Genomic DNA, 144,179 nt, shown 5'->3' on the forward strand with positions numbered 1-144,179 from the left:
TATCACTCACTAAATATTATAAGGTATGTGAGGTTGGAGATGAAGTTCGTAAGTATTAATTTCAGCAGCGTTTTAGTATTCTTGCAAGAGTTATTCGTAATTGCTTCTGATCAGAACTTCATATTTATAGGCGTTTTGAGAAGATGACCATTGAACTGCATTTAATGCGTTGCGTGACTAGACAGCTTTGCATTTAATGTTTTCACTGTTTTGTCAACTACCTCGAGCCATGCTTTTCTCTGCTTTTACTGACTTTGCCTTTTGTAGCTTCTAACGTTCCTTTTGTCAGTCAGAGATTAGACTTCATAGTCTGTCACCTAGTACTAACTTCTGATCTCAGATTTTGTGAATACAGCGTTTGAATAATCAGAATCAAAGTTATAGCTTGGTGCAGAGCATCTTCTTGTCTTCTGACTCTGAAGTGCTTTTAGCGTGATACCATAAGAACTTTAGTGCTTCTGCTTCTGATCTCAAGTTCTTCTGATGCTTCATAGACCATGTTCTGATTCTGCTTGACCATCTCTGATAACTTGCGAGAGCATGTTCTGATGTTGCAATCCTGAACCTTCTGAGTCAGTGTTTCTTAGTGCTGAATTGTGCATACTCCTTATATATTTTCTGAAATGGAAAATGCATAGGATCAGAGTACCACGTTGTCTTATACAAAATTCATATACATTGTTATCATCAAAACAAGAATATTGATCAGAACAAATCTTGTAATAAGACAGGGAACCCAACTTACTTGAAATAGCCATTCTGTCAAAATATAGGCAGTCCATATAGTGTTTGCTCCCAACAAACGTAGAAGGCAACACCACTCGTTTTCCTTGTTTTGTACTTTGGTTGGAAGGACATGCATCAGCTTCCTGTTGTAAGTTGTTGTATTTACCAACCCTTAACTTGGTCTAGTTTTTCCTCAACCAATTTAGTCGTTCTGACTCCATCATAGCGTAACCGTCTATCAGGAACTGTTGGAACAGCCGTCAAGAATGAAGTAACATTTTGGGTTCATGCTTGTGCTCTTGTAGCCTGAAACATAGCCAATCTTTTATACTTTGACGGCTTTTTTTGGTTTGTTGTGTTTAATGTTTGCTTTTGTGGAGAATATAGTCTCGGTAACCATCTTCGTCATACACAAATATCAAGGGGTATTGGTAGGCAAGGTAGGCTAGATGGAACTCATCTATTCGTTGCAATCTACCAACCTGTTCATGGATAATGATGTCCTAACTTTCCGCGGAGTCAATATCACTGACAATCAATGAAACAACTTCAAAAACGCTGGGCATGTTATATACGCAACCGTCGCTAGGACGGCTGGATATCAGCTTCAGCCTCAAGTCTTGGAATGGATTAGCCTTCAACACATCCCTTGCGCTTCTGAATGCTCTAGCATGGACATTATTTTCATCCAACATATGCTTCAAATTAGTGACTATATCCCTCTCAATCTTTGTATTGTCACTACATTACGAATTAAAAAACAATCATGATAATACGATGTCAAGTTATAGTGCAAGCAAAAAGTCAGTTTAATGTAAAGCAGGAAAATGGATGTGAAGTTACTTGAAACATTTCATTCTGTTTTCAACCTTATTATCGGTGTCGAAGATGTATAGTTAAGCATATTGAGTCCGTTGGCCAACTTCAGGAAGCATGGTTCCTATCCGGTGACATGTTTGACCATGTAGTCGTAAAGTAGGAGAACCGTGGCCATCGGTTATTGTCGTGTCAAACTTCATACCGGAGAAGTGAAGGAGAACATGGCATTGTAGGTCCAATTGCTCTCCTGGAAATTTGTACTATGTTGAGAAGTTATATTAAAAAGTAGTTTTTATAATAACGGAGATGGCTGCTTCATGAGTGGGAGCACTACTTTGCCACTTCGGCAGCAGATATGAAACTTAGCATGGGTAGTGTGTTTGTTCTTGGCCTTACGCTCCTAGTACCACATACTCGAATTGCAATAATCATATTGCCAAACAGGATTTCCAATATCAGAGTATTTTGCGTAAATAATACATATTAGAAAACACTTAAGTTAAAAGATGCGGCCTAATATAATTGAGTAAATGAGAGTAACCTTATAGGTGATCATCTGCTGCCTCGTCAAAGGGTTCAATATCGGAGCCAGACAAATCATCTAGGCCACTATCAGAATCGGAATCATCATTTCCGTCTGTTGAAGAACTGTCAGAGGCAACATGTGCGGCAACGTTCGATGGCTACGCGTCGGTAAATGGAGTCTGATAAATACTCCCGACATCCCTACAAACGCGTCTTCGACAGTTTGGTCTTGACGTACTTGCGGTTGTGGGAGGAGTGGGCCATATATTTCTTGAAGTAGACGTCACAGTGTGAGGAGTAGTAAATATAGGTATCTCATTGGTTCCACTGCTTCCATTGGCAAAGTCATCCAAAGGTGTTAGAAGTTGGGATGTTGCCTATCACCAACAACTGGAGTACGTAGTTTACTGTATACCATCCAACATCTTGGTAGACCTTGATTCCCTGTTGTAACCACAATTGGGGTATGCGTGGAAGTTGATGCAATATGCTTGATTGGCGACGAAATCTCATGGGAATTGAAAGAAGTAAACAAATTAATACCAGGACTCGTTTCGAATCACCTTTTCTTGATAGGTGTTGGTGTCTGCAAATGTGGAGTAGTACCTTGTAGCGGCACCGTGTTTACCATATCCGTCAAGGGGCTTGTGCAATGTAAATGGTTGAATGTGTTCAGTTGCATAGCTAGTATGGACGTTCATTCTGTCCTTCAAGAGTAATCTTCTTCTCTTTCTTGCAATTGAACTTGGTGTGTTGTTGTTATCTTCCATATTATCTTGGACAAATATTTTAAGAGTCACTACTCAAATAACATTAGATGAGTTTATTGATTCATAAGGATTGGTTCCATTAAACATGTGTTGGAGAAAGAGGAAGTATAAACATCCAGAATGGATAGAAATGCTTCCAAGGGTTTGTATCATAATAATTCTGAATTTTGGGGTTGACTTTTTGCTGTTAGATAGGAAGCATTTCTTGGTTAAGAGTGTGAAGAGATTTCAGTGAAAAAGACAATTGTATTTTATATTTTTTCACTCCATAAACAAAATAACTTTGTAAAGTATTAACTTTGTTGCAGTATTTTGTAAAAGTTGGAAAAGGTACTTTTAGAAATGATTTCAATAATAAAACATTGTGCCCCTTTACACTGCAGCTACGCAACATTGGAAGCAGTTCTCAACATAATGTGTAAGGAATGAACAGTAGGATGGAAAAAGCAATGAGTAATGCCTAGGGTTTTTAAGATATGTATCCACGTGATGGTTTGTGACTGATGGTAGGTAAGTAGTATTTGTTTTATTAATAAGCATTAACTATATTACATTTAGGATCCGCTATGAATTTAAAATGTTAAAGTGATACCCCTATTGTTATCCCCTGTTGTTCATATATATTAACGTGAGCCTAGAATTATGGTTTTATGTTATGTAAGTCATATGCTTACGTTTTAACCCTACTAAGGTAGTGGATGGTAAGGATGTTGACTGCTGTGTTAAAATGTTACTATGTCATAAAAGTTTCAATTATCTGGTACTCTTGAATTGAAACGATGAAAATAAGCAATTCCAAAAAGATCGAACGACCAATTCATAAAATTAAAACACAAGTTGTCCAGCAGCGATGTGGTTGTTCTATTTTTGAAAACAGAAAAATCTAAATACGTTAGGTTTCATACATTAGTTGGCATACAAAACATTGATCCGACAACTCATCGAATTCTTAAACACGATAGGTACAACAAAACGGACTTTGTGACTGAGATCAATATATCTTTTCCAACATGAAACTTGAGTTGTAGAATGATGGTAGTCAAAAGGACCCAAAAAATATGTATTGGTTGTTCCTAACAGCCGATGCTTTTCTTCCCACGTTTGGCCGCTTTCTTAACCTTGGTGCTGGAAAGATCACCTTCTAGTTGAGGTTGTATGATACTCTCGATGGGCCCTTCAGGGGCCATTCTTTTCACAGTGTTTTTAGGTGTTGTCGGATCATCAACAACCTTAGATGTGATTTCCCCGTCCTTCAATAATGAAAATAAACAATTAATTTGAATATACAGCATATTATATCAACAATACATGGAAAAAGTATTTGGAAGACTACCACAACGGGGTTTAGATATTCGATGTTTACGTCCTCTCCAACACTTTCCATTAGCTGTTTCAGAAGTAATGTAGAAACAATAAGCAAGTGTAAAAATGATAGCCTTAAGGGGAGGAATACATAGAATGTGTAAAGTAGGTTTAAATCACAGTTCAACAAACCTGGAGTGAAAGGGAGTCATGGTGCACATCTTGAATTGGTTGTCCTTCGTCAATTGGATTATCAATTGGTTGTACAATAAAAAAATCAGGATTAATTCAAGAGGTATAACAACTATTGATTATGGTTTTTACGTTGAAGAAGAAAACCTGAGCCAATGGAATTGATCCTTCAAGTTGATTGATAAGTTAGACCTTACAAATGATCCAAAAAAATAACAAAAAGTACATAAGGATATAACTACAGTTCAACCTCCATATATCAGCTTCTGTCCGGTGGCTAGACCTACAAAAGAAAGGCGCTTTATCGCCCTTAGCATGTTGGGGACACTGGTGGCATTGCCTGTAGTCCCAACCATTCTCATTTGCAATAAGTTTGTCTGTTATGGTAACAGTAACGCATATCGTCGACTATATATAAAAGTAGTATTGTTAATGCCACATAAGTAAAATGTATTCATGAAAAGTATAATATTGGTTACGCTATGCAGCGAACCTCGGACAGAATGAAAATTTCATCAAGCCGAACAGTAACAGCTTTGTCCAGAAATTTCTCAGTCGGAGTCATTTGCGAAGAAGCAGACTGTTGTGACCATTGTCGGCTGTTACTGGTTGTGTTGCTCAATGTTTTTGTATCCTTAGGCAAGCTGTATACGCAAACCAGGTAAACAACATCCAACAAGAGTATAAATAAGAGATGGATATGATAGAATCCATAAGTAAGGGACAAAAAATGTGATTGGTTAGCTAGTACCGAAGTAGGAAATCATTGATTTCGGGTAGGTCTTCGTTGATATGAATCTTAGTGACATTGTAAGTGTTCGTCACCGCCAGTGGAAATTTTCCAGCAACACAAGTGATTTTACAAACATAGAATAAAATTACATTATATCCAAGTGCTACTGCGATGTTCAAGACTAATACCTGGCTCCTTCACCTTAGCATATTTGATGAAAATGACCGTTGGTATTTTAGGATCAAGCCTTTTTTTGTTTGTATTCAAAGAATTCAACTGCGTAGTCTTCCCACAATGTACAGTTAAGAGTATTGTCCCTAAACGCCGAATATAGCATATGTTAAAGAGTACATAGTAAATAACATACAGGGGAGTATAAATAAAACAATATACCCCAAATATCTTAAAAACATGTTGAATTGAGGCTTTTTCCCTCCAGCGTGCGACTGTGTGTAACCTATGTTATCGACAACACCTAGCACATCTAAAAAAAACATACGTATAAGCATAGTACAAAGAAAATTTAACAACATACACAGAGCACGTGCATAGCAGAGATCAATGGCAATAACACAAGGCACAAACGGGGTTAAGACGTTAACCTTAGCAGGGATGTCGTGCTTCTCGATATCTCCAATAGTTGTACCTCCCGTGAATTTCAGAACAAACTTGTGGTTGGTTACTTTAAACATCAGGTCATTGGGCTGTACGTGGAAGGTTGACATTGTACAAGTCGTATGAACATCTAAGTCGTCGTCTAACGCTTGCTTGTACGCAATTGGAATAATGACGTGTATGTCAATACCCTGAAAATGAACAAAAGTACTAAAAAGTTTAGCATGGACTTGTCTGCGAAGAAAATGCCATGTAAGGTACAAATCTCATATGAAAAAGTTATGAAAAACCCATGAAAACCAAAGACACTATAAAACCAAAAATATGTTAAAATTAACATAAAACTTTAAAAAAAAACAAAAGGATTCTAAAATGTAAGTGGAAAATTTTTACAAATACGTTTCTGGTAAGAATACAAACATCGACGTCAATAAACAAAATCGAAACAAAGGTTGGAAAAAAAGAAAACGATCAAAGCACTGTACAAAGCAAAAGAAGATGACAAACTCACGCTTTTGTCAACTACCACTATCTCAAAATGCTCTTTGTTAGCCGTAGTGACGTTCCATTTGTGATGAACTCTCACAGCAATCTTCCACAGGTCCTTGCGGTCGCTGATGTCGCCGATCTTCTCAAATGGTCTAGCCATTGCTTTGGTCGCGGCAGCAGAAAGGTGTGGAAGAATGAAGTTTGTGAGGATAGGATTGAGGAAAAAGGTTAGAGAAAGAGTGTATTGTTGACAAATGAGAGGTAGGTTTGAGAAAGTGTGTGATACGTATAAGCTGTATTGCTAGACCATGCATCGGAAACCGTGCAAGAGGGAAAAGTTTGAAAAGAAGTATGGTGAGTTCAGTTGAGATTGAAAGGAAAAAGCATAATAGTTATGAATGTTAGTACCAATGTAGAGCAAAAGTGGGTAATATGTGTTGTTACAAAGTAACTATTAGTTCCATAATTAAGATAAGGGCATAAAAAGACCAAAAAAGTGAGAAAAATGCCTATGTGAAGGGATTTGGTGAAAGGTTAGAAAAGGTATTTTCAGATACATAGATCTTCTTATATGGTAGATAACAAATAACTATTTGCATTATGTGAATTTCAATGTTTAGGTTAGTTCTAGAGTAGTCTTCATCTCTCAATAGGTATAGAATATAATAATATTTTACAAGTGTTGTCCAACTTTGAGATTAAGTATTAATAAAAACAATACCGAAGTCTTTGTCTCCTTAATATATATATATATATATATATATATATATATATATATATATATATATAATATAATGATATGTATATAATATATTAATATTTTATCAGTGTTTTGCTCTTAGGTGAAACTTATTTTTCTTCTTTTCTGTGTGTTGGTTGAACTTTTAAATGTATAGAAATATCAATAGTCATTGATTTTGTGTTTGTCAAATAGATGCTATATGTGAAACTTTTCCTATTCTCTGTGTGGTATTGCAATTTAATAACATTCTTTAATGCAAGCATGAGTTGAAGCAGCTTAAACAATACCTAAAATTTCATTATGAAAGGCATGTTATATTTGATGTTTTGTTTATCTTTAATTGTAACATCATTGATTCATGTTTACTATGAACATTATATTAATTGCCGCAGGGGTTTAGAAGGATGTTACAGGACGAACCCAAGAGGCTATAGTTGTTACTCAATCAACAACTCAGGGAAATTCTAAAACTGCCCAAACGGCTCCAACAATTGATAGTCAGGTCATTCCTCCACCAATTTACAAAGAAACTCATCCTCAACCTTTTACCCAAAAAACCACTCCAATTCAAAATGTCGAGCCTCATCAACCTAATCCTTAGGTTCATGTCAACATTGTGGTTGAAGATGACAATTCTAACAGCTCCATCAATCAATCAGAAATTCTGGACCTGAAGAAAACCAATCCTTCGAAAGCTCTCTTGCGCTTGCAAAAACATAAAGAATCCTCCGACAGTGTGAGTACTCCAGTTCAAGTTGAAGCCCAAGAAGACGAGCTTAACTAAAAAGTTGTTGAACTTGAAAATTAAAATACTACTCTAGATAAGGTCGAAAACCTCCCTTCCACTAAAAACATCAATCAAAAGGCCCTTAAAGGAATTGATCATGGTGAAAAAGCCCTTGAGATCAAAGAAAAAATTCAAGCCCTCAAACCGGGATTGGCTCGACTTAATTCCAAGCTTGCTTTTGAATATATCAGAATAGTCGATTTTAAGAACAAGTTCCCAATATTTTAGGCTTTATGTAATTTTTCTTTTTAAAAATTCTCTTTTTGTATGGTGTTTCCTTTGGATGAACTTTTTGTAAATCCTAGCAATTCTTGGCTATAATCTAATACATTTTTCCTATGTTTCTATTATATGAATTTCCTGAATTATAGGTTTATACTTTTTCAAGTACTTTCCATTTACTCTCAGGATTCGACGATTTGAAGCTAACTCTCCGATCTCATAGGCATTATTTGTAAATACTCGTAATATTCGAAATGGTCCCTCCCAATTTGGTGACCATTTACCTAATGACTTATCCTTTTGATCCATAGGTAAAATTACTTTCCACACATTATCATTTACTGCAAATACTTTTGCTCTTACCTTTTTGTTGTAGGCTTTCGCCACTATTTGCTTTTGTCCAACTAGCGTATCTAAGACTGCCAACCTTTCTTCATCTAAATCCACTAGTTCGTCTATCATCATATTCCAATAATGGTCTGATGGAATATCCGCTTGTCTTTGGATTCTAGTTGATTGTAAATAAATTTGAACGGGTAACATAGCATCATGCCCAAAGGTTAGGTGGAAAGTTGTGGTATTTGTTACCTCTTTTGTGGATGTCCTACATGCCCATAAAATTTGTTCAAGAGTTTGATGTCAATTTCTTTACATTCTTCCCACGTGTTTCTTTATTAGATTTATAATTACTTTGTTAGCCGCTACAACCTGACCATTAGCCTGAGCGTAATAAGGCTTCGAAGTCAACAACCTAAACCATGTCTCGACTGCAAAATCTTGCATCTTTCGACCAGTGAAAACTGATCCTTGATCAGTAGTAATAGTTTCTGGTATCCCATATCTAAAAATAATATACTTTTGTATAAAACTAATTGCAGCTTCCTGATCGACATTGACTAGGGGAGTTGCTTCTATCCACTTTGTGAAATAATCTATCCCAACCAAAATGTATTTATGTTGTTTAGTCGAAAAAGGTTTGATTTCCCTTATTAAATCTAAAGCCCGCCCTCGAAAAAGGCCAAGGCTTAATTATAGCATGCAATTCACTGGCTGGTACATGCTGAATGCCTGAAATTTTTTGACATTCTTGGCAAACTTTAGTGAATTTGATGCAATCTTTTAGCATTGTTGGCCAATACTGACTGTTGAGCCCCACAAGAACCACCATGGACTTCTGATATTGCTAGGTATGCTTCGCCCTCACTAAGACATTTTAACAATACACCTTCAGAAGTCTTTTTATATAACTCATTTCCCAGAATCACATAACTCAATGCTCTATATTTAATCTTTCGGTTAGTTACTCCGATTGGATTCTTCAAATATTGAAATATTGGCCTTCGCCAATCCAAATCTGACATACTGTCTATGTCAAAAATTTCGCCAATTTCAATTTTTTGAAGTCAACAGCTTCGCCTTCGCCCCTACGTTTTTCCATGGACAAATCTTCAGAAGGCCACGAAAATGAATCATCTTTCTCCTTTACTTCGATCAATTCTTCCAATTTATCTTTGGAAACTTTGTAACCAGAGGATATTTATGCTAAATCATTCACCTCGTAATTTTTCATTCGTTTAATGTGGGCTATGTCGACTAATTCAAATTTTTCCAATAACCAACTTACTAAGGCATAGTAAATGATTAAATTCTATTTAATGCATTTATATTCTTTCTTAATTTGCCTTATTACAAATTCAGAATCGCCTCTTATTTTAACTTGGGTTGCCCCCAAATTTATTAAGGCCTTTAAACCTCTAATTAAAGCCTCATATTCGAATTCGTCATTAGAGCAAGAACCATTTATTCGACATTTAAATTTGGTTGGAATTCCCTGGAGAGAAATAATTAACACTCCAACCCCTGCAGCGTTTTTATGGCTAGAAACATAAAAGTACAAACGCCAAAGGCGAAGTTCGACCATATTTTGCGATGCTTCGACCTTGCCATGATCTACTATGAAATCAGAAATAATTCGCCCCTTCATGGCTTTTAAAGGGATGCATGTTAAGAAATATTCAGTTAATGCCAAAGTCCATTTTACAATTCGACTATGCAGAATTGGTTTGGATAGCATATGTTTAATAATATCATAATGCGACGAAACATACACATCAACTGGCTTTATATATTTCTTTAACTTGGTACATGAAAAATATAAACATAAACATAATTTTTCAATATCATTATATATAGTTAGCAATGAGAGGCCGCTTCCTAAAATCAACAAAGCATTAATCTAAACATTCAACGTCACTCAAACAATTTTTGTCAACTATGAGCTCAAGGAAAACACTTTTTTGACCCATGCACTCTTGTTCCTAAGCATTTATGCATTAACAATAACAACTATTATCCATATTTGACTTGATTCAATATTAACGTCAACATTATCACACAAATCAATTACCGACTACCGCCACCATTATCAATTCAACAAATAGTTTCATCACCTAATAACAAACACAACTCAACGACTAATAACAACAACGACGTCATCGTCAATCACATCACAATTATCATTACCTCTCATGAAGTCAAATTAACAACAATTATTTCCATTTCATGCTATTAATGGATGGTTTTACTTTAAAAAAAACTATTTCTTATTAAACAATATACCATGATGTTTTTTTTAGAAAAATTTAAAGATTTTTTTGAAAAAAAAAAAGCATAAGTTGTTTTGTGCTTGTTTGTCAAAACAAATTTTTTATTTAAATTAATCAATTTTAAAAAATAATTTTGTAAAAACTATTGAAATCCATTCTTATTTGAAGCATTTTAAAATTATTGTTAGATTCCTAGTTGGAAACTTAAAAAAAAATTGTTTAAGAAAATAATTTTTTTGCAAATATAAGCTATAATAAATAAACACTAAGGGCCTGTTTGTTTCAGCTTTAAAAAAATAGATTTTTTTTCTTTATATTTTTAAAAATAGATTTTTCAAAATCGTTTTTCAAAATATTACAAGTTTTTTTATATTCGTTTTTTCTAAAATGAAACATTAATTTTGACATCCTAGAACATTAACATAGATTATTGAAGACCGAAACTTAGTCAAAATCGTAATTTTTTTAAAAAGTTGAATTTCAAAAATGATTTTTATGAAAATCTATTTGAAATAGCTTCTAAGTGATTTTTTGAAATTTTAATATTCAAATTTTTTCTCCATAAATAGATGAAATATCTAAAATCACATTTTAAGAATAATTATTCAAACGAAATTTTCATTTGAAGCTTTTATAAAAAATTTCTTTGTAAAAATTTATTTCACAAAATTTTGTAACACTATAAAAATCATTTTTAAAAAAGCCAAAATTTCACCAACAACAACTTTAAATCCAAGAAAAACATGTATACTTTATTTAACATCAATTTTCAATTTATCACAACTTCGATCCATCTTGAATTGCATACATGTTTCATCGCAATTTCACCTCAACAATTTAAATGCGGTAGTAATTTCAATTAAACTACACATACATGCATATTTCATAACAATTTCATTAAATTCAACAACTTCAACACAACAACGGATAGATGCACATTTCATCTAAACAATTAAATTTAATTTGGTATCTTAAACTCTACAACACATACATATGATTCATCTTAATTTCAACTCAACAACTTCAATACAACAACAAATACATGATTATCTTAATTTCAACTCAACAACTTCAATACAACAACAAATACATGCACATTTCATCACAATATATTCTTAATTAATATAATATATTCTTAAAAAGAAAACAATAAAAAATATATAATATTTAATATAATATTATAAAATTTTGAAAATTATATATATATATATATATATATATATATATATATATATATATATATATATATATATATATATATATATATATATATATATATAACTTTAAGAATGCATATACATGTTTGTTTATTATCCATGTTTTATTTTTCGTTTTTAACACAACTATTAATTTTCAAAATACATTTTGAAAAGTAAAAAAAAAAAAAATTTTAAAAAAATCCCTTACTCTCTTGCATTGTCTTAATTAGAAGTCATTTACCTCTCTTAAACACAATTATTAAGTTAAAAAAGGTTATATCCCAAATAATATACTCATAACTTAATTCCTAAGTCATCGATGTATCAATTGAATTATTTGAGATGTTGCGGAATTATATAAATACAATTTTTTTCGTCGAGATTAATTACTATGTATTATTATTGTAAAAAAATTTACTGTCAATTCATTACTATTATCTATTTGCATTATTTTATAGGTAGTTAAAATAAAAGTTAAATTTTTTATAACATTCAACGTCTTTGATTAACTAATTAATTGAGTAAAATCCTTTTATAATATCAGTCCATTGTAATTAAAATCTTTTTGTTTTATTTCTAATTTAATTAGATATTGTCACAAATAGCTTATAAATGAATTTCACGACCCTTTCTTTAAAAATACAATTGTCTCTCTATGATCCCTGATACTTATGACATAGACAAAAACTTAAAAATTCCGTAATGATCCAAATTTGATTCAATTTTAACCCTTACACCTTGATCTTTCATAGGCCATATCAGGGTATAATTTTTGTTAGTGTGTGAGCCACTTTCAGTGAGGAGAGAAAGAAAGAGAATAAAGAAATAAATGAAATTCTTTGGTACAAGGTCAACACATGTTAATACTAATGTCTTGACATCAGAACAAGATACACTACAAGAAAATTTATCAATACCCAGGGCCAAAAGCCCTCTGTAGCATGAGAAAGTCATGGGTAAACATAAATTACCAAGGGCTTATTGACGACTACGGGGACCTCTGTAATTTGCTCCTCGATAACGTCTACCGACGACCACCTAAGCCCACGATGTTACCCACGGCTAAACCGTGAATAATTTACGGGTAATAGATGAGTAAACATCAAATATTGTGTTCTATATTATCCACAGCTAAGTCGTTTGTAAATTTATCAAGGGCTTGACCTTCCATAAATTTCTCGATTTTGGTATAACTTTACTGACGGTTAAGCCGTATGTATGATTATCATTATTATTTTAAAAAATATACCAATATATATATGATCATTAGACCTGTTTTATAGAGGCTAGTTTTGCAAGGACTTAAAAACTCACATAGTCTCTCTTTTGGTTGTGTAGGTTTTTCCTTTAGGCCTTGTCCTTCTTGCTAGTTGGATCATTTGATCGCTTTGTACCTCCTTTGTTTTTGGATCAATAAAGTTCTTTGCTTCCAAAATAAAAATGGTAATTCATTACTATTCCTCCTGTTATATGAATGTTTTTATAACAATCTATAAATTAACAACAAAATTTGCTTTTATTATGACCATAATTATATATAACCATTAATCTTTTATGTAATCAATAGCATCTAAAATCAAACCAAAACTCAAACCTTAATATCAAAATCAAATCTCAACAAACTTCCAATTCAATAAGTTTGGTGTAAACAAGCTCATACAAAACATAAAACAAGTTCAAGCAAAATATAATGTGATTGTCAAAGTAACCTCATAAGTAAAAGTAAAGCATAATATAATCTTATGTGCTGCCCATAGCATCATCGTCACTATCCGAGTCATCATCATTATCGGAGTCATACTCTTCATAGTCCGGATGACGACGACGTTAGTCACCTTTGATGGAAGCAATACTATCAGCTAATTCTCTCAATTGTCTCTCCAAATCTTGTGTGCGTTTATTTTCCTTGCAACATTCCTCACGTGCAGCTCGAGCATCTTCCTCTACAATGAATCTACAAGTGCACTAGTCATGTATAATCAATTAAAATATCGAAGATAATCAATAATCTTCCAAAAAAATCAGCATTCATGTTGCTTTAAACTACATTTTAAACAAAAATCATTCTTTCAAATTTTACACAAGAGATACTAATATATTGGTTTGGTAATTTCTCTATTTTGAAATAAGCTCAATTAATGGTGAAATTTTGAATCTGCTATATGTTAGATGTCCTAAAGATAATGTTCTATTTTAGTTATCAAGTTCACTTTATCTTAGAATTATGGTTTGTTATATGACTACATAATTATGACCTATGAAAAAATAATTTATAATTAAACTACTTAGACTTAAAAGAGAAGGCATCCGTTATTATATTACACAATGACCTCTGCTCTATTAGTTTGAGCTCAATAATCTTCTAAAAATAAGCATTCATAATCCTTTCTTTAAACTACATTTTTAACAAAAATCAATCTTTCAAATTTTACAGATACTTGATATGCTTTATTAAACTTCAAATTCAAGGAAGTCTAAAATCAAATAAGACCATTTATCTTTATATTAATACTTGGCTAACTATGATATTCACTATATATACACATTAACAAGTACACAACTTTAACAACATTCATCCTGTTTTTCATTTCAGATAGTTCTGTTTTTCATTTCAGACCCTCTTTTAGACAGCTCGATTTTTTTAATTCAGACCCTCTTTTAAATCTCTATTACTCAATGAAACCTTATTTAATATTTAATATAAATTACATGTGGTACTTATACAAGTGGCACCGAGTGATGAAATTCCCAGAACAAAACAGTGCACCAAAACAACATCACTACAAATAAAGATAGTTCAATATATCCACCTTAAAAAGGATAAGTTCATCAAAAGTATGATACGATTTTCCCTAAAAGCATAACTAAGCTTCACCCTTCACACACACCATTCATCTTAGGAAATAAAGCAACACTAAGGTTAATCAACATACTTAGTCACATTTCATTTTTTCTGACTGCATTTATAGACTTAATTAGGTTATTTATTCAAACATGGCATCCAAATTTTATAGTTTTAAATAAATTAACTAACTTACCGCAAATATTTTGAACATTCGATCCACTGTCTTTGATGGTATCTCCCCCAACTAGTCCATGCCCTACGGAATTGTGACTCAATTACTTGGGTAAGGACCTCGAGGCCACCCTACACGAATTCCACCTACATGCAAATTATAAATAAAAGGGTTAAATATGTTTTTAGTCCCTATAAATATGTGACCCTGCATTTTTAGTCCCTATAAAATTTTCTTTTAATGAATGATCCTTATAAAATTATTATGCACATAGTTTCAGTCTCTGCTGTTAAACTAATGTGTATTTTAGAATGATTATTTTGCAGACATGTTCATAATGTTTTAAAAAGTTTCTGAAAAAAAAAGAAACTCGAAACTTAATTTCTAAGTTGAAATTTTCATTAGTTTTATCATTATTTTTTGAAATAAAAATTCATATTTAATTCTTCTCGTTTTAAAAAATTCTAAAACTTGGTAAATAAATATTTTACAGTATTCTAAACATATATAAAAAAATTATTCAAAAATTTAAAAATTAAAGGGTAATTAAACAATTTTTAAAATTTTAGAAAATAACAGGTTCTGAAATTACATGTAAAAAAATTTTAGAAGGACCATTCATTGAAGGAAAATTTTATAGGGACTAAAAATGCAGGGTCCCATATTTATAAGGACTAAAAACGTATTTAATTCTAAACAAAATATTAAAATACAATATTCATACATCAAAATAAGTGATAAATTAATATAAAACAATTATGTACCCTCTCCCATCTGGAAAAAATTTGCAACACAAAGCACTTCTCAAAGTCATTACTCAGAGTTTCTTATTATTAAATTCTAATATGCTGCCACTTATTCTTACTTTTTACCATGAATATATATTTCAAGATAAATAATTGCTTGGGCATACGAATTATAGAAAGTCTTTCTCTGCACTAGCATAGGGGTGACAATGCCGCAGACCTTGTATATGCAGTCACATTGTAGAGTGACTATCTTTATTTAAATTATGTGTCTTTAGGTACTACTATTTATACCCCTAATATATTTAGAAAAATTGTTCTTTCTAGTGTGAAGTATTAAAATTATTCCTGATCAACAACAACATAGGCAGAGAATCTATTAATGACATGTCTTTCACTACTTTTTCTTATTACTCAAAACAATTAACAGAAAGAGAATTTTTACTTTCTTTTCCTAAGGTGAGTTTTTAACTTATTACTCATATTTTGTTACTATTAATTATTCTTGTTTTGAATCTAATTATTATATTTTGCAGTTAATTTTTCATTTTAAGAGAGTACTTATTATTATGTTGCTAAGAAACAAATCAAGAGCAGTGACTAAGACAAAACTAATGACTGATCACACTTCTCAACAATCTTCCAATAACCAAAATTATGCAAAAAAAATCTACCCCTTCTCTATTTGGTTCACATTGTTCTTTAATATATTTAGAAAAATTGTAGTCCAGGCTAAATCACAGCAACCTTGCTAAAGGGATGAGAGCTTTTATTACATATAAAATTTGTATCTAGTTAATACCTTTATGGTTCACATTGTTCTTTAATATATTTAGAAAAATTGTAGTCCATGCTAAATCACAACAACCTTGCTAAAGGGATGAGAGCTTTTATTACATATAAAATTTGTATCTAGTTAATACCTATAGCTATGTTGTACCTAAGGCGATTAGAGTCCCACCTTACTGTTAGCTATGTTGTACCTAAGGCGGTTAGAGTCCCACCTTACTGTTTACTCAGAATTTTGATAAACAGCCCTAGTTTTTTATTAAAGTTTACTTTACAGGATCAACTAGTAAATCCCATAACTTCATTGTGCTATATTGTGTTTTTACTATTGTTTGACTTGTGTTTAATGCATAAAAGAGAAAATATTGAAAAGAACAACGCACAAAATTTAAGGAAATGACAAGAGAGAAAAGTCAAAAGAAACGACGGAAAATGAAAGTACCAAAAGCAATAAGAATTTGTAGAAATAAAGAGAATCTATTGCATGATAATTAAAATGGTACGCATACGTACATTTTTAGAAAGTGGCACTCGTTTCTCATCTTTCTCACAGAGATTTAGAGTATTCTTTAGTAACATAAAAATGTGGGCCCCAAAACCTACAAGCAACACCTCTTATATAGAAAAAATTGTCCTAACGGCCAACTAAGCATCTGCTAACACGTGTCTCGACCATGCAGCCTTTGCCTACCAGACTTCCACGAGTTCTATAACAAAACTATCTGGCCTTATCCATTATCTTTGACTTTGACTGACTCTAACAGAAAACAAATAAATATTTCTAAGTCTTTTCTTTCCAAGCGCAACACATGTGAAACTTGCACCTTCGACTTGGTGACGCAATCTACAGGTCAAAAAAATCTCTTTATAAAATCTTCTCAACGCTTTTGTTCAAACTTTTCTTACCTGCATTTTATCACCTTTCTCTAAAACTTTTCTTCTTCAACCCTTAAAGATTTTTCCTTCAACGTTTGAAGCTTTTAACAATGGTTGCCATGTCCACCGCATACGACACCGGCGTAAACCCCATGGCTGCCATCATATTCCATGAAGATGAAGAAAAAGGGCTGGTTTTCGCTCCTTATCCTCCAGCAGATGAAATGAAAGTTACCATCTGGAAGAATCAAATGCTGATCCCTTACCAAGTTTCTGATAAACTTCTAGCCTTCGCAGGACCGTATCCTGAGCACCGATCGCACCCTAGGAAGTTAAATTCATTCTTTCATTCTTTCACTTCCACTATGCCTGTTGCATTTGAGAAGAACCGTCCATTTGACCTGAAGTTCATGGATCCAGCGATGAGAGTATTTCGTTCGACTCCACCTCCTGGAAACAAGGATTACCTAGCTTGGCTCAACAAAGTTTAGGCAAAGAAACAACAAAGGTAGGAAGAACTAGGCATCTTCGACGTTATTCAACTATCGAGAGATGGCCATAGGGTCAATTCCAACATGCTGCTCGCCTCTCTTTTATTCTGGGAAGGTTCGACTAACACTTTCCATCTTCCTTATGGAATGATGACTCCTACCCTTTTTCGACGTAGCAGCTATTACAGGGCTTTCGCCTTTAGGGGAAACCTTCGACCCCACACTCCCAACGGAAATGGAATTCAACTTTAATAATGCTACTATCACCAAATATATTATGAAGCATCATGTTACAGACGATGCTGAAGTATCTAACGAAGAATACGTCGCATTTTTAACTTTCTAGCTATCATATTTCCTGTTTTGCCCTGGATCTCATCAAGTAGCAAAAGCCCATATTCCTCAGGACATTCAGATACATGAAGGTCGAAAAGTCTCCTTAGGAAAACTTTTGCTAGCCTATCTCTACCATTCACTTGGTTTAGCTTCCTTGAGGCTAAAACTCCTTCACTCGACTTTAAAACAACTATCTTTGTCAGGATCTTACCAGTTGTTACAACACTAGCTGAATGCCACATTTGAACCACACATAGGTTTCACTGTATCACCAGCCATCATGGAATTCATGCATGATCGGCGTGTCAAAGGCATTAAAATTGCTTTGCAGACTCCCCAATATGAATCCAACAAGATGAATTTTATGAAGTTCATCAAACTTTTCCTAGATTGTAAGGTTTTATTTCGTCTATGGCTCCATTCTCTAACAGATGTTTTGGCCCTAGCTGGTTCAGAGTTGTCTTTCTAGGAAAAACCCCGACAACACATGCTCACCTAAATGCCATCTAGGCAGCATTCTTGACTCTGACTCGTCTATCCCACATAATAGAATCAACTGGAAAGTGCTACAGATTTACAGGTTATCATCCTAATTTGGTATCTCGACAGTTTGGCCTTATCCAAATGTTACCAAAAAGCCTTTACACTTGCGAAAACTACATTTGCTGGTCGGGAAGAACTTTTACCTCTCGACAACATGTGGACTGTTTAAAGTTTCATAATAAACAATTTTTGGAGCTACCAAAGTTCACCTTTCAAACTTCTTACCTAACGGCTGAAGAATTTGAACACTGGTGGTGGCAATACTACCAACTGTTAAATGCTACCACTTTTGTCGATAAGTTGAACATTGCCTTCTCTGTCTTAGAGGATAGACTAGACATAAGTAAGCCTTCTTGACCTCAAATTCCCTATATCCTTTATTAAGAATATACTTTTAACTTTCGTTTTCGCAGGTCTAGTTGGCGCTGACCTAGTCGTCGAAGCCGAACAAAACCCAATCAAACATGTACTTTTATCCTAACTTATAATAATACTTCTTGCGCTACCTTTTCCTAATCCAACTTTATTCTTAGGGTCGAGAAAGCTAGAGTAGCTCAAACACCACTACCATCGTCAAAAAACCTAAGACAACTACTGTGAGAAAGGTAAGTTCTTCCATTCTTCTTTTCATTTTTGTCAAATCAACCTTATCTAAATAATGTTCTTACACTGTTTTTACATTATCACTCAGTTAATTATAAGTGATGATTATGAAGAAACGATTTCACCATAAAATGATGAAGGTGAAATTTTTTCTCGACCTCCTGCTCCGACTCCTGCCAAGAAAAAGAAGAAAATTACTAAGAAACCTCCACCTACTCCCAAACCTGTTGTGAGTGGTCAGAATGAGCCATCTTCGTCGAAGGCTCTAATTGAGGTAAACTTACTTTTCATTTTATGCCATTTCTTGACTTTTATTATTTTTTACTTAAACTGATTTGAAATTGTCTGTTTGTAGGAACCAACAATAAATTTGGATGCCTCCAAACAAACTCCCAAGAACACTGATGTTGCTGCCAAGGTGGGTTCAGAAAATAATAGCCACCCAAGTCCACAGAAGACTGATGCTTTTGAGAGCGTTGCTGATTCAACCAACACTCCTCTTGGACGAACCCAAGAGGCTATAGTTGTTACTCAATCAACAACTAAGGGAAATTCTAAAACTGCCCAAACGGCTCCAACAATTGATAATCAGACTGTTCCTCCACCAGTTAACAAAGAAACGGATCCTCAACCTTTTACCTAATTAACCACTCCAATTCAAAATGTCGAACCTCATCAACCTAATCCACAGGTTCAAGTCAACATTGTGGTTGAAGATGACAATTCTAACAGCTCCCTCAATCAATCAGAAATTATGGACCTGAAGAAAATCAATCCTTCAGAAGCTCTCTTGCCCTTGAAAAAACTTAGAGAATCCTCCGTCAGCGTGAGTACTCCAGTTCAAGTCGAAGCCCAAGTAGATGACACTGATGCTCCAATTATATCCATGATCTGTCAGCTTCGAGACCATATCTTTGAACCTGATTTTCTACTAGTTCTTGAGGAGTCAGATGGTCTTGGTGGTTAGATAAGAAAAATACACGATGAAATCATCAATGCACCACTCCATGCACTAATTGCTCAATACTTCTTTGACTTTGAAGCATGTTTCAATCAGATTTGGCGAGATTTAATACTTAGGAGAAGCACTGATCTTCAAGTGAAGAATAAAATTCTTGAAATGCGTAGAGAATGGGATTTTAGTGCCATTTCAGCCAAGAAGGTCGAAGAACTTCGAGAGAAGGTCCAAGAACATTTCGATAAAGAGAAAAAGATTAACATCAAAATTTCTGATTATCAAACCCGAACTGCTGAGCTTAACAAGAAAATTGTTGAACTTGAAAATTAAGAGACTACTCTGGCTCAGGTCGAAAACCTCCCTTCCATTGAGAACATCAATCAAGAAACCCTTAAAGGAATTGATCATGGCGAAAAGCCCTTGAGCTCAAAGAAAACATTCAAGCCATCAAACTGGGAATGGCTCGACTGAATTCCAAGCTCGCTTTTAAAATACCAGAATAGTCAATTTTAAGAACAAGTTCCCAATCGTTTAGGCTTTATGTAATTTTTCTTTTTAACAATTCTCTTTTTGTATGGTGTTTCGTTTGGAAGAGCTTTTTGTAATTTCTGGCCATTCTTGACCATAATCTAATATATTTTTCCTATGTTTCAGTTATATGAATTTCCTGAAGTATAGGTTTATACTTTTTTAAGTACTTTCCATTTACTCTCAGGATTCGACGATCTGAAGTTAACTCTTCGATCTCATAGGCATTATTTGTAAACACTCGTAATATTCGAAATGGTCCCTCCCAATTTGGTGACCATTTACCTAATGACTTATCCTTTTGATCCTTAGGTAAAATTACTTTCCACACATAATCATTTACTGCAAATACTTTTGCTCTTACCTTTTTGTTGTATGCTTTCACCACTCTTTGCTTTTGTCTAACTAGCGTATCTAAGACTGCCAACCTTTCTTTGTCTAAGTCCACTAGTTCGTCTAACATCATATTCCAATAATGGTCTGATGGAATATCCGCTTGTCTTTGGATTATAGTTGATTGTAAATAAATTTCAACGGGTAACACAACATCATGCCTAATAGCTAGGAAAAAGGTGTGGTATTTGTTGCCTCTTTTGGGGATGTCCTACATGCCCATAAAATTTGGTCAAGAGTTTGATGTCAATTTCTTTGCTTTCTTCCCACGTATTTCTTTATTAGATTTATGATTACTTTGTTAGCCGCTTCAACCCGACCATTGGCCTGAGCGTAATAGAGCGTCGAAGTCAACAATTTAAACCCTGTCTCGACTGCAAAATCTTGCATCTTTCGACCACTGAAAACTGATCCTTGATCAGTAGTAATAGTTTCCGGTATCCCATATCTAATTATAATATACTTATGTTTAAAACTAGTTATAGCTTCCTTAGCGACATTGACTAGGGGAATTGCATCTATCCACTTTGTGAAATAATCTATCCCAACCAAAATGTACTTCTTTTGTTTAGACGAAGAAGGTTTGATTTCCCATATTAAATCTAAAGCCCACCCTCGAAAAGGCCAAGGCTTAATTATAGCATGCAATTCACTGGCTGGTACATGTTAAATGCCTGAAAATTTCTGACATTCTTGGCAACCTTTAGCGAGTTCCATGCAATCTTTTAGCATTGTTGGCTAATACAGACCTTTTCGAAATAACAATCATTTCAACTTATGACCCGACTGGTAAGCCCCACAAGAATCGCCATGGACTTCTGATATTGCTAGGTATGTTTCGCCCTCACTAAGACAATTTAACAATACATCTTTAGAAGTCTTTTTATATTACTCATTTCCCAGAATCACATAACTCAATGCTCTATATTTAATCTTTTGGTCAGTTACTCCGATTGGATTCTTCAGATACTGAAGTATTGGCCTTCACCAATCCAAATCTGACATACTGTCTATGGAAAAAATTTCGCCAATTTCTATTTTGTCGAAGTCAACAGCTTCGCCTTCCCCCCAAGTTTTGCCATGGACAAACCTTCAGAAGGCCAAGAAAATGAATCCTTTTTCTCCTTTACTTCGATCAATTCTTCCAATTTATCTTTGGAAACTTTGTAACCTGAGGCTATTTGTGCTAACTCATTCGCCTCGTGATTTTTCATTCGTGGAACATGGGCTATGTCGACTAATTCAAAGTTTTCCAATAACCGAGTTACTAAGGCATAGTAAACGATTAAATTATCTTTAATGCATTTATATTCTTTCTTAATCTGCCTTATTACTTATTCAGAATCTCCTCTAATTTCGACTTGGGTTGCCCCGAAATTTATTAAGGCCTTTAACCAGTAATTAAAGCCTCATATTCGACTTTGTTATAAGAGCAAGAACCATTTATTAGACATTTAAATTTGGTTGGAATTCCATGGGGAGAAATAATTAACACTCCAACCCCTGCGCAATTTTTATGGCTAGAACCATCAAAGTACAGACGCCAAGGGCGAAGTTCGACCATGTTTTGCAATACTTAGACTATGCCATGATTTACTATGAAATCAGCAACAATCTGCCCCTTCATGGATTTTAAAGGGACGTATGTTAAGGAATATCCGGTTAATTGATCGCGACAATGGGGTATGTCTATGATTATGACTGCAAGTGCACAGTCTATCGCGTAGTTTTAAAAGATATCGAACCCACAGGGACTAAGAATCGACCTAATGTAGTTAATCGCTACTACGTAAATCTAAGGCTAATATTCGATTGATTATCGATCGGTACGGGAATTAAAAAGAAATATTATTAAATTAAATTAGGATAATAATATCGGTATGCAATGGTCGGACTTCGGGGATCTAGTAAGCCATCGATGCAGATCGTAATTCAAAATCACTTTTTTGTAGAAATCATTAGTTTAAAAACCCTCCTCTCACACTCTCGTGTTTATTGATTATGATTTCACTATTAAACCTAAGTGAGCGCTCTCCCTGTATCAATTAAAGTTCAAAGTGATTTTTGAAAACCAATGAAAACTAATTACCCTTAAATCGCTCTCGCTGTATTTAAGGTTAATGCCTAATTTCTAAGGTCCAGTTAAAATCTCAAACTCTCGTTTTTATTGATCCTAACTTCTATTGTTTTTAACTCTCGTTACAAAACAGTTTAATTAAGCGTTTAGAAATGTCACCCAGACAAATAAATTTGATTAATAAACTACATCGACAGATTACTCGATTCCCTCGGTTATGTGACCTTACATACCGATAAAAGGTACTTAGCCGGACATGGTTTTAGTAGACAAATCAGAGCATTTATAACAGATATTAAATAACCCGGACATAATTTGATAAACTAACATAAACAAACAATAGTAATTAAATGCAAATAAATAGACCTGAATTAAATTGCAGACTGGAAAATTGTATCTTGCAGTACCGAACCTTGAATCCAGGACTTGAATTAAATTCTGAAATTAAATCTAATACTAAAAACTGAAACTAAATCTGAAGCTAGAAAAGAAAACTCAATCGCAATAGTATTTCCGGTGTGGAAATCTATTGCAAGAAGTGGGTAGGAAACAAGAACAGAGCTGGAAAATGCAGAAGAAATCTTGACGGCAGTAGGGTAAAAGTACGTAACCCTTTCAATAATTCTTGAAGGGTTTATATAGAGCTCTCAATTCTTGGATTTCTAACTTGTCTCGTAGCAGTTGCTGTTCTTTCGGCAGAGAAAATGGAGGAGAGAAAGTAGCATAACGTCTCTTCTGGGCTTGAGTGTGTGACTTACGTCACACACATATGTTAAGGGGGTGTTGAACGGCTGGGGAGGGGCTACGCCGACCGACAGGTGGCCTAGTGCGCCATCCGGCTTCAGTCTTGCGCAATGGGCTTCCTTTGTGTTCTGGGCCTCTTTGTTCTTCCTATTCAAACCTCCTTATTTAGTTGATCTTTTAAGCAATTCTTCTCCATTTTAAGTCCTTTTTCCGACTATTTCTTTTGCGAACTCCGATTAAATAAATTCCTGAAAACAAAATAGAAATACCGGCATAATACAAAATAAAATAATAAAATCAAAATAAAATAGAATAATAATGCATGTAAATTAAGCTAAATAAACGATACATTTTCGCGTTATCAAACTCCCCCACACTTGAACTTTGCTTGCCCTCAAGCAAACGATCAAGAAAAAGATTTTACACATGCATGACAATCATCTCGATTCGTACTCGTCGCGGCGATACTTTGTTAGAGACACGAAAGCTCAATGTAAAAACTAAAGATACAGTAGCGACACTAGACAAGTGCAGCTTATGCAGAACAATTCAAGTCAAGCTATTACAGCTATCTAGACCCTTTCGCTAGATTTTGCTTGTTTTCATTCAAGCGCAATCACATTAAGCCCTTTATCTTCACACGCACATAGTAGAGTAATCGGTTAGTGACTCTGATCCTTATTAGCACAGGGATCTGACACATTTCTGTGGTACCCACTTCTTTAACCAATTGTAAGCTGCGGGGGATCGAACCGTAATTCACCCTACCAAGTTCAATATCAGATACTTTTGAACCAACCGACAATAGGTTTCTTTATTATTTGCGAGATATACATCCTTTGGGTTAAATGACCGGGTGAGGGTCACCTAGCTTAGTTGGAGCAATCTTTTTTTAAAATTCCTTACTGAAAATTTTCAGGATCATTCACTTATATTCATCGGCTCTCTACGTAGTTTGTGTTTAAGACGGTGCCGACTGCTGAATAAACTACTCGAAGCTACTTTAAAGCTTAGAGGTTAAAGATTTTGAAATAATAGGTACTTAAATAGAGTCTTGCATAAATCGGAGTTCTAGAGTGTCAAGACTGTAGCAATTTTATTTTCTAATGCTTCGGTTCTATCATAACTTAAATTGTTGTATTCTTGTACTTTTCGAGTGTGTCAAGCTACGCGTATAACGTAAAAAAAATTATAGTTCAAGTAGGCGGAGAATTCAACAAACGGAAAATACTCGCATATATTAAACTTAGAATACATGGGTTGGAATGACAGGAAACTAAAATACATTTGTTTTTAGGGAATAACTAAAAATACTGGAAATTAAATACTAAGAATTTAAAATCTACTGACAATAATTAGAAAAGCAGCAAGCTTCCTCCCCCACACTTAAACGTTGCTTTGTCCTCAATGCGACTTTGTGTGGTAGAAACGATGAAAAACTCACTACTCGTTTCCTCTTCCTCGGGCTCTTCCTCGGGTTCGTGCTCTTCCTCCTCTTCGACCTTCATCGCCGTCTCTAGGCGGAACTATCCTAGCATGGTACACATACTCATGTAAGCCTTCAACACGATATGTCAAACATTGCATTTCTTCAGTGAGGTCTGCAATGCTACGATTATTCCAGTACGCATAGTCGTGTTGATCTCTTTGCATTTGACGCATCAGCGTCATTATTTCGTTCTAACCCGCCTCAATCCTTTGATGACACTGAGTTTCTTCCTCATGGTTGCGTATCATCTCTCTATACACATCATCTAGCGTGACTGGTTGATTCCTTCTTCGAGGTGGAGGCACAGATGGTCCTTCAACATTTTCAGGATTAGGTTGGGGGTTTTCATCAGGCTGGGGCTCTCCTTGATTCATTTCTTGTTCAACTTCATCCATATTATCTGCATTATTTTAATTATCTTCCACGTTCTCACTAGGGGCAGGTGCGTCGAGATCATAGACCCAGTTGTCTCTGCGGTCTATCCTCGTGATCTCGATGTTTGGCAGTATGACATTACGAATTTCCCTGTTTCGCACCATGAGGTTATACCTTCCGTCTGGTCTTGATTTGATAAGGCGACCAGCTCTGCAGTTGTTGATGTCCATAAAGACGGGCGGTAGAGAAGGTAAATTTTCGAGCCTATCATTTAGGTCGAGGGCTCGAGCTATATCAGTGACAACCCATCCTACACAGAATGGTGTGTTTCCTTCTCTTGATACGAGAGCTTGAATGTGAGACATAAGGAAAGTGCTGGCATTGATTCTATGATTGGCGAAGGCACAATAAAATAAGTATAACTCCTTACTACTGACTTTGTTGACGTTGGTTCTTCCAAATATGGTATTTGCTAAAATGCGGTGGAAGTAACGCATACCCGGATTATGAATTTGTGAAGAGAAGCGCATGTCGGGAGCGACATTGTCATTACCGGATATTCGACGCCAAGTTTCATTTGAGGCTCCTTGCCAGTCAAGTTCGGGTGGAATTCTATAGTTGGCTCCTTCAACACGTGGGAACCGAAAAAGAGCACTAATGCTTGCTTGATTCATGGTGTATTCTCGGTTAAATAATCGAAAGGTAGCGGTTCCGATAAGGTTGTGGGAAGCGTCGGTGGGTGTGTTGTAAATGTAAGAACTTAGGAATTCCAAGGTTAACGCCTCGTATGTGGGGTAGTCGAGTGTGCTCACGAATGATAAACTCGTTTGCTGGAGTAATATTTGCACACCGGTTTCGTACAGCCCCAAACTTTGTAAGCTATCGATATGGGCGAACCTTGATGCTTCCACCCCTCTCTGAGCGAAACGTCGGTAACGGTTTCGTTGAACTTCTCCCGCTTCTCCAATTCGGAAAGTAACACCGAGGAACTCTTCTTCGTTTTGGTTGTTGAGGTTAGCCATGGCAAGTTTTCTGCTAGAAGTGTGAAAGAATTTGTAGAAGAAATAGCAGAAAAATATTTGTGGTTTATGGTTCTGTTTGTGGCAGTGGTACAATATATATATAGCAGAGGTGAATGAGTAGATTGAATGAATGTGGAATGGAGTTAAGGTTGGTTTGAATTTGAAGTTGAAAATTGGGAATTGAATAAGCACTGAGAGGTTTGAACAGAAGAGAAATGGTTTGCTCTGGGCTTGGAACGAGCAAATGCACCTTTCTGCATTTAAGGAAGACGCCGACCAGATTGAGGCAGGTCACGCCGACCGGCGTGGGACCCATTCTGGTGGTCGGCAGAAATGCATGTGTGTTTGCTTTGCGTGTTCTATTGTGTTGCAGAGCTTCCCTCTTTGACCAAGACTGCATGTGATGCTATTTGACCAACATAAATAACATAAATGACTTTGACTGGTAGTCAAAGTATTTATTGGGTGTGTATATAATTTTAGCAGAGTAGATAATAGCCTATATCAGTATGAGCATCTCATAACAGTGTCACAGTAAAGCATAAGTAGCAGACTGATATTTTACTGTGTTCCATATATTCATTAACAGCAATATTTATGAGTTAACCATAACAGTGAATATTATAATGAGCACAAACATTGGCATATAGCAGAGACAAAATCTGTGGTGCACACACATAGACTTAGCAGATAAAATAAAGAAAAAAAAATAGAGAAAAGAAAATACTGAATTTTATTAAAATCAAAAACCAAAAATTAAAATTTTGTTCTAAAAAAATAGAAATACTAACTAATTAAAATGCTGAAATTTAAAACTACTTAAAACGATAAATCCTAACTAAGAATTCCCTTCCCCCACACTTAAACTAGACGATGTCCTCATTGTTTAAATGTAAGAGTTAGAAATAAGAATTAGTGGTCTTCAATTAGCCACTTTTCGGAGGCAGGATGGACTGAAAGTGTTGATTAAAACTATCTGTCGCGGGGAAAAATCGTTGTCTTTTCTAAATGAGACACCTGATGCCTTCTTTGGGCTCGAGTGCTCAAAAAAATGATTTTTCTTTTGTACGGACCAAACTTTTTATTGTTTCCAAAAGAGGAAAAGGAAAAAAGTTGCAATAACCTTAAAAGTGGGGAGAGATCTTGAGTAAGAGGGTTGGTTATACGAAGGGAAGGTATTAGCACCCAACGTATCTATAGTACTCTATAGGTTTCTTTGTTTTATTTTATTCCATTCTTGTTGTGGTGGAGGTTCTTGTGAGAAAGAGGTGGGACCTAAGGTGTTTGTTTGATTATGCTCGCAAAGATCATCGCGATCCTCTGCATACATATCCCCTAGAGGGAATCAGAGCATCTGTAGCTCGGGGTCTAAGGGTGCTAAGGTTTGAATGGTTTTTTTTGTTTTGTTTTGCTCGCCAAGGATCGACCTTGTGCCTACGTATTCTCAAAGGGATGTTGAGAAAGTCAGAGCAATCGTAGTTCCCACTTATGCTAGTGGAAGCAAAGGAAAATAGACAAATGTCATCTAAATGTTCGATGTATCTAATCTATATCATCACATACATCTGTTTGTTTTTGTTTGAAAATCTTTTCATTATAGCCCGGGGCCATGCCACTTAGGGTGCTTAGAATGATAAAGATGTTTTTGTTTAACCAGCCTTGTGGCAAAAGTTTCAATGAAGTCAGCCTTGTGACAAAAACTTTGATTAATCAGCCAGCCTTGTGGCAAAAGTTTCAATGAAGTCAGCCTTGTGACAAAAACTTTGATTAATCATCCAGTACGGTGGTAAAACAGTTTGATTGATTAGCCAGCCTCGTGGCAAAAAAGTTTGATTTTGATTGATTGATTGTTTGTGATGATATAGAAGAGATACTCCTAGCATAGAGATGAAAAATGTCTAATCTCCAAGGGTATTTGATTTGGATATTGGGGATGCTTATAAGAAGCCCGTGGGTCCTTGTACGAAGCCCAAGAGGAGGCTATCCGAGGGTCCTTGCATTGTAAGCCCAAGAGGAGGCTATGGGAGGGACAATCCAGGGTCCTTGCATTGTAAGCCCAAGAGGAGGCTATGGGAGGGTCACTCGTTTGTACAAAGCCCAAGGGGAGGCATGGTATAGTTGGTTTGAGCTCTTAGAGCGATTTCACCGGGAAACCATACTCTATGTCCTAACCTAAACTAGGGAGATTCTTTGCACGAAGCCCAATAGGAGACTATGGGGAACCTAGTGTTGTACTAAGTTGAATAAGCATATAACACAATCACAAGTATGAACAAGTACGAACAAATATGAACAAGTACATGAACAAATATGAACAGTTATACATATATGACAAAGTGTGTGTATATAATGGAGTTTATGAAGGAAATATACCTGTAAGCATGATCCATTTGTATACACAGGGCTCGGGAATCATACTCGGGGAATGGCCCGTTGAGTTTATTCAAAGCTATGTAAACAGGTATTTACAAAAGGGCTTGGGACTTATACCTACATGGAGGCCCAGTTTTATTTTCATAAAACATGGTTGATTGTTTTATTCACAGATGCGTCGTTTTGAAAAACTGTTTTGAAAGTTTGTTTTGAAAGAAGTTTTATGTACAAAGAAAAACTGTATAAAAGGGAAAGGGACTTATACTCTCTAATATTCGAGAGGCCCCACTGTTTTGAAAAACAATGAGTTGCATGATTTGAAAGTGAATTGATTACTGTTGTGAAAACAGTTGATTGAGTTTTAGGCTTACCTCGAAGAATGAGAAAATGGATTTCTGAGTTTGAGGTGTTACCGTGATCCTTAAGTGATGTGCTTGGAATAAATTAGGATCTCAACAGATATTAAGCATCTTCACCAGCAGAAAAGAATGTCGAATAAGCCCACAGCTTTCAGCATTCCATGATCATCCAGTAATTGTTTATGGAATCCTACAGCAAATGGAAGACCAAACAAAACAGACAAATCCAAAAGACAACAGAGAAATAATCTCGAAGTCTTGGATGAAGTTAGAAAATTCAAGTGAAATGTGCAACAGTAATCAATTAGAAATTTAAATGATTAACTACACAAAGTTATATGAAAATATCAAATTCAAACAAAATTAATCTAAGAAAAATATTTTTGTGATTTTTTCATGGAGAGATAAAATAATTAGAAATACAAACTTAAGTATGCATCTAATATATTTTTTTTGAGTTTTAATAAGAATAAAAAAACACACTTATAAACATATGAAAATATTAAAAGAAAACTTTTAATCTTAAAAAACATATTTTTTTTGTCATTTTTAATAAGGATTAGAAAATAATACTAAATCCTATATTTTAAATAAAATACTTAATACTTTTATGAAAGATAATAAAAAAAAACTAAGGAAAATAAAATCAATTTGGGCCAGAGGTGTTAAAATTTCGGATGGGGGGGGCAGCCCAAAATTGACATAAGCTGAAAATAATTTAAAAAAAAAGGTTGGGCTGGACCGGGTCGGGTCAGAGTAACCCGGATCCACCTTTTCTTCAATTATGCTGATGGGTTTTGAAAACCCTAAAGAAAAACAAAAGAGAGAGACACGCCTCATCTCTCACTCGTGGTCCTCTCTCTCACGCTCAAAGACAACAGCAACAGCAAGAAGCTTCATCGTTCATGGCGACAACAACAAAGACCTCACGCGTTCGCTCTTCTCCCAATCCCTCTCAATCGTTCTCCTGTGAAGAACAGAAGCAACGGCGGCCATGGGAGAACAAAAGCTCTCGGATTTTCTCTCTGTGTTCGAACAACAACAGTTTTCATTGGGTATTGTCATAGGGATTATTTGAAGATGATTGAAACCTTTGATTGACTTCCTGGGGATTTTTAGGGTTTCCCAAATGTGATCCCTGATTTCAGTCCCTGATAGTTCAAAAACCCTAATTCTGATGACTTGAAATTTCACTGTTGATCAATCCTTGTGTAGGAGATGTCTTGAGCCAATGGATTAGGTCAAAATGATGTACTTGGGGTCTTGAGGTCATGTCCCAAGTCATTAGGTCAAATTCTGAGTAAAAGTCAAGAGTATGTTGTCTTCAGTCAAAACCCTAATTCAGTCGATTCAGAGCCTTTGAGCTTGTTGAAATGAATCTCTGAGGACCAAATATTGATTGTAGATGAAGATGGTTCATTTTAGATGAAGGGAGAACAAAACCCTAATTGATTGTTACTTGTACTGATGAGTGATTTCTTGATTAAACCCTGCTGAGTCACAAGTAGCAAACACAAGCTATGCAATTTGTCAGAGATGCAAATGATGCATATGCTATGATATGAGGTGGTATCTTAGGTCAAAAATTTGGGTATGACACTATCCAGATTTGCCGTGACCAAATCCATAAATCCGTGGAAATCTCCTCGGAGTCTCCCTAAATCGGTATGAAGTACAACAACGTCGTTCCTAAGGGTCTCTATAGCAGCTGTGTGGTCAACCATAGGCACGTCCTCATCAGGTGTAGTATCAATGTCATAGTAGGCAGTCGGTGTCCTCGGATCACTTTCTTCTTCCTCGAAGTCATTCTCACCTTGTCCTTCCAAGTTATAAATCCAATTTTCTTTCTTGTGAACACTTGTGAACCTAATGCAAGGTAGAGCAAAATGATTAACCGGCTCATAGTTCACGAGAAGCTGATAAGGTGGAGACTCGTAGTTGCTAATCAGGCTCTTGTTGAAGCAAAACTCCATGTCCATGGATTTGAATCCTCCATAAGGAGTCAATCTAGCAAGCGGGCCTCTCAGAGATAAAGCACGAGCGATCTTAGTAACAAGACCCCCTACAAGGATAGGACCGATGGTATCTTGGGCTAGAGTGGCCATCCTAGCTAGCATAAAGGAAACTCCCATAACTGGTGTGGCTTGGAAAACACACATCATAATGCCTAACTCATCCTTAGTCACTGAAGTATCGCCCAAAGGTTTTCCAAGAAGTGTGAAAGCTAGAATCATTTGGAAATACTTGTGGTGTCGTTTTTTTACCTCCCCGTTTCACTTGGGAGGACGGCACGCTAGACCCTTCACGCGGAATTTGGAAGGAGAATGCGTCCGGGGCGGGATGAATTTTGTTTCAGTTCTTCCTACGATATCACACGAACTTTTTAATTATCCTACGAGTAGGAAAGGGGAAAAAGATCTCAAATAAACCCTAGGAGTTTGCTAAGTGTGGGGATTCACCTAGACTAGAAATTATGGAGTCCGAGAGGTCGGTTATACATAGGGAAGAGTTTAAGCACCCTACATATCCGTAGTACTCTGCGGGAACCTTCTCTGTGTCTATGTGTTTGTGTTTGTTGCTTATTGATTGGGAAAGTTTCTCCTTTGTGTTAGGAGAAGGAATTGAATTGAATTAAAAGAAAGACAGACTGACTATTTTTGGTTTTTTATTAGCTCGCTGAGATTCCTTGTGAACCTCATGCCTACATATCCCTAATGGAAGTCAGAGCTTTTTGTAGTTCGGAGAACTAATTAGGGAGATTAAAGATTTTTGGTGCCTTGCTTGAAGCTCAAGGTTGAAGCTTGAATTAAATCTCTGTTTACAGTAAAGAGACATGAAATCATCTTTACAGAGAGGTATTTCTACTATTCCACCACAAACATTTTTAAAGTGACAGAAAAGCTAAATTTTTTTCATTAAGAGAGGGAGCCTACTTGGTTGATCAAGTATGACAGCCACATGCCTCTTGAATAAAAGATTCTCGACCAATTTAGGGAAAGTTACCACATGCATGGGTTCTACTGCCAGAGCATGCCTTTCAAAATCCTAAGTGGGAGACTGATTAAAATGAAAATATAATGTGATGTTTGTTTGTTTGAATGTGGTGAGATAGGAGAAAGATCTCTTTATAGAGATAAGCTATGCCTATCTACTGTATAAAAGATTTGATTTTAGCTGGCTTGTATGAGGCCCAAGCTTGAGGCTTTTGATTGATTTATTATTTTATTGACTCTGGGAGATAACTCTACTGGGGATTGACTTAAACTAAGAAGTCTTTGTGTTTTGTACAAAGCCCAGAATTGAGGCTGACTCTTTATTGAGAAATATGTCTTTTACTGACTGAGACTGGTGAGATTTTCTTTTTAAAGAATGAATGGAGGCTGACCCTTTCCAGGGGTTTTTACTTAAAAAAAGAAGGAATGTGGTGGAGGCTAACCCTTTCCAGGGAATTGTTGGCAGAATGATTACTATTTGAGACTTCTTGTTTAAAGCCCAAGATTAACGCTGACACTCGCTGAGGATAGACAGATATGGAACCTAGATCTGCTAAGGAAAATTATATTGAAGATTGGAAGATAAAGGTGACAGAGACTGTCCATGTCTCTCATTCCAAAAGGTGTGCTCAATACTGAGATTGAGGCAATCTTGGCTTGTTTAAAAGTCTGGTTTAAGGAATAGAAGAAACTCACCAGGGTAGGCTGAAAGGTGACTAAAGACCTACTCCTATGTTTATAAGAAACCTGATGGGTCCTTGTATACAAGCTCAAGAGTAAGGTGGGAATGCTTTTAAGAAGCCTGTGGGTCCTTGTACAAAGCCCAATAGGAGGCTAATTAAGGGTCATCGAGGGTACTTGTTATAGCACAAGAGAAAGCTATGTGGTTTTTGAACTTATTTTGGCTCTAAGCAAATGGGTAAGAGGTTTCACCGGGAATAATTCCTCTTGGGTGGATGAGTCCTAGTTGGGTTCTAAGGCTTTTTCAAGATGTTTCACCGGGAATAATTCATCTTAAGGGTTTGAACTAAAGATCTCTAATTAGGAAAGAGCCTTCACCGGGAAGATATTCTCAATCCTAGGCCATATTCCTATAATATATATATATATATATATATATAGTTTAACTGTCCTAAGGTTTACACTCAGACGTAGTTCTAAACAATATATATACAGTTTATATTTGATAGTAATTTAAATAAAAGAATGTAAATTGAAAGCTATAAAGCCTAACCTGGATGCAGTGGAGGCCTTTGAAGAAGTATATACAAAGCCTTACCAGCAGTTGATTATTGATAAGAGTTGAATATTTATTATAAACAGTTAAAGGTTTTTTTTGAAAACAGAAGAAGTGAAGATGGACATAGGTCACATAGGTATCTGAAGAGTTTCACCGGGAATAATGCCCTTCAAATACCAGAGGAATGTTTTGCAAACAGAAAGAAGATTTTGTAAATACAGTTTTTGAAAACAAACTAAGAAAAGAAAAAGGTGTTGGGTCTTACACTCTAATAGAGGCCCAGAAATTTATTTACTGTTTATGAAAAAAAAGAGTTGAGAAGATACAGAGTTTTGTTGTATGAAAACCTGGATCGTCTGTTTGATCGGAGATTGAAAGCAGTTTTTGAGAATTGATAAAAACCAACTTAATTATGATAAAGGCAAAGCCTACACCTAATTAAGACCTAAATTATTTGGGTTTTAACACAAAAATATGTACAAGAGATTAGGTTTTGAAATTAAGTGAAAACTATATTTTAAAGTATTAAAACATACTTAAAACATATGATTTTAAACTTTACTAAAATATATCAAAATAATATATTTTTTTGTAATTTTTTTGGATATTCTTAAAATAGATATATTAAATGAGAAGTGTGTGAAAAATGAAAAGAAAATGATTTAATTTGATAAGTGAATTAATTGTGTGAAGTTGTGAAGAAAATGAAGGAAATTAGTGATAAAAAAAATAGTTTGGTCTTCACCAAGGTTTGAATCTGCGCCCTCTAGGACACCAACACAAAACACTTACCAACTGAGCCAAGCGCATGGCTTGTTAAAAAAAGGAGCGTGTTTGATTATATGTGAAACATTGTTCTGAAATGACTAAAAAATAAAACCAAAACAAAAGGTCTGAGGGGGGGATCGAACCCCATACCTTAGGCAAGAGAGACTTTGGACGCGCGTTGTAACCATTGGGCCATTATGATGAATTCGTAAATAACACACCCACCACTAAATTGATTTTAAACTCAGACCTAAGAATTCAAAAAAATGGCGCCATCACCATTATCATCTTCAACCTCTAGCTCCTCCATCTTGGATTTCTGAACTCTCTCATCTCTCAACCATTTTAAATGATTCAAACATCAAACTTGCTCGTTTTTAAACGAGGAACATGATTATGATCACAGAATTCATTTATTCTAAGTGTAACTAAAGAATTTCAGTATGAACACGAAGAACATATAAACCCTAATTTTAAAATTAAATGATGAAAAAGATGAATAAATGAATGATGATAGAGGGTTTTTAATCCTCTGATGATGTTGAACAAACTGGTATCGAGATATATCAAAAAGAGTACACGAATTAAAGAGATGGAGTTGAGAAACTTACCTCTGAAAATGAAGATCGTGAGACTGATAGAGAGCTCATGAGCTTGTATGGATGATCTTAAAAGCTTCTTGGGGACTCAACGAAGCTATCTGAATGCTTATTGTGACTTGAATACCTCAGAAGTTCCCTACTCGATACCTTCCTTTTGAGCTTCAAGTGATCATGGAGGTTAGTGATTCTGAACTTACAGATGAGCTGCGACCATCTGGATAGCTTCACCACACCCTAAGGAACCTGTTTGGATGCTTGGACTTGCCTAACACCTTTTGAATTGCTCTACGGACCTCCAACTAACTTTGCTCCAAATTGAAAGTGAAGATGGTGTTCTTGCACTTACAGAAGTGTTCCAGGTGCTTGGATCACTTCTAACGGACCCCCTTGAAAGGTTAGAACAATTAGTTTCAAAGGAAAAGCTCTGGTTTGAAGAACCCGAGTCTTCTTGCCAAAGAACCTTTGAAAATCCTAAGTGTGAAAGGAAGAAGGAGAAAGCAAGAATTTTATTTGCTTTGGTGTGTTCAGTACTGAGGAATGCACTTGTATTTATAGGCAAAAGTCTCTGCACAGATTGAGGGAGCGAGCTTGCTTAATGAGAGAGTTTTGGTTTCTTGGCCATGAAGAAATTCAAAGAATCTCCAAAATGTAATGATGGCCAAACCGAGCTAGCTCCATATCCATTAATCTCATCTGATCTTGGGGAACATTTTTGATATGTAGAGGCTTTCTATTGGCTTAGGAGAAGATTCCAATTGATGAATCATTGCTTACCATAAATTCTCAAAAGTAATGATTACATAATCACATGTTCTTGTTTTTGGGAATCTTCTTCAATTCTTATGCCATGGTGGAAATGGATGCATGGTATGTTTACAGATGTATTATGGGTCGTTTAGCATCCATTAGTGAAGCCATATGCACAAAATTGCAAAGTTTCAAATTGTACATGACCTATAATTTTACTTCATGAGGCCAACTTTGAACAAGCATAACTCCTAGCTCAAAATGAATTTGGAGAAGGTTGAGCACAATTTGGAAAGCCCTTAACATGTAATTCAATTCATTATTTTGGGGTTTCTTTAGAATCATTTGGGAAATTTGTGAAAAAAGGGCCTAGAGTTAGGAGAAAACTAGGTTGAAAAACACTTAGAATTTTTCTAAGTTTTTATGACCTATAACTTCCAAAGCCAAAATATCTCAAATGATTGATCTCTTGAAAAAAGTTGCAATGTGAGAAGTTGTTTTATTTCAAGAGATCTACAACTTTCATGTTGGAAGTTTTTTGAGTTGTGTAGGTGAAATTTTGAGATCCATGAACTAGGTCAAAATGCACTTAGTTTGACTTTTGTTGACTTTTTGATCCTTGATGAATTTTCTTGATTTTCTTTGGCCAAATGACTTCAATAATCATATATATATGATATTGGTCCTTAAAAGTCATGGTTTGACCAAAAACTTGAAAGTCAAAGGTGATCTTGTACAGTTGACTTTTTCTAGGTGAAGTGAAATTTTTGATTTTGGTAATGAATCAAGTCCTTCTCTTCAAATGAATGATATGAATGGATCATATTTAGGTGATAGAAGTACTTGATTCATGTTTTGAGTTTTGGATCCAAGTCCTGATTAAAAGTCAACTGTCCAGGTGAATTAGGTCAAAAACCCTAATTGTCGACCATATGAAATTGATGAATGTGGATCTTGAATTAAAGTGTAATACCCAATGGATATTTTCATATGGATCATTTGAAGATATTTGAACCATTTGATAGATGTCTTGGAGCTTTTTAGGGTTTCCCAAACGTGGTCCCTGATTATAGTCCTTGATGGGCTCAAAACCCTAGATTGGTGAATTAAGCAAACCTGAGCCCAGATGATTGGTGTCCAATCAATCATAGGGGAATAGAATGAAGCTTTTTGAGTCCTATGATTGTATTGGAGACTAATCCTTTTATTGATTGATCCTTTGCCTGAGCTCTTTTGTCCTTGAACATCCTCGATTAAGTACCAGATGAATAACTGACTGCTCTGAGTATCTGTTTTGAATTTGATGAAAAGTCTGGAGATGTGACATCTCAGGGGGGTCAAAATTAGGGTATGAAAGATGCCCCTATTTAAGTTTCTTTCATTCGGAGGGAGAAAGATTGACATCTTGATCTCTCCGGAATGAGAGAGACTTAAATACCAAAGAATGCCCGAATTGTGGGCGTTCCTGAGATGTTGTAATGATAATAAAATCCTTGCATGACTTGATCCCGTTGTCGCACTCGGCGGGGGATGAGGAGACAAACTCCTGTAGAAATATGTTATGCGGATTCTGGTGAATGGATGACAATGTAGAATGCGCAATCCATCTTCTTTAACTAAGTGTTGATACTTAGAAAAAGGTAAGCAACCTCCCCTCGTTTCGGATGTCTGTATCTCGAAACTGGTCTCAGTTGTGATTACCTCCCCTCGATCCGGATGTCTAATCGCGGAACTGGTCTCAGTTGTAATGATGTAAACAACATCCCTCGTTTCGGATGTCTGTATCTCGAAACTGGTCTCAGTTGTGATAACCTCCCCTCGATCCGGATGTCTAATCGCAGAACTGGTCTCAGTTATAATGATGTAAACAACCTCCCCTCGTTTTGGATGTCTGTATCTTGAAACTGGTCTCAGTTGTGATAACCTCCCCTCGATCCGGATGTCTAATCGCGGAACTGGTCTCAGTTATAATGATGTAAACAACCTCCCCTCGTTTCGGATGTCTGTATCTCAAAACTGGTCTCAGTTGTGATAACCTCCCCTCGATCCGGATATCTAATCACGGAACTGGTCTTAGTTGTAATGATGTAAACAACCTCCCCTTGTTTCGGATGTCTGTATCTCGAAACTGGTCTCAGTTGTGATAACCTCCCCTCGATCTGGATGTCTAATCGCGGAACTGGTCTCAGTTATAATGATGTAAAAAACCTCCCCTCGTTTTGGATGTCTGTATCTCGAAACTGGTCTCAGTTGTGATAACCTCCCCTCGATTCGGATGTCTAATCGCGGAACTGGTCTCAGTTATAATGATGTAAACAACCTCCCCTCGTTTCGGATGTGTGTATCTCGAAACTGGTCTCAGTTGTGATAACCTCCCCTTGATCCGGATGTCTAATCGCGAAACTGGTCTCAGTTATAATTTGGACAATATCTCAGATAAAGAGAAAATTTCCAAAGGTTCGTTCCCTCATCAAATCTCTCATTAGTACTTGTTGGAGAGATGTCCTTTGATGGTAACTAAGAAACTTCATCATGCTTTCTTTCAACTCGACACCTTCGAAGGAATATCATACGATCTTGCGTCCTTTTGAGGGGCTAATGACTTTGCCATTCATCGACTTATGCTAATAAAGCTTTGGAAGTGAACAAATTGTCTTCCAGAAAAAGACTATCATTTGTCGATCCGCTGGGGAGATTCTGGAGGTGAACAAATTATCTTCCGGAGGAAGACCACCAATTGTCGATCAGCTAGCGAATCCAAATTATTTTCTTTGACAAAGAGTGCCATCGATTGACCTTGCTGGGGAATTATCAAACTGTTTTCCAGGAGGAAAAACTGCCACTCGTCAATTCTACCGGGGAATTGGAACTATTTGGAGAAGAACACCGCTCGCCGACTCTGTGAGGAATTCAAATGTGAAACAAACTATCTTATTTTAAGAAGATTGCCGAGTGTCACTTTATAGGAGAATCTCAGTTGGGGAATTCCAAATGTGAACAAACTATCTTATTTGAAGAAGATATCTATTGTCGACTTTGCTTGGGAGTGAACAAACTATCTCTTTGAGGGAGATTACCATTTGTTAACTTGCTGGGGATTTCTCAAAGTAAACAAACTATCTTCCTCTGGAAGACCACCATTTGTTAACCTCTTGGGAAATTCGGGTGTATGAACTTTTTTTCTTAAGAAGGAAACCCTTTCACGACTTTGTAGGGGAAGCTTGAGTACATGCCCAAGTGACTCGGGCACTAACATGATCAAAGCCTAACTAGACTATGCTAACTATGCAATTATGATGTGCGAAGTATGCATGAATATTATGATGATTATAAAATGTAAAGTGAATGTGAATAGAATTGTCGCGGATGTGAAATCCTATGATACGACTTGAATCTTTGTTGATCAGAAGATGTCTTCTTCTGGCAGTTTGCACTCCGTTGGGGATAACTGGTTACCGGTTGCCCGCTATTTGACATGAATCGAAGTGACGATCCATCATTGGGAGATGTAGCGATCTCATGGGGAAATTTGTTCTCGGAGTCTCAACCGTTCTCGGAGCAACTGTTTGCATTCTTCCTATTGTCTGTAAACCCTAGAAAGAAATTTCACCTTTATTTTGCAAGTAAATTCATTTTATTTTATGAAAACATTTTGTTTCAAGAAAATGACTGTTTAAACTTAAAACGCATTTTAAGAAACTGAATAAGACTCGATTGCAAAGAAAAGGCACAAGGCTCGAATTATTATTTATGGAATAGTAATCATCCAAATGCTTGATCCCATGGAGTATTTACAAAGTTGGAAATTGGTAATTTTCGGGAAAAGGGCTATGATGAAACGTGACGACCGTTATCTTTCCCTTCCACTCGGAGTTGTTCTGTATTCGTGCTTCGTAGAAGATGACCTACTAATGATGAATACTCCGCTATGGATTTCTGAATGATCAAGTTTGTCCTGAACACAGTTACTTGCCATATATCCCTAACTTTTGCGTAGACTACCCCTTTCGGGTTTTAAGTTTACCGGGATTGATTGTATATTTTTTATGTCTCTAACTTTTGGCTGAATCGCCCTTTCGGGTTTTTGATTCACCGAGACGCTCTTTTTTGCCTAAGTCGCTCTTTGCGAGTTTTCAACTTAGCGAGCTGTTCTTTTGTTTATTTAGGCGAAGTATTTCTTGACTGCGTCGACGTTCACAGGACGGGTAAATTCTTCTCCATCCATAGTCGTGAGTATTAAGGCTCCTCCTGAGAAAGCTCTCTTGACCACGTAGGGGCCGTCATAATTGGGAGTCCATTTCCCTCTTGAATCTGTGAGAAAAGATTGAATCTTTTTTAGTACAAGGTCGCCTTCTTTGATTGTGCGAGGTCGCACCTTTTTGTCGAAAGCTTTCTTCATTCTTTGTTGATATAGCTGACCGTGGCATAAAGCTGTCATGCGCTTTTCTTCGATTAAGTTCAATTCATCGAATCTGCTTTGACACCACTCGGCTTCTGTTAATTTTGCCTCCATCAAGACTCTCATTGATGGGATCTCAACCTCTATGGGTAGGACTGCCTCCATGCCATATACAAGGGAGAAAGGAGTTGCTCCAGTCGAAGTACGTACAGATGTACGGTAACCATGAAGAGCAAACTGGAGCATTTCATGCCAATCTTTGTAAGTGATGACCATCTTCTGAATCATTTTCTTGATGTTTTTGTTAGCTGCTTCTACAGCTCCATTCATCTTTGGTCTGTAAGGAGATGAGTTGTGATGCTCGATCTTGAATTCTTCAAAAAGTTCCTTCATCATTTTGTTATTCAAATTTGACCCATTGTCAGTGATTATCTTGCTAGGAATGCCATAGCGACAGATGATGTGATTCTTGATAAACCTGACGACAACTTGTCTCGTAACGTTTGCATACGAAGCTGCTTCGACCCACTTGGTGAAATAGTCTATGGCTACCAAGATGAAGCGATTTCCGTTGGACGCTTTTGGCTCGATCATTCCAATCATGTCGATCCCCCACATGGAGAAAGGCCAAGGGGAAGAGAGTATATTGAGAAGAGATGGTGGCACATGAATCCTATCAGCGTAGATCTGACATTTGTGACACCTCTTTGCATATTGGTAGCAATCTGACTCCATCGTCAGCCAATAATACCTTGCTCTCAGTATTTTCCTTGTCATGGAGTGTCCACTGGTATGAGTACCAAAGGAACCTTCATGTATTTCTCTCATGAGTATTTTTGCTTCTTTCTTGTCAACGCATCTGAGCAGGACCATGTCGAAATTTCTCTTGTACAAAACATCTTCATTCAGGAAGAATCTGCCAGCTAGCTTTCTCAAGGTTTTTCTATCTTTCTTTGATGCCCCAAGAGGGTACTCTTGCCTTTGAAGAAAGTTCTTGATGTCGCGATACCACGGTTTGTCGTCGATGATTGCTTCTACTGTGAAGACATGAGCGGGCCTATCCAGGCGCATGACATCGATCAGAGGAATGTCATTCCAATGATTTATCCTAATCATGGAAGAGAGTGTGTCTAATGCATCAGCCAAGTTATTTTCTTCACGAGGAATGTGATGAAAATCTACTCTGTCGAAGAATAGTAATAATCTTCTCGTGTAGTCTTTGTAAGGGATTAGCCCAGGTTGGCGTGTTTCCCATTCCCCTTTGATTTGATTAATGACCAAAGCAGAATCTCCGTATACATCCAAGTGTTTGATTCTTAGATCTACGGCTTCTTCGAGACCCATGATGCAAGCTTCATATTCGGCCTCATTTTTTGTGCATTTGAAAGTTAATCTAGCGGTAAATGGAATGTGGGTACCTCGAGGGGTAACAATGATTGCCCCAATTCCTCGTCCATAAGCGTTGACAGCTCTGTCAAAGATCAATCCCCACTGGGATCCTATCTCAGGTCCTTTGATCGGTCACCATTTCTACCTAATTTCTATCATGGATTCGGTCTAAATTTGTTGATTCGGTAACACTTTGATCAATGATTTATTGCTTTTGTTTAAGTATTTCATGTTTGATTATTTTTATGTTTTATTTGCATTTTGTTTAATTTAAGTTATTTAGATGCTTTTTATGCCGTTTGGTTAGTTGTGTGCAAGTTTCAGGTCAGAACGAGTCGTCTTAAATGTCCAAGCAACCATGAAAGAAAGAGGAGCAAGAGAAAGAGAAAAAATACAAATACTGGGAGCAAACACGGCCGCCCGTGCTTCCACGCACGGCCCGTGTCAGATGATCACCTCTCCCCCATACAAAATCCAGGGGCGACGCACGGCCGCCCGTGCTTCCACGCACGGCCCGTGTCAGGATGGCTGGGAGCAAAAATAAAAATAAAAGCAGCACGGCCGCCCGTGCGTCCAAGCACGGCCAGTGCTGCTGTGAGCGTAAAAACTTCCAATTTTAGGGCTTTTTCACCAAATCTCCACATTGAGGGTACTTTAGACATTTCTTTTGCCTGAGATTTGTACCTGGACTATTTAATTGAGTTTGAGAGAATTATTTTGGGACTTTTGGATCATACGATAGAAATTCACAGAAGAGAGAAGATAGCTTCATCAAGGGTTTCGGAGACGGAGAGATTCAACGGTGGACACCATTGAAGATCAAAGTTTCCAATTATCTTTGTAATGTCTAAATTCTTTACTTTGTCTTTCTTGAATATTATGAGAGGCTAAACCCCCCAATGCCAGGGGGGTGTCCCTGATTTGAATTGTAATGACTTTTGAATTCCGTATTTCTTTAATCAAGTATTAGTTTTATGCAATTTGATTGTTTAATGTTTTTATGCCTTCTTTGTCGGAAAAACAAAGATTGATCTACGGTTAACAATTTGTAGGACTACGATTGTTAAGGTTTTTAAACAATTTGATCTAGTAGTTATCACCTAGGCCTAGGGATACCGAAAGGTTATTTGAACATTCTTGATTATTTACATCTTTGGTTTGCAAACCTTTGTTTCTAAGGACTTAGGCAATAGGATTGCAAACCAAAAGGCTTTCCACTAAGGACTTAGGGAAACACCCTTAAGAACAAATAGTTGCAGTCTATGAACTTGTTGAAGAGATCTTTTTACAGAGTCATTATAAGGAAGATCAAACACCTACCCTGGCATTACCTCAAATTACATCTAAAAAGTCAAACTTTAATTTCAGCTTATTTTTATTATTTCTTTTATTTAAATTTACTTATTGCATTATAACAAAACACCTATTTGCTCTTTTGTTTAATTGATTTAAATAACTTGTGTTTCCTACGCAATCCTCGTGATCGATACTTGGGGTAAAACCCATTATTACTACATCGGTGAAAATAGTACACTTGCTATTTTTCCGATCAAGTTTTTGGCGCCGTTGCCGGGGATTGCCAAAATATAAGTTTTATTTTAGTCAATTAAAATTTTATTGCTCTGCAATTAAAATTCTTTTTGCTGAAATTTTTATTTGCTTATTTTAATTTTATTTTTTTAACTTATCTACTAATCGATTTCTAATCTTGTATGCGAGGTAAGGCCTCAGCTGAACTTCTTTTTAACGCAGAACCAGAAAGACTATTGAGAGCACGACTCCGAGAAGTCAAGCGAAAAAGACTGGCATCGAAAGAAGACTCCCCTGTAGTTTCAGAATCAGAAGACGAAGAAGTAATATCTATTCAGTCCGAGCAGTCAGATTCTGAGCCTGAAACTATGGCAGCTGATCCACCTCCTCCAGAGAGACTTTTGGGTGATTATGGAAGGGCCAATGCACCGCTTGGAAGAATGACCATTGTAAACCAACCGGTCAATGTTGCACACTTCCAACTTCATCCTTCAACTATCCGACAGTTGGAGAGCAAGCCGTTTGCGGGACGAATCAATGAAGATGCAAATAAGCATTTACAAAGATTCCTCACCACGACAAAGTCATTAAAGATTGAAGGTCATTCTGAAGAAGCTAAGAGACTTGTAATGTTTCCTTTTACCTTATCTGAAGATGCGGAAGAGTGGTTTTACTCACTTCCAGCTGGAAGCATCACAACATGGCAACAGATGGAAACCGCTTTCTTGAACGAATACTTCCCCGCATCAGTTTTCATCCGAAAAAGATATGATATTGTAAACTTCAAGCAGAAAGAAGGGGAATCGTTGGGGGATGCATACAAAAGGTTCAAGAGATGTTTGGTTGCATGTCCTACTCATAATATGGACCCAACCGAGCAAATGCAGACTTTCGTAAATGGTCTCCGAATTAAGACAAAACAGCTTATTGATACGGCTGCCGGTGGCTCAACTAATTTTTCAACAGCCACGGGTATCAAGAAGATCATAGAAGCTATTGCTGCTAATGAGCACATCGAGTTATATGACCGTGCAATGAGCCAACCGGAAGGAAAAATTGATTTGAAGCTTGCTGATCAGGTAGTTAAAATGGAAGACCAAATTGCAGCTGAAGTAGAAAGAAGACTGAAGAAGATGAATCTTAGTGAACAAAAGGTAGCACAAATTGAACCAGCGGCCTCAGTTGTATGTGAAATATGTAGTGGACCACATTTTGCTATGCATTGTGTGGCAACGCAGGAACAGGTGGAACAGATTCATATGTTGAGGCAAAATAATCCATACGCCAATACTTATAATCCGGGTTGGAAAAATCATCCTAATTTCGCATGGAAGGACCAACAAGGTAACTTTCAAAAGCAAGGATCAACCCAATTTCAAACTCCAGCGCAATCACAACAACACAGACCTCCACAACAACAACTTCCATATCAACAACAATTCCAACATCATCCTCAACAATTTCAACAACAGGTACCAAAGAAAGAAGATTGGGAGATCGCTCTTGAAAAAGTGGCAACTCAAAACTCTCAGTTTCAAGAAGAGACAAGAGCCAACCTCAGGAACACCACGGCTTCAATCAAAAATCTTGAAGTTCAAATGGGTCAAATAGCACAACATCTCACTCTACAGGCACAAGGAAACTTTCCGAACTAAACTGTGAGAGATCAAAAAAATCTAGAGAAGATCAATGCTGTTACAACAAGGAGTAAAAAGGTGTTAGAACCGGAAAAGGAAAAAGAAGAGTTAGATGACCCTATGGTGATAGAGGTAGATTTGGAAATAAGAGAGAACCCAAGAGAGCCAGAAGTGGTGATACCACCGGCTAAACCAGCTGAAGAAAAAATTAAAAAAGGTGCTAAACCGGAAATTAAACTACCCTTCCCTTCAAGAATAACAAAGAAGAATTCAAAAGAGAAAGACTTTAAGAAGTTCACTAAATTGTTCAAAAGGTTAGAGGTGAATCTACCTTTTTTTGAAGCACTTGAGCACATGCCTTTGTATAAGAAATTTATGAAGGAGGTGTTGGCGAAAAAGAGATCACTAGGAGGAGAACCAGAAATTGTAATCGAGAAGTGTGGTATAGTCTCTTCAGCAAGAAAGATCCCAATTAAGAGGAAAGACCCTGGGCCGGTGGCGATACCATGCACTATCAAGAATATAGCATTTAAAAAGGTACTCCTCGATTCTGGTTCTAGTGTAAGTTTAATGCCTTTATCCATTTTCAAAAAGCTTGAATTAGAAAAGATTAATGAAAGTAAGACACAGTTAAGGTTCGCCGATCACACCGTTAAGAAATCCTACGGGGTAGCTGAAGATGTACTAGTGGAGGTTGACAAATTTGTATTCCCTGTTGACTTCCACATCATGGACATTCCGGAAGACGAAGAAACACCTATCCTTCTTGGGAGACCCTTTTTGTTGACAGGCCGCTGCAACTTTGACATTGAAAAAGGGACACTAACGCTAAAATCATTTGATGAAGAAGTAACCTTGAAGATGTTAGGAGTTAAGAAACATAGGACAGGTGTAAATGATCAAACTTCTGTGGATATGGCGGAAAGTGAAAAAAAAGACAAAAGGCCTGAACAGCTCCAAGAAAAAGTCTCAAGCATAGTCTCTCGGGTGGAAACAACTCAGGGAGCTATCAAAAGTCCGAAGAAGGCTAAGGAAGTCAAGAAGAATGCGGGAAGTGAGTTGAAGAGAAAAGTGGTCCATGCTTATCATCTTCATGAGTTCTTGGGTGAGAAAGTAACAAGCAACAAAGTGTGGAAAAGGAAATACCCTCCATAATAAAGGGTAATGGACCGTCGAGCCATGCGACGTTAAACGAAGCGCTTCGTGGGAGGCAACCCACAGTTTTAATAATTTATTTCTCTGTTTGTTTATTTTATTTTTCAGGAAATAAAAGAGGGTATCTCTAGTGAAAGCTCGGAAGTGATCATTGGAGTGCAATACCCTCTGTAAGTAACCTCTCCAAGGCTTGTTCTAAAACATTGAGGACAATGTTTGGTTCAAGTGTGGGAGGGGTTCTTTTCATTTGCTTTTAATTGTTTTCCATTTTTGTTTTTGTTTGTGTGTTATGTTGACATTGTGTTATAGATCGACTTATGGATGCCGAATGAATGATGAATGGTATTTAGTGGATGAAAGGTGCAACCTGAACCTATTCCCCCGAGGCACCCTGGAAGTTGATGCAGCCGAAAGAAAAGTAACAGTTGGACGCAACTTGCGGATACTGGACAAAGAGGATTGTATGGTGTACCTACGCCAGAAAGAAGCCACATGACACGAGGAGTGCTTTGGAACCTGTAAGCTTACCCAACATGGTGAGGTTAAAAAAAGGCCAAACACAACAGATTATCATCATGAGAGTTCATTCAGGTATGACTTTATCATTCTGATTTTGCGTATGTTCTACTGACACAGCATAATATGAGGACACACACTGAGGCATTTGTTTGTTTTACCACCTGAGCCTTTCTAGCCATCGAAATTATATGTTTATCCGTTGTTACCCCAGTTGAGCCATATCCTTTTGTTTGTTATAACCATATATGTAACCTGCAGCCAAACACTTCCAACCCTTGCTCGGCATAAATGTTGTTGTTTTCAGAGTTGTGCTAAAATCTAAGTTTGGGGTAGTAATCATCAAAGAAGAGGGCAAGTAAAAAAAAATGAAAATAAAATTTTTGAGACATATGAATGTATGTCCCGTAAAAAAAAAGAGAAAGAAAGAGAAAAACTTGCCCGAATGAAAGACTCTGTTACATTAAGCACTCACGGAAGAATGAGTGAAGCAAAAGAGTCTGAGTCGAATAAATTCCCAGTGTAACAAGTTGAGCACAATTACGAAAAACACAACATGAATGTCGAACCCAAAACCATTTGTTTATCCATTTCCTTGTGTATCCCACCGTACCTAAACCCCATTACAACCCAGAAGACCTCAAAAAGTGTGTGAACTTTGTTAGTGTAGTGAAGGTAGAATTTATTCAAAATTAAGAGTTGATATTGCATATCTTTATTTTGTGAGTGCAAAACACTTTAACCCTGAGAGATTTGGTGAGAAGTGTGAAAAAGCTTGCAGGGTAAAAAGGTACTCTGATGTGGAAGTGTGGTAGAAAGTTTGGTTCGGCAAGCCAGAGATTCTAATAGAAAGGTAGACGCAAGTTGTGAATAACATCGGCAGTGTTGTGGAAAGAAAAATCTAGGGTGACCTCTGTTTGGTCTCTTGCATCACTTGAGGACAAGCAATGAGATAAGTTTGGGGTTGTGATCGGTCACCATTTCTACCTAATTTCTATCATGGATTCGGTCTAAATTTGTTGATTCGGTAACACTTTGATCAATGATTTATTGCTTTTGTTTAAGTATTTCATGTTTGATTATTTTTATGTTTTATTTGCATTTTGTTTAATTTAAGTTATTTAGATGCTTTTTATGCCGTGTGGTTAGTTGTGTGCAAGTTTCAGGTCAGAACGAGTCGTCTTAAATGTCCAAGCAACCATGAAAGAAAGAGGAGCAAGAGAAAGAGAAAAAATACAAATACTGGGAGCAAACACGGCCGCCCGTGCTTCCACGCACGGCCCGTGTCAGATGATCACCTCTCCCCCATACAAAATCCAGGGGCGACGCACGGCCGCCCGTGCTTCCACGCACGGCCCGTGTCAGGATGGCTGGGAGCAAAAATAAAAATAAAAGCAGCACGGCCGCCCGTGCGTCCAAGCACGGCCAGTGCTGCTGTGAGCGTAAAAACTTCCAATTTTAGGGCTTTTTCACCAAATCTCCACATTGAGGGTACTTTAGACATTTCTTTTGCCTGAGATTTGTACCTGGACTATTTAATTGAGTTTGAGAGAATTATTTTGGGACTTTTGGATCATACGATAGAAATTCACAGAAGAGAGAAGATAGCTTCATCAAGGGTTTCGGAGACGGAGAGATTCAACGGTGGACACCATTGAAGATCAAAGTTCCCAATTATCTTTGTAATGTCTAAATTCTTTACTTTGTCTTTCTTGAATATTATGAGAGGCTAAACCCCCCAATGCCAGGGGGGTGTCCCTGATTTGAATTGTAATGACTTTTGAATTCCGTATTTCTTTAATCAAGTATTAGTTTTATGCAATTTGATTGTTTAATGTTTTTATGCCTTCTTTGTCGGAAAAACAAAGATTGATCTACGGTTAACAATTTGTAGGACTACGATTGTTAAGGTTTTTAAACAATTTGATCTAGTAGTTATCACCTAGGCCTAGGGATACCGAAAGGTTATTTGAACATTCTTGATTATTTACATCTTTGGTTTGCAAACCTTTGTTTCTAAGGACTTAGGCAATAGGATTGCAAACCAAAAGGCTTTCCACTAAGGACTTAGGGAAACACCCTTAAGAACAAATAGTTGCAGTCTATGAACTTGTTGAAGAGATCTTTTTACAGAGTCATTATAAGGAAGATCAAACACCTACCCTGGCATTACCTCAAATTACATCTAAAAAGTCAAACTTTAATTTCAGCTTATTTTTATTATTTCTTTTATTTAAATTTACTTATTGCATTATAACAAAACACCTATTTGCTCTTTTGTTTAATTGATTTAAATAACTTGTGTTTCCTACGCAATCCTCGTGATCGATACTTGGGGTAAAACCCATTATTACTACATCGGTGAAAATAGTACACTTGCTATTTTTCCGATCAAGTTTTTGGCGCCGTTGCCGGGGATTGCCAAAATATAAGTTTTATTTTAGTCAATTAAAATTTTATTGCTCTGCAATTAAAATTCTTTTTGCTGAAATTTTTATTTGCTTATTTTAATTTTATTTTTTTAACTTATCTACTAATCGATTTCTAATCTTGTATGCGAGGTAAGGCCTCAGCTGAACTTCTTTTTAACGCAGAACCAGAAAGACTATTGAGAGCACGACTCCGAGAAGTCAAGCGAAAAAGACTGGCATCGAAAGAAGACTCCCCTGTAGTTTCAGAATCAGAAGACGAAGAAGTAATATCTATTCAGTCCGAGCAGTCAGATTCTGAGCCTGAAACTATGGCAGCTGATCCACCTCCTCCAGAGAGACTTTTGGGTGATTATGGAAGGGCCAATGCACCGCTTGGAAGAATGACCATTGTAAACCAACCGGTCAATGTTGCACACTTCCAACTTCATCCTTCAACTATCCGACAGTTGGAGAGCAAGCCGTTTGCGGGACGAATCAATGAAGATGCAAATAAGCATTTACAAAGATTCCTCACCACGACAACGTCATTAAAGATTGAAGGTCATTCTGAAGAAGCTAAGAGACTTGTAATGTTTCCTTTTACCTTATCTGAAGATGCGGAAGAGTGGTTTTACTCACTTCCAGCTGGAAGCATCACAACATGGCAACAGATGGAAACCGCTTTCTTGAACGAATACTTCCCCGCATCAGTTTTCATCCGAAAAAGATATGATATTGTAAACTTCAAGCAGAAAGAAGGGGAATCGTTGGGGGATGCATACAAAAGGTTCAAGAGATGTTTGGTTGCATGTCCTACTCATAATATGGACCCAACCGAGCAAATGCAGACTTTCGTAAATGGTCTCCGAATTAAGACAAAACAGCTTATTGATACGGCTGCCGGTGGCTCAACTAATTTTTCAACAGCCACGGGTATCAAGAAGATCATAGAAGCTATTGCTGCTAATGAGCACATCGAGTTATATGACCGTGCAATGAGCCAACCGGAAGGAAAAATTGATTTGAAGCTTGCTGATCAGGTAGTTAAAATGGAAGACCAAATTGCAGCTGAAGTAGAAAGAAGACTGAAGAAGATGAATCTTAGTGAACAAAAGGTAGCACAAATTGAACCAGCGGCCTCAGTTGTATGTGAAATATGTAGTGGACCACATTTTGCTATGCATTGTGTGGCAACGCAGGAACAGGTGGAACAGATTCATATGTTGAGGCAAAATAATCCATACGCCAATACTTATAATCCGGGTTGGAAAAATCATCCTAATTTCGCATGGAAGGACCAACAAGGTAACTTTCAAAAGCAAGGATCAACCCAATTTCAAACTCCAGCGCAATCACAACAACACAGACCTCCACAACAACAACTTCCATATCAACAACAATTCCAACATCATCCTCAACAATTTCAACAACAGGTACCAAAGAAAGAAGATTGGGAGATCGCTCTTGAAAAAGTGGCAACTCAAAACTCTCAGTTTCAAGAAGAGACAAGAGCCAACCTCAGGAACACCACGGCTTCAATCAAAAATCTTGAAGTTCAAATGGGTCAAATAGCACAACATCTCACTCTACAGGCACAAGGAAACTTTCCGAACGAAACTGTGAGAGATCAAAAAAATCTAGAGAAGATCAATGCTGTTACAACAAGGAGTAAAAAGGTGTTAGAACCGGAAAAGGAAAAAGAAGAGTTAGATGACCCTATGGTGATAGAGGTAGATTTGGAAATAAGAGAGAACCCAAGAGAGCCAGAAGTGGTGATACCACCGGCTAAACCAGCTGAAGAAAAAATTAAAAAAGGTGCTAAACCGGAAATTAAACTACCCTTCCCTTCAAGAATAACAAAGAAGAATTCAAAAGAGAAAGACTTTAAGAAGTTCACTAAATTGTTCAAAAGGTTAGAGGTGAATCTACCTTTTTTTGAAGCACTTGAGCACATGCCTTTGTATAAGAAATTTATGAAGGAGGTGTTGGCGAAAAAGAGATCACTAGGAGGAGAACCAGAAATTGTAATCGAGAAGTGTGGTATAGTCTCTTCAGCAAGAAAGATCCCAATTAAGAGGAAAGACCCTGGGCCGGTGGCGATACCATGCACTATCAAGAATATAGCATTTAAAAAGGTACTCCTCGATTCTGGTTCTAGTGTAAGTTTAATGCCTTTATCCATTTTCAAAAAGCTTGAATTAGAAAAGATTAATGAAAGTAAGACACAGTTAAGGTTCGCCGATCACACCGTTAAGAAATCCTACGGGGTAGCTGAAGATGTACTAGTGGAGGTTGACAAATTTGTATTCCCTGTTGACTTCCACATCATGGACATTCCGGAAGACGAAGAAACACCTATCCTTCTTGGGAGACCCTTTTTGTTGACAGGCCGCTGCAACTTTGACATTGAAAAAGGGACACTAACGCTAAAATCATTTGATGAAGAAGTAACCTTGAAGATGTTAGGAGTTAAGAAACATAGGACAGGTGTAAATGATCAAACTTCTGTGGATATGGCGGAAAGTGAAAAAAAAGACAAAAGGCCTGAACAGCTCCAAGAAAAAGTCTCAAGCATAGTCTCTCGGGTGGAAACAACTCAGGGAGCTATCAAAAGTCCGAAGAAGGCTAAGGAAGTCAAGAAGAATGCGGGAAGTGAGTTGAAGAGAAAAGTGGTCCATGCTTATCATCTTCATGAGTTCTTGGGTGAGAAAGTAACAAGCAACAAAGTGTGGAAAAGGAAATACCCTCCATAATAAAGGGTAATGGACCGTCGAGCCATGCGACGTTAAACGAAGCGCTTCGTGGGAGGCAACCCACAGTTTTAATAATTTATTTCTCTGTTTGTTTATTTTATTTTTCAGGAAATAAAAGAGGGTATCTCTAGTGAAAGCTCGGAAGTGATCATTGGAGTGCAATACCCTCTGTAAGTAACCTCTCCAAGGCTTGTTCTAAAACATTGAGGACAATGTTTGGTTCAAGTGTGGGAGGGGTTCTTTTCATTTGCTTTTAATTGTTTTCCATTTTTGTTTTTGTTTGTGTGTTATGTTGACATTGTGTTATAGATCGACTTATGGATGCCGAATGAATGATGAATGGTATTTAGTGGATGAAAGGTGCAACCTGAACCTATTCCCCCGAGGCACCCTGGAAGTTGATGCAGCCGAAAGAAAAGTAACAGTTGGACGCAACTTGCGGATACTGGACAAAGAGGATTGTATGGTGTACCTACGCCAGAAAGAAGCCACATGACACGAGGAGTGCTTTGGAACCTGTAAGCTTACCCAACATGGTGAGGTTAAAAAAAGGCCAAACACAACAGATTATCATCATGAGAGTTCATTCAGGTATGACTTTATCATTCTGATTTTGCGTATGTTCTACTGACACAGCATAATATGAGGACACACACTGAGGCATTTGTTTGTTTTACCACCTGAGCCTTTCTAGCCATCGAAATTATATGTTTATCCGTTGTTACCCCAGTTGAGCCATATCCTTTTGTCTAATCGCGGAACTGGTCTCAGTTATAATGATGTAAAAAACCTCCCCTCGTTTTGGATGTCTGTATCTCGAAACTGGTCTCAGTTGTGATAACCTCCCCTCGATTCGGATGTCTAATCGCGGAACTGGTCTCAGTTATAATGATGTAAACAACCTCCCCTCGTTTCGGATGTGTGTATCTCGAAACTGGTCTCAGTTGTGATAACCTCCCCTTGATCCGGATGTCTAATCGCGAAACTGGTCTCAGTTATAATTTGGACAATATCTCAGATAAAGAGAAAATTTCCAAAGGTTCGTTCCCTCATCAAATCTCTCATTAGTACTTGTTGGAGAGATGTCCTTTGATGGTAACTAAGAAACTTCATCATGCTTTCTTTCAACTCGACACCTTCGAAGGAATATCATACGATCTTGCGTCCTTTTGAGGGGCTAATGACTTTGCCATTCATCGACTTATGCTAATAAAGCTTTGGAAGTGAACAAATTGTCTTCCAGAAAAAGACTATCATTTGTCGATCCGCTGGGGAGATTCTGGAGGTGAACAAATTATCTTCCGGAGGAAGACCACCAATTATCGATCAGCTAGCGAATCCAAATTATTTTCTTTGACAAAGAGTGCCATCGATTGACCTTGCTGGGGAATTATCAAACTGTTTTCCAGGAGGAAAAACTGCCACTCGTCAATTCTACCGGGGAATTGGAACTATTTGGAGAAGAACACCGCTCGCCGACTCTGTGAGGAATTCAAATGTGAAACAAACTATCTTATTTTAAGAAGATTGCCGAGTGTCACTTTATAGGAGAATCTCAGTTGGGGAATTCCAAATGTGAACAAACTATCTTATTTGAAGAAGATATCTATTGTCGACTTTGCTTGGGAGTGAACAAACTATCTCTTTGAGGGAGATTACCATTTGTTAACTTGCTGGGGATTTCTCAAAGTAAACAAACTATCTTCCTCTGGAAGACAACCATTTGTTAACCTCTTGGGAAATTCGGGTGTATGAACTTTTTTTCTTAAGAAGGAAACCCTTTCACGACTTTGTAGGGGAAGCTTGAGTACATGCCCAAGTGACTCGGGCACTAACATGATCAAAGCCTAACTAGACTATGCTAACTATGCAATTATGATGTGCGAAGTATGCATGAATATTATGATGATTATAAAATGTAAAGTGAATGTGAATAGAATTGTCGCGGATGTGAAATCCTATGATACGACTTGAATCTTTGTTGATCAGAAGATGTCTTCTTCTGGCAGTTTGCACTCCGTTGGGGATAACTGGTTACCGGTTGCCCGCTATTTGACATGAATCGAAGTGACGATCCATCATTGGGAGATGTAGCGATCTCATGGGGAAATTTGTTCCCGGAGTCTCAACCGTTCTCGGAGCAACTGTTTGCATTCTTCCTATTGTCTGTAAACCCTAGAAAGAAATTTCACCTTTATTTTGCAAGTAAATTCATTTTATTTTATGAAAACATTTTGTTTCAAGAAAATGACTGTTTAAACTTAAAACGCATTTTAAGAAACTGAATAAGACTCGATTGCAAAGAAAAGGCACAAGGCTCGAATTATTATTTATGGAATAGTAATCATCCAAATGCTTGATCCCATGGAGTATTTACAAAGTTGGAAATTGGTAATTTTCGGGAAAAGGGCTATGATGAAACGTGACGACCGTTATCTTTCCCTTCCACTCGGAGTTGTTCTGTATTCGTGCTTCGTAGAAGATGACCTACTAATGATGAATACTCCGCTATGGATTTCTGAATGATCAAGTTTGTCCTGAACACAGTTACTTGCCATATATCCCTAACTTTTGCGTAGACTACCCCTTTCGGGTTTTAAGTTTACCGGGATTGATTGTATATTTTTTATGTCTCTAACTTTTGGCTGAATCGCCCTTTCGGGTTTTTGATTCACCGAGACGCTCTTTTTTGCCTAAGTCGCTCTTTGCGAGTTTTCAACTTAGCGAGCTGTTCTTTTGTTTATTTGGGCGAAGTATTTCTTGACTGCGTCGACGTTCACAGGACGGGTAAATTCTTCTCCATCCATAGTCGTGAGTATTAAGGCTCCTCCTGAGAAAGCTCTCTTGACCACGTAGGGGCCGTCATAATTGGGAGTCCATTTCCCTCTTGAATCTGTGAGAAAAGATTGAATCTTTTTTAGTACAAGGTCGCCTTCTTTGATTGTGCGAGGTCGCACCTTTTTGTCGAAAGCTTTCTTCATTCTTTGTTGATATAGCTGACCGTGGCATAAAGCTGTCATGCGCTTTTCTTCGATTAAGTTCAATTCATCGAATCTGCTTTGACACCACTCGGCTTCTGTTAATTTTGCCTCCATCAAGACTCTCATTGATGGGATCTCAACCTCTATGGGTAGGACTGCCTCCATGCCATATACAAGGGAGAAAGGAGTTGCTCCAGTCGAAGTACGTACAGATGTACGGTAACCATGAAGAGCAAACTGGAGCATTTCATGCCAATCTTTGTAAGTGATGACCATCTTCTGAATCATTTTCTTGATGTTTTTGTTAGCTGCTTCTACAGCTCCATTCATCTTTGGTCTGTAAGGAGATGAGTTGTGATGCTCGATCTTGAATTCTTCAAAAAGTTCCTTCATCATTTTGTTATTCAAATTTGACCCATTGTCAGTGATTATCTTGCTAGGAATGCCATAGCGACAGATGATGTGATTCTTGATAAACCTGACGACAACTTGTCTCGTAACGTTTGCATACGAAGCTGCTTCGACCCACTTGGTGAAATAGTCTATGGCTACCAAGATGAAGCGATTTCCGTTGGACGCTTTTGGCTCGATCATTCCAATCATGTCGATCCCCCACATGGAGAAAGGCCAAGGGGAAGAGAGTATATTGAGAAGAGATGGTGGCACATGAATCCTATCAGCGTAGATCTGACATTTGTGACACCTCTTTGCATATTGGTAGCAATCTGACTCCATCGTCAGCCAATAATACCTTGCTCTCAGTATTTTCCTTGTCATGGAGTGTCCACTGGTATGAGTACCAAAGGAACCTTCATGTATTTCTCTCATGAGTATTTTTGCTTCTTTCTTGTCAACGCATCTGAGCAGGACCATGTCGAAATTTCTCTTGTACAAAACATCTTCATTCAGGAAGAATCTGCCAGCTAGCTTTCTCAAGGTTTTTCTATCTTTCTTTGATGCCCCAAGAGGGTACTCTTGCCTTTGAAGAAAGTTCTTGATGTCGCGATACCACGGTTTGTCGTCGATGATTGCTTCTACTGTGAAGACATGAGCGGGCCTATCCAGGCGCATGACATCGATCCGAGGAATGTCATTCCAATGATTTATCCTAATCATGGAAGAGAGTGTGTCTAATGCATCAGCCAAGTTATTTTCTTCACGAGGAATGTGATGAAAATCTACTCTGTCGAAGAATAGTAATAATCTTCTCGTGTAGTCTTTGTAAGGGATTAGCCCAGGTTGGCGTGTTTCCCATTCCCCTTTGATTTGATTAATGACCAAAGCAGAATCTCCGTATACATCCAAGTGTTTGATTCTTAGATCTACGGCTTCTTCGAGACCCATGATGCAAGCTTCATATTCGGCCTCATTTTTTGTGCATTTGAAAGTTAATCTAGCGGTAAATGGAATGTGGGTACCTCGAGGGGTAACAATGATTGCCCCAATTCCTCGTCCATAAGCGTTGACAGCTCTGTCAAAGATCAATCCCCACTGGGATCCTATCTCAGGTCCTTCGTCTGGTAATGACTCGTCGTAATCTTTCATTTTGAGGTACGTGATGTCCTCGTCCGGAAAGTCAAAACTGATTGATTCATGACCATTGAGTGGATGATGAGCCAGGTGCTCAGCTAGGATGCTTCCTTTCACGGCTTTCTGGGCGTGATACTCAATGTCGTATTCTGATAACAACATCTGCCAACGGGCAATTCTCCCAGTTAAGGCAGGCTTTTCAAAGATGTAATTGATTGGATCCATATGGGAGATCAAACAAGTAGTATGTCGAATCATGTACTAGCGGAGACGCTTGGCAGCCCAGGCCAAAGCACAACAGGTCTTCTCGAGCATGGAGTAACGAGATTCATAGTCAGTGAATTTCTTGCTCAGGTAGTAGACAGCATGCTCTTTTCTTCTCGTCTCGTCTTGCTGTCCAAGGACACAACCCATGGAATCTTCTAAGACGGTTAAGTACATTATCAAAGGTCTTCCTTCCACTGGAGGAGACAAGATGGGCGGTTCAAGCAGATATTCCTTAATGTTGTCGAACGCTTTCTGACAATCGTCTGTCCAGACGCAACTTTGATTTTTCCGTAGAAGTTTGAAAATTGGAGCACAAGTTGCAGTCATGAGATATATGAATCTCGAGATGTAATTCAGACGTCCAAGAAATCCTCTAACTTGTTTCTCGGTTCTGGGTGAAGGCATTTCTTAGATTGCCTTGACTTTGTCTGGATCTACTTCAATTCCTCGTTTGCTGACGATGAAACCAAGGAGTTTTCCTGAGTAGACACCAAAGGTACACTTGTTAGGATTCAGGCGAAGCTGAAACTTCCGTAAGCATTGAAATAACTTTGTCAGATTCTGTATATTATCTTCCTCATTTTCTGATTTGGCAATCATGTCATCCACATAGACTTCCACTTCCTTATGCATCATGTCGTGGAAAAATGTAGTCATGGCTCTTTGATAAGTTGCCCCTGCGTTCTTTAGTCCAAAAGGCATAACGCGATAGCAGAACGTGCCCCAGGGGGGTGATGAAAGCTGTTTTCTCCATGTCTTCAGGTGCCATCTTGATTTGGTTGTATCCTGAAAATCCGTCCATGAATGAGAAAACTTTGGATTTTGTTGTACTATCAACCAACATGTCAATATGTGGTAAAGGAAAATCATCCTTAGGGCTAGCTTTGTTCAAATCTCTGTAGTCGACGCACATGCGGACTTTTCCATCTTTCTTAGGAACGGGAACAATGTTAGCTAACCACTGAGGGTATTCTGAAGTGATGAGGAAACCAGCGTTGATTTGCTTTTGAACTTCCTTTTTGATTTTCATAGCCATTTCTGAATAAGTTCTTCTCAATTTTTGCTTGACCGGAGGGCATTCTGGTTTTAATGGCAAGTGATGCTCCACTATACTGGTATCCAACCCTGGCATATCCTGATAAGACCAAGCGAAGACATCTGAGAATTCTTTGAGCAGCTGTATCAAACTCTCTCTGATCTCTGGACTGAGCGAAGCTCCAATCTTAACCTCTTTTCTGTTTTCATCGGAACCAAGGTTAATGATCTCTAGAGGCTCATTGTATGGATGAATGGCATCTTCCTTTTGTCGAAGTAACCATGAAATTTCCTTTGATATTTCTTCGTCTTCTTCTTCCTCTGCCTCGAATACAAGAAACCCAAAGCTTGGAGAAGTCATACGGTCGCACGTTTAAACGGGGTGTTTTATGATTAATCTGCATATGTGTGATGAATTTTATTTAGACAACGAGGGAAGACTCGGTGTATGCAGTTAATGGAATATTTTGATATTTTTTAAGGGTGTTTTTTAGGATTACCAATTTCGAAAAAAGAAAAGGGAAAAACTAACGAAGGAACAAAATGACATTTTTATTTATCGACAGTCACTTCTTGAAACAAAGACCCTATAAAACAAAACTCTATTGCTTTGGGCGAAGCAAAGAGGGACATTTTCCTAAGAAATAGTAAAATGCAAAACCCTATGAAACATCTCTTCACCCTGGGCTATGGTGAGAGGACAAAATAACGGTGAAAGTTCCTACTTAGGAGTGCGAACAACAATCGAAACTTCAACAGCCGTCCAATAGTGGCGAACCCCATTGTGCACTAGGTAATCTGGCACCTCAGGCTTAAGCTGGCATATGGTAGGTCTTGATTTACCAACCACTGTCTTTGCAACACTCAAACGATCTTCTTCTACTTCAGCAGACCGAACAGTGTGAGCATACCCATTTCCAAGTGGAGTATATCGGACTTTCTTTTGAGGAAACTTCCAGTCTTCTGAATGGAGAGACTCGTTGTCGGAGACCCTTTCGAGATCATCCTCTTTTGTATTTTGGTCTTGCTCTTCTCCCAAGATGGCGTTGACTAGGTATGTGAACTCTAAATCTGTAGCCTCTGTGGGTGACTTGGGGATATAATCCTCAGTGATGACTTCACCAGTCAATGATGATGAATAGCAAGGGTTATATATCTCTTTTGGCCGAGTGAGGTACTCGTAATCAATGTTCCATCCATTTGGAACAATGTCTTCAAGAGAGATTTTTGAACTTTCAGGAGCAGAGTATTTCACCATGTAGTCGAATTTTCCGCTTGGTTCTCCTAATGTATCCCAAGTTTCTTCGGGGATAGGAGGAACTTCTTCTGATGAACCATGACTTCTGGTGGTGAAGTTGTTAGTAACTTCATCATTGCTTGGTTGAGTCTTACTTTCAGATCCTTTAGTTGGATAACAGCAAGGTGAATTAGACTCTGTTAGGGATATGTATCCTGCCTCGAGAAGGTAGGACATACATTCCACTTCAAAATTCTCATCGGTGTTTTCCGTACCGATGGTATTGACTGTTTGTTGAACAGGTTGAAGAAAACCTCCGCTGCGGAAAGTTTCTTGAATTGGAAGAATTACCTCAATTCCTGGAATAACCTTTGATGTTGTTGGAAAGAAACCAACTCCTGTTCTGTTCTTATTGTTGGTAGGAATATTAATGTGCCCCCAACCACTGGTAGTGCCATCCTTTACAACTTGGATTGCATCTTTGTAAGAAGAAATAGACGCTGCTTTCTCCTTTCCTTTTTCCTTGTCCAAGGAAAGTGCTTGAAATTTAGTTCCATCGACTTCTTTTGGTACTATGTCGGAGAATGATGACAGGTTACTGACGATCAGAGCTTGTTCTCCACATACGGTTACCAATTTTTCATTTCTTATGAACTTCAGTTTCTGATGAAGTGTTGAAGTAATTGCCCCAGCCTCATGAATCCATGGGTGACCTAGCAAACAACTGTATTATGCTGGGATATCCATAACTTAGAAAGTGATTTTGAACGTCTGAGGTCCAATAGTTATGGGAAGATCCACTTCTCCAAAAACTGACTTCCTTGATCCATCAAATGCTTTGACGATGACGTGACTGTCCCTTAGCGGGAAATCCTTGAAGGATAATCTTGACAATGTTGATTTGGGCATGACTTTGAGAGAGGATCCATTGTCTATTAAGACTCCTGTGAGTACATCACCCATGCAGCCAACTGAGATGTGAAGTAGAAGGTTATGGTCCACTCCTTCTTTAGGAAGATCTTCGTCACAGAAACTCAGATTAGTTCCTGCGGAGATGTTGGCAATGATGTTGTTGAATTGCCCCACGGTAACGCCAGGTTCTACGAAAGCTTGTTCCAAAACTTTCTGTAGAGCTTCCCTATGAGCTTCAGAACTCAATAGTAGGGAGAGAACAAATATCTTAGACGAAGTATGTAGCAGCTGGTCTACAATGTTGTATTGACTCCTCTAGATTAATTTCAAGATCTCATCATTTTCTTTCGCTTGAGTAGCATTGGTCGGATGATTGTCTTGCTTATGTGGTGCTTCTTCCGAAGGTTTCTCCACATTTTCTGTTGTTCTGTTGAAAACTCGTCCACTTCTGGTGACTCGACTAATGTCAGTAATGTTGACAACAGACGGTAATGGTATTTCCTTACCATTTTCAATGAATGTAGCGTTGTACTTGTATGGTATAGCCTTGCTCGACTCATACGGTACAGGACCCGGTAAGTAGATGACTAATGGAGCCATTGTTGTCTTCCTGCTGTCATACTTGACTTGCATTGGTTCATCTTGATTAATTTGAGGAGATACGGTAAAGAATTCGTCATCTTCTCTATTGGCAAAAACTGTAATAGTATTATCATCCATCAGTTTCTGAATGTCGTTGCGAACGCGCAAACATCCTCGTGAATTTCTTTGACAAATTCTGCATCTACTATAAGAATGGAAATCAGTTCCAAAGTAGGCAAGTCCATTTAAAGTCTTATGGAACCTGACTACCGATCCTTCGAGATCCTCAACTTTGTAGATCTTGTATTCTCCTGGACATCCTTGAACCATGTCGATGTCGTACTCAGTTTTGACTTGGATGTGTTGAATCCATCCTAAGTCCATTTGTTCTTGTAATGCAGCTTGAACTACAGTACATCCTTGGTTATTGTTTGGACAAATTTCACATGTGAAGTAGTTGTGAGGTGGTATGTGGCCGTACCCAGCTTGTCTAGCGTGCATTTTGACGAGATTTTCCCCTATCTGACAAATGTCGTAGATTTGAATGACATTGGGGTGTTGATCTATCAAATTCACTAAAGCTTCTTTGTGTTGCGGCAAAGGATTTGCCTGGTTGTTAGGATTAGTATCTTTGAAGGATAGTATTCCACTTTTCACTAATCTTTGAACGTCGATCTTGAAATGGAGACAACTCTCAATGTTGTGACCTGATGCCCCCTGATGATAAGGACAAGATTGGTCAGCCTTGAACCATGGTGAACATTCATTTGAAGGATTTGGAGGAATCTTTGTCTGAATGAGTCCTTTTGCCAATAGTGTTGGAAACAATTCCGCATACGGCATTGGTACGGGGTCAAAGGGAGGATACCTTTGTGCCCGATTGTTGTAATTTGGAGGTCGAACATGTTGCTGAGGTTGTTGCGACCTTTGTTGGAATGGTTGTTGAGAAACCTGAGGTTGATAAGCTGGTGCTGAGTTAACGACCGGAGTTGTTGTAGCAATTTGAGTTTGAAACCTTTTTCTTGCTTTGTGCAAGACATTGCTGACAACTTGATCCTTTTTCTTCTGGAAAGAACTTCCATACTTCCTTGGACCAATAGAAGATTCTGGTTCTTTGTTCAAACGTCCTTATCGAACTGCTTCTTCTAAACGTACACCCATGTTTACCATCTCGGTAAAGTCACTTGGTGCACTTGCGACCATTCGTCCGTATTAGAATGGACTCAAAGTCTTGAGATAGATTATTGTCATTTCTTTCTCTTCAAGGGGTGGACAGATTTGAGCAGCAACTTCATGCCATCTCTGAGCGTATTCCTTGAAGCTTTCTCTATCCTTTTGAGTTATAGCCCGGAGTTGATCTCTGTCGGGAGCCATATCCAGATTGTACTTATACTGTTTGACGAAGGCCTCTCCGAGGTCTCGAAAAGTACGAATCTCTGAACTTTCCAAGTTCATGTACCATTTGAGTGCAACACCAGTCTGGCTATCTTGAAAATAATGAATGAGTAATTGTTGATTATCAGTCTGAGTTGACATCCTTCGAGCGTACATCACGAGGTGACTTTGTTGGCATGAATTCCCTTTGTACTTCTCGAACTCTGGTACTTTGAATTTGTGAGGAATCTTAACATTTGGAACCAGACAGAGGTCTGCAGCGTTCTTTCCAAATAGATCTTGTCCTCGGAGAGTCTTGAGTTCCTTCTGCATTTGCAGAAACTGTTCCTGGAACTCGTCCAATCTTTCATACACGCCAGCATCCTCACTGGGAGCATGATGATATACTTGTCCGCCCGGTGGAGGAAAAGTATGCATAATCGGTTGTGAAGAAGCCATGACAGCAGATCTTGGTATCTCAGCATTCTGTTGCGCATAACCCATTGTCGTTGCTCTTGGAACTTCTATTTCCAGAGGTCTGTAACCCTCCGGTGGAAGCATCTCTGTTGTAGCTCTTGAAACTTCAGAAGCTGGGGGTATGTACCCATCTGGAATAAAGTTATACGCCATGCCCCAAGGTCGGTTAGGCGGTATGGTATACTGCGGAACACGAGTAGAAACAATCTCGGAAACCACAGTCCTTTGTGGTTCTTCTGGAGTTGGTCGATTCTGTGCAACTACCAGGGCTTCTACCATACTATTGAGCCTTTCAACAGCATCTTTGAGAGTAGTAACCTCTTCTCTGAGTTCTCCATTCTCTTGCTCTAAGTTGTCCATTCTTTTCTTGCGACTTGAACGAGTGTTGTATGAATGAGACAGCTTGAATGTCTTTATTCACCTCCTTCTCCTCCTCTCTTTCTAGAGAAAGGAAAGTGATGATTAGATCTGCGACAATTCTCGTGTCAGTGCGTACGACTAAAGCGATGCATGATGTGCAATTAAGTTAATATTTTTCAAGGAAACATCATAATTACATTATGAAACATCAAACTTTTTATTAATTAAGCGAAAACACCATTTTTTACACACTTTGAAAAGGGAAATACAAAGAAACAGAGAGAAAGGACTCTAAAACTTTGACGAAGAGCCGACTTCACGTTCTAACATCTTCTCCTGTTTCTTGAGCTGAGCGTTCTCTGACGTGAGCTAATCGATGATCCAGGAAGCAGGAGGGATATGATGAGAAAGTGATGATTGTGTCACTTGTAGATCAAGTACTTCAAGTAACTCATACTTCCTTCAAAGGATGTTCTGAATCTCAACATTTTCCGTGTTGACAATTCGATACTTGTTCCTCCAAGCATTCCTTTCTTGACATACTTTGTTTAATGCCGCTTGTAGTTTTTCAACATCGGTGGAGAAAAGGAATATTGGTTCCCTTAGGGGAATAGGTTCTTGACGCTGATATGACATCCTGAGCTTGAATGCCCTGACGCGTACCCATTGAAGGTAAGGATCCAAGGAGATGCAAAGATGTTTTCCTAACAATCTTCTCCCTTTGCTGTGAACAAGACGCCAAGCTTGGACAATTTCCTTCTTCAGCATGTTACCATGATCGTCGATGTTCTTGAAGAACAGACCCTCCAATTGAATACTACTTGGTATATTTTTCATGGGATAGCCGTATTGACGACGAGCTAAATCTGGATTATAACTGATTCCTCCCTTAGTTCCAATAAGGGGTACGTTGGGATAATTTCTGCAACTGTAGATGATCTTGGTTTCGTCATTGTCAGGACTACACCAATCAATGTCCGTATGAGTGAGGGACATGATTTTCTGTGACCAGTGAAGGCCATCCCTCAGGCTCCAGAAAGTGCTAGACTTTGGTAGGTGTGAGACAAACCAATCGTATAACAACGGTAAGCAGCATGTGATTAATCCTCCTCGCTGCAGGTTTCTTGAATGCACAGAGTGATAAGCATCCGCAAGCAAGGTTGGAACTGGATTCCCAATTAAGAAGATCTTAATTGCGTTGATATCGACGAAGTTGTCAATGTTAGGGAACAAAAACAATCCGTAGATAAGCAATGCCAAGATTTCCTCAAAAGCGCTCATGTCTTGGATGCTGACGAAGTACCGAGCTTGATCCAATAAGAACTTGGAGGGCAATCCTTGAATTCCTCCTTTACTCACCATATGAGTTCTGACGTCGACTATGTTTAAGGGAGTAGTTGCTGCAATGATGATATCGTCAGGATTCTTTTCCAAACCGGAGTACGGATCTTGCGCGTACACAGGTATTCCAACCAGAAGAGAGTACTCCTCCAACGTGGGCATGAGTTGATAATCTGGAAAGGTGAAGCAGTGATACGTTGGATCGTAAAACTGTACCAATGTGGGAAGGATCCCATCCACAATGTTGGTATTGAGAAGAGGCAGAAGTTTTCCATACTTCTCCTTGAAAGCCTGGGGGTTGACCACCAGTTTTTCGAGCTTTTCCAATTCCTCGACCTTAGGAATCTTGAAGGTGTATTTCCTAGCTCTCTTTCTTCCGTAATCCATGGTATAGATCCTTAAGTTCTTTCTCCGTTCCTCTCTTTCTATGAAGTTCAAATCGTTCGCTATTTAGTTTCCTTGAAAAACGACTCGAAAAAGACTCTTTTGTTTTTTAGTTATTATGGATGATACATGAATGCATGAATGCACATACAAGAGTTTTTAAACAAACATGGCGTAGAAGGGTATAGTGGTCATGGAGTCACAACGCAAACCTCGCCTCAGGGTAAACTAAGGATAAGGATTTTTGTACCTGTAGAACGGGTTCTAGGGGTCTCAGAGCTTTTGCTCAATCTTAAAGATACGTTGACTGGTATCTATAAGAGAGTTTTCTCTGAGTGTAGTATCTGCGTGACAATTACTTTCGTAATCACCGCTCTACGTCCTAAAAAAGGCTTTAAGTGGAGTTAATGTGTTTCTAGGTCCTCCTGGTACAAATCAGTCTCGGAATGCATTGGCGCAGTTAATCACAACCAGCCAGGCAAATCCCAAGAGTAGATTTGGGAACCAAGACTAGAGGGCCTTCACCGAGAAGACATCCTCCATCCTATCTTATGTTGCACTCAAATCCGGGTATAGGATTTCTCACCACAAGGGGGAATCAAGCCCTTTCCCGATACAGAAAAAACAAAATAAACAAATATATATGCAACAATCACATGAAATGACACAGAGGTTAGGCAGGACCTCTCTTGTTTGAGGGGGAATTTGGCATCCCTAATTCCTCATTGGGGGCTGGACCAGCACAGGTCAACCAGTGGTCTGGATGAAAAACCAAGGTTATTACTTTCCCTAGCAGAGTCGCCATTTTTCTGTGGTGTCGTTTTTTTTACCTCCCCGTTTCACTTGGGAGGACGGCACGCTAGACCCTTCACGCGGAATTTGGAAGGAGAATGCGCCCGGGGCGGGATGAATTTTGTTTTAGTTCTTCCTACGATATCACACGAACTTTTTAATTATCCTACGAGTAGGAAAGGGGAAAAAGATTTCAAATAAACCCTAGGAGTTTGCTAAGTGTGGGGATTCACCTAGACTAGAAATTATGGAGTCCGGGAGGTCGGTTATACATAGGGAAGAGTTTAAGCACCCTACATATCCATAGTACTCTGCGGGAACCTTCTCTGTGTCTATGTGTTTGTGTTTGTTGCTTATTGATTGGGAAAGTTTCTCCTTTGTGTTAGGAGAAGGAATTGAATTGAATTAAAAGAAAGACAGTCTGACTATTTTTGGTTTTTTATTAGCTTGCTGAGATTCCTTGTGAACCTCATGCCTACATATCCCTAATGGAAGTCAGAGCTTTTTGTAGTTCGGAGAACTAATTAGGGAGATTAAAGATTTTTGGTGCCTTGCTTGAAGCTCAAGGTTGAAGCTTGAATTAAATCTCTGTTTACAGTAAAGAGACATGAAATCATCTTTACAGAGAGGTATTTCTACTATTCCACCACAAACATTTTTAAAGTGACAGAAAAGCTAAATTTTTTTCATTAAGAGAGGGAGCCTACTTGGTTGATCAAGTATGACAGCCACATGCCTCTTGAATAAAAGATTCTCGACCAATTTAGGGAAAGTTACCACATGCCTGGGTTCTACTGCCAGAGCATGCCTTTCAAAATCCTAAGTGGGAGACTGATTAAAATGAAAATGTAATGTGATGTTTGTTTGTTTGAATGTGGTGAGATAGGAGAAAGATCTCTTTATAGAGATAAGCTATGTCTATCTACTGTATAAAAGATTTGATTTTAGCTGGCTTGTATGAGGCCCAAGCTTGAGGCTTTTGATTGATTTATTATTTTATTGACTCTGGGAGATAACTCTACTAGGGATTGACTTAAACTAAGAAGTCTTTGTGTTTTGTACAAAGCCCAGAATTGAGGCTGACTCTTTATTGAGAAATGTGTCTTTTACTGACTGAGACTGGTGAGATTGTCTTTTTAAAGAATGAATGAAGGCTGACCCTTTCCAGGGGTTTTTACTAAAAAAAAGAAGGAATGTTGTGGAGGCTAACCCTTTCCAGGGAATTGATGGCAGAATGATTACTATTTGAGACTTCTTGTTTAAAGCCCAAGATTAAGGCTGACACTGACTAAGGATAGATAGATATGGAACCTAGACTCTGCTAAGGAAAATTATATTGAAGATTGGAAGATAAAGGTGACAGAGACTGTCCATGTCTCTCATTCCAAAAGGTGTGCTCAATACTGAGATTGAGGCAATCTTGGCTTGTTTAAAAGTGTGGTTTAAGGAATAGAAGAAACTCACCAGGGTAGGCTGAAAGGTGACTAAAGACCTATTCCTATGTTTATAAGAAACCTGATGGGTCCTTGTATACAAGCTCAAGAGTAAGCTGGGAATGCTTTTAAGAAGCCTGTGGGTCCTTGTACAAAGCCCAAGAGGAGGCTAATTGAGGGTCATCGAGGTTCCTTGTTATAGCACAAGAGAAAGCTATGTGGTTTTTGAACTTATTTTGGCTCTAAGCAAATGGGTAAGAGGTTTCACCGGGAATAATTCCTCTTGGGTGGATGTGTCCTAGTTGGGTTCTAAGGCTTTTTTAAGATGTTTCCCCGGGAATAATTTATCTTGAGGGTTTGAACTAAAGATCTCTAATTAGGAAAGAGCCTTCACCGGGAAGACATTCTCAATCCTAGGCCATATTCCTATAATATATATATATAGTTTAACTGTCCTAAGGTTTACACTCAGACGTAGTTCTAAACAATATATATACAGTTTATATTTGACAGTAATTTAAATAAAAGACTGTAAATTGAAAGCTATAAAGCCTAACCTGGATGGAGTGGAGGCCTTTGAAGAAGTATATACAAAGCCTTACCAGTAGTTGATTATTGATAACAGTTGAATATTTATTATAAACAGTTAAAGGTTTTTTTTGAAAACAGAAGAAGTGAAGATGGACATAGGTCACATAGGTATCTGAAGAGTTTCACCGAGAATAATGCCCTTCAAATACCAGAGGAATGTTTTGAAAACAAAAAGAAGATTTTGTAAATACAGTTTTTGAAAACAAACTAAGAAAAGAAAAAGGTGTTAGGTTTTGAAATTAAGTGAAAACTATATTTTAAAGTATTAAAACATACTTAAAACATATGATTTTAAACTTTATTAAAATATATCAAAATAATATCTTTTTTTGTAATTTTTTTGGATATTCTTAAAATAGATATATTAAATGAGAAGTGTGTGAAAAATGAAAAGAAAATGATTTAATTTGATAAGTGAATTAATTGTGTGAAGTTGTGAAGAAAATGAAGGAAATTAGTGATAAAAAAAATAGTTTGGTCTTCACCAAGGTTTGAACCTGCGCCCTCTAGGAAACCAACACAAAACACTTACCAACTGAGCCAAGCGCATGGCTTGTTAAAGGAATGAGCGTGTTTGATTATATGTGAAACATTGTTCTGAAATGACTAAAAAATAAAACCAAAACAAAAGGTCTAAGGGGGGGATCGAACCCCGGACCTTAGGCAAGAGAGACTTTGGACGCGCGCTGTAACCATTGGGCCATTACGATGAATTCGTAAATAACACACCCACCACTAAATTTATTTTAAACTCAGACCTAAGAATTCAAAAAAATGGCGCCATCACCATTATCATCTTCAACCTCTAGCTCCTCCATCTTGGATTTCTGAACTCTCTCATCTCTCAACCATTTTAAATGATTCAAACATCAAACTTGCTCGTTTTTAAACGAGGAACATGATTATGATCACGGAATTCATTTATTCTAAGTATAACTAAAGAATTTCAGTATGAACACGAAGAACATATAAACCCTAATTTTAAAATTAAATGATGAAAAAGATGAATAAATGAATGATGATAGAGGGTTTTTAATCCTCTGATGATGCTGAACAAACTGGTATCGAGATATATCAAAAAGAGTACACGAATTAAAGAGATGGAGTTGAGAAACTTACCTCTGAAAATGAAGGTCGTGAGACTGATAGAGAGCTCCTGAGCTTGTATGGATGATCTTAAAAGCTTCTTGGGGACTCAACGAAGCTATCTGAATGCTTATTGTGACTTGAATACCTCAGAAGTTCCCTACTTGATACCTTCCTTTTGAGCTTCAAGTGATCATGGAGGTTAGTGATTCTGAACTTACAAATGAGCTGCGACCATCTAGATAGCTTCACCACACCCTAAGGAACCTGTTTGGATGCTTGGACTTGCCTGACACCTTCTGAATTGCTCTATGGACCTCCAACTGACTTTGATCCAAATTGAAAGTGAAGATGGGGTTCTTGCACTTACAGAAGTGTTCCAGGTGCTTGGATCACTTCTAATGGACCCCCTTGAAAGGTTAGAACACTTAGTTTCAAAGGAAAAGCTCTGGTTTGAATAACCCGAGTCTTTTTGCCAAAGAACCTTTGAAAATCCTAAGTGTGAAAGGAAGAAGGAGAAAGCCAGAATTGTAGTTGCTTTGGTGTGTTCAATACTGAGGAATGCACTTGTATTTATAGGCAAAAGTCTCTGCACAGATTGAGGGAGTGAGCTTGCTTAATGAGAGAGTTTTGGTTTCTTGGCCATGAAGAAATTCAAAGAATCTCCAAAATGCAATGATGGCCAAACCGAGCTAGCTCCCTATCCATTGATCTCATTTGATCTTGGGGAACATTTCTGATATGTAGAGGCTTTCTATTGGCTTAGGAGAAGATTCCAATTGATGAATCATTGCTTACCATAAATTCTCAAAAGTAATGATTACATAATCACATGTTCTTGTTTTTGGGAATCTTCTTCAATTCTTATGCCATGGTGGAAATGGATGCATGGTATGTTTACAGATGTATTATGGGTAGTGTAGCATCCATTAGTGAAGCCATATGCACAAAATTGCAAAGTTTCAAATTGTATATCACCTATAATTTTACTTCATGAGGCCAACTTTGAACAAGCATAACTCCTAGCTCAAAATGAATTTGGAGAAGGTTTAAGTTTTTATGACCTATAACTTCCTAAGCCAAAATCTCTCAAATGATTAATCTCTTGAAAAAGTTGCAATGTGAGAAGTTGTTTTATTTCAAGAGATCTACAACTTTCATGTTGGAAGTTTTTTGAGTTGTGTAGGTGAAATTTCGAGATCCATGAACTAGGTCAAAATGCACTTAGTTTGACTTTTGTTGACTTTTTTATCCTTGATGAATTTTCTTGATTTTCTTTGGCCAAATGACTTCAATAATCATATATTGATGATATTGGTCCTCAAAATTCATGGTTTGACCAAAAACTTGAAAGTCAAAGGTGATCTTGTACAGTTGACTTTTTCCAAATGAAGTGAAATTTTGGATTTTGGTAATGAATCAAGTCCTTCTCTTCAAATGAATGATATGAATGGATCATATTGAGGTGATAGAAGTTCTTGAGTCATGTTTTGAGTTTTGGATCCATGTCTTGATTAAAAGTCAACTGTCCAAGTGAATTAGGTCAAAAACCCTAATTGTCGACCAGATGAAATTGATGACTGTGGATCTTGAATTGAAGTGTAATACCCAATGGATATTGTCATATGGATCATTTGAACCATTTGATAGATGTCCTGGAGCTTTTTATGGTTTCCCAAATGTGGTCCCTGATTATAGTCCTTGATGGGCTCAAAAACCTAGATTGGTGAATTAAGCAAACCTGAGCCCAGATGATTGGTGTCCAATCAATCATAGGTGAATAGAATGAAGATTTTTTAGTCCTATGATTGTATTGGAGACTAATCCTTTTATTGATTGATCCTTTGTCTGAGCTCTTTTGTCCTTGAACATCCTCAATTAAGTACCAGATGAATAAGTGACTGCTCTGAGTATCTGTTTTGAATTTGATGAAAAGTATAGAGATGTGACATCTCAGGGGGGTCAAAATTAGGGTATGACAATACCTAATGGCGGGATTGTGGATTTCTGAAGAGAGTCGTAGATCATTCTGGTTTCTACCGGATATGGTGCTCCAAAAGTAGTCAACCATGTTATTAGGGAAGTATTCATCATCGACTTCCATCAAGGCATCCATGCCTGTGGGATATCCTAGTAACTCGGCCAACTGATGGGTGGTGAAGCGGTAGGTGAACCCAAACAACCTGAATGAAACTCTTCCTCTGTTGAAACCTAAACCAAGTCTAGGCTCATATCGGAGGGAACTCAGAAACTCTAAGGTCAGGTTGCGGAAAGTGGGTCTACGGGTGGTGAGGATATCCTCCCATCCAATCTGATGAAGCATAAAGTGCACACTTTCCCAGATACCTAGAACTGTCAGAGTCGAATCATGCGAGAAAACGGTGAGACCCATCTCACGCTGTGCCAGAATCTCATATCGTCTCTGCTGATCCTCACTCCCAAAAGTAATTACCATGTCATCAGTGAAATCCATCTCTAAAGTCAGAAAAGTGGTTAGTACCCTGGAATTTTTTTAAAAAATCAGAAAGAAAAGTTTTAAGTTAGTATGATTTTAAAACAAAGAGTTAGTATTTTGAAATAAGAGTGCAGAAAGAAAAGAAGATAAATTTTAATAAAACATTTAAAATTAAAATGACTTAACGGAAAATTAAAGTTAAAAGGTGGGTTGTCTCCCACAAAAGCGCTTTGTTTAACGTCGCAAGCTCGACGAACCGATGGTTAGTTCTACGACTCGACGATTAATTCTACGAGCTTAAGACTATCAGTGTACTCTTTGTTTTCAAAAATATGGTAATGTTTCAATCGCTGCCCATTTACAACGAAGCTATTGCTCGATTTTCCTTTAATTTTGATAGTGCCACTCGGATATACTTTGGTAACTTCGAATGGACCAGACCATCTTGAACGAAGTTTTCCTGGGAATAGCTTAAGTCGAGAATTAAACAGTAGCACCACGTCTCCTTCATTGAATTCCTTCCTTTTGATGCGTTTACCGTGCCACTTCTTTGTTCTTTCTTTGTAAATCTTAGCATTCTCGTAAGCATCTAATCTAATTTCTTCCAACTCGTTGATATCCAATAGCCTTCTTTCGCCTGCGGCGGTGTAACTTAGGTTTAAGGTTTTTATTGCCCAGTAGGCTTTATGCTCTAGTTCCACCGGTAGATGACAAGATTTACCGTATATTAATTTAAAGGGCGTGGTTCCTATTGGTGTCTTGTAGGCGGTCCTATACGCCCACAGTGCTTCGTGTAACTTAGTGGACCAATCTTTTCTAGATGTGGCAACAGTCCTTTCAAGTATTTGCTTAATTTGTCTATTCGAGACTTCGACCTGTCCACTAGTCTGTGGGTGATAGGGCGTTGCTACACGGTGTCGGACTCCATATTTCACTAAGAGTTTTTCAAAAATTCTAGATATGAAATGGGATCCCCCGTCACTAATGACTAATCTTGGTACACCAAATCTTGGAAAGATTATATTTTTGAATAGCTTAATAACTACTTGTGCATCGTTTGTGGGTGAGGCTACAGCTTCTATCCATTTAGATACGTAATCGACTGCGATAAGTATGTAGTTATTTCCGAAGGAAGATGGGAATGGTCCCATAAAATCGATTCCCCACACATCAAAGATATCTACTTCTAAAATGCCTTTTTGTGGCATTTCATCTCGCCTAGATATGTTTCCAGTGCACTGACATCGGTCACAGTTTCTAACAGCGATGTGGACATCCTTCCACAGGTTGGGCCAAAAGAGACCTACCTACAGAATCTTAGCGCATGTCTTTGATGTGCTAGCATGCCCACCATAGGGGGCATCATGGCAATGATGTATTATGCTTTCTATTTCTTCTTCCGGAACACATCGGTGGAATATCCCATCAGCGCCTCTCTTGAATAGCAAGGGTTCATCCCAATAATAGTGTTTAAGGTCATGGAAGAACTTCTTCTTTTGTTGATAAGTCATGTTGGGCGGAAGCACTCTTGCAGCTAGGTAATCAACGAGGATTTCCCTTATGAACGCTTAATATGAAGGGATTTCCCTCGTTGATTGGTGTTTCTTCTGTCTTAATACCTTCCATCCTAGATAAATGGTCGGCTACAACGTTTTCGGTTCCCTTTTTATCTTTGATTTCCAAATCAAATTCTTGTAGTAGTAGGATCCACCTTAATAGTCTAGGTTTTGCATCTTGTTTAGCTAGTAGATACCTATTGGCTGCATGGTCGGTGTAAACTATTATTTTTGCTCCTATTAGATAGGAATGAAACTTATCCAACACGAAGACCACGGTCAGGAGTTCCTTTTCAGTTGTGGCATAATTCATTTGCGCAGGGTTCAAGGTCCTACTTGCATAGTATATTGCATGGAGTTTCTTATCTTTCCTTTGGCCTAAGACTGCTCCTACAGCATAGTCGCTTGCATCACACATAATTTCAAATGGTAAATTCCAGTCGGGTGGTTGCATTATAGGTGCGGATATCAGGGCTGTCTTTAGTACTTCAAAGGCTTCAACACATTCATCGTTGAAATCAAACTCAACGTCTTTCATTAAGAGGCTAGTCAGAGGTTTAGAGATCTTAGAAAAGTCCTTTATGAATCTTCTATAGAAACCTGCGTGTCCTAAGAAGCTTCGTATCTCTCTAACTGTTTTTGGGGGTTGGAGATTTTCTATTACTTTGATCTTTGCTTTATCGACTTCTATTCCTCTTTCGGAGACTACATGTCCAAGTACAATCCCTTGGTTAATCATGAAGTGACATTTTTCCCAGTTTAGGACGAGGTTAACTTGTACACATTTGTCCAATACTTTTTCTAGATTTGAGAGGCATCCTTCGAAATCTTCCCCACACACAGAGAAGTCGTCCATAAAGACTTACATGATGTTGTCTATGTAATCGGTGAAAATTGACATCATGCATCTCTGAAATGTCGCAGAGGCGTTGCATAATCCGAAAGGCATTCGTCTATAAGTGAATGTTCCATAAGGGCACGTGAAGGTTGTTTTCTCTTGGTCATCAGGATGGATTGGGATTTGAAAGAATCCTGAGTAACCATCCAAGTAGCAGTAATAGGAATGTTTTGCTAAGCGTTCGAGCATTTGTTCAATAAAGGAAAGAGGGAAATGGTCTTTCCTTGTGGCTTTGTTTAACTTACGATAGTCAATACACATCCTTGCTCCAGTCACCTTTCTTTCATCTATAGATTCGCCAGACTTGTTTATGGTAACTGTTATGCCTCCCTTCTTTGGTACACAATGGACCGGACTTACCCACTGACTATCAGAGATTGGATATATAATTCCAGCATTCAGAAGTTTGGTAACTTCATCTTTAACTACTGTGCTTAGGATAGGGTTAATCCTTCTTTGATGCTCCCTAGAGGTTTTGCAATCTTCTTCCAACATGATGCGGTGCATACATATGGAAGGACTTATTCCTTTAAGATCAGCAATGTTATATCCTAACGCAGATGGATACTTTCTTTAAACTTGTAATAGCTTCTCAGTCTCTGTGGCTCCTAGCTCTGCGTTGACTATTACTGGTCTTTTGAGCTCATTGTCTAGATATTCATATCTAAGAGTCTTGGGTAATGGTTTAAGGTCCAAGGCTGGTTTCTTTGGGCACGGCATAGGGTTGGGTGTTAAAGCTAAGCATTCGCTTAAACTATCGTCTCGATATTCCAGACGCCAATTGTCATCTTCGAAAATCAGGGGCATCGGAATCTTTATAACTTCAGAGTAAGATTCTTCTAACAATCCTATCTCTCTTATACATTCATCAATAACATCCACCAGATAACATGAATCATCTATAGCTGGGGCTTGAAGGAATTGTGTTAGAATAAACTCGACCGTCTCCTCACCTACTTCGAATTTCAACTTGCCCTTCTTTACGTCTATAATGGCTCCAGCGGTAGTTAGGAAAGGTCTTCCTAAGATTATAGGAGTATTTACGTCTTCCTTTATGTCCATAATTATGAAATCCGTAGGATGTAGAATTGTCCAATGCGGACGGGCACATTTTCAAGCACACCTACATGATACTTGACAGATCGGTCTGCAAGTTGTACTGACATCTTGGTTGGTCTTAGATCTCCCATGTTTAGTTTCTCGCAAATGGATAAAGGCATTAGGCTAATACTAGCTCCTAAGTCACATAAAGCTTTGTCTATGAAAATTTTTCCTATATTGCAGGGTATGGAGAAACTTCCCGGGTCTTTCAGCTTAGGTGGCATTTTATTTTGAATTATGGCACTACATTCAGCAGTGTTTATTACGGTCTCGTTGTCTTCTAATTTATTATTCAATAGGATCTCTTTTAGGAACTTATCATATGAGGGCATTTGGGTAATGGCTTCTGTAAACGGAATTGTGATGTTTAACTGTTTAAGAAGTTCGACAAATTTCTTAAATTGCCCTATTTTTTAGATTTCTCGAGTCTTTGAGGGTACGGGATAGGTGGTTTATAAGGTGGTGGAGGTATGTATGGCGCTTCTTTCTCCTCCGTCTCGCCTTCCTTGTCCTCTTGCTCTTTCAAATCACTTGGTTTATCCTTGGGTCTACTTTCCTCCTCAGTTGTCTTCCTAGGGATTTGGAACATAGCAGGGTTTTTAAGCCTGGGGTCAGTCGGTTCATCCATCTCTCTACCACTTCGGAGAATAATAGCATGAGCATGTCCTTTCGGGTTCGGTTGTGGATGTCCTGGAAACGTCCCAGTAGGTGCAGCAGTAGGTGCTTGTTGTTGTGCCACTTGAGAGATTTGTGTCTCGAGAACTTTGTTGTGAGTGGCCAACGCGTCTACTTTAGTCGCTAACTGTTTGATTTGCTCATTAGTGTGCACGTTATTGTTTATGAAATCCTTATTAGTCTGAGTCTGAGTGGCTATGAAATTTTCCATCATTATTTCTAAGTTAGATTTCCTAGGGACGTTAGGAGCAGCGAATGGTGCCTTTTGATATCCAGGTGGTACACTGGGTGCTTGACCATGTGCGTACAAAGCATTATTGTTCTTGTACGAGAAATTAGGGTGATTCTTCCATCCTGGGTTATACGTGTTTGAGTAGGGGTTTCCTTGAGCATAGTTTACTGGTTCGGGGGAAACTCCTGCCAAGAGTTGGCACTCGGGGGAAGCATGTCCAGTCATTCCGCATATTTCGCAATTGGGGGAAACAGCAGCCACGACGGCTACAAGTGCTATAGTGAGGTTTTCAATCTTCTGAGTTAGGGCATCGACTTTGGCGTTAACGCGGTCGAGGCTACTTATCTCGTACATCCCATTCTTCGTTGAAGATTTCTCTCCAGAAGTTTTCTCTGATTGAGCTCTCTCGCTTCCCTACTGATAATGGTTTTGAGCCATACTTTCGATAAGTGTGTAGGCATCGGCATATTCTTTATCCATCAGTGCGCCACCTGCGGCGGCGTCAATTGTAAGTCTCTTATTGTAGAGGAGACCATTGTAGAAGGTATGGATGATTAACCATTGTTCTAAACCGTGATGCGGACAAAGTCTAAGCGTGTCCTTGTATCTCTCCCACACTTCGAATAAAGACTCATTGTCTTTTTATCTAAACCCATTGATTTGGGCCCTTAGCATGGCGGTCTTACTAGGTGGAAAATAACGTGCCAGGAAGACTTTCTTAAGTTCATTCCAGGTCGTGACAGAATTGGCGGGTAAAGACTAGAGCCAAGCTCTAGCTCTATCCCTCAGTGAAAAAGGAAAAAGGTGCTGTCAGATAGCTTCCGAACTGACACCATTTGCTTTTACAGTGTCTGCATATTGCAAGAACACTGACAAATGAAGATTAGGATCTTCCGTCGCAGTTCCAGAAAATTGGTTTTGTTGTACAACTGACAACAATGATGGCTTTAGCTCAAAATTGTTCGCCTCAATAGCAGGAGCAACAATGCTATTGTGAGGTTCAGCTTGCGAAGGAATGGCGTAAGATTTGAGAGGACGCGGCTGTTCTCCCATAGTTGATTCTTCAACCGGTTCAGAAGTAGGAGTAGGAACAAGAGTGCGAGTACATCGTAATCGACATGATACAGTGATAGAACATTCCGGTTCAGGAATTGGAAGCACTAAGTCTTCACTTCGAGAGCGAGTACTTGGCATGCATAAAAGGGGATTAGAAAAATTGTGTTTGCCTTAGTCTCTACAACGTAACAGTTAATTACGATTGTCGACTAAATTAGTCCCCAGCAACGGCGCCAAAAACTTGATCGCGACAATGGGGTATTTCTGTGATTATGACTGCAAGTGCACAGTCTATTGCGTAGTTTTAAAAGATATCGAACCCACAGAGACTAAGAATCGACCTAATGTAGTTAATCGCTACAACGTAAATCTAAGGCTAATATTCGATTGATTATCGATCGGTACGGGAATTAAAAATAAATATTATTAAATTAAATTAGGATAATAATATCGGTATGCAATGGTCGGACTTCGGGGATCTAGTAAGCCATCGATGTGGATCGTAATTCAAAATCACTTTTCTGTAGAAATCATTAGTTTAAAAACCCTCCTCTCGCACTTTCGTGTTTATTGATTATGATTTCACTATTAAACCTAAGTGAGCGCTCTCCTTGTATCAATTAAAGTTCAAAGTGATTTTTGAAAACCAATGAAAACTAATTACCCTTAAAGCGCTCTCGTTGTATTTAAGGTTAATGCCTAATTTCTAAGGTCCAGTTAAAATCTCAAACTCTCGTTTTTATTGATCCTAACTTCTATTGTTTTTAACTCTCGTTACAAACAGTTTAATTAAGCGTTTAGAAATGTCAGCCAGAGCAATAAATTTGATTAATAAACTACATCGACAGATTACTCGATTCCCTCGGTTATGTGACCTTACATACCGTTAAAAGGTATTTAGCCGGACATGGTTTTAGTAGACAAATCAGAGCATTTATAACAGATATTAAATAACCCGGACATAATTTGATAAATTAACATAAACAAACAATAGTAATTAAATGCAAATAAATAGACCTGAATTAAATTGCAGACTGGAAAATTGTATCTTGCAGTACCGAACCTTGAATCCGGGACTTGAATTAAATTCTGAAATTAAATCTAATACTAAAAACTAAAACTAAATCTGAAGCTAGAAAAGAAAACTCAATCGCAATAGTATTTCCAGTGTGGAAATCTATTGCAAGAAGTGGGTAGGAAACAAGAACAGAGATGGAAAATGCAGAAGAAATCTTGACGGAAGTAGGGTAAAAGTACGTAACCCTTTCAATAATTCTTGAAGGGTTTATATAGAGCTCTCAATTCTTGGATTTCTAACTTGTCTCGTAGCAGTTGCTGTTCTTTCGGCAGAGAAAATGGAGGAGAGAAAGTAGTGTAATGTCTCTTCTGGGCTTGAGTGTGTGACTTACGTCACACACATATGTTAAGGGGGTGCTGAACGGCTGGGGAGGGGCTACGCCGACCGGCAGGTGGCCTAGTGCGCCATCCGGCTTCAGTCTTGCGCAATGGGCTTCCTTTGTGTTCTGGGCCTCTTTCTTCTTCCTATTCACACCTCCTTATTTAGTTGCTCTTTTAAGCAATTCTTCTCCATTTTAAGTCCTTTTTCCGACTATTTCTTTTGCGAGCGCCGATTAAATAAATTCCTGAAAACAAAATAGAAATACCGGCATAATACAAAAAAAAATAATAAAATCAAAATAAAATAGAATAATAATGCATGTAAATTAAGCTAAATATACGATACGTTTTCGCGTTATCATTAATGCCAAAGCCCATTTTCCAATTGGACTATGCAGAATTGGTTTGGATAGCATATGTTTAATAATATCATAATGCAACGAAACATACACATCAACTGGCTTTATATATTGTTTTAACTTGGCACATGAAAAATATAAACATAAACATAATTTTTCAATATCATAATATATAGTTTCTGCATCCACTAAGATTTGACTGAGGTAATATATGGCTCTTTCGACGTCATTCTCATCCTCTTGGGCTTACATGATTCCTAGTGTCAAATCAGATGCAACTATGTACAACTTCATGCACTTATTTCTACTAGGGGCAATAGTATGGGAGGCTTCGTCGGGTAATCTTTAATTTGATCGAATGTCTGTTGATGTGCTTCTTCCCATTTGAATTTGCTATTATTCTTGAGTTTAAGTAGTGGTGAGAATATCTTTGTCTTGCCACTTAGGTTTGAAATGAACCTTCTTAAGAAATTGACTTTTCCTAGTAAAGATTGAAGTTGCTTCTTTGTTGACGGCGCCTTTAGCTCCATAATTGCCTTACTTTTGTTTTGGTTGATCTCAATACCCTTTTTGTGCATGACGAAACCAAGAAAGTCACCTGCATGAACACCAAAAGCACATTTAAAGGATTCATCTTTAAGCCATATTTCCTCATTCTTTCAAAAGATTGTCGAAGATGGTCTAGATAACCATTTTCTGAGGAAGACTTCACAACAATATCATCAATATAAATTTGCATGAAATTTTCAATAAAATCATGAAACTTTGAATTCATCGCCCTTTGATATGTTGCCCCAACATTTTTAAGACCAAAAGACATCACTACCCATTCATAAGTACCCAAAGCACCTGGACATCGAAATGCCGTCTTAGGCACATCTTCTTCAGCTATAAAAATCTGGTTATAACCTGAATAACCATCTAACATACTTAAGTAGTCGAATCCTGCAACGGAGTCGATTAACATCTCAGCCACAGGCATAGGGTACTCATCTTTAGGATTAATACTATTTAGATCTCTAAAATCTATGCATACTCGAAGAGTCCCATTTTTCTTTATTACAGGCACGATATTGGCTAACCATTCGACCTACCTTGCAATTCGAATGAACTTGCTTTTTAACAGCCTTTCAATTTCTAGCTTGATTTTCGTCATAATTTTTAGAGCGAACCTCCTAGGCTGTTATTTGATTGGTCTTTTACCAGGCTTCATTGGTAATTGATGCTCAACCACACTTCGACTCAAACCAGGCATCTCATTGTAATCCTAAGCAAAACAGTCTTTACATTTCTTCAAGAGTTCGACTAGCTTCATCCTCATTTCAGACCCAATATTTGCACTTACATATGTTGGTCTTTTAACTTCTCCATCCCCAAGATTTATCTCTTCAAGGGGATCTTGAGCCTGCATTCTCTTAACCAGGCTATTGGGATCTTTTTAAAACCCCAAAGGTTCGTCGTCATAGATACAGTCGAACCTTTCAACTCGTATATCCTCATTCTGGCTTTGGGAGCCATTTTTATCACTTTCGACTATGGCCTCTAGAGCCATCTCTTGTTCCATTTCGGCTTCTAAAGTCGTCTTTAGTCTATTTTCGACCAAATAGGTCAAAATTCAAGCCAAGTACATTGACTCAGTAGTCATTACTGTCGACTATTGTCCACCCAGATTGTGGATTCTCTGCATTAAGTGGCTCGTTTGGGTCCTCCTTATCCCATATAAAACCATAGTTTGGATCTAGACTCAAATATTTAGAAATACTCTCATCTGAGGATTACACCTCTTTTGCCTTATAACAAGGCGCAACATTAGCCAGATGTTGGTCGAAATGCTTCCGTCCAACTTTGTTTATGTCAGCTTTGTAGTAACTCTGATCGACTTCGATATTCTCCACGATACCTTCCTATCTCCAAATAACAACCCTCTGATGGAGAGTAGATGGCACAACACCAATACCATGTATCCACTCTCGACCCAGCAAAAGATTGAAATTTTCCTTGGATGAAATCACCCTAAAAATTGTTGGCCTTGTGGTAGAACCAACGGCCAAGTCTACTTGTATTACACCAAGTATGCAATTGGTTTTTCCCTCGTACTTAGAGAGAACCATATTATGGGGCCTCAAGTCCCTATCGGACTTGCCCAATTTTTGAAGCAAAGAATGGAGCATCATATTTGTTCGACTACATTCGAAATATTATTATGGCCCACATATTGGTCCTGTTGGGCATTTTTAAGGACTTTGTCTGCGTCTTGGTGACTTTGTACCATTCTTGGAACATTCTGGCCTATGCGTTCCTCTTCGTCCCTATTTGGGACTTGTTGTTGGTTTTCGGGCCTAGGCCCATTTTCTGGAGTTTCGACAAGCCTTATATTTAATGCCTGCGGGGTGCCAAAGAAATTTACTATTCTAGCCATTTGACCAGCCAACATTTCATAACTTTGGTTAGTATTGTTTATCATGGGAGTAAAGATGGTCCCAATTTGCTGTGTTAAAGCATTTACCATGTCATGATTACTTTCGTCCATCTGTTACCTAATAGGCAACATAGACTTTTTATTTAATGAAGGCGATGACCGGGGAAAGTATCCTATCCATGTTAGTCGATTGTCTGGATTCGAGGAAGTACCAGTAGCCATCATATTATCAGAATAAGTCAACGGATTAGTTTGTAAACCTACCATCATCCATGTAGCCATACCATACGGGTAAAAGCCAGAGGGTGGAATGGTTCCTCCTGGGAATAATGGTCTTGCCAGGTTCGTAGGCGACCGTGGTGGATTTACTGGTGACGATACAACGGCTGCCGTCGAAGCAGAAACGGTTGATTTCCAGACTAGAGAAAGAACCGATAAATTTTGTGGAAGTGTACTGGTAGGGATAATATCCACATTATTTCTAGGGGGATCAGAAGCGTTCGCATTATTGTTAGACATTTCTCTTAATTGTCTACCATTTCTTAATCATATTCATAATCAAAACATTGTTTTGTCGCAACGAAACAAAGTTCAAAATAATGATTTCTAGTAAGAATAAATATTAGCACAAAGGTGTCCCACTGGGCATGCCAATTTGTTTACCCAGAATTTTGATAAACAATTGCTAGTTTCTTATTAAAGTTTACTTTCCAGGATCAACTAGTAAATCCCATAATTTCATTGTGCTATATTGTGTTTTTACTATTGTTTGACTTGTGTTTAATGCATAAAAGAGAAAATATTGAGAAGAACAACGCACAGAATTTAAGGAAATGACAGGAGAGAAAAGTTAAAAGAAACGACGGGAAATGAAAGTACCAAATGCAATAAGAATTTGTAGAAATAAAGAGAATCTATTGCATGATAATTAAAATGGTACGCATACGTACATTTCTAGAAAGTAACACTCGTTTCTCATCTTTTGCAAAGAGATTTAGAGTATTCTTTAGTAACGTAAAAATGCGGGCCCCAAAACCTATAAGAAACACCGCTTATATAGAAAAAAATGTCCTAACGGTCGACTATGCATCTGCCAACACGTGTCTCGGCCATGCAGCCTTTGCCTACCAAACTACCACGTGTTCTATAACAAAAATGTTTGGCCTTATCCATTATCTTCGACTTCAACTGACTCTAACATAAATCAAATAAATATCTCTAAGTCTTTTCTTTCCAAGCGCAACACCTGTGAAACTTTCACCTTCGACTATGTGCCCACTTTGTCGAAATAGAAAATAACAGATTCAAATGCCTCCAAATTTTATTACAAATAAAGAGTCGAAATTCAGGGATAACACTTACCAAATAACTTATAATCATTTATATAACTATAAGTTTAAAACCACACACAAGCTCAAATATTGAATATTAGCACTAACAGTAGGATTAGAATGATAACAAAATAGTAACATTTCTAAGCTCTGTTTCTGAAAAATCAATTGAGAAAAATGCCAATAGTACCCAAAATTAACAACAATTAACAATAGCAATATCAAAGACAACAAAACAAAGATTGATAACTATAACTAGAAATCAACTTGTTAAATTAGAATAAAAACTTATAATATTTGAGTTTTTGAAAGAAGAAGAAAAAATAGAGGGAGATTCGAAAGAAGATGAGCTTACCGATTTGGGAATAGATAGGGTAGGAAACAAAGTCTGAGAAAGAAACTAACCTTGAAGCCAAAGAAAGAAGATTCGGTGCCAAAGAGAGAATCACAAGCGGTTGAGAGGAATTTGGAGAACGAGGGTTTTAGAATTTAGGTTAAAGAAAACGTGTCTTTATAATGTTGTACTTTTTCTTCTTTTTTTTCTTAATTTTTGTAAGTTTTTAAATTTTATTTCTTTTAGAAAATTTAAAATATTTTTTGAAAAGGTCACAATTCAGTTATGTGAGTATATAATTTTATTTTTTTATTTGAAAGGTCTTATGAAAAAAATTATACTTTATTTTCTTAAAAAAGTGTTTAAATTTTCTTTTTAGTTTACATAACTTTTTATCCTTTTAAAAACTTCATTAATTTTTAAAAAAAATCTTAATTATTTTTTAAAATAATATTAAAAAAAAATCCATTAAACTATTTTTTAATTAATAATTTGAATTATTTTTTATTTTTGTAAATTAATAATTTTAGTACTCATTTTAATATAAATCTATATCAGTTTTTTTCTAAGTTTATAATTGTTGGTATAATATCAAAACTTTACCGAGGGTTCGGCCGTGAGTAATTATCGAGGGTTTCAAATCGCAGATATTTTCCAAGGATAAGCCGTGGATAAAGTTTTAAAAAAAATTAACTGATTTTGTCTCAATAACTTACTGATTACCGATGGCTAAACCGTTTGTACTATAAAAATTACTGAAGACCACTTGACCGTGGATAATGATCCCTGGGTATATACAGTTTTTCTTGTAGTGATATCAATACAAATATTATGGCATTTTCTCCTGATACAGAATAGTAGCATTCACCTATAACTTTTGTAAACAGATAAATTACAGAATGACAACCAGCACAAATCATAAGTTAAGATCAACATCTTAACTCAAACACTAATGTCAGGACATATGTCTTTACATCATCTGCTAACATAATACATATTTACCAAATAGAAAGATATGCAGAAAATATTTGCAGAATGGTAAATAATACGAAGGAATTGTTAACCCAGTTTAGTGCAACAACACCTAATTTGGAGGCTACCAAGCCAAGAAGGAAATTCACTACTAGCAATATTAGTTCAAAGCTTATATAGTCCAAGTTTAAAACTCCTCGCCTAATCACTACCCAGTGCAACTTATACCTAGAAATCAACATCTAGATATCAGAAATTGACATCTAACCTCTAATCTTATATAGTCCAAGTTTAAAACTCCTCGCCTAATCACTACCCAGTGCAACTTATACCTTGAAATCAACATCTAGATATCAGAAATCGACATCTAACCTCTAATCTCACAATTACTGTTTCAAAATAGGTCACAATTCCAGTGACAAAACCAATCACAACCTAGTAATAAAGAAGATCAATCTTCCAAACAATATACTTAGTCTTGCTTCACAGCTTCAACTAAGAATAATACTTGATCTTGCTTAAAAGCTTCAATCAAGAACAATACTCAACTCTCTTGATTTTACTATAGTATCCTTATCATGTATTGGGAATGGTGAATTTTTTTTATTAATTAGAGGGTATAATTGGAAAAAGTGTATAGAAAATTAAAATGGATTATTCATTTTGGGACATTATTTTATTCTAAATGGGTCACTCATTGTGGGACGGAGTGAGTACTTTTAAGTAATAGAAACATAGTATGATAGAATCTCGTCATTCGGTTACGAAGGGGTCTGATGATCATTACATTGGAATTTGAATAATCGCATAAAATGAATCGAACATCATATCTTAATCCAAAATCTTAATGTATTAGGTCTATGGACCATCTCACATATAAAGTGTTCAATATCGACTTTTCTATTTAATATAGGGCTTATACTCAGATTTGATATTTCAAAACTCTCAACTTCGAATTCTTATTCTTGTCCTTACCATTTATCTTAATCTTGAAGACTTGGATAATAAGAAATTGTCTCTGTTTTAAACAATACAAGATAGACTTCATCCGAGAGTTAATTCCCAGCAAACAAATTGATTCACATGGCTTGCTCTTCTTACAAGGGTCTCAAGTACTCATCATTCAAGAATTCACAATTCTCAAGAAGTTTCATATCAAGTGTATAGGTCGGCCGCCTCCTACACTTCATATTATCCAAATTAATTGAAGTGGTCCTAGGATTCATCGGGAGAAATGCAATACAAATTGATCATTTCAAATCAACTCTGGCTTGTAAACATGTGTTGGCATTTTTCGTGGGCCTATGGATAATTACTTAGGTGCTTACTCAATAAATCATTCCCGGCATAATCGCATGGTATAATATTCTCATTGAGCATGCAAATAAAAGATGTTGGAAGAACATTTAGATTGAAAGTGACTATATCCTTGCTATAAGGGCAATCACTAATGTGAACATTATTTCTTGTTATATATGCTTAGTAAGTGGAATAATAATTTAAATATTATTAAATCATTTAGATTTAAGATATTACATATTTTTAGAGAGAGCAGTTCTTGTGCAAATAAGATAGTAATAAATATAGACTTTTATGTCAACCAAGACACTTGTGGGATTCTTTGTCCATTATAAGCTATTTAAGGGGTAAACCTTGATTAGTAAATTTTGTATTAATTTTTAATTTGTGCTTGAGTTAAGTTAGGTTACTTTCCAACGTTTTTTATCTTCCTTTTTTATAAATGAATTGTATTTATTGAGAAAAAAATCTTATTTAATAAAAATAAAAAATCTTATAAATGAACCTGTTTAGGGGTTATTGAAGTGTTTGATGGCGAAAAAAATTTAGAAGAAGATAGCTGCCGAAAAAACACAACCTTAAAAATAACAAGACATACACAACACCATCATAAAATGCACTTAGAGTGGTGTGATCGATTTCCAAAAAAAAAATTTATAAAATATGTTAATAACAAATTGATAAAAATTAGAAATTTGTAAACTATTTTAAAAAAAAAAAAAGAAAAATAAGTAAAAAAACAAGGTGATAAAAACAGACCGACTCAATTTGTTGAACTGATTTAATTGGGAACCGGGCCTATATCTGGTCCAACTATGTATGTGAACCGCTCACTAGTGCAAAATAAACAATATAATTTTAAAATTTACACCCAATATAATAAAAACGGGTGTAAATAAGAAACACGGTGGCATTTTTGTAAATAAAGTGTTAGTTTATGAGTGATCACGTGAAAATATACACCTTATTTTTTAAAAACGGGTGTAAATTAAAAATATTATTATATTTAAATCTCTATTACTCCCGTTAAATTAAAAATCGGGTGTAAATTTAAATTGACTTAAAAATAATATTTAATATTTATTTTTATAACTCAAAATATTATTAACTAGTTAAGTGAATATTAATGAATAAAACATTTTTCAATAAAACATTTTTCTCTCTGAACAAAATATTAACCAAACCCAACGAAACCCATTATGCATGCATTTCAGCGAAACCCAGCGAAACCCATTTTTCAATCCACTCTCTGAACAATCAACGAAACACATTTTTCAATCCACTCCCTGAACAATCAACGAAACTCAGCAATGGTGACGACAACGAAGCTCTCAGTTCCTTTCACGAAGCTAATGCTTGTACTCAACTTCCCGTGACGACATTGGTAGAGAAACAAAGCTCTCTTCTTCTCCAACATCGCACCGCTCTCTCACTCTCATTTTTTTGAAACTGAGAGGACATTAGTAAGGAAGAATAGGGGTTTTATACTTTGAGCGAATTTGGTAGCTGAAGAATTAGGGTTTTATATTTTGTTGATTTTGTTGTGATATATTTCAGGTTGATTTTGTTGATTTTGAAAGTGTAGACTCAGAATGGATAGTTGATTTTGTTGTGCTATATTTCAGGTTGATTTTGTTGATTTTAGGTTGATTTTGTTGTGCTATATTTCAGGTTGATTTTGTTGATTTCAGGTTGATTTTGTTGTGCTATATTTCAGGTTCATTTTATTGATTTTGTTGATTTTGAAAGTGTAGACTCAGAAGGGGTTTACTCAAGCATCGTTCGTTTAGTTTTGATTGAAAGGCAGGTATGAATCTGTGACACACATTATTATACAGTTTAGAGGAAGTTAGATTCTTTGTTGTTTGAAGATTCACATGATAACATAGGTATATTTAGAAGAGATAAAGCAAGTACAAGTTTCAAATCTATATACTTATAAATCATGTCTTAGAGTGAGGTTGTGTTCTTTGTGTACACTTATTGTTTTGAAATGTTAGACACCTTTGGTGTTCCTAATTGTGTAAGCTAGCAAATCCTTTTATTTTAACGTAGAATGTTAACATCCATTTCATATCTATCTGGTTGATTGGTTTTCAATTTTTCATCAATAAGCTGATTTCCTTCGCTTTCAAACACTACTCTGATCAATATGCCTTTTCATGTACGGTGTGTTTTAGATATACTAATGCATCCATGTAATGTACACAGAAATTAGAGTATCTGCCTAGAAACTGGACAGTTCTTGAAGAGAGAGAACCTAAGGACTGATGTTCACTTATGGTGAATTGTAAAATCTCAAGAATTCAAGTTCCTTAGCTCAATTTCTCGTGGTGTAATTTGCAGTGATGTCTTCTCACGATTCAGTAAGCACGGTGTTCAAATGTATGCAAAACGGAGCCGTTGATTTTCTCATTAAACCTGTTCGCAGGAATGAGCTAAGGAACTTGTGGCAGCATGTGTGGAGAAGACATACTGTATGTCAATATTCTTAGATTGTTGAAGCAACGTTATGTTTTTTATTGTCTTTAGTGTGGAAGTACTTATAATCCAATTTCTGTTTACTTCATCTACAGATTAGCAAGCCTCCTCAAAATATAACATTGGCACATGATAAACTTGATGTTGCTGAAGAAAACAATACTGCAAGTAATAATTCTAGTGGTTCTGTAGCTTCCACGCAGAAAATCGAGTGCAGTGGAAAAAATAGTGAGACTCCAGCTCAAGTAAGTTCTGCTTCTGTAAGCCATTAAAAAATCACTGAAACAATTTAATATTATTGTTAGATAAAAAGGTTTCAGCGTGTTAATTGTGAAATAGAAGTTACCTTGTATATGAGCTGATTTCATTACTAATGTTCTATCTACACTTTCAACATTAGGCTTGAGTAACGTAAAAAGACATACAACTACCGTTTGTAAACAATGCATATATGAAGCCACTCTCTTGTAAACTAGATGAAAATTTTCTCTCTAGACTATATTAAGCTCTTGAAGTTTCACATAGAAACTGCATGTTTTGGCAACTCTTGTGCAAAATACCTTTACTTGTACATCACCATTTTTGGAAGATGATCATGGATCTTGAAAAATATGCAGGATATGTCCCAGCTGAAGAGTTCTTCGAGTTTGAGCAATGCAGAGAAATCAGCTTTAACAGCACCTAAAGCTGCAGGGTGTGGCAAAATTTCAACAGGTTTAAGGCTAGGTCAAAGCTATGAATATAATGAAACAGAAAACCAAGATGAAGAAGGGTTAAGAACAGAGTTAGGCAAAGCCAATCCTCATGTTAATACAAAAATTCATCGACGCAATGATGAACTAGAAGAACATTCTGCTGGGGCTATTGACTTGATGGCTACTTTTGAGAATCTTCCAAAAAGCAGTTATGCAGATTGTAGTTTCAACGGTGGTAACACAGCCAAGTTAGAATATGATACACAATTGGAACTTTCATTACAAAGAGATTATCCTGGCAGCTCATCTAAACCTACCACTGAGGAAAGGCAAAAATTGAATCATTCAAATGCTTCTCCATTTTCTCGGTGAGCTCACTATTTGATTATGATTTTTTGAATTCTTATTGATAGCAAATAAACTAAACATATATTTCATAAAAAAATTTCATTGTGTGTTGACAAAGCAAGAAACTTTATTTGACACAATTGACTAATATAATTGGTTTCTGTAATTCTGCTTATGCCTGTTCTTTACCTGTTCTTTTCTTGAGAGACAGCAGACATATTGGCGTGTTTATCTAAACTAAATTACTAAGTTAATATATGAATGAGAATTCAATTATGTTTTAATATCTAACATGAATTTTTAGATGACATCCTATTTATATTCTCTTTTATAATAATATATTTGATGTAGTTCAGGATAGTTTTTCTGATGCTGTGTAGCACATTAGATTCAAATTTGAATAACCAAATCATCCAATGCATTAAATGAATGAAATGAATAAATGAATGTAATTTGACAAATGTACAAGGTAATAATACCATGGAAATGAACTCACAATCTGAAACGAAACAACCCACTATTGACTAGTATATATTAATTTAATAAACCATAAAACTTTTATACAACCAATGGCCATGAATTTCATTTTCTCTATAGACCTTTCTGAAACATGCGAGTTTGTTGGTTAGAGATCTTATACTGTACAATCCCTTCTATGGTAGTTATACCCAATGTGTAGAAAAATACATTGAATCCTTATAGTCACCATCATATCTGAGTCTCAGCATCAAAATTTTAACAAGTTTCCAAAAGGCATTATGATAGCCACAATCATGTGTATCAAAACTCTTTGATATGTGACTTGCCATATCTCATTTGGTGAACTAGTGTCTCAGATTGCCCAATCTCACTGGCAGCCTTTTTATTCTTGTCCTTGACCAGACGAGCTTTGCACACAGCTTGTTGGATTTGTCTTTCATGCTCCTTGAGGATCTCTTCAAAATTAGCCTCTGGAGGCAGTAGGGGCCCAGAATAGTTTATGTGCCCATTTTTGGGAGCATTACCCTGCAATCACAAATAAAAGCAAGTCATTACTAGAGAATTCCAGTCAGTCACAGTGAGCATAAAAACTATTAAAGAAAAAAGGAACAGTCTCCGGAATGGTAATAAAAATTGTTCCATTACGTAGCGCCAAGACTTCTGGTGATACTGTGAATGAGAAGATTTTCCTTAGCAGGAGAGTTTGCAAAGCTGAGAATAATAACTTGGCGCTATAGCTGTGTAGGGTAGTGAAATTTAAACAGACCGTAATTTCCTACGATCCACAATTGGCAACTCCGTGGATAAGTGATTACAAAAGACTCGATAGTATTAGAAATGAAATCGCTAGAGATAAAATTGGGGTAAATTTTAGTGTAGAAAAGGTAGCAGTTTATTGTCTTATGTGGTTTGAGCATATGGATAGAAGAGTTGTAAAACTATTGAGCTTCAAATTGGCCTCAAGAACTACGATCCACAAAAGGATAAACATTTCAGCGGCTCCATCAAGTTGCCTCACATCCCTCGCCCTAAGATGAAGATTTGTATGCTTGGAGATGCCCAACACGTTGAAGAGGTATACATCTTCTCCAATTGTTGAACTAATTTGTGAATATTTGATTTCGTGCTGCAATGTTATATCTCAATTTAACGCTGCTTCATAGTTTATAGCCTTTATATGCTTTCTAATTGTTACGAATTTGTGAAATTTATTGAAAAGACACAATGCTTCTGAAGTTATATAGCCCAATTCTGTAACCATTGTTCACATAATTGTTGGCACCACCTTTAGGTTCAATAATTCTGGTTTGTTATTTTGTGCTTTAGTAGGATGAGATTTTTCATGTATAGACATTAGTTGTGTTTGGGAATATCTTTATTGGGAATATTTCTTAGATTCTTAATCATCTAGTGGTATTATTAGCAATCTCTTATTCTTTGTTTAGAATTGGGGTGTTAGATCATAACATGGCTTCATCTTCATTGCATAGTCTTGATAACGTCGTTTGGACGACCTCCTAACTCAAATGCAGCTTTAGCATAATGTTGGCATGAATGAGATTCATACCTTGCTTCGTGCTTATGTTGATCACAGTTCACAAGACACAAACGATCATCATGGAGTGAAATCAAAACATTTACTCTATCCAGATCTTCAAGGTGGAGTTTCCCTGATGTAATGGTAAGATCAATTTAATGGTAAGAACGTTCATGACTTTTGATGGAGTTTCCCTTATTATACAAGTATGATCAATTTTTTCTCTTCGATGAAACTTTGGCAACTTTGAATGCGTGATTCACCTTGATGGCTTAACTTTGCAGTGACACTTGAATTATATGCGTCAGAATCAGTTATGAACTATCTATGATTTATTTGAATTGGGTTTTGTTAGAGTAAGTAGTACTAAATGATTGTGTTCAAAGTGGTTAATAATAATAGTAAGGTGTGAAGCTGAATCAGAATCAGTTAAAATGATGGACTAAGGGTGCAGGCCAGAAGCTGAAATTGCTGCTCTCAGGCATGAACTTACACAAGAAGTTGTTGCTTGGTATAAACTAACCATCCTAATGTCACAAAAGGTAAATTTCTTTTCTGTACCTTCAACTTTCTCTTGTTGCCATTGTTGATTGTTCTTGGGTTCTATATACAACTTACTAATTTATATCTAAGTAATTAGTCGGTAAAAAAAATCAAAGTAATTACTATAGTTGAAATATTGAAAACAGTATTACATGATTAAACTATTTAGTTGCCTAAGGAATGAAAATTCTATTTAGTCAAATATACATAATTGTGTTTTTAATTAAATTATTTCAAATAACTAGTGGAAGACTGAAACTAGATAAGTTTAAGATACACTCTCACTTATGGCCAATATCCACATTTAAGATACACTCTCACTTATGGCCAATATCCACTGAGAACTCAACTGAACCCCATTCACATCAATATGAAACTGCATGAGAATATGGCAGTTTTTAGTGAGTGAATGGAATAAAATAACTAACAATTTGTGTTTGTTTATGTTTATGGATTATTTGCACAGGTATATATTAGAAAGGATAACTCAGTAGTCTCTTCTCATAGATATTGGAGTCAATCAACACAAGAGCCAGTCTCCTTGTTGGACCAAAGAGATTAATCTGTTGTGTATTAATTAACACTGAATATATTGCAGGCTCTGAGTGAGAAAGGCTATGAACTTGTTTCCGGTGGGACTGAAAATCATCTAGTTTTGGTGAATATGAAGAAAAAGGTAACCCGATAACTACTTTGACTTTGCTTGAGAAGATGAAGTCGGTGTACACGAATGTAGAAGGTCTTCCTCCGAATTGAATTGTGGAAAGCAATTGCTTCTCTAGGGCGTGGTATTTTGGCCATGGATGAATCCAATGGTACATGTGGAAAGCGGTTGGATTCAATTGGACTAGAGAACAACCGAAGCTAACCGTCAAGCATGGCGTAAAATTATATATGAAGAAAGTGTTATGACTTGGTTAAAATATAATTTTTATGTGTATGATTTTATAGTACTTGAAATATTATGAATGCACATGATTTTGTATACTTTTGGTTAATATTAAAAATATTTTGACTTAGTTAAAATATGATTTTTATGTGTATGATTTTATAGTATTTGCAATATTATGACTGAAAATGAAATATAACTAAATAGTGTATATGAAATAGGGTGTAAATATATTTAAATATAATATAATTGTTCATTCATAAATGGCGCATTTACACCCGATTATTATTAAAATAGGGTGTAATTAAGAACGTATCTACACCCGATTTTAATTAAAACAGGATGCAATTAAAATGTAATTACGCCCAATTACACCCAATTTTTATTAAAACAGGGTGTAATTAAAACGTAATTACGTTCAATTACACCCGATTTTTACTAAAACAGGGTGTAATTAAAAATGTAATTATGCCCAATTACACCCGTTTTTTATTAAAACACGGTGTAATTAAAAACGTAATTACGTTCAATTACACCCGATTTTTTTTAAATCAGGGTGTAATTAAAAACGTAATTACACCCGATTTTTATTAAAATAGGGTGTAATTAAAAACGTAATTACGCCCAATTACACCCGAATTTTGTTAAAAATAATGGGTGTAAATGCGTTAGACATTTCTCACCCGGTGGATATACACCCGATTTTTATTAAAAATAATGGGTGTAAATTTAATAAAAAACGGGTGTAAATTAACATTTTTGTACTAGTGGCTTTGCCAAAAATCTAGAAAAAAATTGATAATTCGGTGAAAAACGGTTAAACCGAACATAACCAAAGTCTAAACAATTGTTCAAGTTAGATCATTTTTAAAAATTATATTTTACCATAATCAATTGGATTTCAGTTCGATCCTATCAAACCTTTAAACATTAAACTATTACCTAAATCGATTTAATCTTCAGTACAATTTTAATTATTATGTAAAAAAATAGAAAGTAACAATAAATAAATGACTTTATAAGTGAACAAATATTAAAAACTATTACAGAGCTTTCCTTTTATAATTAATTTAAAAAAAAAATCATGAGTTTTCTTAATCTAAGTATAAACCCTTGAAATCGGCTATTACGCTTCTGTGGTAACCAATACCACGTGTATACTAACATTTTTTTATAGAAAACAATTTCATTAATTAGATGAAAAAGAGAGAGTACAAACATAGAGAAAAAAATGTGTTAAGGCATTTCTCATCCATACATTAACAATAACATTAATATTTAAGACTAACAAGCTATGGACATCAAAAAGCTTTGAAAGATTAGAAACCAAAAGGAAGTTACCAATCTAAAACTTTAATATCTAATCAACCAAGCAAAGTTCTTCCGCAAGAGAAAAGTGAGTTTTGGAACCTCAATTTTTAAACCTATCCAGTTACAAATCATATCTTTATCTTTGACACTAGCTTTATCACGCTCAAATTGATTATTCAGGTTCACAATATTGATTAATCTCACAACTTGTGGATGAAACAATTGTTGACTGAAAAGAGGAGTTTGATTTTCCACATCCCTAGTAAGATTATTACTCAAGAACATATTTCCTTCATCCAAGCTTCTATGAGGCATTTCATCAAATACCTTGAGCACAAACTTAAAATAACCTAAGCCTAATAACAACACACCCAATGATGCATCCGCAAGTGCACAGAAATATCGAAGTAGTATAAAAGATTGTCGAACCCACCGAGACCAATGTCAACCTACTGTAATCTATCGTTGATTTGTAAAGCTATGGCTAATGAATAATTAATTAAGGGGAAACTAAAGGTAAAAATAAACCAAACTAGAAAAATAATACTAAAGCGAGGTCGGGATATGGTTTCCGCATTCCTGAAGGACTTATAGAAAAGGGTACTAATTACGATAATAACTTAGTTCCGTAGAATATACCAACTAAAAGACTCTGTCTCACGCTCTCGCGGTATTAACTAAAGCCATACTTCCTAATCTCAAGATTTTGCTCTCGCTCGCTCGGTAACTAGGAAATATATTTTGAAAGCCAGTAATATCCTAAACGTATCTAAAGCGCTTTCGCTGTATTTAGATTTGTTGCCTAATTTCCACTATCTGGTTCGATCCCCACGCTCTCGCAGTGCCGACTCTATCCTTAATTGATTTCTCACTCTTGTGACAAAATCGTGTTAAATAACCTCTCACTCTCGTGACAAAGCTATTTAAATTAGACTTGGAAATTAAAACCTAAACAAAATTTTAATCATAAGTTCACACCTATTATTTTCTACTGAGTCCCGTCGGTAACAATGGTCCTCATACACCGGACTCTAAACTATTTAGCAAGACATAGTGACAGAAACAGATAAACAATTTCTGGTTTCTAAATTAGATGAAAACATAGTAAAAAATTTAAAATGATTTAATATAAGGCTAGACATAATTAGGAAATTAATTGAAGACAGTAAAATAAACAATAAAATGGAACCTATAATTAAATGGGTACTGGAAACAAATGCTGAACTGAAATCATAATATTGCGCCGTCAGGCTTTGAATCAAATACAGAAACGAATGGCAGAAGTAAATCCTAAAACTAGTTTGGGAATAGTCCCCCAATATGGAGAACTATCCCTTTTACATGATAGAAACTGCTTAAGAAACTAACAAAGCTCTGAACCAAAAATTAGAAAAATCAATGAGAGAGAGCCCTTTTTCTCTGTAATCCGCTCCCTTTTATAGCCTTGATTTTGTAACCCCTTTTGAGAAAATTTAGGAGAGGTTGATTTGTTGCTTGTTGAAAAATCGGAGGAAATGGTTTTGCTAAGAAATTGGAGGAAGTGAATGAGCCGTTGTTGCTATTGTTGAACATGGAGAAAAAACTGGAGAATTAAATAAAAGAGGTTTGTGGCGGGGGCCACAAGCTTAAGGGACGACCACCCCTTGCCTTTTATTTTGCTGATGTGGATAATTGGGGGCGGGGGCCACATGGCCAAGGGATGACCGCCCCTTCCCCATTTTCTTTTCTTCTCCATGATGTGTAGTCAAGATTGGGAGCCACCAAGCCAAGGGGTGGGCGCCCCACCTTATTTTCTTTTTTTTCTTTTCCTTTTTCTTTTCTTTTCTTTCCCTTTTTCTTTTCTTTTCTTTCTTTTTTCTCTTTTTCTTTTCTTCCGATTTCTTTCCTCTATTTTCTCTCCTTCTCTCTTCTCATTTTCTTTTGTAGCTATTTTAATAATCGAATACCTGAAATACGACAAAATATCGGCATAATAAAACATAAACAAATAAAAATTAAATAAAACTCATGCGAATCAAGTCAAATATACGATATAATTTCGTGTTATCACCCAACAAAACAAACAGCGCAAGAAAACATAGAACCCACAACAAAACAAGTAAAATAAAATAAACTATTACATAAACACACACACATAAACTCCGGGCTTCCTTATCTTCCGATGGGGGTCGTTTTCCATGTCGATACCACTCTGGGCCATTGGTTGGTGGAGGTGATTTGGGTTGCAAGTGATTGATGGTTGATGGTGGAGAGAAGGAGGAGCTTGATGGTGGTTGGAGAAAAAAACATGTATGGATCTAACATGGATGAGGGTTTCAAAAGAATAAAAAGAGAGGAGGGGAAACTTACAAAGAAGGAGGAACCTCCATTGAAGAGGAGATGACCACCATAATGGTGGTGAATAACTCCGATGAGGGAGGAGGAGCCCCTACAAGAGGGGAGGTGGCACCCATCAAAATAGAGGAACCCTAAATTTAAAGACAGGGGAGAGCTTATCTCTAAACATTTTTCTTTTCGTTTTATATATACTAACATCTTACCATCGGCTTTCTCAACAAAAGAAATGACTCTGCACCTTCTGGTGCTGATCTTCTTAAGAGATACCATTGAATTAAATTATGCAATAAGCCAAATGCTCAAGATAAATAATTTTTGATAATATATATTATCATAAAAACTTTCATATTAATAAATAAAGTGTAAATTAGTCACAACATGTTAAATTGACCACTACATGCAAATTGAGTGTAATACAACTATGCAAATTAATCCTAAGATAACATATGTAAATTGAATATTTTCCTAAAATATTCAAATTAAGCACAAAAGCTCTCTTTATAACATGTACATAATCAAAACAAAGACATGACACAACATGTATATCATCAAAACAAAAATGTTAGATTAAATTATTAAAAATTGTTTAGCTAATAATAATAGATGTTAAAATTGCATGGCCGGTATGGGTGGAAATAAGCTAGGCTAGACTAGGTTTTATAAGGCCTGAGTCTGACCTACGATAAACTTAAAATGCATAAGTCTGTCCTATGGCCTATCACCGGCTCAGTTTTTTAGCCTGACCTGACCTTTTTGAAAGTCTGGCCTGGTCTGAAAGCCTATTTAAAAGCCCGTATCTCATTAAAGTTTTTAATTAATCCATATTACTTAAGAAGCCTTATAGGTTGGCCTATATATGCATATATAAGCCAACCTATTTAACCTTTGTTCTATATATATGCATACATAGGCTAGCCTACTTAGCTTTTTACCTAATATATATGCATACATGGGCCAACCTATTTAGCATATCTCTAATATATATGAAAATATAGGCCGACTTATAAGGCTTCATAGGCTTTTTTAATTGCCTAAGCCTGACCTATTTAATAAAATAAGCTTTTAAAAAAGCCTAAGCCTGGTCTCTTTATTAAATAAGCCTGGTCTGACCCGTCCTTACGTAGGTTAGGTTATAAGCCCCTGTAGACCGGCCTAGCCTATTCCCACCCCTAATGGCCAGTCGTGTCTCTATCGAGAGAGATTGGTTTAACTATTAAAAAAACTAGTCAGAGATCCATGTTGTCGCCCAGATGCATTATTTGTGGTGTAGTATTTTATGAACGATACGAAAAATATAAAGTAAAAAAGTTTGACCAAATTGCATATATTAAATGGAAATTAACGATCTAAAAAAAAGTTTTGCTAATAAGATATTAGTAGTATAAAAATTAGGTTCTAAGTTAAAATAATGATAAAAAAAAGGTTTAAGATAGATCAAGAACACAATCGCAAAATAGGGTCAAGTATTAAATTAAATAATTGACGACCTAACAACAATTAAAAGAAAGGGATATGGGTCTTATAGGTTAAAGAGTAAATAAAATTGAGAAAAATCATTGAAGATATAGTCACATGTCAACAATCCAGAAAGACGTGAGATAATGATTAATTAAAATAATATTTTAAAATAAAATTTTTGTCTCATAAATTAAGATAATGATTAATTAAATTAAAATAAATATTGTGTTGATAGTGACCCGTGAGATAAATAAATTATTAATTTTATTAAAATTTATTTTGATAAACATATGAAAAACGTATGCACAGTATGTACAAGAATATAGTGTTGGTGTTGTGTCAACTTATTATTGATTGTTTTAGTGATAAAATGCACATGAGTTGCATTATAAAATAAAAAATTATGATGTAAATCTTTCTACAACAATTGAACATATGAAAAATGTAAATTAAAAGATTGGAATCTCCTCTCTAGACTTCTCTCCCTTCAACCGGAATCTCCCTTCAACCGGGATCTTCATCTCACTTCTCTCCCTTCAAGCGGAATCTCCCTTGGAATCTCCTCTCTAGACTTCCCTCCCTTCAACCGGAATCTTCTTTCAACCGGGATCTTCATCTCACTTCTCTCCCTTCAACTGGAATCTCCCTTCAACCGGGATCTTCATCTCACTTCTCTCCCTTCAAGCGGAATCTCCCTTGGAATCTCCTCTCTAGACTTCCCTCCCTTCAACCGGAATCTCCCTTCAACCGGGATCTTCATCTCACTTCTCTCCCTTCAAGCGGAATCTCCCTTGGAATCTCCTCTCTAGACTTCCCTCCCTTCAACCGGAATCTTCTTTCAACCGGGATCTTCATCTCACTTCTCTCCCTTCAACTGGAATCTCCCTTCAACCGGGATCTTCATCTCACTTCTCTCCCTTCAACCGGAATCTTCATCTCACGCATTTATTTCGCCAACTTGAACTTAAGTCCTCTACATTAAAGAGAAGAGGCCCTACCACTAGACCAAACAACTTTTGTTGTTTAGTTTTTGATTTGAGAGTATAAAATATATATTGCATTCTATATTTCATAAACTATCCTATAATATTTTATTTGTTTACTGCTATTATTTAAAATATTTATTTGTTTAATGCTATTTCATAAATTATTTATTTTATAAATTTATTTGAATATGAAATAATACTAATAGTTAATAAATTTTTATATTTAATATTAATTTTATTTAACAAACTTATTTAAAACACAATTAATATATTAATGTTATTAAATTATATATTAACGTTATTTTTTTAATTATATAAAGTGCAATTAATATATTAACATTATTTTTTATTTTATATATTAATTTTATTTTTTTATTTCAAACTTATTTAAATAATAAAATCGTAACTAGTTATATGTAATTATGTATAATATATATTGTATCTAATTATAAATATATATATATATAATATATTGTATAATTATATTGTAATTAAAAAAATAACTGTAACTATGTATATATAATTAAATAATTATATACTATAAGTATGGGTGCAGTTACCGTGCATAGATAAAAATCTACGCACCATGCATAGATTATTATGGACCCTTGGATCAAATTCTAGACATCAATTGGTATTACTCAATACTCACCACTCAATACTCAATACTCAATATTGGACTAAAAACATGATTCAATGACTTATGTAGGCTTATGCATGCTGCATAAGTAAATCCTTATGCATATTAGCCAAAGCCCTATAAATATATTGTAACTAATTATATTGTTCAGTTTTAAAATAGTGCATCTATACATTTTTGTATTAATTAGGGTTGTAGCAATTAAATTTCAATCAAAACATGTAACGCACTTGGTGGGAGTAACAAAAACATGTGCCCGTGCCTCTATTGAGAGATTGGTTTAATTATTAAAAAAGTTGGTGTAAAACAAAAGAAGAAATAAAGTTTTGAGTTTAAACAACTCAAATTACTTCTAAGTAAATTTATAATTGTCATACAAAAATTATTTAAAAAAATGTAAACAATGGAATGTATACTTCTTCGTTAGGGTAATGGACACTTCTTCGTTAGGGTAATGGAATGTATACTTTTTATTAGCAGTCGTTCAATATAAAGCAATATTATTCTTATTTAAAAAATACAAATTAAATATTATAAATATGATACTCTTATTAAAAGAAAATTTGGTAAAATAATTTATAATTTAATAATAATAATAATAATAATAATAATAATAATAATAATAATAATAATAATAATAATAATAATAATAATAATAATAATAATAATAATAATAATAATAATAAATTATGTTTGAAAAAAAAATCACTAATTTAAAATAACTGTAATTATTGATTAAATCTGTTACATTGTGAATTCCCAAAACCAACCTGACCAACCTAGTACTAAGACCCCAAAAGAATTATCTCCCCTAATCATTATCTTCAACATCATTATTTATTATAATTTATTAATAGGTTCAAATTTGAATTTTCTTTATAATTAAATATTATGATGGGCAGTTGATTAAAAGTGTATTTTTTGTTATTAATTTTCATATATTCTATTTTTTTTGATTATTTTATTTTAGTCCTAACGAAATTTATTGATATTGAAATTGATTATTCTAATGGTAGAATATTAAATTTAAATCTTTGAAATTAATATTATTGATATCAATTTCATTATGAATAAATTTCTTAATGACTATAATAAAACAACCCGCCCTTAAAAAACACTAACATCCAAAAGTAAAAAGTTGAATATATGCAACAACCAAAAATAATATATATGAACACCAACTGGAAAAAAAAATTACATAGACTTAAAACCTTATTAAAAGTATATACTTAACTATTGATGGTTTTGCTAAAAAAATTATTTGCTATTAAACAATATAGCGTGATATGTTTGTTGAGGATTATAACTAAGAAAAGTAATTTTGGTGCTAAAAAATTAATTTTTTTTGAAAAAAAGCAAAAGTTGGTTTGTGCTTGTTTGTCAAAACAAAATTTTTATTTAAATTAGTCAATTTTAAAATATAATTTTTTGTAAAAAATTATTTAACTCCATTCTTATTTGAAGCATTTTAAAATTACTGTTAGATTCCTAGTTTTAAAAAAAAAATTGTAACAAATAGTTGGAAACTTTATAAAAAAATTATTTTGCTTAAGAAAATAATTTTCTTACAAATATAAGCTATAACAAATGGACACTAAATTTCACCAACAGTAACTTTAAATCCAAGAAAAACATATTTACTTCATTTAACATCAATTTTCAATTTATCAACAACTTCAATCAATCTTGGATTGCATACATATGTTTCATAACAATTTCGTTAAATTCAATAATTTCAACACAACAACTGATACATGCACATTTCATCGAAACAATTAAATTAAATTTGGTATTTTAAACTCTACAACACATACATATACATGATTCATCTTAATTTCAACTCAACAACTTCAATACAATGCCAAATACATGCACATTTCATCACAATATGTTATTAATAATTAATTAAAATTCATTAATTAATTAACATTGTATGTACACGTCACCCAACAATATCATTCTAGAGAATAAATTAATATAAGTAATCGGAACAATCTAAATAAACTAAAATATACTATTTCACTAACACCCTTTTCATGAATTTCATTTCCAATAATAAAGTAAAATTAATTCAAATAGATTAAGCTATACATATTTTATTAACAACATTATTTAAAGTATTTTCAATTCAAATAAAAAAAATCAATTCTAATGATATATATATATATATATATATATATATATATATATATATATATATATATATATATATATATATATATATATATATATATATATATATATATATATATATATATATATATATATCATTTAATATAATAAAGCAAAAGGAGTATTTTGGCAAGTTTGCCATTTGTCAAAAAATAGAGCCCTTACTATATTTATGTTTCCTATTTATAGAAATGTTTCTATTATTATCACTATTATTAATGTATAATTAATTAATATTTTGATTATTATTTTTAAGTTGTTTAAGTTTAATTCACATTCAATTTGGTTTCTCTGTAAATGTTTTCCACGATCAAAATACAAGAAACGGTTCACCTTTCAATATATTTTTTTTCATAACTTATCATTTGCCTTTCTATTAACCAATCAAAACAATCCTCTTCTTCTTATACATTAAAAGCTACATGGAGATTACTTTCACCTTTCCCTTCAACCAATCACCACTAACCTTCTGAGATTTCATATTTGTTATTGTTTCCAACACAAACCGGTTGAATTTTTTTGTTTTATCAAAACAACTTTGTCTTCCCCAAGTTCTCCCATCTTTAGTGTCTATTAACTATCCATGGCAATTATAAATATGCTCATTTCATCTTCACATAACCGGTTCTCCATAGCATTTATAAATCTGTTTCATGGTTGTGTTGTACTGTTATTTACTAAAATTAGTGTTAATGTTTTCATGGTTTCATTGATAGTAATGTTCGTGTTTTCATCTTTTGTCAATATTTTCTTGGTTTCAATGTTCTGCTATCAATGTATTTACTTGCTTCGACTTCATAGCTCTCCAAGAAATATTATTTGAATTTTACATTAGTTTATACCTGAGATATGTTGGTTCTCCTGTGTTAGGCAATCAATGCATCAACATAGAAGTAAGACCATTTTATCGAGCTTCAGACTTCAGTGATCTGTTTTATCTATCAGGTGGTGGAACACCTATACTCTAACTATTCCATTTCTAAAATTTTACTTTGAAATCCAATTGATAATGAAATGGTTATTGCTTATTGCAGATGTTTACTGTGTTTATTTTATTTCAATGGTTGTTGATTATAGTTTACAAATGGATTTTATTCATCCAAAGTGAGGGGCAAACTGTTGGCTTTTTAATATATTAGCAAACTGGTTTTATAAATTGATGTTTGTTGAAAATAAGTTTAAGGTAAATGGTTTGTTTTATATCATCTATTCAAAGGTGGATTTTGAAAATTAATTATTGGATCCATGGAGCGAGCTACAGGTGAGATGATGTTGAATTGTGTGCTTAGCATACCTCGGAAATTCATATTCCATTTAAAAACCTGAGATTGTGTGCTTAGCAGAGTTCATGATTATTTGGGGTTCTTATACCATTGTTCTAGGTAATTAATACTTTTATTGTTATCATCACTAGATACAACTATAGGTTTGAAATAGATTGTTTGGTCTGAGTTCAAATTTTCATTCTATTCATGTACTCTGTTATGACGTAATTCTAAACTCTTCAGCTACTCGGTTGATGCAGATTATGCCTGAGCGGGAACGACAGATTGAGATGGAACTATGGTGACTTAATACTCATAAAGATTTCACTCATGTTCATTCTTAAGGGCAGATCTTTTTGAATCTCTACTATTTTTTTTAATTTGTTGTTGTTCATAATGATGTGAGGCTATAAAAATATTATTGTTTATTTCACCTTTTGAGTTACAATCATTCTCAAACTATGATGTCAAACAAATATTCGTGTGATAAAAGTTACAGATCAATATAAATTGTTAGTTGGTCGAGTGACAGTTGACGCTAAATTTGTTAAGAATAACCATGATTCAATCTCTACAACTGCTATCGAGAAGGTTTTGGAATAACTTTAATGCCAAAACTGATTTCAAATGAAATACCAACTTCATTGAAAGAAAATTTTGAATTGTTTTCACAAATATATTATCATGTGCTTAGTTCATGCTTTCCTATCATATATATTCCTTTAAGTATAGGTGAACAACTAACCCTGAGTTTGTTAATATATATCGGGAAAATAATTTTGAAAATGTGAAAGAGATTTGTGCAGACTGCAGTCACTAAGTGCCTATATAGAATCATACATCTTGAATGGTATATGCTTAGAAAATGTTCCTTATGATATAATGTAAACCAGCTATCTTATAGGATTTTTTTAATTATTAATTATTTATTGGTTAATGGCAATAATTTTTTCATTCCTTTTTCACAGGAATTAATGTGGGAGAAGGCATTTAATTTTCCATCGTCAAAATTGAAGTCATGATTAATTTTACATAGAAAAATGTTCGGTCAAAAAAAAATTTACATAGAAAAATGTAAAATATATTGATATATTTTGTATCTACTTATTCCTCTATTTCACGCATATTGTGCGACATTTTATTCAACTAAAATTTATTTTTTATTGTACTAAAAACTTTTTAGGATACATAATTAATATTACATTTCGGTTAATGCATCTCAAATGTGTGATAATTGTTGTATGTTTTATTTTATTTTTTATATTAAAACATTCCATGGTGTTTAATATAGTATCATTAAAATATTTATTTATTTTAATAAATACCTATTTTTATTTAAGAGGCAAAATACTTATCTTCTAATGTCAAAATTATTCTCTTTTTCTCTGTCTCACAATTTTTAGTTATTTATTTATCTAATACAATTAAATATATATAATTATTCTTTATTTTATAATTAAGTAATTTATTTGAAATTTATATATACGTTTAAATATATTGTATAATATTTAAATCATGAATCATAAAATCATAAAATATAATAAAATATAATAAAGTTAAATGAGTATTTTGGCAAGTTTGTCATATGTCACAATATTAGAGTCCTTACTATTTTCAAAAATATTATTAATAGAAATATTGCTATATTTATCTTTATTTTTATATTTAATTAATTATGTTTAAATTGTAATTGTAATTATAAGTATGTATTTAAGGGAAGAAATTATATTGTTTTTAACTATGAAATTTACTATTATAACAACGTATGATACTCACAAAAAAATCATAACATTTATAATAAATCTATTAATTGATTGTTGAAATAAACCAATTCATGCCCTTATCGCTTTTATTTTAATCACGCATGACTCACCCTCTTCAATTCAGATTCATTCATCTGCATTTCTTTAGTGGGCTAAGCAACATAATTTCTCAAGGGAGTCGTAAAGTTTTTTTCCTCATAATTGCAATTCTTATTATTAAACCCTTAATAATAAATGAAGTAATTCATCTGAAATCTTATCACTTTGATAAGAAAAGTTTTATTGTCCAATATAATTCTTTTATTATTTTTTTAATTATAATTAATGTTGTCGTTTAATTTTTTATTTGAAGTTCTATTGATGAAATAAATATTTTTAATATAATTTATTTATTAATAAAATGATTAATTTATTTAATTAAATATTAAATATTTTTTGTTTTTGTTTTATCGCAAGGACCCAATAGAAGTAGGTTTTAGTTGTAGGTAGTAATAATTAATCGTCTTTTTTAATTAGTTGTAACTAAATTTAAGTGATAATAATTTATTTTATAGGCAATTGTAGGTAATTATTAGTTGTATCAATAAGACTTAATTTATTTTGTAGAGTTTCAAAAAAATATGATTGGGAATATGTAGTTTTAGGTGATAATAATTAGTCGTCTTTTTTAATATTTGCAATTATTACTATTTTTAAGATATAATTCATCTATTGTTTTTTAAGACACAATCAAATTGATCTCTTATTTATTTTTTTATTCATAATTAAATATTATTAAAATATTCACTATCAAATAAATCTAGGGAATAATAATTAAAAATGAAATAAAAATTTATGTAGTAAATTAATAATTTAATTACAAATTGAATCATTATAATAGTACGAGTGCCAAATAAAAAACAATAACTTTTTCAAACTAAAATTTCTAGAACTTTTGCTTTTAAAAAATTAACGCTTTTATTTTTACCACAAATTCATAATTGTTTAATTAAATTCCAAAATGATAGAAAAACTTAAAATCATTTAAAATTGTATCAATCCACTTACATAGATAATAAACTCAACTAATCTAGGGTTCTAAAAAAAATTTTTTTTTTTAAAATTATTATTTTGACAAACTAATTTTAAATTACTCAAAACTTTTTTATTTGACATTTTAAATCTTATAAATTATATCAAACATAGAATAATAAAACTAAATTGTTTTCCAAAAACTAAATCTCTTCAAATCATAACATACTATAAATATTTAAACTTTTAACTTCTATAATTTCTTTGATTGTATTCTAATTTTTATCATTTTATTCACAAAAATTTATAAATATATATGTTTTCTAAATTAAAATTGATTTCATATAGATTGTTTGTCAGAAATAAAGGTCATCTTTAAAATTAAATTTTATTTATTTATTTCATATCGAGCAACTTTAAAATATATTTTCGTTTTAATTTCTTAATTGATATAATATATTTTAAGACTAAATATTTTTTTGGTAACCTAAAAAAAATTAACAAATTCTATTCGATTTAAATTAGCATCATAATTTAAAAATTAAAATTTTTTTATAGTTAAATAAATTAAAATTTTAAGTAATAAAGATATTTTTATAAATGTAATATAGTTTATTATTGATAAAAACTTTTTTGCCTACAACTAATAACAAATAAAAATTATAATGTTAATTTAACTTCATTTATAAATTATAAATAATTATAAAATATTTTTTTAGTATAAGAAATTTTAACCCGTGCCTCGCACGGGTAGAGACACTAGTGTATATATATATATATATATATATATATATATATATATATATATATATATATATATATATATATATATATATATATATATATATATATATATATATATATATATATATATATATATATATATATATATATATCGTACACCCCTGTGATGCACGGATAAATTTTATAAAATAATTATTTATGATTATTATAATTTTTTAAATATACCATTATAATTATTTAAAATTGAATGATTATAATAATATAATATAGGTTTAATTGCAATTTTGGTCCTCATATTTTTTCTTTTTTTTAGTATTAGTCCCCCAATTTTAAAAACCTGTTAGTCTCTCTTTTAAGTTTTCTTTTGGATTATTGTCCCCTTTTCAATTTGGATCTAATTTTGAATGATGTGTCATTGATTGTGATGACTTGTCAATTTCAATTTGATTATTTGAAATCCACGTAATATTAATTAACAATATTTAAATTATTAACTTAATATTTAATAATAAGTTATTATTTGCCAAATTAAAGGAATCTAAATTGAATTTTCCCTTCTTCTCCTCCCGATAAAAGGAACCCTAAACCCAAGCGTTCCTCATCTTCAAGCTGAAGCATAAAACCAAGTGTTTTGTCTTCAAGAAGATTAAATTTCATCAAACATTTTTATCCAAACACACTATCCCAATTGAAAAAAGGAGACCCACATAACCTACCTTCTTATTCAGCATCTTCTTCCTTTTCTTTTAACATTCTTTTCGATATATTGCTTCAGCAGCTACATCAGTGCATTCATCAGTGCAATCAGATGGACCAAAAACAACATTACCTCCACTAGAAGGAATTAAAGACAATTTCTCTCTTCCACTAGCAATTAGCTCAACAAATTTATTTCTTCCTCATCTCCCTTAATTTACTTCATTCTTCCTCATCTCTAGAAATTCTTCTAATTTTTAGGGATTTTACATTAGTTGATTTTGATTATAATCTATTGTTGTTCTTCAAACAAAACCATGAAAAATAGATTGTTGTTCTTCAAAATCATTTGTTGTAAATCTATTAAAGGAGCATTTTTTTCTTCAATGAAAAGGGTTTTCATTTTACAACCTTATTTCATCTCTTTGTTAACTAGAACATAGAAAAAAAAAATGCAGTTTACAACTGATTAATAATGATGATATTGAGATTTTTTTCAGATTTTTATTTAGTAATTAAATGTTTCAGATTTATATGTTTTATTCATATTTTTTCTGGGTTTTGTTCATTCCTATTTTGGATTTCATGCCATTTTAATTTATAATTTAGAATGAATACATTTAATATTTGTTCATGCTTTTAGGCTTTTAATTGATTTAGATTTAGAGTATAGTAATATGATTTAACAAATTATCATTGCCTAGTGTTTGTTTATGAAATGAAATAAAACAATGAAGTATTTTTAATTATATTTTTTTTGAATTTTTAATATTTATGAACTAAATTTAATATTAATATTATTAAACAGTATTAATACTAATGAAGTAAATTTAATATTAATATTATTAATCATATGTATTTTTCTCATGATTAATATTATTTAATTTTTATTTTAAAATATAAAGTAATTATAAATTAATTAATATGACATGAATATGCCAAGTCATCAGTATATGTGCCATGTCATTTAAAATTAGACCCAAATTGCAAAGAGGACTAAAATCCAAAAGAAAACTTTAAAAAGGGACCAAAATACTGATTTTTAAAATGAAGGGATCAAAATTCAAAAAAAGAGATAATAGGGGAACTAAAATTGTAATTAAGCCTATAATATAATTGCAAATTCACCTTGTGATTGGCGGCTGGGAACATGAGATTGATTGGATTATAAAGAACACTAAAGGCAAGGGGTGGCGTGCAACCATCCTAAAATTTGCGACAACTGAAAGTATTTACAAGATCTGGAGGTATAGGAATGCTAAGTGTTTTTGAAATTCTGAGTTGGATCATTTGATCGCTATGTATTGACTATTTTTGAATTAATTCAAATTTCCTATTAATTCAAAAAATAAATAAATAATATAATATAATTTTTTAAATATGTTATTACAAATATTTTAAATTGAAATATTAACCGCAAAGTTAAAATATTATAAAAATAAAAGATATATAAATGTAAATTGAAAATAAAAGAAAAATTAGTTAGGTCATCAGAACTTAATAGTTCACATCTTATAAAAAATTAATAATATTTATTTTCATCATAACCCAAAAAAAAAAAAAAATACAATTTGTAAAGTATAAAATTAGTGTACTTGTATGTATTGATATAGACAAAATTAATTTAGAAATTATTTTTTTATAAATAAATTAAACTTGTAAGAATAGAGTTTAAAATAATAATTAAATAATTTAAAATAACAACTATTTCTTTTAAAATTTAAGATTTAAACATTAGAAAATTTTGATCCATATTTAATAAGTGATGTTTTTTATATTTCTTTACTCTTTTTATTAAACCAAATACAAATTAATAGTTATATTTATTAAAAATACTATTTTTTAATTGATTTAATTAAATTTCTTTACTCTTTTATATTTCTTTACTCTTTTTATTAAACCAAATACAAATTAATAGTTATATTTTTTGAAAGATACTACTAACCAGTGTTTTAAAAATCGGACCGGTCATCAAACCGGTGAGGGTACTGGATCATTGGTTATTTGGTTGAACCACTAGGTCACTAGTCGAACCGCATGACTAAATCAGATCGGATAACTCGGTTGAATAAATTAGACTCTATTGCAATACATTGAGTTTTGTGTAATAAAATTGAAAGGTGTTGTATTGGAAAAAAAATTAAGAGTAAAAGGGAATAAAAAAATAATAATAAAATTATTATGAAATGTATTATAATATTTATAGTTTATAAATTTCTATTATTTAATATTTAGATCAAGTTGTTCTTGTTTATAAAAATAGTATTTTTTTTAATATTTTCAAATATGTAAAAATGTTTTCAAATTTATATATATATATATATATATATATATATATATATATATATATATATATATATATATATATATATATATATATATATATATATATATATATATATATATATATATATATATATATATATATATATATATATATATATATAGGGGAGGGATATATTTACTCCAAGAGTAAGTGTTGAACACTTACACCAAATCTTAACCATTGATTATCATGAATCTAACGATTTTAATTAATTTTTTATATAGAAAAATATTTCCAAAAATAATTAAATTAAATGATCAATTAAAACCGTTAGATTAATGAAAATCAATGGTTACGATTTGGAGTAACTCATATATATATATATATATATATATATATATATATATATATATATATATATATATATATATATATATATATATATATATATATATATATATATATATATATATATATAAATTTATTAGCATGTGAAATACTATTTTTTAATTAATTAATTTCTTAGGCTCAAACTAAAAATAGCATTGGTGTTTTTATCGTTGTTTATTTGAAATGTACTTGATATCATTAGGTGTAAGCTATAACATATCAAAGTCAAGAACCGTCATCATATTTGGCTATTTTGCCAACTACATTCTGGTCATCATATTAGGCTCTTGTGCATCATAACCTTAATTCACAAGTAACCTTAACTAATTAGAAACATGCAAGCCTATAAATATAAGAGGTTTTCATTAAAATATTAGACAATGCATACCAAGTCAATGAAATGAGAACCAACAACCCAAGTGCTTTGTATATTATCAAAAATACAAACAACACCACAAGAAAATCTGTGATTGGCTACAACAGAAACCGTAGCTAATACGTAGCAAATCTCTATCAAAGAGAGTTAGTTGGAGATTAGTTTGGGGTTAACTACGATTTATGCCGTAGCATGGATTGAGTGGCTAATCACCTAGTACAATATTTCCTAGCAAAATTCCAACTAATAATTAATAATCCCTAGCTAAACCAAAACTAAACTGTAGCAAAATACCTGTTTTGAGTTTATGTTTCCTAACTATACAGCCACAATATCACCACAAAAATATCACAATAAATCTCTAGCTAAATTAGGATTGTTCATATTTTTAATAATCTAAACTAATTAGGCTGTAAATGGTTATAAAAACAAAAAATACAAAAGATATTTTAATTTTCGATAACTAAGCAGTGATTTAAATATACTCAATTACAATTTTAAAACTATTATACTCCTATACATATCGTAATTTTGGAGTAAAGCACGTCAAGTAGATTCAAACTCAAACAAACGTGGTGCATGCATGTACCTCAATTTGAAGGTAGTAATTGTTAGAAGATCAATCACTTGAAAAAACTGATTCAACATGATAATCATTCTCTTTACCAGCAGATACAACAAAACCTAAAGCTAATATGAGTGTACCTAGTCATTAAAGGAAAGTAGCTTTTCCAAAGAAGCAAGAATCTCTGGAGTCTCTCCACCACTTCTTGTTCCTATTGACAGCAACACGATTTTGAAAGACTCACTTGCTTTTATTGGAATGAAATCAGAATTATTCAAATTCAATTGTTGTATCACTTCACTTACTGCAAGCAAAGCATGAATATACACATTTTTAACATGCCATTGTCAAGCTTCATCGAATGTGTATCCATTGATCAACTTGAACGGAGAAACATAAGTTTCATATAAATTTTTTTAAATATTAGAATTTACCGGACTAGCAACAATGAGAGAGCCCCATAAACTAAATTTAATTCCTTATCATCATTCTTAAAGTCATAGAGTGGTAGTTGAGATGGTGCAGCTGAAGTCCCAAGACATATTAGAAAGTTTTGCATCTAGGCTAGGAATAGTCTTTAGCTGCATGCATTACTAAGGTTTCACATTAAAAAATTCGTGAAAAATACTCTTTTCTTTCACTAATCCCAAATTAATTCAAACACCTATTTAACAATAAAACATCAATTGTATGCAAGAAAATAATAATGTGAACACAATGCATGGTTATAGAAAGAGCTTAACTTATCCACTTAACCTAAGGCTTTAAAAAAATAAATGATCTTATACACCACCCAAAAATAGTGACAGTTCTTTTAAGACATTGGCAATTAAAACAGCATAAAAAAATTATCTGTAATACAGACTTACTTCTAAAGTGGTCCTGCTCACGGAGCCTCTGTTTAGCAGCTTTTTTTACGTTCGATTTTCTCCTCAGCCTCTCGCTCACTAAACAAAATGCATTAATATCCAATTTTAACTATCCAAGCACACACAATCAATTATTAAATATCTCAGGCTGTGGACTAATACAAAATCATTATAACCACACACACACACAATCAATTAATAAACCAAATAAAATGATTTAAAAATACCTTGTGGGAAATCAATCCATTATTTTTCCTTGTAAAGAATGTTAAAGATAGTTATCTACAACAATAAAAAGTAAACACGAAGAAGATGAAAATTATACTTTAGGGTTTGAAATTGGGGCTTGAGATAATAGATTCCTCAAAATTTTGAAGAGTGAAAGGGAGAAATGATGGAAGAACATAGATTTGTCATACACAGTGTGGATAAGGGATCGATTGGAGATTGAGTAGGCCGATGATTTCAATCGAAGAATGAGGAAGACGAATTCTAGTTCAAATACAGATAACTTGCATTGCATGATAATCATTGAAAGCATACACAGTTATAAAGTAGTTCTTTCACTTCACTTGATGAAAAATAAACAGAATTAAAAGTGATAAAAGGCGTGACAAGAAGCAATACCTTCACAGATAATGACATAATCTGTTTATATTATACATCAGCAGTTCCAACAGTTCCTAGAAGACAACATATATGTGGAGTTACAGCTTTTGGACCATAATCATAATTATGCCACTTCTTTGTTCCAATCTATACAAACTCATCAAACAATAATTAGCCTAAAATAATAAACCCTTTCCCCAATTCATAAAACCAGTGAAATGATTCAATCTACATAGTACAAAATTGAACTTGATCTAATTAACTATGAATGCACAAACAGTAGTAATTTGTGGAAAAAATGAAGAATTAAGAAAAAGAGAAAATGTACAGGGATTTTGTGAAGAGGAACTTGGGATTTGAAAACTCCAACAAGCAAGTTTTTCTAAGAAAGTAAGAGTTGATAAAACTGATACTCCTCCTATAACATCAATAGTGTTTTGTTAGCTTAGCATGATGCATGAATTCAAGTGGAGCTGAATGCTCCAAGCAAATCCAAAATCACTTCCCCTCACGTACAATAATCTATTATAAATGCATGTATATACTATATGTTTAATAGTACCAGTTACAGATCATGTGTGAAGACAAAATAGATTCATATCTCGCATGGATAACTACCTAGCTCCCTTGTTAAATACAAAGCTCATAGAACTTCTTAGTACGACATTATTAAAACTTAAAACAATCCAACTCTAGTCAGCAGGACTTAATTCACCGGAATTTAAGTAGTTATGATGTAAATTCATAACAAACATTAGAGAGAAGTGAAAAGTTAGGAAATGAATATTGTTGCAAACCTCATTTGTGACGACGTCCCAAAACCAATCACTGGCCAGAATAGGAAACTCGAGAGAACTGTCAACTTTTTCTTCCTACAAAACCACAATTATGCAACATAAATATACATAGAAGCAAAACTAATCAGATTTATGGTTACAAACCATAGTAGACACATACCTGGATTTCAGGATTAGCAAAAACATACTGTTTCAAGAGTCTATCGCCAAATGCACGAGAATCAGCAAGAACACCTCCAACTCTCCAAGCTCCTTTAAAAATTATGCTCATCAATAGCGATAAACAAGAAAAAATATTTTAAATAAATAAAAATATATAATTGTGTCATCTAACCAACCCATATAACAAAGCCTCCTGCATCTTCAATCCTTTGCCTCTCATCAGTTTGGTCTGGCTTATGATCTCGAGAGACAGCAAATGCTACAGAAAACCACATTCAGAAGGAAAATATTTAAGAAGTGATATCAAGATAGCCACTCAAAAGAGACTTCTCAAATTAAAAACTTTAAAAAAGAAACATAAAAGGTCATATTATATGAAAACATTGACACATAAACACATTGTTAATCGTACCTAATTCTTTGGGTCATAGTTGATTAATTGCACTAATTATTGAATGATAAAATGATAGCAAGTCATTAACAGAAATAGGTCTGCAACTAACTGATTTTTATACCTACTGATAGTTAGGATTTTTTTATATAGGTTTAAAAATTAAGGGTTGGATTGATGAAGTAGTTTGAGTTGGCCAAGTACTAACAAAAACAGAACAAAATCATTATATACTGCAAATTACTCACTTTTGTTATTAACTAAACTATGTACTTTGCTAATTTTAACACACTATTGTTACTTAATTGTAACATGCATTGATGATCAAGGTGGATCATAAAATCGTCAAACCATTGGCAGTGACCCAATAGTTTGGTTACATGCATTTTAATTGCAATATAATCATGGTTAATTGACATTCTAGTATGTATTTGGTTGCTGACTTTTGTCCTATCACTATAGAACTTAGTTGTAAACTCTAAAAGGCTCTAAACAAAAGAGAGTGGCACTGAATATTGTTAATGTACAACAACAAAAATTCATTAACATTCAAAGTGTGTTTTGATAGAATAATTATATTTTAGAGAATTTAGAATTTTAAAAAATTTAATTGCTTTAAAATATTGATACACAAGCATTATAATTATTTTTCACAAACTTTTAAGGTTATCTCAACTTTGTGTCTGAATACGATTTAAGGTTGAAGAACTGCAAAACAAAAATCAGCTGTATGCCTTCTTCTTAAATTAATTATAGGCTTGTAGAATGCAAAACAAAAAATAACAACTTTTTCCAGTAACTAGTAGCTTCATCTTTAGTTTAAGAGTTCTATTACTACTACCAAACTAAAGACAAAATAGGAAAGAATATGGACCTTTTGTATCATGTTATAAAACCACCGTCGCTAATTTTATCAATGACAAGGTTAAGGAATGGGTTTAAAACAGAGAAGAAATATAAACGAGTTTACGCATTTTAGAAATAGGAAAAATAGTATAGAAATAGACAAAAACACCAAGTTATAAAAAAATACCATTGTAGAAAGAATCTACCTGAGTTCTATTAGCAATTTGAATTTAAAACCTAGCATTCTCATCCTTTGTCCATCATTCTCTTGGTTATGTGATTGGATAAGCCCTTTTTGGTTTCACCTTCCAACTACCTACTTAGAGAGCAATACCAATTCCAAGAACAAGTTAAGAAATTAGAAATCCATATAGATCTAATCGAATAAGATCGACAGGGCCGTCCCAAACAATTTGGAGGCCCTGTTCTAATTTTTAAATTAAAACCTTAAAAATTAAATTTTAAAATAATCTTTACTCGTAAAAAGATGGGGATGAACAATTAATATATTATACCTTCAAATCAAAGGCACAATTCACTTTGTTACATGCTAGATATTCTATTTTACATGACACAATTCTCAAAAATTAAGATATCTCGTGTAATATATTCTATACACTCTTTAGGTTCAAGGTAGATTCAAGTATTAAGAATCTTTATGTTTTGATTGAAAATATTATTTGGTTAAAATTAAATGTAATAATTCAGTATAAAAATAAACAAATTTTAGCTACTTGTTGTTCTTAATATGATTACTTCGTTTCTTTATTCTAACAATATTATCGATAATTTATAATAAAATAACGTATGTTATTAATTTAAAATTTATAGTGTTAAATACTATTGTTAAAATCTAACAAAATTATCTTTACTTTGCAACTTATAGATTTCATAATTTTTATTCATTTATTTCTTGATGTTAATTAAATTTAAAATCTAACAAAATGTGCTCTCCATTCCTTTTTTTAAAAATAAAAATATTTTTTTTTTTTACAACCAAAGCAAGAAGATGGGTAAAGTGTGTTGGAGTTATAGAAAGAGAGAGAGGAGTTTGGAATACCAGAGTTAACATGAAGAGATATTAATTGTCTAATACAAATATACATAAGTATAAGTCCCACATTGGAGGTTTGGTAATCTTCAAATAAAAAGTAGCCTATAAAACAAAATAACTCACCGCTTGAAAACTGTAAGGTTAGACTTGCATTGTTAGTGTGGGACCACGAGTAACAACCAACAGATTAAGTTATATTTTACCAACCTTAAAAGAGATAAAAGGGGGCCCTATAAAATCCAGAGGCACTGTGCAACAGCTCTTGTTGCACATGCTTTGGGCCGGCCTTGAAGATCGATGACTTTTAGGAGATTTCAGAAATAAAATAATCAATATTATCATTTATAACTCAAAAATCAAAATCAAAATAGACAAAAATAGAATGAAATTTGAACCTACAACCATGTCTCAATGGCTGCGGATTTTTACACAAATTCATTTATCTTTTTTTTATTCGATATAACTAATGGAATTAAAAACAAACATTCAAATAAATATTACATATCGACGAGATCGAAGATATACCTTCGAAGAGATGAAGAGATCTAGGGCACACATTGAACACAAAGATTGGAGAGTATACAAATTGACAGAGAGCGAACATCTGAAACAAAGCGATTGAGCATCGGAGAAAGAGAGATCGAGCATAGGAGATCGAGAGGAATCATGAGAGCGATAGAGAGAGAGAGAGAGAGAGTGAATGTGTGTTTTCAGGTGTAGGCAAGGCCGGCCCAAAGCATGTGTAACAAGAGTTGTTGCACAGGGCCTCTGGATTTTATAGGGCCCCCTTTTATCTCTTTTAAGGTTGGTAAAATATAACTTAATCTGCTGGTTGTTACTCGTGGTCCCACACTAACAATGCAAGTCTAACCTTAAAGTTTGAAAATTTCTTTACCCACCTCCCTATGGGGGTCACCCCCACCGAAAAACCCAATTTACCCCTGCTTCGGAAATGCATTTCCGAAATATTTTTTTTCTAAATTTTTCCAGACTTCGGAAGTGCATTTCCGAAAAAATCCCAAAAATTGAAATTTTAATTAATTCGGAGATGCATCTCCGAAAAAACAAAAAAAAAATCTAAAAATCCCAAAAATTAATTTTAGGATATTAATTAATTCATATATCATAAATTTGATATAATTTATGAGTAATGAATAATAATAATAATTATATATTTTGATATAATTTATGAGTTATGAATAATAATTATTATATATTTCTATTTTGATTCATATTTTAAAATTTAGAATAATTTTAATTAAAAAAACTAAAATAATTTCACTTACAAAATGAGTTATAATTTTTATTTATATATTTATATATTTAAATATTTATAATAATTATTATGTATTTACAAAAAAAATTAAAAAAATGAGTGTTTTAATTTATATATTTATATATTTATATAATAATTATAATACTTATTATATATTTATAAAAATTATTATATATTTATATATTTATATAATAATTATTATATATTAATTATAAATATATTTATATATTTATATAATAATTATAAAAATTAAAAAAATGAATCTTTTAATTTATAATAATTATTATATATTTATATATTTATATATTAATTAATATATATTTATATATTTATATATTTCACTTACAAAATTAATAATAATTATTATATATTTATATATTTCTATTCTGATTCATAATTAAAAATGAGTTATACTTTTTTATTTAGTTTAAAAAAATTAAAAAAAATTTTGTCTTAATTTTATTTAATGAATAAATTTTAGATTTAATTCTATATAATTCAAAATTTACTTATGGAATTAAAATGTTTTTGATTTATATAAGTTAATAAAATAATTTTTAACTTTAAAATTGTTTAGAAAATTTTGATTCACCTTGATTTTATTGATTCACCTTCATTTTATTGATTCACCTTGATTTTATGCCTATTAGTTGTATTGATTCACCTTGATTTTAATTTTTTAATAATTATTGAATTCTTTCGGAAAACATTCTAAGACCAATTTGGTCTTGGATTATTTCGGATATGCATCTCCGAAGACACCCCCTCCAAAAAAAAGGTGTTTTCGAAAATGCATCTCCGAAAACTCAAAAAAGGGGGTGTTTTTGGAAATGCATCTCCCAAAACACCTTTTTTTTTTCGTGTTTTCGGAAGTGCATTTCCGAAATAAGATAAATTTTGAAAAAAAAAAAAGCGTTTCGGAAGTGCATTTCCGAAGTGAGGGTATTTTGGGTTTTTCACCAGAGGTGATCAAGAAGATAGGGAGGTGGGTAAAGAAAAACTCTAAAGTTTTCAAGCGGTGAGTTATTTTGTTTTATAGGCTACTTTTTATTTGAAGATTACCAAACCTCCAATGTGGGACTTATACTTATGTATATTTGTATTAGACAATTAATATCTCTTCATGTTAACTCTGGTATTCCAAACTCCTCTCTCTCTTTCTATAACTCCAACACACTTTACCCATCTTCTTGCTGTTGGTTGTAAAAAAAAATCATTTTTATTTTTAAAAAAAGGAATGGAGAGCATATTTTGTTAGATTTTAAATTTAATTAACATCAAGAAATAAATGAATAAAAATTATGAAATCTATAAGTTGCAAAGTAAAGATAATTTTGTTAGATTTTAACAATAGTATTTAACACTATAAATTTTAAATTAATAACATACGTTATTTTATTATAAATTATCGATAATATTGTTAGATTAAAGAAACGAAGTAATCATATTAAGAACAACAAATAGCTAAAATTTGTTTATTTTTATACTGAATTATTACATTTAATTTTAACCAAATAATATTTTCAATCAAAACATAAAGATTCTTAATACTTGAATTTACCTTGAACCTAAAGAGTGTATAGAATATATTACACGAGATATCTTAATTTTTGAGAATTGTGTCATGTAAAATAGAATATCTAGCATGTAACAAAGTGAATTGTGACTTTGATTTGAAGGTATAATATATTAATTGTTCATCCCCCTCTTTTTACGAGTGAAGATTATTTTAAAATTTAATTTTTAAGATTTTAATTTAAAAATTAGAACAGGACCTCCAAATTATTTGGGACGGCCCTGGGTGTAGGAGTGAGCGAGTATCGTTCGCGAATGATTATAGCTCACAATTTTTGCTTTTTATTTTTATCAAATGACAATAGTGTCCTTAATAAAAAAGAAAATTGAATAAACGAGTTGTTCAATTATTTTTATAGTCTAAGCCTTGGCTATGAAATTATCATTCGGTGTATAAGCACATGTAATTAACTACAAATTGACTAGACTATATATCTGTAGCAAAATTTTAGTAGCTAAACTAACATTTTCTTGTAGTGCAAATAACGATAATTTTTTGTTGTAATTCCCATTACATGCCATTAGATTAGATTCCGATCATGCTAAATTTAAATTTAACAATGTAGGTTCTTTGTAGATTAACGGCTCTGCGGCAATTGGTACTGGCAGAAGTGATCAAGTGAATGCTGGAGAAATAAGTGGAAGCATTTCTTTACATGATATACATAAAAATTCAAAGACATCATTCTTGTCTCTCTTTGTAGCATTGATTTGCTGCTTTGTGTTCTTATAGCAGTGATTTATTTATGCAACGTGGAATATAGATCTAATATTCTTTTTCTAGGTATATTATATTTAAAATAGAAAAATCTCATCCAACCTTGTTGTCTCAAAGTAGTTTCTCCATAAATGTCTCAACATACCATTTAATGTCTGAACACACCATTTAAAAGAAAAAAATCTTATCCAACCTTGTTTATCACATCCCAAAATTTCTGAAAAAATACAGAACAACAATGTAGTCTTACACTTACACAGATAAAAGAAAAAGATTCAAAGAAAAATATTACAGAAAACAAATAGGATTGATAAGTGAAGAGAAAAAAGGATTTGAAGAATTTTTCATTGATATGATACAAACATAGCAAGGTATATATCAGTGTCAGCTTGAATTAACTTATTTGAGTTTATCTACTATAAGACTGTTTGGGAGAATATATAGACAAATTTATGACACGTTCGTAAAGTGTAATCAGGTTATTTTCATAAGCTTTATAAAAAATAACTTGTCGTTGATACAAAAATAGTTTAACTTTCATGGTCTTACCTCATTACGCATGTAAAAGAAGTGACGTGCAAAAAAGAAGGGAAGAAACTTCATCTTCTGTTGCCATCCCAAAGCCCTGCCATCTTGTCCTACCAAAATTATCTATTAGGAAGACATACCAGTGAATTTAATGTTAAAAAATGTGTACTGCACATAATGAATTTGGGTAATAATTAATTGTATAAGCAAGTAAAAGCTTTTATACCTAGTGAGGAGATTCTCAAAGTTTAGTTCCTTTTCTCAAAGTTTAGTCCACAAAAGGAAATGTTTTATAGGAGGTAGACATAGAAACCATGAATCTATAAATGATACCTGATAGAAAATGCAAAAGCTTCGTTATAAATTTGCAACTGATCGATCATTCAAAAGGAGAAAATAGAAAGAAAACTGAGAATTATAGTTTTTACAAGCTTCGTTATAAATTTGCAACTGATCGATCATTTAAAAGGAGAAAATAGAAAGAAAACTGAGAATTATAGTTTTTACATTTTGGACAGAATAAAAGTTGAATTAAATTTGTCAACTTAACTATGACAAAGACTAAAATAGAAGTAATTAATCACTTCACTTACCTCCACTTGTTAGGCATTTATAATATTCAACCATCACATCATCTTTGTTCGAGTTGATCAACAATGTCGATTCCCTTTTTCTTACTAACTTGGGATTCTCGTATCGTGTACGAAGATTTTGATATGAGAAGATATATAATGTTACTGATCGGTAAGAGGCATTCTAGTGGTAAGGTATCTAGAATTCAATCAAACATAAGAAAGCAGATGTAAGATCTAAATCATATCGAACAAAATTGAAGGAACAGTTATAGTTTCTATTCAAATGGCTCAAAGCTTCCTAACAAACTTAAAGTATTCTGTTGAATTTTATGAGTAGAAAAATTGAACTTAAAACATTCTGTTGTGTTCCCATTTACCAACAATTTTGTATTATTATTTCAATAGGCATGTGAAAAATATTTACCTTCTTCAACTAAATCTACATGCCAAGGCACTTGTGACCTACTATTAAATCCACCAAAATTCGTTCCTCTCCACACACGACCTGTCACCAACTGGAAAGGATGAGAATGGATTAGTCAAACAAATTAGTATTTTAGGAGCTTCAGTCACATTTTAATCCGCAATAGCAGCTTCATATTCAAAAAATGAGTGAACCAAGTGGAATGGGAACCTCACTGGTACAGAGCAGAAAATCAAAATTCTGCTATGCTCGCTTAGCGAGCTCTGTTCCGCTTAGCGGACACAGCAGATACCAGAAAAACCAGTGCAGAATCTGGTGTTCCAGCTCTATCCACTTCACCTAAATATCTTATAAACATAAAAATAACCAAAACTGTACAACCGTTGGGGTGCCTCCCAACAAGCGCTTGTTTTACGTCGTTAGCTCGACGCCTTTATTGTTTCGGTGTTCGGAAAATAGCTTCCTCTCGTCATGCCATGGTGACGTCTCACCGCACAAGCCTAAAGAAAGTGTCCTAACCAAAGCACTCAACAAACGTTATGGGTACAAATATATACAACATTTATACGAACATAAAAGAAAATGCAAGTATACAATTATGTACATGAACAAACACATATATACAAGTATGGAACAAATACAATTATTATCATACAAAAAGAGAAAATTGGTGAATGTTGGATTCACAAGTTGAAAAGTGAAGATTTTGAATAACGAACTGGTCCGATCTCAACGTGTTTCACCAACATTCACCAACAAAGTATACTTGTATGCAAACATATACAAGTAACTATATGGTGAACATAAACAAGTAAACATGTACAAGTAAATATATACACGTGAAACTATACAATATATACGTTATATACAAAGCTAAAAACCACGAAAACTATTGCGATGCAATTAAACAACCATCCCCATTAACGGCGCCATTTTGTTGAATGCAGTATAGGGCAAGCAACGAAAAAAGATTTGGAAATATTGATCTGGGAATTATCGTCCTCAGAGATGGAGAGATGCCGTTCAACAGTTTCTGTGGTTTCGAGCTTGGGTTTGAATGAGCAAAAAGTAAACAAAGATATAGACAAGAAAAGAATAAACACATTCTTAGAAGAGAAATAACTTATCAGGAATGTAAATATATTCACCCTTCACTAACATACACTTACCAACCCGTTATACTCAACCTACGATACACATCTATGTTATCACGTATCTCTCACATAAGCGTCCATCTCTGGAGCACAAACGAGATCATCTCACAACTAAGGTTATCTCTAACGCGAAGTCGCGAGAACATCCGTATTCTCGCGTCGGCGATCTCTCGCGCGCCGCTCAAACACGAAAGCATTACGTACAGATACCCACAGTGAATGCTAGCTCTAAATCTATCTCTAGAGTTCAGAACCAACAGATTATCATCCTAGATAAGGATTCAAGAAGTTTATCTCTAAAGCACCCTAAATCCCCAGCATAGAGCAAAAATCCAGGATAACATCAACACAGATTTGTAAAGCAAGTTAAATATAACATTATAATCGGTAAATATACATAAGATTCAAGTAAATATACAAACAAACCCAACCAAAGAGAAATACACAAAGAAGAAGAGAAATGAACCGCAAATCTCCCGATTTGTCAGCTCCGTTTGACGCTCAATCCACCGCCGATCATCCTTATGCAACCTCCGAAGTTATTTTCTAAGCTAATTTTGATCTAAGAATGAAATTGATGGTGTTGGGACTCAAAAATACCCAACCCATAACCTAAAAATGTGATTTTTGCCCCTTTTAACGAGTTGTTGTCTTAGCAGGTCCGCTTAGCGGACCCCCTCCGCTCAGCGGACTCAAAATTGCATCCAGACTCTGATTTGCTCTGCTGGAGCTCCGCTCAGTGGACCCCTCCGCTCAGCGGACTGACAGCAAAAGTGAAATCTTGTTTTCGCCATAAGTTGAGAACCGTAACTCCGAATTGTGCTCGGTTCGAAGCGTTGGAAAGCTTATTCAATGCTCTATCCAATAATGAATGAATGGAAACCAAAATGATAATTTTTATCATCCTTATTTTGAGCCTTATTCTGTGATGAATTGGTAGAATTTGCATTCTTGAAGCTTAGCCTTTGGTCTTTATTACTCAATGCTCCAAAGATGCATGAATACCTATAAAATGAATGGAAAACTATTAATTGGTATAAAAATGAATCAAAAACACAAGTATGCACATATTTACACAAAAGTTATGATTTTGTTAGAAAAATCATAAGAATAGAATCGATAAGTGCCACAAATATATACTCAAAATATCGACATTTTGGCACTTATCAAACTCTCCCCAACTTGGAACTTTGTTTGTCCTCAAACAATGTCAAATAAATCAAAGAATCAAAAGTAATAAACCAAAGAATCGTGAATCAACAAGTTTTGAAAACCAAAAACAAATGTATGGCTCAATACAAAAACGTATAAACAAAGTAAATACTTACCACTATACTACAACGACAACATATAAATGAAACTAATCCTAAGTACAAAAATCATGCAAAACATTCTAAACCAATACATGCTATCTCATGAATCACACCTAGCAAAATTTCATCAATGGATGAAGAACACACAAAGGTGAAAGACTTTTAACACTCATCCAACAATCTTGCAAACAAAAGATTAAATTATGCATTCATCCAAAAATCACATTGAAGATACAAAAGAAAGAATCACAAGGACTTTTCAAGGTTGTAATGTGGCTTGGTTAACAAACAAGGGATAAGTTCTAAGGCTAATCGAAACAAAAACTTGCCTAAACCTAAGGGAGTGATCAATCCACCAAATATTCAATCAACACAATTCCGATCAAACTTCTTCCTTATCCACAAGTTTCTCAAACCAATACATACTATTTATTAGCACAATTATTAGCTTCTCTTTTCTTTTTGTTTTTCAAAACTTTTTCTCTTTTTCTTTTCTTTTCTTTTCACATTTTTTTCTTTTCTTTTCAAGTTTTTTTCTTTTTTTTCTTTCTTTTCAACCTCATAGCAACAACCAAATAAGTAGCAACCATTTCTCTCCCCAACTTGAATTCAACCACACCATCATATGAATACTCCCTACTTTCTAAGGTAAGGTAAAAATTCATACTAAAAATCATGGTTGAGGGTTCAAGAAAACAAAGAATCAATCATCCATACAAAAATGAGAACTAAACACTCAAAGATAAGTATTTAGCAAAAACAACATGGGCATTGACAAAAAGCTCAAAAGGGTTAACAAATGATCACACACTCATAAGGTGAATTGACTATTTGGTTATGGTGGTTGTGCTCAAAATGAAACAAAATACCTTGATCCTTTTCATGCTTCCATAAAATCAACATAAACAAAAGATTAAGCATAATAAAATTCAGTTAAAACAAAGATTGTGGTCTCCAGCATATGTAAACAATGGAAAGCTTGCTCACATTTATGGTTTGGGAACTAAAGTGATTCAATCAACAAGCAAGTAATGCAAAAGAATGAATGGTTTGGTAATTGTACAAATGAAAAGTTTCCTAAACATGTTATGCTATAGAAAGCGATAAATGAGTACCTTGAATGATACAACTTCAAAAACAGTATCCTACCATACATCCGCAAGTTGAAACACTCAAGCTTTGGAAAATCACCTCAAAAATCTTCGAATTACCGACAAAATTCGAGTACAAACAACCAATAAAAGAATTAGAAAAATAAAACTAGTATCTACTACTAAATAGCCTTGGTGAAAGTGGAAAAAATGAGTGAACCAAGTTTAATGGGAACCCCACTGGTACAGAGCAGAAAAACAAAATTCTGCTATGCTCGCTTAGCGAGCTCTGTTCTGCTTAGCGGACACAGCAGAAACCAGAAAAAACCAGTGCAGAATCTGGTGTTCCAGCTCTATCCACTTCACCTAAATACCTTATAAACATAAAAATAACCAAAATTTTACAACCGTTGGGGTGCCTCCCAACAAGCGCTTGTTTTACGTCGTTAGCTTGACGCTTTGGTTATTAACAACCTGTCATTGGAGCATCATACAAATACATATAAATCATGCATTTACACACATCGGTTGATACATTACACCACACCTTTTCGGGAAATCTTCTTTAAGACAAATTTCTATCTACTCTAAGAGCCTTTACAGGTGGTTTTCTCTAGGACAAATTGCTACCATTTCGATAAATCATTTCAGATAGTCTTCTTTAAGACAAACATTCACTTCCATTCCAAAAAGACCTTTTCAGGTAATCTTACAGAAGACATTACTTCGTTCCACTCATTACATCAACCAAACATACGCATAAGCATAAGCATACATAAACATTACAAAGCCAGCATAACCATAGTCAGGGTATAAGTGCAAGCATGGAGTAAACAAGCTCAATGGGTTTAAGGAGATAAAATCTCGGGATTGCATCATCATTAGCATACATACATACGCATTAGCATACGCATATCATCTAGTGCATTTACACATCACAAAAAGCCCAATTTCTATTGGCAGTCCAAACCATCATTAAACCCAGTTCCCGTCTGGTAATCAGTTCCCGTCTCACTATTACATCAAAATTTAAATCATACTACAAAAGCCTAGTTTCCAACCCTCGTGTTGTGATTGGTGTATTTTCTCCGACCCTCGAGTCGTGAGTCTCCGAACAGGTGAATCTTTTCCATGCAGGTAAATTTTGCTAGAACTATAGCAGGCGATCACTCTTATGCAGGTACGCTTGTCAGAACTATGGCAGGTAATTCCTTTGGTGCAAGTGAATTGTCCGAACTAGGACAGATGATCCTATTGGTGCAGGTGAACTTGCTAGAACTATAGCAAGCAATCCTATTGGGGTCCACAAACTGCGAGTAGCTTACCAGCACTATGGTAAGTGAGAGATACAAACCGCGAGTAGCTTACCAGCACTATGGTAAGTGAGAGATATAAACTGCGAGTAGCTTGCCAGAACTATGGTAAGTGAGAAATACAAACTGCGAGTAGCTTACCAGCACTATGGTAAGTGAGAGATACAAACCGCGAGTAGCTTACCAGCACTATGGTAAGTGAGAGATATAAACTGCGAGTAGCTTGCCAGAACTATGGTAAGTGAGAAATACAAACTGCGAGTAGCTTACCAGCACTATGGTAAGTGAGAGATACAAACTGCACGTAGCTTGCCAGAACTATGGTAGGTGAGAGATACAAACCGCGAGTAGCTTACCAGCACTATGGTAAGTGAGAGATATAAACTGCGAGTAGCTTGCCAGAACTATGGTAAGTGAGAAATACAAACTGCGAGTAGCTTACCAGCACTATGGTAAGTGAGAGATACAAACTGCGCGTAGCTTGCCAGAACTATGGTAGGTGAGAGATACAAACTGCGACGTAGCTTACCAGCACTATGGTAAGTGAGAGATATAAACTACGAGTAGCTTGCCAGAACTATGGTAGGTGAGAGATACAAACTGCGACGTAGCTTACCAGCACTATGGTAAGTGAGAGATATAAAATGCGAGTAGCTTGCCAGAACTATGGTAAGTGAGAAATACAAACTGCGAGTAGCTTACCAGCACTATGGTAAGTGAGAGATACAAACTGCGCGTAGCTTGCCAGAACTATGGTAGGTGAGAGATACAAACTGCGACGTAGCTTACCAGCACTGTGGTAAGTGAGAGGTTCACAAACTGCGAGTAGCTTACCAGCACTATTGTAAGTGAGAGGTTCACAAACTGCGAGTAGCTTACCAGCACTATGGTAAGTGAGGGGTTCACAAACTGCGGAGGCTTGCTGGCCATAGCAAGCCAATTACACAATCAACAGAAGGTCCTCGCTATTCCTTTTCAGGAACCTTTCCAGGAAGTCTTCTTCAAGACGTATTCCATCCTTTCTAGGAGCTTTTCCAGGCATACACAGGGTTTTTTTCAAATGATTCCTCAACTGGGTTTATCACGTTAGTCCCTCGGCAGTGATCTTCTCCGTCAACAACAATCAGAGGTGTTGTTTTTCTTTTCAGAATTATTAACACACTTCGATTTACATAACTAACAATCATGCATCATTCAATTGCATATCTCATTCATACATAATGCATATACAAACATCGCTCTCATTTATTTTGAGAAGCTTACTGCATCATACATCGCATGCATCATAACATTGCATAAAATTCAGGTTGCCTTTTAGGCCGTGCTACAATCGAAACACAGTGATTCCTTTCGAAAGCATCTGCTTCGCATTCAAAAGAGAGGGGTATTTACCTTGGGTGGCATCTGTGAGCCCATCTCCCATGGAATTTCTTCCCAACAAAGGCAAATTTCAGGGCATTTCAGTGTTCAATCATCTTCTACCTTTAGATTACGGTAGGCAGACGTGCCTATCCGACTCTTCAGGTTTAAGAAGATTGAACAGGGGCAGCTGTCATACCCCAAAATTTGCCCGATCAGATCTATATCTTTTAATTCATTAAAGGGTCAAAATTAAGAGTCATGGGGTTTGACATTCCTATTGTCAAACCCGCCCTCTTATAAAATATCCTGAGAAATAAATGGGGTGCGATTAACAGGTGTTTCAAGGGTTTCATCATTTGTTAATATTATTTTTCTTTTACTAACATTTGCATTTGTTTTTTATTTTGAATTATTATTAGTAATTTTTATTACTTCTAACTATTAGTATTTAATATTGGTAATTTTATTATTAATATTAATATTAATATTAGGTGATATTATTATTAATATTATTTTAACATTATTCTTATAGAATTTGTATACATTATTATTAACTTGTTTTATTAATTATATATTAGGATTATTAGCATTAATGTAAATATTATTATCAAAATTATTTTTAATTGTTAGGTTAGTTGGGCAATAGGCCCATTAGGTATAGAAAACCCTAATTGGGACTAATATAAATATAACACTTTTTTTACTGTACCGGGGGGCCGAAAAAGTTAGAGGAATCCTAGTTTTGTTTGACTAATTTTCAGACATCGGCCAACATTATTGGGAGTCTTACACCGAGTCAAAATACTGGGGGAGGAATTCTTTCAAATCCATATTTCTTTTACGCAGTAACAACACTCACGAAGTCCATTCACAAAAACCTTATTTTTACCTGTGCATATTTTACAAAAACGATTAACCTTTTGAGGCATGGTACCAAAATAACCCTTTTCACATACAATCTAACTCTTCATTCACTGTCAAGTTCGATCCAGACTACAAACTCATGGCTATCATCAATTTTGTTTTCCAGTAAAACAATGTCTCTTTATAGTGTCTTTCTTTTCCCTTCACACCAAACCAACCAATCCATGGCTCTTAACAATAACAAATTTCAAATTTAATCAAAAGTGGAAAAGATAGAAAATAAACTGAGAATTAACAAAATCAATTGAGTTATTTTGCAGGAAAGAAGATCAAGCCAAAAAGATCTTTGGACGAACACCGACGCGGCCCCTCTCAGATCCAGTCTCAACCGGATCTTTCTGTTGCTCCATACAAACCGAACCGCCACCGCCGCAACATTATGCGCCGGAGCCACACCGCCGCGGACAGATTACTAACAACGCAGCGCCGACGCCGCCGCAACGGCCCCACACGTATGCTTCTGCAAGTCGAACCACAACCGCGCGGACGCCGCCACATGAGGCTTCCGTCATCTCCGCGTTGGAACCGTCATCACCGCCGTCCATATTCTTCAGATCAGACTCCAAGCCACCATGACCTCGCCGCGACGCAAGCAGCCGCTGCTGCACAAGAAACGCACGTCCTCACCGCCATCCAGGTTCCACTTTTTCATGTCTTCTTTGTTGAGATGGAAACAAAATATTTTAGAGAAAGAGTTGTTCTGTTTTGGAAATAGAAGAACAAATAGATTCAAGTTTGGGTTTTGTGTCTACTGTGATATCATAACATGTGCCATGCTTTGGTTTTATTTTAATTTATCCTTGGCCACTTGTCCAACTAACAGTTGCTAGGATTTTTGGAAAATTGATGGTAGAGATAAATGGGGATGTCACGTGAGAGACTCCCTGTGCAACTCTTTCTATTTTATCTTTATTTTACTTATATCTATTTGTTTAACACTCTTTGGAGTTTGGATCTAATTAGATCTAATTAGTTTGAACTGTGTTAGTTTTTTTAACCAATTTTGGTTATAATATTTAGTATATCAATCAATTTTTCATAAAATACAAAATTAGTCTAACTTGTATATAATTCAAATAATATGATTAGGATTAAAAATAAGATTACACTATAATTAGGTAGAAGTATCTTCCCCGATTATTGGATTATTTCGATTATTCGAATTAATTGATCTAATTAATTTTAATTGATTAAATCACAAAAACCCTAGAAAGGTTATATGCATTAGGGTTTGCCCGATCCCATTGCCCATTTGGCAAAGCAATAATCCTTGATTAATTCTCTCCTCGACCCGACTAAAGCTATTAGTCGCATTAGAGGAGAGATAAAAATAACAAAACATTAACATTAATTCTCTTCTCGACCCGACTAAATCTATTAGTCGCATTAGACGAGAGATAAAAATAATAAAAACAATAAACTCTAACTTCCCCTTTAATGGATAAATGGCGGATGAATATCTATTTCATCCTGCCTTCGAATTAGTCGACTCTCTATGTCGTACTGACCAAATATCTGAATAAAGCAATAAAATAATTTGATTAAATCCTTTATTTAAATTCTCTCCTCGACCCGACTAAATCTATTAGTCGCACTAGACGAGAGATAAAAAAGTACATAAAATTCAAGCACATTTAATTTGCTGCCCGCGACGATCAATCTATCAATCTGAGTAACCAGCAATGCCTATTAATCTGTTAGCTATACTGGTCAAATCTATTGATCACCGCATCTAACAGTGCCATATCAATCAGGGTTGTACGCCCAAATCTAAAAGACATTCAAAATACTTCAAATCAAACTACGGATTTTCATCCTTACTCAAAACTGCGAATAGGCCATTCAAAAAGCCTTCAAACACTGTCATAATCAATTCAAAGGCGTACAATCCTGTGCCCGAACTACGTAGACTCTGATCCTCCCTAAGGAGGTACGTAGGCACTTGGCAACAAGGCGAGTCCCCTTCCTTCAAACCCTAATCATGTTCAAATAATTAGCCTCTAACCCTATTTTACTGTCTGTCATCTTTCTTTATGTTTTGCCGTAAACCTTTATCTTTAAGTGTTAGCCTTTAGGAAAGGGTTGAGGGTGCCTAACACCTTCCCTTGACCTGAATATAGTATCTTACCCTGATCTCTATACTGCGTAGGGTTTCCTATTCGCCCTTCAGAATAGGTGGCGACTCTAAGTTATAATTTTTAGGCAGGTTGCTACAGCTGGCGACTCTGCTGGGGACACACTATAGGTGAATTATTATGCTCCTAGGTTTTGGCAGGGTTTAGGTTTTTGGCAAACTTTTTTTGGTTTTGGCGAACTTTTTTAGGGTTTGGCAAATTTGCCAAAATTAGGGTTTCGGAGTAGGATTTAGGTTTTTTTCATTTTATTTAAATATTTATTTATTTATTTAAAATTTCTATTTACGGTCATTATTTACAACAATTTAAATGAATATTTGTTCACTTTAATATCTGTTGTTGTGCTGCATTTTTGGAGTTATAAATAACAGGATTTGGGGATCAGGTATTTTTTAAATATTTAATTTTATTTTTACAGTAATGTTTATAGTAATTCAAATAAATGTTTATTTAATTGCTGTTTTACTGTATATTCGGGATATATAAATTGCGTTAAACCTAAGCGTGGGAATTATAATAATGACCAGAGGGGAATTACATCGCCTACGAGTCTTATTATAATTCCACTCAGAGTGAGTTGAATATCCGGAAATGTCTGATACGAGGCTTGACCTTGTTGAGGGCTGGACTTGGTATTTGGCTGATCTCTCTGGGAACCTACCCCTAAAACTCGAACCTCATGGATAAATGAGTTGTTCTAAAATCCAAAGAGACAAAAAGTCTCGGCGACTACGAACGACCCCATGAGACCTTCTAGAACACTCCAAAAAAAAAAGGGTAGGCTCCCTAGAGCCGTTACGTCGAACCTATGAACCTAGGACTTTTGTGTTTATGTGCTTATTATGTGTTTGCAACATATATACTTCGAATATCTATGCATTGCCATTTTGCAGGTACTCCTAAGTGGTCCCTAGCCTGTAGGGACACAAATTCCTAAAGACCATGTCTTTCCCACGAAGGACATCACCATCTACGCATCCCCTAGCCTGTGGGGATTTTATTTTTATATCCTTGTATTCTTACAACTACGCGTCCTTCCCACGAAGGACATTTTCATTAACGCACGTCAATTGGCCTCTCGATGGCCATGCGATTCGGTGATTGTCGTGAACGGTCACCCCGTGCTTGCTACTACGTACTCCCTAGCATATAGGGATTTTGTGTTACATCCACGTGTTTTCACAATGACGCGTCCTTCCCCGAAGGACAACTTCACTAGCATGCGTTCGATTGGCCTCTCGATGGCTATGAAATCTAGTGACTGTCCTGAACGGTCACTCCATGCTTATTCCCGCGCACCCTCTAACTTGTAGGGTTTGGATCTCCATTTACACATCACATCCCTAGCCTGTAGGGATTTCTCTTCGTCCATATCGTCCTTAGATAGGTTGTGTTCCGCATAGAGAACCTTCCCACGAGGGACAAATTCATTGGTACACGTTGATTGGCCTCTCGATGGCCATGAGATTTAGTGACTGTCTTGAACGGTCACTAGCCGCTATCTTCTGCATACTCTCGAATCCAAGGGATTTCCCTTAGCGTGTCATAACATTTATCCTGCGAAGATTCCAGGAGGGTCTAAGTGTCGCCTTTAAGGCTATCCCTAGGATCATATGTTACACGTCTGCATTGCATACATGGAGTTATAATACAAGGAGTCTCTCGCATACGCATGCATTTGCATTGACATACATTTGCATCTACATTTACATTTGCATCTTCACCCGCATCCACACCTACCGCGCTAGCCGATTTCCTGAGACTCGCAAAAAAAAAATCAAAGGATCGTAGACTATGGAGAGAGGAGGATAAATTGAGAATGACCTTAGTCTTACTAAAAAAAAGAGGATGTCTGTCACCATGCCAACCGCATGTCCATGCCTTGTCATAACAGGATCATGAATACAATAAAGGTTTTCATCGAGCAAGGATCAGTTCAACAAAGAGCTCCCTCATAGATACACTCAAGATGTATCTAGTCATAAAGGGGTTCATCTTAGAACATATCAAACTTTCAAGGACGCTCTACGATAACCTGGGGCAAGGGTCAGTCCAACTTGGGCAACACCCTAAGCAAAGATGCATGACTACAATGGAGGGAATGCGACATATGTCAGCCCCACACCAAGAAAAAAGGGTCATAGGCGATACTATCCTTAGGAAAAGCAAAAGAGGTTCAGTCAAAGGAAACTCATGAAGTTCCGATACGACAAAAACCCACCGCTAACGATTTATTCCCGCCAGGTTTGACATGTCCAAAGAAAATTCGAGGTTGCCCTCACTTCTACAAGTTTAAGAATCTAAGGAGTGAAACAAGGTCAGTGAATCTACAAAGAAGATTATCCCTAGGATCAATAGGTGTTTACCATACTCACAATTTCAACCCTTACGACCGCTAAGTGTTACTCAAGATAAAAGTTGTACCTTCGGATTAGTATTTCTAATGGGACAACCATACAGGTTTTGGAGTCAATTCATTCACTCACTACCATGACTTTCCAGTCACGCACTTCTATTTTTAGGGTTATTAACAAACTTGAGGGAGAATGACGAATACAAATAACTAAGTCTCGCTAAACATATGCTTTCAAGGTAAAACCGAACCGAGGATGTACAGGCATTGTTTCAATTCCCAAACAGTGGAGATATAAGGATGTTAATCCCTCGTTACCCCCTCGAAGCCAGGAGTTGGAGCTTGTTTCTAATTTTTTAAACCTTGATCTTAACCAGGGGCAGGGTAGATTTCAATTAATTCAATGGTGTATTTTGGTTGTCAAGAGAATCACTCAATCCAAGCAAAGGATCAAGCAAAGCAAAGGTTCAAGCATATTTTCTTCCTCGCATTCATCAAAGATTGAGGAAGTAATGGAGATAACATTCACAACAATCTTCTTCCTCATTACATCATTCAAGAACGAGGAAGTATCAAAGGCGAAGCTTACAAATCAAAATCAACATAGCAGTCACAGTATTCAATATCCAAAAAAATCAATATCTCAAAAGGAGCTTTCAAAAGAAAAACGCCCGCTAAGTCAAAACAAAAATTCCATGAAAGAAAACAAAAATGACTTAGGCAAAAATGAGGGCATCCCGATGGACCAAACTCAAAAGAGTTGGTTCATGCAAAAATAAGGGATAAAAAAAAACAAAGGCGAAATACAAAGGATAATCTTGTGACTGCTAAACCATCAAAGCTTCACATCAATGCTTGGATCTCTACTAAGGCTTCTGCTCAACATCGAAACTAAAATGATTCTCTTGCAAACAAAGCACATCCATTGGATTAGGCGAATTTTTAGGATCTGGAGAACATCAAGGAGAAAGGGGTGGGATAAATAAAATTTTGAGCCTTATATCCATTGTTTCTTAAAACATGAACCAGGCCAAGTTACAACATTTAAAAGTCCTAATTGAGGCCAGGTTAACCATGAAAGCATATTAAGCAGGATTTGTTATACTGACTCCTATGTTTGTTAAAACTATTTCTAATCACTATGCTTCTTCAAGCATTCTTTTCAAAACCATCCGGTCCTAATTCATTACGGACTTCGATTTCAAAATTGGCATACGCATTCCATTGGAGCTACTTCTCAAAAAGTACAACACCGTCTACGAGTATACACTTAGCATCGAGGAAATCTCGAAATGGGTTAATCAAAGGTGATCATTTCTAATAAAGACCCTGGAGTCGGGGGAACCACATCTAGGGGGTTCTCCTAAACAGGGGCAAAAATTTCAAGGAGCACAGGGGCATACAATCGAACATCCTATTAACTAGGGGCAGTCTTCCTAAGGTTCAATCGACTTGGGGCACATCTCGAAACAATCTCAAACAGGGGCATGTCAAACATGGGAAGAATTCAAATTCAAAGGATAGAACACCATGGATAACCTTCCATAACCTCGAGATCAGGGGCACACCCTTTAATCTAAACGGCAAAGCATCCGACGAGGTTATTCCTCGGGGCACTTCCCTCATAAGCATCTTTCTCCATGAAAATACTGGGGCAAGGGATATCAAATCCGCAAGTCACACGACAAAAGGAAAAAGGCGTTCTCGCACTTTACAACATCGAACAAATCTTTCTCCTAACTACGATCTTCAAAGTTCAAACAAAACAGGTATTGGGAAATCGCGCTAGCATCACACCCTACCTTATCCAACAACCTTACAACATTAGCAAAATATACACGCTTTGGTTATTAACAACCTGTCATTGGAGCATCATACAAATACATATAAATCATGCATTTACACACATCGTTTGATACATTACACCACACCTTTTCGGGAAATCTTCTTTAAGACAAATTTCTATCTACTCTAAGAGCCTTTACAGGTGGTTTTCTCTAGGACAAATTGCTACCATTTCGATAAATCATTTCAGATAGTCTTCTTTAAGACAAACATTCACTTCCATTCCAAAAAGACCTTTTCAGGTAATCTTACAGAAGACATTACTTCGTTCCACTCATTACATCAACCAAACATACGCATAAGCATAAGCATACATAAACATTACAAAGCCAGCATAAGCATAGTCAGGGTATAAGTGCAAGCATGGAGTAAACAAGCTCAATGGGTTTAAGGAGATAAAATCTCGGGATTGCATCATCATTAGCATACATACATACGCATTAGCATACGCATATCATCTAGTGCATTTTGTTGCACCCTAAAATTTGCCCACATATTTATTTCTAACTGGCTTATTGCTTTAACATCATTTGCATTTTAGGTCATACAATAAATCATGCATCATCAAATAATTTGGCATTGGGATTAAAGATTCGTGTTTTAGACTTGCGTGCTCAGAGTTTACCAAAACAAGAGGTACATTGGTTATTGATACGAGAACTCTGCTCGTTCAAGTCGTAAGGTATTTTCATGGTACAACTGAAGAAAGATTGAACACTTCAACGTCCTATGCTTATCAAGGAATTTGATTCAAAAGGCAAGATAACTCAAACTGTGGATTCAAGTATTGAATTAAGGTTTCACCTAAGTTCAAACACGACATGCAAGGTCTTAATTCAAATTCTTATGCAAGTGCGGTGTACTAAGTTGTGTTGATTCAAGTGGCCGCATAAATTCGGATTCAAGATTGATCGATGGAGTCCAGATTCTTAAACATAATATTTGCCAAAAAATAATTCAAGCTTGTTAAGAAATAGAAACATTCCTCTCAAGGGCTTCATAATTTATTCAAGCGTCATCAACGTTTTACACAAGAAGGTTACAAAAAATGTCCAAATGGAATTACAAAAATACAAATTTACAACAATTGACCTTTGACTCCTAAGTTTGACCGAATCAGTTTGACTTTCAAAAAAAGTGTTTCAACTTAAAATTTCCAAATCCATTCTATACTTGATTCATATCACTAGCGATGGCTAAGATTCACATTCTATTACAATGCCATAATCAGTATCAAATCTATCACAAACCCATTCCACTCTAGCTTCATTTTCTACCTTCATTCTTTCATCAATTCTAGGCTACCTTGTATCTGCAGATCATCATATCATTCCAGGGCCATTTAATGTACCAACCTGCATCATCAATGTACAAAATAGTCACACATATAGTCCACAAACATGTTGAATCAAATAAAAAACAAATTCATGGAGAGAAAGCAGCCTACTGCAGTGTTGTGCATACATTCTGAACAAAATCCTACAACTGGTTTCAAAATCCAAACATCTTCACGGTCGACTAAACTCAAGAGTAACCTTGCAATTCACCTTTCAACAAACAGCAGAATAAAGTGAATAAAAAAAAAACTAAGTTATGTAGTATGTTTTCAGCACCATCACAGCTCACATCATACTTTAAAGTCAAGAAAAGGAAACATTGGAGGCAACTTGCAATCATGCTCACCACCACTTATTACAAAACCTGAAGAAGTTAAGCAAGTGTTTCAATTGGGTTCTCCTTCAAGAAGTGTTGGAATTTCAGATTCAATTACTCAGTAAACAAGTTCAGAATTCAAACAATCTAATATATCCACATCCAATTCAAGAGGAAAAGCTAACACAATATTGTGATCCCTAGTTTCACTAACAGTTTGTTAAATTAAACCAACATTTTCTAATCCCAGCTCAGCCAAATTCCTATTAATCTAACTACCTTCCAGATTTCCAACTCCCTCCAACCGAATTAACTACCATTTACTAACTAGCATTCCTAACTGTCACTAACCTTCATAATTAACCTACCCTTAACTAACCCTCAACTTTAAAAACCCTTGTAACTAACTTTCAGAACCAACCAAACAGAATAACCAACTCCCTAACAGTTTTCTAACCAACTGACCTATCTCTAACCATTTTCCCAACTGAATTCAACAGAGTTAACAACCTAACTAACTTTCTGCTAGGCCTCATAACAGAACTCAACAGAATTCAACAGAATATAACAGAATAACAGAGAAGAAACAGGGTGGGGACTAACCTCTATAAAAGATCAGAACTCAGATACCATCAGGGTCCTCCTCGCCTCTACCATTTTTGCTCTTCATTCTCTCTGCAACTTTCAGACACCTTATCACTCTCCCCATAACCACCATTTCACACACCAATGCTCTCTCCATCCTTCAATTCTCAGAACAATCCCTCTTGATCTTCTTCACACCTCAAATCATAAGGATGTTCTCTAACCACTTCAATCTCACCATCATCTTCAACCTCCTCCACTTCATCTTCTTCTTCTTCAACCTTCTCCATACCTTAATTCAACCAAATTCTGCAGAAAAGTTCACAAACAAAATCAAATTCATACACAGTAAGAAGAGTTCAACAAAAAAATCATCGCAGCTCCAAGAACTTCATCGCACCTTCGTCACCGCTGCCTCGGCTTCAACGCATCAATTCAATTCACTCCATAATCAACTCTGCTCTTTAATCTCCTCAGCCATCACGTTCATCCTCTAATCTTCTACATCAATCTGAACTCTACAAAAGCACCAACAACAATGCACAACGTCGTCATCTCTGCAACTGCACCGAGAAAAGATTCCAGAAGAAATCAATTGAAAGAGAAGCGGAGAAACGCGAGGAGAAAGGAGTGGAATCGAGAGAAAGGAGAAAACGAAACTTACCGGACCCTACGTTGTCTCCGTCACGCTCGAATATGCACCGAACGAACTCCATTTGAATCAGGGATCACATTTAATTGAGATTGGATCGGAGATGATGAATGTCGCCGTTCTTGCGTGAGTTTGTTGGACGTTGAGACCGAAAGCAAGCGAAGTGAGAGATTGAGTCGGAGAGCGAAGGGAGAGGCGAATGAGATCGAATCGGAGAGGGATGCGTGCGAGAGAGTGAGAGGTGAGGCAGAGGGTTGAGACGACGCCGTTTCGTTGTTGTGTTTGCGGTGGTCGGGAAGTTTCATCGGAGAGGTGAACATCGGCGCCGTTCTTGTTCGTGAAAGAAGAAGAGAGAACAAGTTGAAAGGTCACAACTCTCTTAACCTAATTTCCCTTTTATCTTTTGTTTTGATTAATTGAATTAATTAAGATTAATGTGATATTAAGTGAAGATTAATCGTAATTAGTTTAACTGTCAATTAGGATATTAAGGAATCTGGATAATTGAGTTTAATTAACATAAAAATCTGAAAATAATGAGTGCTTGGACCAATTGTTGCTGGACTTTACTCGAATTACTAGATCCACCTCCCCTTGGCCCATGACGCCATTTTTGGCTGTTAGGATAGTCTGAACAATAAAAATCCTTTGGGCCATATGCACAAATTCGTTGCTTTTCACACCCCTATGATGAGGCCCATACGCGCTAACACATAGATTCAGTTCATTGCTAATTGCTAATGCACCCCAGTTTAGGCAGACTTTGATTTCACTTTAATTTTGTTTCTCATTTAATTTTTGTTTCATAAGTCAGTGCTAATTCAAATAAAAAAAAATAAATAAAAATATGTTTTGAATAGAATAATGTGTGTAGAAATTTTTGATACTTTTGTTAGATTTTTAGAACTTAGTTTGTTGTTTTTAATAAATCATTTTCTTTAGTGTGTTCATTGTGTTTTTTAAGTTCAATCGGTTTTGCAAATTAATTTTGTTTAATACCTTAGGAGTAGAATTTAATTGCCATTTTTTGTGTGATATCAGTAGACTCATATACCATATTGTGTGAAAAAAATAAAAGTTTAATTCTATGTTTTGGTTAGGTTTTCATTAGATTTTCTATACCCGATTTATGTGCGTTCCTAAACGGATAACCATGCGAAGTTGACCTATAATTTGCTTCGCCTTTATGCAATTGACTTAGTTTCTTTTTGTACATATAAGTAGGGATGTTTAGAGGTCCTAAGACCTGGAGTTGAATTTTTCAAGTCATGTTTTCTTATTTTACTTGATTTTTCTTTTTTACTTGTAAATAACTCACCTTTGGTTAACGATCGCACCATAATTTGTCCGAATGACCTATAATTTTGTGTGAAACTTTGTGACTTGATTTCATAATTGTTAGATACCTATTAGAGGTCATTAGATACTGACTCATAGCATTTGATTACATCTTTCTAACTTCACTCCTAATTTGAATTCTATTAACTAGTTTTGACCTAGTTTTGTATAGTTTTGTTAGAACTTTGTTTGTTTCAAGTTAATTGACTAACATAGATTGGTATAAGGCCTTGGACCTATAAATGAACTAATAGCTACTGACTTTAAGCTTTGTTCATGTTTTCATTTGCTTTTTGTTTCGATTAATGGAAGTTTGTTCGCTAATTGTTAAGTGACGATTTATGCGATACTTTGGTAACTCTTTGTGAATACTTTCGTGTAGTGTCATGATGCTTTTGTGTTTGATTTGGGACACTTATTTCCTTGGTTTGCTACTGCCCTAGGGATCTCCTCTCATCTTGTTGGAGTTGTAACTCCATTCTTTTGCCATGTTCCCTTAGACTCTTCCTTCTTTGTTAAGAGGAATTGAGATAGGTTTGGATAGTTATCCTTGACCTTAGGGTCATTTGTAGATTAGAATAACTTAGATTAGAATATAGGTTAGTTCCCCTTTGTTCATTCTTTTTTCTTTTCAACATTAAAACACTAATAAATAAAGATGCGAATCACATTAAGAAAGTGATAGAGAAATGAGTGGGATTCATTCCCTAATCTGTTTCTCAATCACTTAGTGGCATAGAAATGAGTGGGATTCATTCCCTAATCTGTTTCTCGGTCACTACTTAATGGGAGAGAAATGAGTGGGATTCATTCCCTAATCTGTTTCTCGAACATTAATTAATGGGATAGAAATGAGTGGGATTCATTCCCTAATCTGTTTCTTGAACATTATATAATGGGATAGAAGTGAGTGGGATTCATTCCCTAATCTGCTTCTCGATCATTATACATTTTACGTGATTCTAATCGCAAAGTAAATTCCCTTAAAAAATACTCAACCAAAAACATTTAAAACACTTAATAAAGGCTCGAATTAAAACAAAGTGACGAAGTGGTGCGAAACCTTGTATTGGGTTTTGTTCATCATGTAGTTACATAAAAAACACAAACCCAAGTTCATTCTTTTGCCTTGTTAGGCGCTTAAGAACATGTTAAGTCCTTTCCAAAACTAGGCGTATAAGTCTCCAAAGGTCGAGCATCGTGGATTGTGACCTTAACCTCTGTTCAACTAAAAAACACAAAACAAATGGAAACTATGGAGCCGAACTACGGTCGCTCTGATTCCTGAAAAAGGATACGTAGGCATTGGGTCGCGGGGCCTAAGCGAGCACACTTGTAAATAATTCCTTCTTTTCCCCGTATTTCTTTTGCATTCATTCGCATTTAGGTTTTAGACATAGACACCCTTTAGATAGAAACAAACATAGGTGGATACCATCGAGTACGATGGGCGTGAGGGGTGCTAGCACCTTCCCCTTGCGTAACCGACTCCCGTGCCCTGTTCTCTGGTCGAAAGACCTTGTTCTTGTTCTGAGTTAGGTTTCTGATATTCCTTTCCCGCGATGGGATAAATATATTAGTGGCGACTCTGATCCATTTTTCGCGGTAGCGACAGCTGGCGACTCTGCTGGGGAGGTTGATAGACCTGTTGCTGGTCCATCCTTAGTTGAGTCGATCCTAGCCTGCGTTTGTTTGTTTATTTACTGGGTGTTTATTTGTTTTTATGTCTATACCTTGTATATATGTTTACATGTTTACTTTTCTGCTTGCATATCATGCTTATTTCTGTTTGCACATCATGCATATGGATTATATTCTGTGTTCCTTGGGGTCTTCTGTTCTGTTTTGCAGGTTGGGTGGGTTGTTCTATGAGGTAAAAGGCCCAATACCCAGGCCAGAGTGGACACATAGGATACCTAGGATAGAGTGGATAGTCATGACGCCAACAGAATGTCAGGTTCTGTTGATTGCGATCATGAGACCCACGACCAGCTGAGACTCGAATGGGATACCGTTGTTGGCATGTATTTGCAACAATGATGGTGTTTCAGGAGAGTTGTTAACGCTGGAGACCTTTTGACCTACCTTGACCTAGATTCACCTGTGAGTGGGGTGGGATATACATGACAGGTACCGTTGGTGACTATTCATATTCTGTTGGTGACTATTGGTTCTCCTGGTATTCAAAAAGGTGTCGGACCTTTGATCTCATGACATCTGACCTACATCAGTTATTCAGAGGATTGTACAGTGGTTACTCGGATTATATGGACCTTGATCCCATGCTTTTGCATTGCATAACATCATTACTTTATCCACTTCATTTGTGGGGGATTCTAAAGTCTATTTCCAAAAAAAAAAAAGATGAAAAAAAAGTAGAAAAAAAAAATAAAAGATGGAAGAGAAAAAAGAAAAGATACTATATGCAACAAAAAAAAAAAAGAATAAAAGAGAAACAAAAGTTGATGAAAAGACTTTAGGATCCCTTAGAAATGAAACATGCATTCATACTATCATGCATTTCATAGTTCTCTCAGAAGCTTATGAGGGCCCTTTCTACTCAAATGCTAACTTCAACAACAAAATGACTTATCACCGCTACGTGCTTGAAAGTTAATAGTGGAACAACTCCGTGAGGTTTCTGACTGAGATGAGAACAGAAATGGGGACTAACATGAATCAGTGTATGGAGGTTATTCAAGAGTTTTCTCTTAGACAAAGAAGAATTGAGACAAGTTCCTCAGAGGCCAAATGCAATGTTAATCTCACCTCAAGAGAAGGTCTTTTGAATCAGCATGTCTGAAGTAATGTTGAGATTCCTATTTCTTGGTAAGGAGAATTCACATCATTGAAGTCTTCAAGTTTCCGAGTACTGAAAATAACAAAAAGGTTTCACCTCTTGGAGGAAAGTTTGGAAGCCATAAAAAGTCGTGACTCCGCCGATTTAGATATTGTTGGTTTGTGCCTAGCGCCTGGTGTCAAAAAAAAAATGCAAGGGTGACTTACTCTCACTCCAAATGGTTTGGATATTGAAGCCAAAGTGGTAATCATCTCTTGTACATATGTGGAAGTTGCTTGGGGCTCCCGATTGAGGGATAAGCAAGACATTGTCTATCTTGAGCATTGCACCATTCGCATGCTCGAATCCCTTAAAGCACTACAAATTCTTGTGCAACTTCGTCAGAATATTTTTCCATGTGATAATCAAGAGGGTTCTACGAAGACATTTCTCATTCTCAAGCTTTGGCTTCATATCATGAGTCATCTCTTCCCGAAATTTTCTTCTCAGTGACATTTGACCGTCGACAGAGAAAGAAAGAATATGAGACAGAAACAATATGGGAAACGAAGTGATGTAATTTCAAGGCCTTGTACTCAGTTATATCCTTGATTGTTGGTATTTCAGTTGGCATTATGGGTCTTCCTTACCACATATAGCTCTCCTGAGTTTGATGATCATACTAGCTTCTTCCATTTATGATGGTGATTACTGTTCTAGCATCTATATTTGGGGCTCCTGACCGAGGGATAAGCAAGACATTGTCTATCTTGAGTATTGCATCATTTGCATTGCTCGAATCCCTAAAGTAAGGCAAAAATGCACCACGCTTGTACGCCTTTGTTGGAATATTCTTCTGGGAAGTAATCTAAAGTGTGTGGAAGAAACATATGATAATGTTAAGTGGCTACCATGCTGGGGCACCTAGCCATTCAACTGAAGGTGGTAGGACATTCAAAGGCGGAATTCAAGTCCTCGTTGATTTCGGAATAACCACAATCCACTCCAAGAGGTCTTATGCACAAGTTGAAGTCTCAATGGGGTATCAAAACTGAAAAAAGTATTCAAGAGCAATAAGTCCAGACGGAGTCAAGTCTCCTCAACAAGGGCATTCATGTAGTTCTTTATTGCATTCTCATTTGTAACGTTTCATTGTTTGTTTAAGCATTTCTAGCATGTAAAAATTTGTTAATTTCTGAATGAAAATCATAATGCATTGTTTATGTTTGTCTTGAAGTAATCCATTCGTTTTCACTCATAAAAAAAAAAGTTTTTGGCATTACGATACCAACTTTACTAATCACTTGCTTAGGCAAAGAGCGGAGGGAGAATGATGATATAAAAATGCAAAATCCCTAATTGTGTGTTTTTGAATAAAACCCTGCTGATGATGTACAGGCATTGTTTCAAATCCCCAAACACCGGAGATATAAGGGAGATAGACCCTCGTCAACCCCTTCGAGCCTTGAAGTAGGAGTTTCTTTTCTGATCAGAAAAAACCCTTAATTTTGACCCTGGGGCAGGGTAGTGTTCATTTAACTTGATCAAGTGTCCAAAACTCATAAAGGATATGTATCCAAGGATACAACAATGGGTATCCTTCAAAAGGTTGAGGAAAGTCAAAACCGTAATGGTTATCCTTCACCTACCAAGAGGTCAAAAGATGACGATACCACAATGGTAACCCTTCATCAATCATGGAATGAGGCAGTCGCAATCACTTCCAACGAATCAAAGACAATGCGAGGTCACACGACTTGTTCAAAAAAAAGAGAAAAAAAAAAGAGAAAAAATGGAAAAAAGAAAAAATAAATAAATATAGCAATAAAAAGAAAAAAAAAGATGATGAAAATAAAGCAAGAACAAAGTCGTGTGATAATGAATCAAAAGAATAAAAGGTGAGCGACTGCCATGTCCAAAAAACCTTATTGATTCCTCAACCATCTTAAAATTCCTGGTGAGGGATGAACACTCATATTGAGTTAATTGAACTTAGGAGTGGAGAACATCACGAAGGGGGTGGGCACTAAATAATTTTGAGCCTTAAAAATCCTTTGTTTCTGAAAACCATGAACCTGGCCAAGTTACAACCCCTAAAAGTCCTAATTGAAGTAGGGTTTATTTCGAAAATGCATCCCATGAGATAGCGTTTAACTGACTCCCAATGAAGCGTAACACATATCTATGTTGGTATTGTATGCCTGCTTTATCTTTCATTCACAAGAGGTGGCCACCTCATTGCATAAAAAGTTTTTAAACTTCAAGACTAGCATAGGCTTTGCATTAGAATTATCATTCTTATAATTAACATCCTTTTGCATACAAAACATTTGCTTAAACATCAAGGAAGTTTGTATGATGAGAATCCATGAAGATCTTTATCACGTCAAAGTAAAAGGACTTGAGAACTCCTTAGAGTAAAAAGAAATCATTCCAGAGACTAATATATCAAGGGGCATGTTGCCTGAAGACTCCATTGAGCATAATCAGTTTATACCTTCTTTGATTGACTACCCTGAGGGGGGAAGTTTGAGTACTCGGTGGAGTAGATGCATTTCGGTTAAGTACCCCGAGGGGAAGAGTTTGAAGACTCCATTGAGCATGATAAAGGTGCTTCCCCAGTTTGGTTGACTTCAAAGAAAGTAGACTTGAGGATCATTATAAGATGTACATAATCAGGGGCAGTCACGACGGGGAATCTCTCTCTTGAGTTCATCCTATCTGGGGCAAGCAAGTCAAGGTTTGACATCTCAAATTCGACCAATCAGGGTTAATCAAGTCGAGGAATCTCTCTCTTGATTTCAATCAATCTGAAGTAGTGACGTCGAGGAATCTCTCAAGCTCACTCAATCTGGGGCAGTTACTTCGAGATTCGACAAATCTCTTCAAGGATCCGTGAATCAAGAGAAAGAATATTTCAAACGCTTGAATATGCTGGGGGCAGAATTATCTCAAGTAATTGTGGTGTAAGGATCCTTTCGAGGCAAATATCTTTGTAAATCAGATATCTTCATGAGTCAGGCGGCCTGGGGCATGACCTTTTGGTTTGTATTGAAGAAATCATCATTCACTTGTAAAGTGCAGTTGGCCATCATAGAGTGGAGAAGTATCATAATGCTTTTCCCCAACAAGTTACTCTCTCCCCAAGCATAGGAGTTTATTTCTCCTGAGAGTTGATTCCATTTATCAAGCATAGGAGTTTATTCCTCCTAGAAAAGTCTCTCCCCGAGCATAGGAGTTTATTTCTCCTGAGAATTATTTCTCTCCCCAAGTATAGGAGTTTATTTCTCCTCGAAGTTGTTCCATTCATCCCATAAAGAGTTCCTCATCAAGGTTTCTCATCCCCAATATGGTAAATTGAGGGAATCTCCTCAAGCTAAAAATTCTCCGAACTATGGCGCATGGTGAGAAGTCCGAAGTTATTCTTCAACCCAACGAAGAGATATATCTTGCTAAGGGGATTCTCCCTGGTGTTTACCTCTCCCGAGGTCAGAGACGAAGCTCGATTGACAAGTCAGCGAAATATTCTTTAAAAGGCCCTCATTATCTCTACATATAGTAATCATTGCATTCACATTGCATCTACAAAAACGCGTAGCATTTCCATGAATATGGAGCATTACGCCGTGGAAAAATTCAAACATGCATCAATGCATAAGCCAAGTTCGTATGTAATTCCAAGGCACAAAATAACATATCCCCAAAAGAAATCTTTCTTTCTCCCTCCAGTGCGGACCGGATACAAAGTCTTTTTGTCAAGATCATTACCTTCCTTGGTTATTTCCCGTTTGCAGAGCTCAATCGTTTGATAACCCACACTTTGTGTGTGGCAATTCGAACGATCGCTACTCTTGAAGAGTTACACCCCGCCTTTTGGCCTGTGGGATTCAGTCAAGTCCAATAATTATTGGCATCTCTTACAAAAGTCCCATGGTTATGGGCATCCTTCAAATTCTGGTTGTTACCAACAAAAGCCCTGTTGTTACAGGCATCCTTTGGTTGAGTCTAGTGGTTACTAGCCTTTTCCTTGAAAGTCCCATGGTTATGGGCATCCTTCGAATTCTGGTTGTTACCAGTAAAAGTCCTGTGGTTACAGGCATCTTTCGATTAGGTCTGATTGTTATTGGTCCTTTCCTTCAAAGTCTGGTTGTTACCAGCAAAAGTCCTGTTGTTACAGGCACCTTTGGTCAGTTCTAGTTGTTACTAGTCTGTTCCTTTAAAGTCCTGTTGTTACAGGCATCCCTTGGTCGAGTCTAGTGGTTACTAGCCTTTTCCTTAAAGTCCTATGGTTATAGGCATCCTTTGGTCAGTTCTAGCTGTTACTAGTCTGTTCCTTTAAAGTCCTGTTGTTACAGGCATCCTTTGGTCAGGTCTGATGGTTATTAGTCCTATTCTTCAAAGTCTGGTTGTTACTAGTAAAGGTCCTGTTGTTACAAGCATCCTTTGGTCAAGTCTAGTGGTTACTAGCCTTTTCCTTAAAGTCCTATGGTGACAGACACCCTTCGGTTGTGTCTCTTTTTAAAGTCTAACTGAGGTTAGCAAAATAGGATCGAATTCCCCTTCGGCTGGTTACATCCTTTATCGAGTCACCCTTCGGCTGTGTCTCCTTTTTGAAGTCTAACTGAGGTTAGCAAATTAGGATCGGATTCCCCTTCGGCTGGTTTCATCCTTTATCGAGTCACCCTTCGGCTGTGTCTCCTTTTTGAAGTCTAACTGAGGTTAGCAAATTAGGATCGGATTCCCCTTCGGCTGGTTACATCCTTTATCGAGTCACCCTTCGGCTGTGTCTCTTTTTGAAATCTAACTGAGGTTAGCAATTTGGTAAGATTCCCCTTCGGCTGGTTTCTTCCTT

At 35.4% G+C, this 144,179-nt stretch overlaps 1 protein-coding gene, 2 long non-coding RNA genes and 1 other non-coding gene across 4 annotated transcripts; 3 read left to right on the plus strand and 1 right to left on the minus strand.

Moving 5' to 3' along the window:
* Window positions 1-13,385: 13,385 nt before the first annotated feature.
* Window positions 13,386-81,918, minus strand: LOC131599410 (uncharacterized). Its single transcript, XR_009282754.1, has 3 exons — window positions 81,854-81,918; window positions 14,766-14,890; window positions 13,386-13,681 (listed from the first exon to the last, which is right to left on the minus strand). It is a non-coding gene; the product is annotated as an uncharacterized LOC131599410 (long non-coding RNA).
* LOC131600878 (small nucleolar RNA R71) lies at window positions 75,454-75,560 on the plus strand. Its single transcript, XR_009283482.1, has one exon. It is a non-coding gene; the product is annotated as a small nucleolar RNA R71 (small nucleolar RNA).
* A 3,473-nt stretch (window positions 81,919-85,391) lies between the features above and the next one.
* Window positions 85,392-87,601, plus strand: LOC131597598 (two-component response regulator-like APRR3). Its single transcript, XM_058870287.1, has 4 exons — window positions 85,392-85,860; window positions 86,265-86,530; window positions 86,630-86,779; window positions 87,152-87,601. Exons 2-4 carry the CDS (start codon window positions 86,402-86,404, stop codon window positions 87,599-87,601), a joined length of 729 nt encoding a protein of 242 aa, XP_058726270.1. The 5' UTR covers window positions 85,392-85,860; window positions 86,265-86,401.
* Window positions 87,602-89,579: 1,978 nt separating this feature from the next.
* LOC131599411 (uncharacterized) lies at window positions 89,580-91,165 on the plus strand. Its single transcript, XR_009282755.1, has 2 exons — window positions 89,580-90,136; window positions 90,736-91,165. It is a non-coding gene; the product is annotated as an uncharacterized LOC131599411 (long non-coding RNA).
* The last annotated feature ends 53,014 nt before the right edge of the window (window positions 91,166-144,179 follow it).

Source organism: Vicia villosa, linkage group LG4 (genome assembly GCF_029867415.1).
Source record: "Vicia villosa cultivar HV-30 ecotype Madison, WI linkage group LG4, Vvil1.0, whole genome shotgun sequence".
Lineage (NCBI taxonomy): Eukaryota > Viridiplantae > Streptophyta > Magnoliopsida > Fabales > Fabaceae > Vicia > Vicia villosa.

Coding starts and splice junctions, on each gene's coding strand:
- LOC131597598 (XM_058870287.1), top strand. CDS start 86,402: ATGTCTTCTCACGATTCAGTAAGCACGGTGTTCAAATGTATGCAAAAC. Junction 86,531..86,629: donor ATGTGTGGAGAAGACATACT/GTATGTCAATAT, acceptor CTTCATCTACAG/ATTAGCAAGCCTCCTCAAAA. Junction 86,780..87,151: donor ATAGTGAGACTCCAGCTCAA/GTAAGTTCTGCT, acceptor AAAAATATGCAG/GATATGTCCCAGCTGAAGAG.